This window comes from Trachurus japonicus, chromosome 12 (genome assembly GCF_045865225.1).
Source record: "Trachurus japonicus isolate A0001 chromosome 12, Traja_1.0".
NCBI classification, from domain to species: Eukaryota; Metazoa; Chordata; class Actinopteri; order Carangiformes; family Carangidae; genus Trachurus; species Trachurus japonicus.
Window position 1 is genome coordinate 22648407 of NC_140918.1, and position 144179 is coordinate 22792585.

General features: G+C 41.1%; 1 protein-coding gene across 1 annotated transcript; it reads right to left on the reverse strand.

Moving 5' to 3' along the window:
- Positions 1-4409: 4409 nt before the first annotated feature.
- Positions 4410-111152, reverse strand: LOC146977550 (leucine-rich repeat transmembrane neuronal protein 4). The gene is made up of 3 exons (XM_085793867.1): positions 110334-111152; positions 98760-100318; positions 4410-6784 (listed from the first exon to the last, which is right to left on the reverse strand). The coding sequence occupies exons 1-3, from the start codon at positions 110335-110337 to the stop codon at positions 6464-6466; spliced, it is 1884 nt and encodes a 627-aa protein (XP_085649993.1). The 5' UTR covers positions 110338-111152; the 3' UTR covers positions 4410-6463.
- Positions 111153-144179: the final 33027 nt, after the last annotated feature.

The window sequence follows — 144179 nt, forward strand, 5'->3', positions numbered from 1 at the left end:
CTCTCTGCAGGAAATGAATGAGAAGGAGACAGTGGGGATCCTGTGGTTTCCATGGAAAGCGTTAAAGAGGAAGCAAAATAATGGGGAAAGTGCTTTGAGGCTGCAAGGAAACAAAGTCTAATTCTGATATTGCTTTCTGTCAGCGTCTCTCTGCTTTCTCTCTCGCTGCACTCTCGAGCCGACTGCAGGAGCAGAATGCAGCCCATTTAAATAAAAACCTTCCTTTTCTTCGGTGCTCACATTAAATCCAATTAGGGGCGTAAACAGGCTTTGTCAGACAAATGCAGAAGTGTGTTTTTCACCGACAGAGGTTAATGATCATGCCTCTCCTTTCTGCGTACCCCCTGACACGAGCAACGACAGAAAAACAGAATCAGGACAATGCGGGTCAAAGGTTAAAGACTTCCTGCTAATGTGAAACAGCATGGAACAATAACAATCAATGGGGACCGGGCTGGCCTGAACATTAAAGGTGATGTTGGTTCAGAGGAGGTAGAGGAGTAGGTGCTGCTGTGCACACACACACACACACACACACACACACACACTCACACACACATACACACAGGCTTTCTGGGTACATGCAGGGTAGCTAAGTCACTAGCAAGGCTTCCTGTCTCGCTCTATGCCTTTTAGCCTGACAAAGTTATTAATTCTTCCCACTTTGCAGTCTGCACACGCGCTAATGACACACTAACAAAAATAGAAAGTGGAAATCTTGAAGTGGCAGATGGGGAGCATTAGCTATTTTCTTTTTCTTTTTTTTTCCTACTTGCACGCCCCCCAACCCCCCATCCGGACACCCCCTCCTATCCGTATGTATATGTGTTGACTCTCTGGACTCAAGACTGTGTGCTGCTGTATATGGGTATGCCCCAGCGCTGCCTGCGGGTAAGACACAGATGTATGGCAGAGGGAAAAAAAAGCTGCAAATCTACGTCTGGCTTGGAATTAATTTTTCAAATCTATTTATCAGGTAATGGATTAGAACCTACTGAACCGTCGCAGATGGCCTTGGGTGAACGGGAATGGATGAAAGTGTCAAAACCTGTACAGTAGTAGCTTATTTTCATTTTCAAGGTGCTGCCTGTGTTCGTTTTTATTCATTTCTTTTTTTTTGTTTGTTTGTTTTCCTTTTATGTGTGTGCATTTATGCATGATTGTTAAAGACTGACAAAGTAAAGTGGATTCTGGATAAAATAGTTCTTATAAAGGTGTTTAAATCATACAAGTGTATGGGTGTATACTGGATGTGAGCATGCATAATACAGTACGTACAGTTTGTGACGCTACAGAATACTTAAGTGTGTGACTAAGTTGTGCATGACTGATGCCAAGGGTTTTCCAGATGTGATAGTTAGTTTAGTGATTCAAATTGCCTGCTGCTTCACAAAAAAGCATTCACTTCAACTTCCCTTCGGTATCTAGCTAGCTGTTGATGTTGAGTAACACAGACACAAATTTGTTGACATTTACAGGAATGAAAACTGTATAGAACAGTTATAGCTGACGGATTTTGTTGTTATTAGGGAAGCCAAATCATATTGATTGTCCCCCGGTGGTTGGCTGACATGAGCGAAAAGTGCACATCAAATGTTAATAATTATGTTGATATAGTGTTCATTAATCTGTTTGGTTTTAATTCGTTTTTTTATTATGAAATAGGAGTGTAACATCTTGAATGACAGCTTTATACCACAACTACACTCCCCAGATCACTATTGTGGCCTGGTATTGTACAATGGAAGGTAATGGAGATCAGCATCCTTCTTCATATACAGGCAGGTTTTAGCCAGGAGGCAGAGGGGCCGTGATGTCAATTCTTCAACGAGAAGCAGCCTTGCTGTTCACATCAGCAGTGTGTTTCCCTGCTCCGGTCAACAAGTGATTCTGCTCCTCTGCTCTTCTTTTTAATCACACATACAAGTAATCTTTTTAAATCTACCTGTAATGAATCCAAAACAAAGAGCTTTGGATTGTTTTCCTGGATGTCATCACCTCTTCGGCAATGATGAAGTTAAAAGAACCATCGACTTGTGTGATAATCTCCTCTGCCTGTGTGTGTGCGTGTGTGTGTGTGTGTGTGTGTGTGTGTGTGTGTGGTTGTGTGTTTGCTCATTTCTCTTGCTCTCCTTTCCAAAACGAGGGACAAATATCTGAAATAAATACATAATTTGAAACCCAATCACAAACAGCTGTGATACCATTTGTAATAAATAAAGTGGATGTGCAAATATTGAAATTTCATCATGTGGCGAGATAAATGAAATCGAAACTCCAGAACAGCAAAGAGAGTGGGGCAAAAAAAACTAACAATAAAAAAAAAAAAACACTGAGGAGTGCGGGGGCGGGCCCTTGGAGTGAAATTACGTTCTGATTTGTTGAGCGAGTACCTCGACGGGATCAAGTTGAAAGAACGCCAGGCTGCAGCTCCTTTACATTATTTTGAGTGAAACTGCCAATCAGATTTATTTACTTATTAATTTAAGTTTCTGGAACGCCATTCTGGATTGTTCTTGTCCACTGTAACCTCATGTCATTTCTTACCGTAGATCTAAAGATGCCAGGAATATTCAGAGATATCACAAACTATTTCATGTGATGGAATAAATTGTCCTTGCACTCATATTTGTCCCTCTACCTCCCCCCTTTCGTACACCATCTCTGTCCCCCCTCCACCTCTCCACCTCTTCTCTGCTCTTCCTCTCCCCTTAGAAATTTGCATTTAGCTTTCCCTCTGAGCATAAACACTAAAATATGAAAGTTTTACTGCAATTCTTCAGACCTTTATTCACCCCACCCCGAGCAAATAAGAAAAGAGGGGAGGAAAAGGGAAGGAAGAAGGAAAAAGAAAAAAGCTCTCAGTGTGGACTTGAGCCTAAACTCAAGAGCCCAAGAGTGGAGCAGGGTGGGGAGCTCGGGTTGTAGAAAACCATAAACAAACAAAGCAGAAGAGAAAATAAAGCCTGTTGGCTTCGCGGGGCTAGCGCAGACGGTCCTGGAGTTCAGCTCAAACATGCATCATTAGCATGCAGCGCCTGTGCTTCCAACTCTCTGATGGCAAAAAGAAATGGACAAAAGACTAAATAATTACTGGCAGCACGATTCGAACATTCCACTGAACATATCCAATTTTATCAGGGAGGTAGTCATGATTAATCAATTGCTTATTAGTAGTTGATTTAATTGTGAGCATCACGGAATTTATTAGGATTTTCTAATTACACATGATGGGTGAGGCTTTGATCATTGTGTTTAGAGAGAATTGAACCAGTAGCACTGCTCGGAAAACTGAGGTAATTACTACGCGGGGGGGTACTGAGCTTTAGCAGGAGACTATTAAAGGGAAAGTCTGTCCCTGGATTGAGAGCCCGGCACGAGCCTCTTTCTCGGCTCGACAGCCATGGGAATTCTGGTTCAGGTGAGATGGGGGGGGGGGGCAGGTGTGGCTGAGCAAACACATTGCTTTGAAAATAGTGAAGTCGTCCATGACACGTGCGTCTGGTTTCAGGGGCACCACACTGTTTGTCTCTGGTTCAGAGCTCCTCCCTAACTGGGTGTAGTTTCCCAAAATATCAGCATGCGGACAGAAATAGAATATCATTAAACAGGTTCACCCGAGTCACCAAGAGGCAGACATGAAATTCAGGCCAAGGAGTTAGCAGGGGTGATATAGAGCAAGGCAAGACAATACATGGATAGAATTGAGAGAGCTCCCATTATAAAGACATTGGCACAGCTGCTATTACAAAGTAAACTCCACCAGCACTATTAAGCAACCATACTGAGCGAATCAACTGCTTTTTATGCAATGTCCTGTACATGAAGGGGACCGAACCCTTCTTAGTCTTGGAACCATTAAGACTTTTTGGGGGTTGCTTGTTATTTTGGGGGCTGGTGTTCGGTAAAACATTTAACAAAATAATGGCACATCAAAAAAGTCAACATCCTTCACAAGTTAAACTCTTGGTATAAAGAATAGCACACTTCTTCTCCCCGAGCGGACCTTAAAATGGCAGAGAGAGTTGAACTTGTTAAACAAGAGAAGTGAATCAACAACACATCATATGCCGCCCCCCCCCCCCCCCCCCCCCCGCCCGCCCCCCTGCATGACGAGCTCTTAAACATGTGGGAAGTCAGAACAAAAAAATGGATCTTTAATGAGGTTTGACGTTTTCCAAATCCATCACAATAACAGGCCTCCCGATCTTCCCTTCTTTGTGTGACTCAGTAATATGACTGGAGTTTGAGAAATAACTTCAGTTAATATAATTTCTGTTTAATGGTGGAATGGCAGAATAGTGACGGGAGCAGATAGAAAAATATTTATCATCGAAACAACTGGAGCGTCGCAGTAGGAACCTCTTCACCGAGTCAACAGATTCCCACTGGAAAGTGAATAAGGCTCCTCTTCTGGTCACAAGCAGTTTGTGTTTCAGAAGAAGTGAAGTTCATACTTTTTTTTTCATCATTAAAGATTCACTATTTACACGATAAATAAGTTCTATTCAATTTTGTCCTTTGATTAGTCTTATAGAATTTCTTGACATCATCTGTGAACACTTCAAAAACTGTCTCTTTTTGTTCCAAGCCAAAAAGACAAAATAATAGAACAAACAAAAAAAACCAAAAAAAAAACTATATTTTTCTTTTATCTTGAGGATACACCCACGTTTTGTGGGGAAATTTGGCCCCTACGCAGTTTTCATCTGTGGATCAATCAGTTGCATTGTGGGAGGACCGAGCACAGTTCTCCACAATTCCCGGGAGTTATGTCCACTGACATGTAGAAAACGACCCCAGAGCACTGCTTGGATTAAGCCGGAGATGATATTTGACAGGCTATCACGGCCCGTATCTGAAGTCTTCATCAGCTCCATAAGTCAATAAGTAGAAGTGCTCGACACTGTGGCCAAAGGGTAACCGAGTGCAATAAAGTCCAGCACCGCAGGAACCCTTTCTTGAAAAAAAAAGGGAGATGTCAGGCAATATTCCCAGTGCAGTCCACGGGTTCATACGCAGGTCAAAGAGAAGTCAACGTGCTGGTTCAACATGCTCCCACTAGGCACTGTTGTTCTCTGTGGTGGAGGGGAGACGTTGGGAGGACACGGCCGGAGCTTTGCCAACCCCTTGCAACATGGTGCTCTCCAAACTGTCCAGTGTGATGAAAGTCAAACATTGACTCAACAATGTTTCCAATGACTGTTTGGGGCAGTGAGAGTGGTTTGATCTTCAGTAAAGTGGACCTTTCTTTCTTTCTTTTTTTTCAAGAATATGTACAATAAGTTGCATTCAGATTCAAAAATCCCCATGATTACCTCATTAAAGCATAGTGAGTCATTCAGCTGGGATACTATCATATACAAAGACCTGCCATTCTGATGTGGAAAGGGCCCATGTACAGTACTGTGGGTTTAAGACTTTTATGGAACATGCCATAATATCTCCTTTAACGTGTTTCTGTGGTTCGTAGCGTCTCCAAAGTCAGGAATAATAATTCAAATGAAGTTGGGAGGACTGGGTACGATACGTCACTATGATTAAGCAAAAATGAAAAAAAAAAAATGAAAAAAAAAAACATTCAAATTTGAGTTTCACTACCTCACTGGTGTGTGATGCTTTATTAATCTGTGGAGACGAGTTCAGACTACCTGGAGATTTGTTTGTAATTGTGGACGTGATTCAGCAGAGGCAAAGTTTTAGTAGAACGACGGGCATTTTAAGAATGCCCTCGGCTAAGGTTGCGTATGTGCATTAAAGGAAAATACAAGTAAAACTCTTTGGTTTGACATGCACATTGATGGACTTGAAGCGTGAAAACCCAACATCCAAAGACACAAAAGAGAGCAACACAAAAGACACAGAAACTCTCTCGTCACTTGTCTTGAGAAAATGACTTCTCTTTAAGGAATAATGATATTGATTTGCCTTTGTTAACGACTACTGACCAGAAAATGGAATAGTGATCACAGTTGGATGCCTCCTGCTCTTCACATGAAGTCTACAACCTGTAACTTTGTCTGATTCAGAACTCCTGTTTATTGCACTTTTCCCTTTCTCTCCTGACAAAGCGCAAGTGGGCTGCAAAGAGGGCTTGGGATGTGGTAAAGACCAGATTTGGAAACAATTATATATATATATCGATTTTGTTATATGCTGGATTACCACTCATGAGTGAGTAGTGATATGTTTTAATTAAGGTTCTTTGGAAAAAAAACAAAAAAAAACATAACAAAATACAAATCAGCGATTATGTCTCAACCTCTATTGTATATTGGTGAGAATTGTGTTTCTGATGACGAAATTCCTCCAGGCAGAATCTGAAAAATGTTTTTCCTCTAGTTCTGTTTTGAAAACAAAGGCCCCACTGAATAACCAGCTCGCCTGCCCCTTCATTTCAAAGTCACGGTGAATCAAAGGCCCCCCCCGGCCCCACTTCTAACAACCAGGCGTGGCTCGATCGCTAACGTCCAAATTTGAGTGTGCCGGTGCGCTCGGCGGTGGGGTAAGGACCGCCGCCGGGGCCTTCAGGTGGTTGTCTGAGGGGGGGCGGTGGGGAGCGGGGCCCGGGCATAGGAGCGCCTATGCTGGCAGAGGGCACGGCGGGCAGCGCCACTGTCTGTATAGTGCCCCTCTCACACGGTCCCAGGTCCTCCAGGCCCTCCAGGCCCTGTGGGGGGCCCTCGTAGCCCATGTTGAGCCGCAGGGGCTGATGGGCCTGGCAGTAGTCTACGATAGGCTGCTCGTAGCGGTAGAAGGTCAGCGCACCCATCTGGTGGGGGACCTGTTTAGAAAGACAGAGAACAGAGAGGAAAGAGAAGGAATTAAGAAGGTGAGAAGGAGAAGGAGAGAAGCAGATATGAGAAAGAAGCAAGGGAGGGAAGAAGAAGAGGGAACAAAAGGGGACACAGAGAAAAAAAAAGCATTAGACAAGCAGATTCTCAGTAAACTGATTTAAAAGATGGCTCAAAATCCAAATGTTGCTTTTTCCTTCTAGAGGATCTTAGAGTGAGTAATGCTGTGAAAACTGCTCATCAGTGTCTGGCATGCACAAGTTGAACGAGTTAAGTATTAAGTCAAGAGTTTATCTACAAAAGGCTTAATGTTTGTGCTGTAGAGGGCTGTCTAAAAAAAAAAAAAAACATATTTGCCCACAGAACAAATATGTTTGAGCCAATAGCCAAAAAAAAAGAGAAAATCATATTTTCCCCTCACTTGAACTTTCTGTTATCAGGCCATGAAGATAGTTTTGGTTGTATGGCCTCCAGCTGAGCTTAGCTTCCTTTCACCCCAAACCATTGAAGGTGAGAGCAATTTCACTTGCAGTGTAGGGTGAGTTTTTTATTTTTATTTTTGTGATCTTGGTGAACAATTTTTTTTGAAGAATGAATGATTAATTACTGTACTTAAAAAAAAAAAAAAACTAAAACTAAAACTAACAAGCCCCAGATAAACTACAGCAACAGCAGCCACAGCTGTTTCCCTTTCCAATAAATATTTTAACAATGTTTAGCTTTTCCAGTGCAGCAAATTTGTTACACAACATTTCATTGTGCCTGTGTGACACAGTTAGTTTGGCAGCTCAGTACTGGCCCTCTGTAATCATCCTCACATGGAGACCACCTGAGCCTCCTACTACACCCAAACCCATTTGCTGCAAAAGATCCAGTAAAATGTGTCTGCTACGAGGCATCTATGAGATTTCTTTACAGATGTGCACAGCATTTTGTGCAGCAGGTGTCATAGTGTCCTTCCTGCCCGTGACTTTTCCCATTATAAAGCTCATTGTGATGGTCAAAAGGACATTTTTCTGATAAATGTATGGTACAAGGGTTGGAGCGAGTAGGTCTGTAGTCTGTTCAGTGCCACGTCACTTGTGTCACAGCCAGGAGCGCTCGTCACATCTGGCCATGTGTCTGGTCTTGTGCTCCCTCCCCATAACCATAACATGGTGCCAAACAAACAGATGAGACTCTAGTGACACACTGTCTATCCTCTAACTTTAAACACACACACACACTTATTGGCCCTGTAAAAAAAAAAAGAGGCCAATTAAGCGATTTCTAACAGGCCGTGAAAACAGCAGGGTAAGATGGCAGCTGACCTGGATTAAACACCGCAGCCTGGCAGAGCGACAGATCATCAAATCTGTACACACAAGGCAACAAGGAGCCACACGACAACAGCAGGAGCTACAGATATGACACCAGCACGGAAGACGCATGCATAATACAAACCACTGACTCCTGAGGAGGCGTTGGAAGCAGAGAAGTGTCACAACTGCAACTGTCTCTCTCTTGCACACCACTAACATTTTTTTCTTCAACCTTAACTCGATCTTGAGGGGAAGATTTTAATCAGTAATTTAATCTAAAAAAAGAAAATGTTGTTTAAAGGAAAGAGCCACTTCTTAAAAGATCAGTCTACGATGAGACATGCCTTTCTACTTTATTCTCGTCGGTATCTAATCATGCAGAATGTTTGGGATGTAAGTGCCAAGATTTGAAGATACTGTATGATGGTCCGATATTGTTGCTATGAAGATGAACTGGGTTTCATCCAGGCTCCTCCAAAGCATCAGAACATGAACATCCGAAGAGCTCAAATGCAACACACCCTCGCATAAACAATGGTCTTGCTTCCTTGGACAACAGACAAGTTTCCATTGAAGAAACAGTCCCAGAGCGAAGAGTTGGCGGCAGGTGCTGAGAACCTTGGCACATCAAACCGAAAATTAGCTGCATGGTTACATACCACGAGTAAGAAAATTGTTATTTGACTCTTTTAAGTGGAAGGGAAAGGAAACAGGTGCAAACAGGAAAACAAATAATATTCTATTAGTGATCCCAAATAAACTCTAAATGATGTCCCAGAGAAGCAAAGCAGCAGAAGACAAGTCAACAAAGAGGATTTTTAGAATAATTGAGCCGTCAGTCTTGAGCAATCCTTGTACATTTATTTAACTTATCGTATAGAGTAACTCTGATAAGAGAAATTATATTTGAGGGAGCGTAAGAGAATTTAGGACGGGTGTTTCTTGACTGTTCCAATGAAATGCAGATATATTCTTGGCTGGGAGGGTAGGAGATAGTGTGTGTTTATGTGTGCGTGTCTGTGTGTGACCATGCGCAGATTTCAAAGTCAAATGGAAATCGTCTGCTCTAACGCAGCTTGGCAGTTCAGGAATTAGCCTGTACCACAGGGCTAAGATAATGCCACTCTGAGAGTGTTAATACCATTTCTGTTTCAGCTTAAAAAAGTGTGTTATTTGTAACCCCTAGCTTTACAATAACACACTTTCTGCAGCACAATTCAGTAACACAAATCAAACAGCTGCTGAGAGTGTGCTCATCTCACAAAACCACCTTTACGTCCACCATCACATGTTCCACGACTGCCACCTTCCTTCCTTCCTTCCTATAGCTCCTTCTTCTTCAAATAGACTCCATTAAGTGAGACTGACTCATTACATTATAGGCACTCAGTGGATTACTCCCCTCATTTAGATACTAAACCCCTCACCAACCCTGCCACCACTGCCGCCGCCGTAGCCGCCGCCTCATCTCCCATCACACACCCTCAGTCCACCTCAGCTCTGCTCACTGCTCCCTGCTCCCTGCCCAGGTCCAGCCAATGAATTAACCGACATTAACTCCTTACCGTTTCAGTGGATTCTATCAGATTGTCAGGGCATAAATCTGGCCTTGTGCTGAGCCCACGTGTGTGTATGTGTGCACATGTTTGTGCATGGATGTGATTGTAAAGGAGGGAGAATGAGGAAAGCAAACGAAAAAAAAAGCCAGTATATAGAAAGGGAGGTTGAGCCTTTACTTTTTGCTATTCAATACAGGTCTGGAGAGAAAGCATGTGCTGTTGAAAGATGCATGTGCCACGGCCTCACTGGGCTTGTTGAATAAAATCATACACCCAAAATGCTCTCTGAACAAAAGGCGTTATTGATATTCAGCCGCCATCCGTGTAGTTGCAAGGTACAGCTCGCTCATTAGGGATGCTATCAGCCTCTCTTTGTGCCTCTCGGCATTAGAAAATTATTAATTCCTTCACACTGAATAGGCTGTCGACAGTGGAGACAGCCAAATATGTAATGGATAACATCTGATCAGAAGAACAAAAATACAAAACAGACACTTCAATTTACTTTCCAAATGTTCTAAAAGTACGTGGTTGGGATTGGAAATGAGTGATGTTAGGTTTTTGGGGCTTATCTGTCAGGTCAAACACTGTGCAAACATTGTTTCTCCTCTTTTTCACAAAATTAAAGCAGCACAGGGCAAGTTCTCTATTTCCATTACTAATCATTTAGATACTAATCCAGGCTTTTTTGATGCAATGGATTTTTCTCCATGCCTTGTAGTTTGGGGCTTGGAGTACCCTGAGTTACAGAAGCATTTTGGCTGTTGTATTAAAGAGAAGTGCATGTTCAAACTTCAGCATTTCACATGAGGAAATCTGTTTTTTTAACAGATCAATACTTGTCACTGCTTAGTTTTAAAGGGATCATGCTTAATATTTTTTTCAGAACCAAAAATCATTTCAATCTGGTTCTCTCTCAGGCAAATCTCTGAAACTCTCTTCTGATTGGCTAACTGTTTTTTGAGTGATTGCAAAAAATATATAATACAATTCAGGAAAGCAAATACTACAAGATTGGTTGGCAGTGACTGCCATATTGTGACATCACAAAGTCACAATATGGCAGCACATTTTAAGGCAGAGTTTTTGAAAATTAATAATTTTCTATAATTATATAGAAAATAAACTATGCTGTGTTTGTGTTGATACAATAAGTGGTACAGCAAAGCATCTCAGCTGACCTGAAAAATTCATATTGTACAATCCTGGTTTTGACATCTTCACACTATTTACATCTTTGCCCCTGTGAGTGCAACCTGAGATCATAAAGCAGGGAAGATGCTTCCTCCAGTCAGGCATAAGAAGACACAGCCACAGGTTCTCTCAGGCACTAATCCTGTAGGTTATATGTATTTGTTGGGCACTAAATACACCATTTACATATCCATCTGAATTGCAGTCAATTAGGCACAATTAGCAGATATAAAGTAGTATTTTACCAGTTCTTGATTAATTGGGTCATTTGCCACCAGTTGGTGTGTTTCATATGGAATAATACAGTATCCTTAGTTTGCAACTTAACCACCATCATACTGTATCTACCAGATTGCAGCTGATAAGAGGTAGGAGCTGCGCTGACCGCACGGTGGAGCACAGAGTACAGTGGAGAGGCAAAGTCTAGCATAGGGTCACGTCGCTATGCGCCAGGTAGCAGCAAAGCACCAGGACATTTGAAAGTCAAAACAAGGAGCCTGACAGTTATGAATTATGTATTTCAGTTTAAGATAGAAGAAGGCACCAGCAATTATCCTCCCTCTGAGAAGAAGACATGTAAGAACCTGGAGATCAAGAAGGGAGCAGGGTGCATGAAGCCTCTTCCATTCTCTTGGTCCATCACTGCAAACATTTTGAGTTGTTTGAGGGTGACTTAGAAGATAACAATAAAAAAAAAAAAGTTGAGACTCAGCTTTGGAAATAATCTGAGCTGTGGCACAATGGCCAAAGTGGCAGTATACCTCAACATTAGGGACAACTCCACAGGATTAAAGACCCCCTCCCATGAAAAAAGTGTTTTTTGTGCTTTTCACATGTTCCTGTGGCATTTTTCTTGTGTTATGCCCTGTACACACTGTGCGATTTTGGCCGTCGCAGACGAAAGACGGCCGATCGTAGGAGAATCGTGGCGAAATCTTTGGTCGTAGCTCTAAATCGGCCGTCTTACATCGCACAGTGTGACAGGCTCTACGACGGCCGTTGTCAGCGTCTTGCGACCAAAGACGACCTGCGATTAAATTCTGACAGTGTCAGAAAACTGCTACGACCTACGTCTACTAATCAGCTGATGGACGTCTATCAGTGGCGCAGGTGACAGGGACGAGCACTGATTTTCGAGTAAATAGTCATTAAATTAAAAAACGAATAGTTTATCTTGTCATGACTGGAGAGGTATTCCTTTTTACTGTCGCAGAAAGAGGAGGAACATGGACAGACTCATACAGCCATCAGAAAAGTTGTGTGTGAAACTCTGTCCAAAAAAAACAAAAAAACCCATGTGCGGACTATGATGAGAAGCGGTCGCCTACCGGAGAATATTGACGTGTTTACGCCGGGAGAGGTGACTTCGTCCTCGTTTAGATGTGCTCTCATTACGTGACGGTACCACTGTGATGTTCTCTGCCAATACAGGCCGTGATTTCATTTTTAAATAACGGACAACTGGCGGTAGCCTACTGCTCCACTGGTGCCGGTGACTTGTGTCTGTGTGTGAAGAAGGAGAGAGGGATGAAGGGGGGGCGATCATCGTACAGTCTGCACACGTCAAACTTGACGTCGTAGCAAAGATTGTAAATTCCACGTCGCATAGTGTGTCATGCAAAAGTCTTATAAGACTGCTAAAATCACACAGTGTGTAGAGGGCATTAGAGGACATACCATCAGAAAAGGAAGTGCAAAATTGCATTTCAAATGCACTTCAAATTGCTGTGAACCAATGGCAGACCGTTTCAGGGAGACTGGGGTTGACGTGTCACAACCGCTTGCTAATGAGCTGCTGGTGCTGTGCAGAAGGAGAGCCCAATGGCACAGGTTTTGTGATTTTGGCTAAAAACTTCATAATCACAATTTAAAGACCACAGAGAATGTTTTAAAATAACCAAAAAGGGTCACAGGAGGGGGACTTTAACAAGTTTCATAGACAAAGTGATTTTGTTGCAGTTCATGTGTATCACAAGTGTGTGTGTTAGCCTTCATTGCTGCAGCTGCACCCTGTGTTGTACGCCGTATACTGCAGCTCCTACCTGTCAGAGTACATTTGCATTAAGGGAAGAAAAACAAACACACACGCACTCACTCAACTCCACACACTGCACTTGCACTGTTGGATGGATTTGTTTGCTTCTTTGGATCTTTGCCACCACTACTGGCATGTGCTTCCACTGACAATGACTGGCACCGTGCCTCTTCCTGGATGTTTATCGCTGTATGCCTGAACACACTGTAGTTTGACCTTAGGCCACAGAGCTCTGACCCAACAGGCCCAAGGAGATAAACACAGCATCAGTTAAATCTTTTTCTTAAACTGGCTTTCATGGGACTTTGACCTCTTTTGTGTTCATGGTTATTAAGTAATTCGTCATGCTTTTTTTTCTTACAGGGTAACCAGAAAGATGAGAGAGAATGGGATAGAGACTGTAAAGTCAAACTGGGAACCTCATTATACCCATATGGTGTGTGGCCTAGTAACTACTCGGCCATTGCATTACCCCATTATGGTCATTTTTACATAATGTGATTATAATGTTAGTGTAAATTTCAAATGCATTTATTATACAGTACCTATAGTGACAAACATCTATGTGAGCAAAAAGGTCTCTCCGCCTAAACCCAATCGGAGAACTGCTGACTGCGTATCACGTTCGACATTTATTCCTTTCAACAGCTCTAATTTGTTAGAAGAGTCATGAGTAACTCTTAAAAAAAGCCCCAAATACCATAAATTATTTTTTAACAGTATTCCAGTGGCCCTTAGAAGTTGTGTTTCTTTTTGCATTCATGCTTTTATGAGCAGCTAAGGAGGCAGTAACAGTGCCACAGGCAGACAATGCTAATGCCTCCCTGGGCTTTAGGAGCATTACAGTTCACAAGTCTGCCGTTTTCTCAGCCAAACTCTTTGATCCTCTCAAGTCAATGTATTGTGGCACACAGAAGCATAACAAAGTGAAGAGGAGGTGCAATGAACAGACCCCCTCAAAAACATGTTGCTTTGGCTTTTTATGCTTTCATTAATGTTGAGGTTTGTTTTATATTTGTAAACCAATGAATTATGTTGGGAATGGTTAGTCATTGTTATCTTTTTTGTCTTCCCCCTGTGAACATCACATAATAAAACACAACCTATATACAGCATGTGTATGTAAATAGGCTGTTGTTGTTGTATCACACTGTTTCCGGTCTGTAGGAGTGTATATTTCCAATACATTATCAATATAAAACAATTTGTAGGACCACTAATCATTTTGAGGGAGTCATTGAAAGGAGCCATAACTGGGTTACTAGAAAAAACAGTTTAATTACTCTATTCTTTGTCTAGTTCTCATCCCTCTAGTGCTCTTTGTAGGAGTCTGGTGATATATTACCATAATTCATTTTACCCATCTATATTTAAAGCAGGCTGCAATGCATATTTGATGTAAAGCTTCAGTGTTAATGCTGCTGAAATTGTTCCAGTATAGCCACATCCCACAGCACAGTTGTTGTTGTACAAAGTATTAACTGCCATGTAGAATAAATCTTAACTCTGGGTTTTGTGTTTTTCATACTTTTTCCACCCACTACAACATCATTCCCCTTGCCATCATTAGCTCGGCTTCACATTTGCTTGCATGTTCTTAATGAATGATCAGTGTTTACAAAACAAATCACTCTAAGACATTTTTGTATTAATTAATCTGTGTAAATTTGCTATCTGGTCTGAAAGGAGTTAGTTTGCATATTGTTATTAAAGGCCTCATGTATTTCACAAAACAAGCTGTCAGGAATTCTGTAACTTTGTGATGTCACAACAAAGCAGCCAACACTCTCAGCCACCCCCCAAAAGTCAAGATCACCTGGATCCCCATCCAAACAAACACTGAGATGTGCATAATTCCTATGTCCTCCTCTACCACACTGTTAGTGTAATTCACAGTCACAACCCAGAAGACCAACATGAGCCCTGCATCCAGGCTCAGTCTGAGAGGTCAAATGTTCACATGCTGAGTGTGAATGCAGGGGTGCAGAAGGGTCACGTTGTGGTATGCTCATTATACTGCACCTCATCAATGCAGTACAGCTTAACCAACTTTAGTGACATTTATTTAGGTTATTATAATATATAATATACACTGTTCCCCATAAAGTTGAAATAATTCTGTTTTCAGATATATTACACTTTTTTTTATTCCTATTATAAAGGTTAATTGTGGTTTAATTTTCACAGTGATATGTTTGGAAAAGATTGTTGATCAACTAAGTTTTGAGAAGATACACACGTTATTTATCAAGAATAAATCACAAGGTCACAATCATTTCATGAGAAGAGTTAAAAAACAAATGCACATTGTGGGCAGTGCATTATAATGATTATAATTAAGAATAATAAAACTTTCAATATAATTAAAATAATTAGAGCTAGTTTCTGGAATGACAGCAAAAACATTTTACAGCAAATTGCAACTGTACTGTATACAAACTGAATAACATCCAATGTAACAAATTATGTAAAATGTCAGTCAATTAAATATTTCTGACATTAAAACACTGTGTGTTATGAAGACGTCTCACCTCTGCTGCTGTGATGCTGCTGATCTCAGCCTGTAGCTGTGAGTATATACACGCTAGCAGTAAATTAAGCTACAGTAAACAATTTTTTTTCCTTTAAGCTTTTTCGGTTCATTATCTTAACAATAGTGTGCTGCACTTGTGTAAAACAAAGAGCAGCGGAAATGAGGCTTCACGTGTTAGGAGCTTGTTGAACAGGTGGTGACATAAGAGAAGCTAATTGGCTTTTTCTCACCAGTGTTATGATCACAGCTCCAGTAAAAAAAACTAAACCACACTAGAATATAGCAGAGAAGATCAAGCATATATCCTCTTGTGGTTCAAAACCGAAGTAGTAGTGGTGATGGTGATGATGATGGTAGAGTCAGTAACAGTAGCAGCAGCACTTGTGGTGGCAGCTGTGGTAGCATAACAGGCACTTAGGCGTAATTGTTAGTAGACAAAGCGAGTCCTTATGAAAATAGGACATAAAGACGACTATAGTCAGTGGAGATAAGAGACACAAAATGAAGTGACAATAGAAGATAGAAAACAAAGGGGTTCAACATTAAGTACACATGTCCGCGGGCTAGACTCAGCAAGATCTCTCCAGTAGACTAGACTTCTAAACAGCTAACAGCTTCTAACAGTGTTGATAGCCTATAAATATGTGAAGTGTGGTATCATACATGTACATAATATCCCCGTTCATTAAAAGGTCCACAGGGGGCCAGTCATCTCTTGGTTGTCAGAGGTTTTGTTATGTTGTGTATTTATATTTGAACCATGTGAACTTGTGAAATCATAAACTGACAAATTAACACCAAAACCCTCATTAACTGAAGCAACAGCAGCACGTGTCCCCTGCAAACTGTGACTCTGCGAGCACAAACGCCCTCAAAGACCATGTGTACATGTGGGCGTTCGCATGTGTGCCTGCGCGTGTGTGTGTGCCTGTGACTGTGAGTCCCCATGTGGGTGAGTGTTGCCTTTCAGATGTGTGCAGCTCTAGAGTGCGGGGATAGTCAGCACAGATGTTGCTAGGTGGCATCAATGACACGAAGCCCACCAGTCAGGTTTTCAGCAGTGCAGCGTGCGTGGACATGTCTGAGGGGGTGTGAAGCTAAACACCATCAGTTTGTTTTCAGACAGCACATCCCGAGAGGAAGCCTTCCCAGCTGCACGGGTAAGTAAGTGTGTGTCTTGTTGTGTGGCAGCGTGATAGACTTACGTGCGCACGCGTAGCAGTGCACATCTGGCTGCGTGCTAACATCTGTGGTAATTAACATAATCGAAGGCTGCATGGAGGAAGTTTGATACTGAGAAATGATCCTTTCCCCATAACAACTTTGTCTTTTAAATATTGTTTTGAGTTTAAATGCAGTGTAAAACCAAAAAAAGAGACTTGCCTCATGCTGGATTTCATTTACATACATATCAGCTAACCCCACTCATCATATGGAGAATATATGGAGATATTCCTGCAGCAGAAGGAGGTGATGGGTCAGACATAGACAGTCTGGTAGTACTGAACAGACAGAATTACTCTGGTTCTCCAGGGGCTCTGTGTGAACACTAAATAACACCCACTTCAAGTCAAATCCCTGGACACTTTTGATCATATCTGTCCGAAAATCACACCCTTCACTCGTACTGAACATCACCCAGAAATGTGTCCCATTATGGAAGCTAAAGATTCTCTAACTGCCATTTCACTGTCTTTTTAAGCCCAGTTTCCATTGGCTGGGATTAAAGAGGCCTCCCAGGACTGTGCTAGCCATAAAGGGTCAGTTAACTTCAGAGGCAGAATGTACAACCTTGACATTCCCGCGTAGAGCTGTGTGTGAAAATGAGTCCACATGTCCACATTTTAAACTAATTGATTCTCTAAACAAGCCGTTAGCCTCCCACTAATTCCTTAATGACTGGAGGTCCCTTTATGTGCAGTGACTCTTGATTACAGGTCTCCGACACAACACACACACACACACACGCACACACACACACACACACAGATGGACACACTAACAACGACATATAGAATGGCTGTTTTTAAAGGTAGGAAAAAAGTGAGGGAGAAAAGAAAGAGGAGAGAGGAGGACGCAGGCCCCCCCCTTCACGCACCGCTGAGTACCCAGCGTTGGCTCATCACAACCTCCTCCCACTCCACGGTACGTACAGTATAGGAGCTTCTGCAGACCACAGCAAATGGGCCGTGAAATGTTACTCAATGCTCAACACGTTCCTCAGCCTGGTTTGCTTTCACACACACACACGCACACACACGAGGCACAATCACCACAACTAATGAAGGTGAGGGCAAAGTGTAGGTGGAACAATGAAAATGAGACAGAAAGCTTGCAGGATACAGTGTGGCCTCGCTCCGGTTAGAGCAAATTAAGGTTACAACTAATGATTATCATCATTATCAATTACTTTTTCTATTAATCGTTTATGCTGTGTCAGCAATCCCCAGTCATTCCCAACTCGTTGGCCAATTAAAAATGTCGAAGATGTCTGCAACCAATCCTTGTAACCACATGGAGGTCAAACATTTTTGCAATTGATATAATCTTTTAGTGCACAATCAGGCTGGGCTGTCAAACAAGTACACAATGTTGTGACAATATAAAAGTTCATATTACTGGCCATATTACACCTTTATGTGATGCATTTTGTGAAATTTTAAAGACAAATAGGTCTATTTGTTTATTTTAAATTACATATTATTTATCTCTGTAGTTGAACTGTTATTTCTCACAAACCAGAAAATGTTTAATTTTGCCATTTCTTCTCTAAAGCTCTCCAAAGAGCTTTTAAGAGCTGATGAAATTGTTGATACAATCATCTGAATTAGTACTGAATAATCACAGCTTATAATATCAGCTTAATGAGAAGCAATAAGTGACTCCCAAAAGTTTTCCCTGTGGGTTTTGCTTCTCAGGCTTTTAAGTAGAAGTTGATGTAGTCTGGAACGGAAAACCTGCAGACACTCATTAGGGATATGAAATACTTCATCTGCTTCAACTAATAGCAACAATATCTGTCCAATACCATCATGTCTCTTACCAGAAGAAGAGATTAAATAATAAGTTGCTGTTTTTGATTTTTTTCATCACAAAACCACACTTTAGGGATTCCTTATGCTGCTAAAACTGCTGCCTTTGATTTTTATGTTTCATGCAAATCCAGGAAGCCAGGGCACGCTGATGGTTTTTCGTCCTTAACAAACAAATTTCAGCTGCATCCAACTCCGTTTATACGGTAAATCTCCTGCACCCGTTGCCGAGTACCCAAGTGCATATTAAGAGGGTGGAATGACGGGTTGTGTCAAAGGAGAACAATTTGTAGTTTCATTCCTGCTGTCCAATAATGAATTCAAAGTTCCCAAATCTCTTGGCCAACGTTGTCTTGCATTATATGCTGCCTCCCATCGTGGCTGCACTGGCAGTGTGTCTGAGTAATGAGCATGACCCAACATAAACGCTGTGTGGCCAACTTGGCTCTACACTGGGAGCGTCAGTCGCACTTTAATCAGGGATATTGGGGAGGAGTGTGCCTGGGAAGGCAGGCCGAGGCTTTTAAAGACCTGACTAATAAGACATGTCAAAGGGAGCTGGGTAGCAGCCAGAACTGATATGCAGACCTTGTCCCTATCTACTTCGCATCCTGCCGCACCATGTGCCGCCTCAACAGCATTTGGACACAGATGGCCTTTTAACAAAGCTGGATATTCACTGATGCAAACAAACAACGCAAAGCATCTCAAAGCAGCATGTGGCCTTCATGGCTAATCATTTTCTCCCCTCTCTGTTGGCTCTCCTCATATTTTTCACCCTTGTATGACTGTTCTAAAAGTTGGAATAAGGTCAGGAACTTTTTTTTATTTATTTTTTGCCCTGAACTTTTTAAAAATACAGATACAGCTCTTTTATAGCAGCACGTTGTGTCTCTGAATGGGATGGGATGTGTCAAATAGCAGCTTGTTTTAATTAGTTCTTGGCAAAACTCACTCTGGACACTTCCATTTATGCAAAGGCATGTACTGTAGCAATGAGGCAGCAGCTTGCACCACTGTCCCCATGTCTGATGCTGAATAGCCTAAGGTACTATAGTATACTTGTAAAATGACTGGCTTCTGATTAGGCCATAGGTGGTAAATGCTGACTCTGCCAGTCTTTCATTTATATGGAGATGTGGACAAATCGTGAGCAGAGAGTCTGCTGGGTGCTGTCACATTCCCTGGTTGGTGCAATAACAGTCCAATTTGTAAATCTAAAGCCATAAATCACTAAAAAGCATCTTCCTCGTCTACATATTACAGGATGTAATCTGGTGAAGAGCTGGTACTCTTCTTTTAAAACACACACATTGAAAACCTAATAGTATTTTGTCCAGTATTTATATTTCATATGTTCTTACCAATCCCTTTTACTCTGTGCACAGTCATGCATGAGAAATTCTTTTAAGGTAGAATCACAGCCACTAATTTGAATTAAAGCGATAACAACAACTTATTTGGCAGTAATTATGATAGATTGTTGAGTGTTGAATTAATGAGGAGGCGTATGTTTTCATCTGAAAAGGTAATTAGCCATAGGGCTTAAGTAATCGCAGGAAAATCCAGGTTGCTACAGGCAGTCCCTTAGGGGACAGTTTTGCATACGCTTGCGGCAGAGCAAATCCCTCAAGAGAGAACCTTTTCACTGATAAACCTTGACCCGACAGTTCCTTTGAGGCAAGTTTGAATTTCAATAAGAGCCGGCGCAAATAGAACTAAATACTGAGAAATGTCGGCGTCGCACATTCAGAGAATTTGTGGCAAATAACCTCTTTGATCATCTTACCATTGTTTGAGAAGAAGTGCAGCCCTGTGCCTTTTTCACCACTCTTCATTTACTTTATTACGATAAATTCCCTGGCCAAGACCAAGAATTCACCTGGGTATAGAGATGTGTTTCTATATGTCTTTGGGATTCATCTGTTGCTTTTCAGTCTGCTTCATTATATTGTCACCAACATGATGTAAGAGTAGAATCACATGGTTTTTATTTTATAATTTATACTTGATCAACTTGATGTGCAGCTGTCAGTCAGTTCTTAGCACTTGTTGCTTTTCTACCTTGAAAAAGTTGGTCATAATGAACCCTGCAACTCTGCTGCTGCTGCTTCTACCCTCTCTCTCTACCAGCCCTCCAACCAACACAATGATGCAACCTATCAGACTGTCTTTGGAAATTGCGCCCCTGCAGCAGCCGGCTTACCCAATCATGGTTAAATCACACACCCTTTCTCTTGTGTCATATTCCTGTGTTTTGTTGACCCATCAATCCACTGCAATCATCTCATCATGAGGACATTGTCGCTCTTTATACTACAGTACCACATCTCTCTCTCTCATCCACTAGCTGTTGCCGAACACCAAAACATAACGATGGACATATCAATCTGCTGCACAAATTACTTATGGATTTATATCTGAACATATCTGTGTATCTTAGAAGATGGATATCTACGGCGATGCTAAGGTTCCGTCGGAGGTAACTTAAATTCTTAAAGGGACTTTGTGTAGGAATTACTCCCATCTAGTGGTGTGGTTGTATATTGCAAGCAACTCAATCATATTTTTCATGCTGCATTCACGTGAAATTGGGCAGACGGCAGACGGACGACAGCCGCTGCATGTAACGGCATAAACAAGTCTCTATGTAAACAAGTGGTAAACACGTGACAATATGTTGTCATGGCGATGTCGTATTGTTTACCTGACCCACGTATTACCGGCTTTCTCTGGACTTCTGTGACTAAAATGACATCTGGTTTGTTACTGACGGCCGTCTGCCCGACTGCAGGTGAATGCGGCATCAGTGTAACGCTCCATTCCTCCTCACTGCGTTACCGCGGTGACTTTTCACAGACGCCACCTCGACCTGAGCCGACAGCTCCGGTGTCTCCGCTGAGTTTCCGTGGTTTCCTACCGTCACGCTGCCACTGAAGGTAAAAACATGGAGACACCACATGGCAGCAGCACCGAGCTTACTCGCTCCATGGAGATATGAATGATATGAACGGCTCATTCAGAGCTGAAAGGAACACTTCACTTTGTTGATGGGGGGGATTACTGATGAATGAAAAACAGACTTTTGAACGAAATAATCGATTTCCGTGAATAGATAACAGAAGTTACGCAATGTCCCTTTAAACAGGCTAATAGAAGCAGATCGACAATTAATGAGTTTAAAAAAACAATAGGTTTCCTTTGTTACTTTCCTATGTTGCTCTCACTCTGAAAACATGTTGCTGTAAGCACAAACAAGCAGAACGCTGAATGACAGGACCGATGGCACCAGAGTAAACCTTGTGAGATGCCTGTTTAGCAAATGGTAATTAAAACAGCCTGAATCTTCAAATCCCTGATAAATATTTCATCAGGTGGCTCTTGGTGATTGCTATTGTAATGGAGCAACAATATTCAAATCGCCTTTTGTGAAATTATCGCATCAACCCCCCCACCCCTCCTCACACACCTACTTTTCCTCTCCCTCCCACACACACACATTTACAAAAAAAACAGATGGTATCATCCATGAACACAGACCTGCATATACAGTACGTACACATGTAATACAAACACACACATACACACACACACACACAATGGCACTTTAGTTGCCCCTATTATGAAAGCAAATTGTGCTATTTTTAGCAACTTTTGTGACTTTATCTACACTTGTGCAAATGAATAATTACATTCAACAGCAAGTTCATTATCTACACACAATGCCATGTATCCAATAGATTTATCTGTTTGAATGACTGTAGTCAAAAGTGGCAGACAGACTCACTCTGAGTCACACCAACATTTGCCTTCAAATCAATACACATCTTTCTTCCGTTCAAAAATGAAAAAAAGAAAAGAAAAAAGAAAGAAAGAAAGAAATGTCACGCCAATGTAGGAAGAGTCTCAACTTCACTTTTTAACATTACAGTTACTCCTACAAACCATAAAACTACCACCGTGGAGGGTACAAGTGCGGGTTTAAACCTGACAAAGCTCAGTCTTTGACCAACAGCGTATCCAATCCACCGGTGGTGTGTTTCCATGCACTGTCAGGCTGCATGTCCCTGTCTCCCAACAACTCCCTGAGTCATTCTCAAACTTGTTTTCTCTTTCCCTCATCTGTTCTTTTCTCTGTCATCTGGCCTCTTCTCTCATTCACAGCCACAGTAGAATTCTGTGTGCAAAGCTTTACCAATGTGATCCTCATCCCACCCTTATCTGTTTCATTTCAATGAGAAACTGATGAAAAGCAATCCAGATTAGTATTTCTTTGAAATACTTCAGGCTCTATCTACTCTGTGCTTCAATTTACTTGTCAAAAATGGAAACGTAACTTCATTCTTGACTTATTTTAGGAATCAGACAGCTTCTCATGTCATAACCTTGTGCAAATCACGCACTACCTACCGGTAGTCTATCATATTGTTTTCTGATTCACTTTCTGATTGTTGAAATAAGGATGTAAAGCATGGCATAGGACCCAGAGCTGCTTATGGCATATTCCATACAGTCTCGCTACAGTATTCTGACAAAATCAAACTTGTTACAGTGCAAATGCTCCAGTTAGGAGACGTGCTGTGAGAGGCTGGAGCCCATTTAGTGTAATGCCAACCATACATACTGTATGGCAGTCCGACCCCCATCCTAACATCAAAAGACAACGGCTCATTAAGGTTTTGAAAAGACTGGGGATCTTGCACGGTCACTTATAGCAAGACTAGATTACTCTGAGATCATTTCCATTGTACTGTTGGTGGAAATTCACAGGAACCAAACTTTTATTCCAGACTTTTTGAAACTCTGCATTATTGTTATTATTCTAAAAGTAAGTAACTCGGAAGTGTAGCTGTCAAGATCTGCTCCTACAGTGTTTTGACTTGGATTGTTTTTACAATTTCTTGTTTGTTCTGCATCCTCCCTTATTAGGGACTTGGTTTCCTTCTTCCTGTTTGGGGACTGGAAATTTTGATTTTATCAGAACACAAAATATTGATTGGAAACAGTTTTGTGTAATCAAGCTTAAATGTCATAACTTTTAGAATTCTGAGTTTGGCTAAAAAAAGTTTTAAAGATGGTGTTGATTCACATCTTTCATTTTGCAATTCATCACAATATTTGCTTTCAAGTAAAGGTGTAACTTTACTATTGTGGTTGTAGTTCACCTCAAACGTCCATCACAAATAATAAAAGCAACACATTTTCTCACACTTATAATACCCGAGCTGACAGTATTGTAGATATGGAGGTAAATCGCTGTCATGATTTAATTCTCGCAGCTCAAAGAAATGTCGGGACAAAAACCTGACAGGCTCTGTCCTCCAGCTGACTGGCTGACTAATGAGCTGGCAGGCTGCAGACACAACAAACATCGCATAGAGCAGCCATTCAAGTGAACATACTTTGGTGGCTGTGATGTCCTCAAATATCTTATTGTGCTAAGAAATGATGTTGAGCTGTTGCTTGTAGGCATCCTTTACCACTGCGGTCCCAGCCAAGTCAAGTGTCAGTCCAAACTTAACACCCAGAGTTCATCTGGCTGATAGTGGCAGTCTGCTTGCCAGAGCGCAAACTGACTGATTTTTGCTGTCTTAGCAAATTTAAGTCAAACTGAATCCACAGCACCATTTCCACTTTGAGATGACAGATATATCCTCATTTACTGTATATGCATAGCCTATATGCTGTGAATGTTTTTTTTTTCTGGCTCTCCATCTCCTCCTCTGACCTCGACTTAGAAGAGTTTCCCTTTGCTTAAAATTACACCACGCTGATTGGCAGAAGCCAGAGCTAAACACGTAGACAAACCGAGCTAAGCGCACACAGGCGAGCTGAGTTTGTATCCTGTCATGTACTTTAACAGAATGCAAAGCTGATAGATGTAAAACAACTGTGGCCTGTTCTGCTGCGACTACTAAAATCAAACATCACATCACGCCCCTCCTGTGCAGTGCAGATCTGTGTGAACAGCGTTCATAATGGACCATGGGTGGTGAGGAGGGACAGGAATTTGGAAGTATGTATTTAAGACCTTAGGATTCCTCTTGTCCTTGGTGGAGTAACTTACCCCCCTCCCTCGAAATAACATCACTGAGAAATTCTCATGTTCATGGATTCATTAATACAGCCAGAGCTGTCCCACAGACATGACTACACTGTAGAAGAATACTAATACCTGGATATCCTACTGAGACCCTGTCAAACTTTCAGTGGAGTGCATTTGGACGTCCTTGTCAGAGCACAGAGCAGCTCATTATCTCTCCCAATGAAAATTAATAAATAATAAATTCATCCTTCTTTTTTTTTAACAGTCATGTTGCAGCACTACAGGCTGACTTTTTCCTTTACATTTTCTTCCACAGGTTTACAGATTAGTCCATACGTGCATGGCCTATAGGTTCTGCAACCAGCTATCAGAGCCCTGAACTCCCCCTTTCTACAGTGGCTCTGCATGTGCCGTATAAAAATTGTTTACCTTCCCCATCACAGGACTGCTCTGTTACTGCTGCTGCTGTCATCCATTTGCACTTTGTCATATTGTGTAATGTTTTATGTTATATTTACACTGCCCATGCGTATGCGTTTGTTTATCACCTTCTTGTTTACATTTTTGCACCGCTACCTGTCTCACCCCCTTGGGCAGCATGTAACAACGTTTCGTTCTGCTATGTACCATGTAAATAGAGAATAATAAAGCTAGAGTCGAGGGAGTTGAGTTTTATTGAGCTGAGTTGTCCGCCCCTCTTCTTAATGCTACAGTATATACATGCAAATGTGACTGACAGTTTCATGTTCTGCCTACATGATGAACAACAAACAAAATTATTCAATGTTGGTTGCTCAGACGGGTGTCAGCTGGCTAAACCCAGTAGCAGGTGTTGAGTTGGCTTATAGCTAGTTAAAATTCAGTGGGTACATGATTGGCTGACTTTTCTTTCTCTCTCTCTCTGTCTCTATCTCTTTAAAATGAAAATAAAAAATAAAATATTCCAAGGTGTACTTTCACACATTTTTTGGCTCATTTCATGTGATTCATTAATGTGCCTAATGTGTGAACTATACTTTTTATTTAATTAAATGTAATCTAGTTTTTTCGCTGTTGAAAAAAATGTTATTCATTATATATGTCAATTTATGATAATTTTGATTTGAATCCCTGGTCCCATCATGCATCATTCTCAATTACACACTAGAAGCTTCTGTTTTTACCGTAATCATGACTGAACTCAGAAAACCCCCCAAATGTTTTCAAGCTAATTAAAGGGTGTTCTGTCCTGATCAGACATCAGAGACATGGGCCATGTGTAAAATCTTTGCATGCTAAGGAGAACAGGTGTTTTTGCGCGCAGCATATGTCAACTGGGCAATGAGCGTTAACATCACGCTGAATCTAGCAGAGGTAGCTTGCCAGAATGGACTACACTGATATGATTGAAATAAAAACTGAAGTAAAACACAAATAAACAGTAAGAGGTTCTTAAGGTCCAGGCCTGTAAAAACCAAACCTCCGGAGACAATTCTGCTATAAAAAAGTACCATCAACCGGAGAGGAAGTGTCATATTTATGCCTGCGGGTAGACATGTCCCTGTATGTGCATCATCTCTTTATCAAATGGCAGATGGTGGCTGTGTTTGATGTGCAGCACACCGATGCTCATGACATGACATGCAGCAAGTATTATCACATCTAAAAGCCTCAAAATGCAACGCAGTGCTATACTGAGAACAACAAAAAAAGGGGGGAAACAAAAGACCGAGGACGTTTTCTTCAGCCTCACTGATGTGTAACATGGAGCTGGTCCTTCACTTTCCTGTGTGTTAGTGTAGACATGAAAGCCGTCTGATGGCTCGAGCCTTTTTACTGCATTTCTCCCAGGGTAATTGCAGTTTCTTCCTCACTTTTAAAGCCCTGTCAGTCTCCCCACGCTAAACGACAGCCTAGTGGTAACTGAATTACAGGGAAGAGAGGGAGCCAAGAACTACCTTCCTTTGACTTGCCTGCTAAGTGGTCTGATTGTGTGGTCATGTCCTGGGCATTAAGACAACAGTTTCCATGGCAATTCCCCCGTGTGAAAACGTTTTCCTCCAAAGTGTCAAATGCAATGTCACCTCAGTTATTAATATTTGTAATTTTCTGCGAAAATCAGCGCCATGTATTTCACCTGAACATAGAATACAAACTAACCACTTATTCTTTTTTTCAAAATTATTTTTATGAATTTACTTTAATGGCAGTGAAGCTGGAAAACGCATGTTCTTGCAAAAAAATAAATGACAAAAGCGTTATGAAAAATAAATGACAAAAGCGTTATGTTCACGTTGAGTGTCTTCAAAAAAAATATACAAAACTGTTAAGAGGGTTTTCACTGCCATCTTACTGTGATGATTTGTCTCATTTGTGGCTGTGAAATGCTGTTTGAAATCACAGAATGTGACACCCCAGAGTAGCAGTCATTATTATGCTGTTTATGCATTACAAGTCATGTAAATGTTCAAATTTCTCTGTGGCGTGCCTCTACAGTTAGCATTTTCTGAATTTAATAGGAGACATCAGGTTGTCATATTAGCAGTATGATTTGGCTTTGTGTTTTTGCTAAAGGAGTCAGTTCAGGCTGTTAAATCAAAGGAACTTTAAGATAAATTACAAGACAATTTTCTTTATAATTATGTTGTCGAAAAATAAGGTCAAAGTTTGGGGACATACTATAAGCATTGTCAGAAAAATGTAAAACACATTCAGCTCTCTTGGGTTTTTGTGTAGCCACAGTGTAGCCTAAAGTGCATCACTATGCTGCAAATTCAACATTGTTGTGATAAGGTATCAAGAAGTCCAAAAAAGACAAACTATTCAATACAACACTAAAGATCACTAACCCAACTGCTCACTCCACAGTCACCAAAGCATTTTAATTGAATATAACGAATAAATCCATCAAAAGCTACTGTCAGTTATATATTATCATTATTTATTTTATTTCATAAACCTCCACTGGAATAAAAAAAAAGGAAATTGAAAGTGAATTGAACTCCATGGCTTCAAGAAAAAACAAGCCAGTCTCATACAACACTTTCTTCATGATATGAAAAAAATCAGTGGATATAAATACAATTTTCAATCTTTCTGTAGATTCTTCTATGCCCACAGTATATGATAAGAACTCGCAGTTTTTTATTCTGTGAAACCCTGTGTTACATTAAAAGGAGCATGTAGCTGTTCGAGTGCTATATACAATTACTGTATGTACCAACTCTACCAGAGAGCTGTTGTAGCGGTTGGTCAACAACATCCAGTAAGTGTTCTTTATAACAGGTATTGATGGTACACTGACTCAAGGCTGAATGAGACTGCATCCATATATAACATAGCCACATAACCACAAGGGTTTTTTTATTCTATTTAATTCTATTTCATTTTCTTCCCCTGGCATTACCAGTGAAACAAGATTTATTTCTAAAATAAAAGCCTGTTTTCAATTTAAGCTCCCCAACTGGACACTATCTCCATCACATCAGCAGTGGACCACATGACCGCCCAATATCCAGAACCTCGTATATTGTCAGTCGAAACTCAACAGATGTTTGACTCTAGATAATTCTGCCATTGGTTCCAGCAGGTTTTGGCTCCATGCCCCTCTGCTCTACATCGCATGTTGCAAGTCCCCATAATCTGCAACAACAACAAAGCTAACACCGCTGTCAGCAGCAGAATACGAGCATGTTAATGATGGGAAAACTGCAACCAACCATTTGATCAAGCACTCAAGGCCTCCGCTGCTCAATCAACTGTTATCTTTATTACAGCAGAAGGGACAGTTCCAGGCCTACGTGCTACAACAGCTACTCCTGTCTCTTTTGCATTCTCGAAGGATAAGATTAGCCAGGTTTCTCTTATTTATCTTGGTTAAAAAGTAGGTTCCTTCAGATTATTATCCACTCCTGGTATAACTGAACCAAAGTGGTGATATAATCGACTGGCAAAGCAAGACTTACTGTAATTATAATGAGCTTTATTTAAATAAAATGCCTTTAAAAAAACAAGTTACAAAGTGCTTTACAGAGAGAGATAAAGATGAAAACATTTACAGACAAAATAGCAATAACCACTTAAACAGGGATATACATCCACAAAGAGTAAACCCCCAGACTCGAAATACAAAAAAAAGACTATACTGTAGCTATAGTTGATGAAAACAGAAGCAAATTTCATGAAAAAATCACAAATGTTATCCTGCTGGTGCTGCCATAGGGAAAGTCAGGGGCTCAAGAAAGTATCTATGGCTCATTGTCTGGGGACCATGAACGTCATTTCAAACTACACCACACTACAAATCCACTCAACAGCTATTGAGAAATCTCGATCAGGACCAAAGCAGTAGCGACTGACAGAGCATGGAGACGTGCCACCAGCATGGGTAAAAAAACAAACAAAAACAATGACAGCATTGATTCACTGACGAAGAATGGAGAAGCATTGGACTAATTTGTGACAACGACAAAACAATTCCTTACAGTTACAATGATCATCACAGGTTACCATCACTGATGCATTCTTTAAAGGGATGGTTCACCCAAAATTCAAATTATCTACTCACCCTCATGTCGACTAAGAGCTGTGAGAATTTTCAGAGTCCTCCGTGCCTTCTCTGAGTTACGGGGGGGTCCGTACAGCAGTATTTGTCCATATAATGGCTGTGAGAGCAGTGAACTGAGACACTGGGAGCTTCCGCTACAAACAAGCTTAAAATATAGACTTATTAAATTTTTTTCGGAACAATTTCTCATGTCGGGGCTTCAATACAAGAGGGACATTACAGACGAGCAGCATGGAGGTATTTTGATGTTTTTTGGTGTGTCCTTTTGGACGAAGAAAGTTGGTATCCATTCACAACCATTATATGGACAAATACTGCTGCACGGACCCCCCCCCCCCGTAACTCAGAGAAGGCATGGAGGACTCACAGCTGTTCGTTGACATGAGGGTGAGTAGATAATGAGTGAAATTTGAATTTTGGGTGAACTATCCCTTTAATTTGTGAAGACGCCTACATTAAAGCCCAGACACACTGAGCTGTAAAGACATTTCTTTCAATCCTGCAATGCATCAGTGGCACATCCTTTAGATGGTAGATATTTCGAAATCATGTTAAAGGTCTTCTAATAACAGGGATCGGCACGTTTGCAACATTTACTTTTTGTGCTGCATCTCTGTCGGTGAAATAACCTCACATTAAAATTCAGGTCTGAAGTAGTGGGAGGCTTCCCACTGTTGATTGGCGCACAACAGAAGATCTCACTTCCCATCATGTTCATATCTCGGTGTGTCAAAGTTCAGCTTTTAATCACAGGGTGTTGCGCTTTAAGGGTTAAGCAGGGACCATTTCTGCTGAGGAACGTTAACCTCTTTTTTTTTAATTTGCTTGACATGCCGATGAACTAACTATGTGATGATATTTTTGAAGGCTTCAAGTTTATAAAATTAGACCACACACAAAGATATACGTCACCAAACATCTCATTGTAACTATTTCCAGATGGTTATACTGAAATGAATTTGAAACACAGACACACACAGTCACTTCTCTCTTATTATTCTGCTGTGTTTTGTTCCCACTCTTGTCAAGACATGACATATCACTGAGCTTTGATGTGCCTTTGTGAAATCCTGAACTGCATTTAAGTGTCACACTGTCATGTCACCCATTGGTGTCCAATGCTCTAACATGTCAGCAGTCACAATCATCCACCCTTTTCACTTCCCCATAATTTCCATAGCCTATATTTACACAAAGCAAACACTGAGAGAACAGGGGCCTAGTTTACTCTTATGCAGCACCTTAAAAGGATGATTCTTTTTTTTTTTTCTTTTTTTTAAAAATGTGCTTTATATGCAGCACATATTTCACAAGACTGAGGAGAATCAAGTTAAATTATATTAGGAAAGCAGGAAAATTGCAGATAAGACAAGTTTGCCAAAAGCAACTAAAATTTGAATTCAAGTATCCTTTAGTCATTTTCTGCATTTTGGTTGCGTCCCACTTAGATGATGGCGAAGGAAGCTCTTTCCAGCTGCGTATAAACATAGGTCATATCGTGGATTAATGGGAGTCACTGTGTATATGCACTGGAATAATGTTTACGCAAAAAGCAATCCTGAAAAGCCCTCCCACTATCAGGACTGTACCCATGTTCTGAGATAGAGGAAACCTGAATTTCTTTTATGCTTCAATTAGTGTGTAAAGGCAAAATGTGAATAAAAATGAGGAGAACCAGGATTTGTGTAGGAGGAAGAGATTTATGTGGGGAGTAACACGTATAAATGTGAATGGAGTTGGTGATGGAAAAGACGCGATAAAGATGAATTGGGGAAGGGAAAAAAGAAAAAAAGAAAAAGCCAGAGAGAAGAAGGAAGGAGAGAGAAGGAGAGGACATATGAGAATACGGTCATGCGCCTACTGAGCCGTAGCGCTCATGGCTGGGCTCTGGCACTCATTATTGATGTAGTAGAAAATTTGCACCGACAGGAAACGAAGCTGCCAGCTGTCCCCCCCCATTATGATATTATCTCAGAAGGATGGCCGACAGCGGCAGTGTAGCCCATCACCCCAGCTGCCCCCTGGCATGTCCTGAGGAGAGCTGGGTCCCACAGTGGACACGCGCACACTTACACACACGCACATATACACACACAGTGTCCCAACTTGGTCTACAAACAAAACACTTGGAATTAGAACAAATTGCTCTGTAATGCACAATGTGACATTGAGCCGAGTGTAATTCTGTTATTAAAATGCTGAGCTGAAGACAGCAGAACTGGACGTAAGGCACACAGCAAATTTACCACATCTAATGCGCTTTAGTCTATAGTGTTGCTCCAGTGCTGAGAGGATTCTGAGTGGGGATCGTGTGGTTGCAGCGTTGTGCAAGTACAGGAGCGTAAAGAAGAAAAAAGAGACAGAAAAAGTCTGAAGACAAACAGAACTCATTGTATAGGACTGGTTTACCTAAAAAAAAAATACACATATACTATATGGAGGATGATTTTTTTTGTTTTTGTTTTGGCCATTGATGCAACAGCACACTACTTGAATACTGTAAAGAGAAGCATATAGAGCTATGGGGAATATTCTAGTGAAACACTAGACACAAACGGATAAATGAAAGCACAGACACTGACTGACTGCAGATTAAAAAAAAAAAAAGATTATTATTCATCAATATGCGGACAAGGCTTACACAACATTGGCAAGTATAATCAATCCTTGTCCCGGCAACACAGAATCAGGCTAACCCTTTTAAAGAATGGGAGCAAGAACAAGGGAACACCGACTGGTCGAGATACATATCAGCTTATGTTTACAACTAATAGGAAACAACCACGTAATGTGAATCTACATAGTGAATCTACTTCTTAGGCTACATATATGTCCTTGTGACCCCTCAGATAACCCATTTTAACTGATTACTGGGATGAGGGGAGCAGTGGGTCATTTACTGCTAACGATGCAGATAGTGTCAGAGGAGAAACTCAAGATTGAAAGAGTGGTCAACCAATAATTTTACTTTATTTAATCTTCTATCGCTTCCCCAGAGGGCTGGTTTTTTAACCATCTCAATCACCTTGGGGGTCAGAAGAACACAGATTTCTAGGATAATTGCCTTCACATGGTGTCTAGCAATTCCTTTTTCCTTATTCCATCTCCGACAAATCTTTTCCTAAGGTATTGTTATAGCTAGACTTCACCGAATCTCAACCATAGAGATCTCAGCTCGGTCACAGGAACAAATAAACACACCACTTTGTCATTTAGGGATGAGGACCTGTTGAGCCTGACATGCAGTAGGCAGCAAATTCTCTACACTACGTCTGATGTTCCTCCAGAGTTCAATAGATCATGACAGTGAATTCCATGCTCACGAGATTGGGGAAAATGAGAAAGAGAGGGGAAAAAAGACAGACAGAGAGAGAGAATAAGCCTGTCATCCTGGTATACAGTGGAAGCCACATTAAGGCATCCAAACAACCTCTGGCTCACTGTAAATATGCTGCCACCATGTTTAAGAGATAAAGCAAAAAGCAAAAAAAAAAAAGCAGTTTCACATTGGCAAGCCCAGAAAGTGAGAGGGAGTGATAAAATGTTGCTTCACATAGATTTGAATAATATAAATCGAATATACAGGCAGGCAAAGGAATGATATGCACATAATATCACTACCTTGGATGGAGGGACAGCATACAGTACAGTAGTATTTGTACATCTCCTCACTGCCTTATGTTTTATGCACATATTAATGAGCCTCCTCATGCTGAGATAGTGCAAGTGATGTGTCTGTTTATGGGCTGGTCTCATTAAAACAGAAGGAGAGTGGACTTTTCTGGGAGCGCCTTGGCAGCTTCTGTTACATTCCCGTACACCCTTACACAGTAGGTGTAGCTGACATCCGCTTAGGAGGAGCCACCGCCCCCCCCCCAAAATAAAAAAAAATGCGCCGCAACAAACAGAAATAGATTTGAACTCTGCCCGGCAACCAGCAGGCACTGCAGATCCCTGCACCAAGTGTGTGCCATGCTAGCGGGCAGACTCCCCCTCGGGGCCAGGACACTCCACCAAGCAGGACAGACGGGACAGGGTGGATGTGAATAAGACCTCCTCCGCACCAGCTTTCCACTTCAACTCTGTGGCACAAAGATTAATGATTTTTTTTTTCTACAATATTCTTGAGCGTCTCCTGTGCAATAAGGCCGCAAAAGCTCACTTTTAGTTTAAAGGGATAGTTCACCCAAAATTCAAATTTCACTCATTATCTACTCACCCTCATGTCAGCTAAGAGCTGTGAGAATTTTCAGAGTCCTCCGTTCCTTCTCTGAGTTATGGGGGGGGGTCCGCACAGCAGTATTTGTCCATATAATGGTTGTGAATTGATACCAATTTTCTTCGTCCAAAAAGACACATCAAAAAACATCCAAATACCTCCATACTGCTCGTCTGTAATGTCCCTCTTGTATTGAAGCCCCGACATGAGAAATTGTTCCGAAAAAAATTAAATAAGTCTATATTTTAAGCTTGTTTGTAGCGGAAGCTCCCATTGTCTCAGTTCACTGCTCTTCCTGTGTCAGTGCAAATCACGCCGGCGGAACAATTTCTCATGTCGGGGCTTCAATACAAGAGGGACATTACAGATGAGCAGTATGGAGGTATTTGGATGTTTTTTGGTGTGTCTTTTTGGACGAAGAAAGTTGGTATCCATTCACAACCTTTATATGGACAAATACTGCTGCGCGGACCCCCCTGTAACTCAGAGAAGGCACGGAGGACTGAAAATTCTCACAGCCCTTAGTCCACATGAGGGTGAATAGATAATGAGTGAAATTTGAATTTTGGGTGAACTATCCCTTTAATTCTACTCATGACCCCAAAAAAAAGAATAAGAAAAGGACAAAACAACTTTTTTTCTACTTCCATCCACTACATTAGTATTGTAGCTTTGACTGCCACTGAGTCATCACCTAGGGAGACAAGGAAGCATTTTTTTTCTCATTAAAAATTCTCGCTACATCTACGTAGTCATGTAGCGACTTGTCAAAATATCTCCACTGCACTGCCCGGTGAGACCTGAGAGTTATACTCTTAAGTGCAAAATCTCGTCATCACCAAACAAGTGAAAGTAGTGGCTGACCCCTGTAGTGTGAAGCCCTCAGGTATAATACAAGGCTGTCAGCCCGGCTCATACCACAAGAAACACGCAGACACACCACAGCACCAGAGTGTGCGCACACAAGGCCCATTCATAAAAATACAAAAGATAAATAAAGTGGAAAGAGAGTGTGCAGGATGTTTGAGAAAAAAAAAGTTTAGTAAACTTTTTATTAATATTATTTTATTTTGTCATAGCATCAGTGGCCTCTAATCTTGAATTGAAGACACTCGGGAATAGGAGGTATGTGTCGTCACATTGTGATGGGAGCCGCTCCTTCTTCCGTTTTCAATTAATCACTAACAGCATAAGGTACAATCAAGATGCCAACAGCCTCGTATTGGCACTGATATGCTTGGGAGCGCACCCATCTGCGTGTTTAAACTCAAAACTCTCCATCATTGCTCATTGAATATGTAGTGTCTTTATTATTTCTTTTTTTTTTTTTTTTTTTTTTTGCTGCATCGGTGTTGGAACTCCTACTTCCTTTTCACTTTGTAGCTGCTAAACTGCTAAACAATCATCATGTTAGTATTCTCACATTAGCATTTAATTCAAAGCACTGCTGTGCATAATTACAGCCCACACTGATGTGGACTCACAAAATGAAGTTTGGGGTGAAAATAATATTACATTGGTTAACAAATAGTGCATCTGCTACAATGTGTGCAAAGGATTTTTGAGAGTTAATGGAAAGTTTTCACTGAGAGCTCTTTGTTGATGCATGTAGCACACAGCGGATCCTGAGGAGCCAAGATGTTGCACTATGAAAAGAAGCAACTGCAGATTCATTTCATTCGTACATTCTTTGCAAGTGAATAATATAATTATTAGTTTTAATATTATTATAGAAAATTAATATCTGCTGCATTACAGTGTGGTCTCCTGGTCCCTTGTTTTCATATTGTTAAGTGTGAAGTTTTAGCTGCCTCCTGTAGTAATCTGTCTGCAGGCATGTTGATCTGCTGTGTCAGAAGCCCTGGATCGGATTCAGGCGACCTCTCCAGCATGGTTGAGCCAACAGCTGCACTTAAAAAGTGTGATTTTGTCATGAGTGATGACTCTGAGCTGATTCCTTCCCAGCAGTGCTGTTTTTATATTGGCATACTGCATCTAACATCACCCTCCTGTTCAGATGTTATTTTCTGAATTGTAAAGGCGTTCTGATACACTGTTATTTGCATAAAATGTAACTGTTACTGCTCCAGCTTTAGAGGCTAAACAGTACCCGCTAGTTTAGAAAGATAATCACGTTTCTCTCCTATTCTCCGGCTATGGAGAACAACATTCTCCACTGCACAGCACTTGTGATATTGCACTGTTATGTAAATTAATACTACACTCCTGTAACCTTTTCTTCTCGTTTCATCCTGTGAATTACATGTGCAGGATGCTCGGTTCTCTCATCACTTCTTTTCAAGGGTATTAACTGCTTTGTTTGGCATAAAATGATACGTCAATATGTCGCGTGTGCACCGAATCTCAAGCAGTTTCCACTTACGTTACAGTGTATTTTTAGAGCGCAGATACAAATAAAGCAGTTTGCGTCTAACAAATGTGCATTTCACTGCTGGAATCCAATCGGCTTTATGCTAATATGTGTCAGTTTTCCAGGATCACAGTGGGCAAGATGATGGATCTATATTCCAGGGGGAAAAAAAAGCAACACAAATCCATTTCTGCTAATTTTATGTGCTGCAGTTTACCATTGGATGTTCTTGTTACTTTGCTTGCTCGAGGTAAATGCCACCTTGCATGTGCTGCAGATGCGTGTAATGGGGAAGAAAAAAAAAAATAGCTGCATGGTGGGTCACATGTTGGCTCAGCAAAACAGGTAATGCAATGTGCTCTTTCAGCCACTTGCATGAGTGTACAGCTTGCCTCTAATGGGATTTTGCCTCCAAAAACAGAAACAAGAGCAAACTGATCAGCAGGGTTTTGAGCTCACTTTAGGAAAAAAAAAAAAACATTTTCTCACTTTTTTACCATTCTGCTGTCGGGGGAGTTTCACATGGACTGTTTTTGACTCTCTTTCACCCCCACGTTGCACAAGAGTGCATTCTGGAGGTCCAATGAATAAAAATGCCATGTCAACTAGGAAAGAAGAAAGAAAATCTCCACTCAGAGCTGTCAGTGATTTCCTCCTCTCGCCTTTACCATGGAAAGCTAGTAAAAAGTTCACCTTCCTCACATAAATTGGCTGGGAGATTTATTTCTCCCCTGACATTCTCTCTGGAGATGCCACCGGGAACCTGGGCATCTGCTCTTTGGAGGGAGATGACAGGGCTATTGTTAGGGGGCGGCGGTAGTGGAAAGCTATTCTCCAGCCTCATCCCCTCTGTCCCTTTTCTATTTCTCTCTCGCCCTCGATCTCTTTCTTTCTCCTTATGAAGCCTGTCAAGGAGCGATGACAGCCACTTAAAAGGCAAAGGCCAAGGCTCACATCTGTCTATTTCACCTTATTAATTTCAGAATCATTCCGCTTTATCATATTCAAAATCCCGTGAGACAATCCCTCCAAATCGTTGGTGTCAGGTAAGAATGTATATTATGACAAATGGCAAGTGTGACACTCCCTTGAGTTTAAAAAAATACTCTGAATAGTAATTCTCTCACTCCTCATCAACTCCCCTGCCCACACCCATCTCCATTTTTCCTGATCTCTAAGAAAAGTGATATGTAGATGGAATTTAAGAGAAAAAAAAAAAACTGAATATTTAACAATCTCTCTATTATGGCTATAGTTTAGGAATGCAGAGAGATAAGCGCCAGGCTTTCTCTGCCTGTAAGCCGAATACGATGCTATTGTGTGGAGAAATCTGGCTGACTGGGTCAAATTGCGGCTGCTGCTCCTCCAGGGCAGCGGGAGCCTCTGGGAAGGCGGCGTGGGTGTCAAGGCAACTGGGACTCACATGCAAACGTCACCAGGGCCAGATTAGGGGAGTATGACAGGGCAGACCCCTAATCCATCATCTGGGAGATTACAGGAACATGACACAGTGCACCACCAAATCCCTTTAATCATCCAAATGTTCCATTCTCAGCCAATGGTGCCGCTGGAAGAACAATAAGGGCTCAGGGGAGAGGAGCTGTCGCAGAATATTTTCTCCCCGGGCCTTGCTGGCTTGCCTCATGACACTCACAAGCAGCTTAGGTTTCAGTAATATGGAAGAGCTACTCTGGATGGGGCCAAGTCAATTAAGCCAGACCAGTGTTTTTATAGGAAGGGATGTTAAAGAGACAGAGGATATAGGGATGAGCAGACGATGCTTGTCTTTGATGTCTCATGGGTTCTTACAAATCCCTCTGTGGCATAGTTGCGAGAAAGGGTAATTAGTCTGATGCAGCGAGTGTGTCATCTGAGTCAATCTTATTACACCCTGAGAAAACAGACTGTCTCAATCATTTTCCTTCAAAAAAGATAAGGTTTTTTTTTGTCCTACTTCAAAGTGGGCGATTGTGTTCTGCACAATGTACAGGGAGACAAAAGACACAAAGGCACAAACAGAAGTTTAAAACTGTTTTTCTAACATTGAGCAGGTGATTTTGTCTGTGCTGAATGTTTTGTGACCTGATGCTGCTGTTAACCTTTTGGTAAAACCTCAGCCATAATTTCCTGTGCTGAAGTCACACACTTCATCCAGTCTGATTTCAGCTTTATCACAATCAAGCAGCAATTTCACCCCAGAGGGCCCAAAACACTACTTTTTTGAATCACAGGAAGCATGGCTCCAAAAACAAGTAAATGCATGCACAGGCTCCAATGTTGAAATGTGTGACTTTACAGCAGATATATGCAAATGTACAGCCTCACACAAGCAGAATTTCTTCTGACAACTGTAAGGGGGTTGGGGGTTGGGGGGGGGTCATTTTATAAAGGCTTAAAGTTGTGCACAGTTGAGGGTGTGGCCGATGTGAGTGACAGATGGGTGAGCGTATGCTCCACATTTTTGGATTAGTGGTGACAGTGGAGCAGCCGACTCTAAGCTTCAAAAATCACTGCCCAAAACCCTTTGGGTGACGTCACAGAGTCTACGTCCTTTTTTATGTACAGTTCAAAATCACAATAGCTGTGGGGAAGGAGTGCTGTTTGTCTACACAATCAAAAGAGTTCAGGGAACCTGTGTTCAGCATTTCAACAATCAAACAAGTCTGACAATTTCCAGCTGAGAACAGACTTATTAAAGAAAAAGAAAGAAAGAAAGAAAGAAAGAAAGAAAGAAAGAAAGAAAGAAAGAAAGAAAGAAAGAAAGAAAGAAAGAAAGAAAGAAAGAAAGAAAGAAAGAAAGAAAGAAAGAAAGAAAGAAAATATTTCCAACGCTGTCATCATCTGGAATTATTCAGCAATGTATGAATGGTTATAACTAATAGAGGAAAAAGGCTTAGCTCGCTCCTTGAACCCTGTATTTTTAATGTCCAGGGAAAGAATCCACTTTGGTGGAACGTTGGGGAAAGATGGTGATTTTAGTTAAATCTTAATTAAAATTTTGCTACAGCTGTCCACTTCACTGTTGAAAGTCCTAACCTAGCAAGGTCTTAACCTAAAGTGCAATATTTGTAGAGAAAATGAATGGAATATGAAGAAGATTACAACCTGCAAAATACTTTCATTAACAAAATTTCACCATTAAGTTGATAAAAAATAAAAAAGCCCGGTGTGCTTTTACATTTCCCTCAGACCGTTGCTGTCATCATCTAAATTACCTTGGTCCCTAAAGCCTTGCTTGAGGGAAGTGTACTGAACCATGACCCTACACACACAGGCCTTATACACACCCAAGCCTGCCTGGGAACATGTTTAATTGCAAATGTATTGGGTTGGAGCTGCTTTATTGTCACTTTAACTTTTGTCTGTTTGTTTCTATATTTATTTCTTTAAGTGATTTATATTTAAAAATGAGACCTTTATGGCTGCAAGCTATGGACTGCTCACTAAATTGTGGCTCCAGAGAACCCCTCAAACAATGGCGCTGCTTCAAAGACACAATCTACACTGAATAGAAACCATGACTTATCTCCTCCAGCTACAGAGTGAAAAGAGTAATAAATAATGGATGAATTAGGATCCATATTACTTTCATGGAAACATTACAGACCATATAATGGTCATCATTGGTTCTTTCTCCATTTTTATACTGTCATATTCACGTGTTGGCACTATGAACTATTTTGTAGCAAATGCGCCTAAATTCTTGAGAAATGAACGACACATGTGTGATCTTACTCAAGCTTTGTTTTATGACTCCACATGCATTACATACGTACTCAGGCCTTTCATCATATACCATAGGAATTATATACCTCTGGGACTTACAGTGTAAAGGACATTTCCATAATGACTGCATTTCACTGTAGAGGAAACCTGGTGTTATACGTAGATATTTTTTTCTTCTTCTTTTTTTTTAGGTTGCTCGGTGAATGTAGTTGTTGCACTGCACTTTTGAATGTTATTTTCCACATATTCTCAGCAGAAGGTAACATACAGGCAGACATCTGTAGCTTTTTCAAATTTATCAAAAGTGCCTTGGTTTTATTGATCTTTTTTTGTGCTATTTCTGACAGTGTAACCTGCCAAATAATGAACCCCAAGCTCAGTCTTTCAGTTTCAAGCTTATCTCTAATTCCACACCCACTATCCTCTACGATAAGCTATGAAGGATATGAATCATTGCATTTGTGAAACTGGGAGATACCGAACATGCCATGAGGTTAGCCAAATGAACAGCTAACGTTTGAATGTCATTACTTGCACAGATGTGCTGACATAAATTCTAGCCCTTTTCAGTCTGTTTTTCCTCTGTGAAACATATTGTACTTGTACCTGAAAATGCTGCGGTTCAGAACAGGAATAAAACAATAATGGTTTCTGACATGGATTCAGAGGTAGAAGGCCATACTGCTGTTGGATCTGGCTGTTAAAGGTGAAGAATGACAAGATTTGCAGTGGTTATCTGGCTAGCATGCCAACTTCAACAGAAGAGAAGACACAAGAATTGCCATTAAAGGGATAGTTCACCCCACAATTCAAATTTCACTCATTATCTACTCACCGTCATGTCGACTAAGGGCTGGGAGAAGTTTCAGAGTCCTCCATGGCTTCTCTGAGTTACAGGGGGTCTCGGCGTAGCAGTGCATGTCAATATAACAGTTGCAAATGGATACCACTTTTCTTCGTAACAAAATTACACATCAAAAACATCCAAATACCTCCATGCTGCTCGTATGTAATGCCCATCTTGTATTGAAGCTGATATGTCGAAGAGCTTCTGCTACAAACAAGCTTGAAATATAGGCAAGGCAAGGCAAGGCAATTTTATTTGTATAGCCCGTTTTTACAAACAGTTTGTCTCAAAGGGCTTTACATGGCATCGTAGCAACTTATTTAATTTTTTTTCAGAACAATTTTGTATTTCGGGGCTTCAATACAAGACGGACATTACATACAAGCAGCATGGAGGTATTTGGATGTTTTTTGGTGTGTCTTTTTGTTACGAAGACAGTTGGTATCCATTTGCAACCGTTATATGGACATGCACTGCTACGACGAGACCCCCTGTAACTCAGAGAAGCCACAGTGGACTCTGAAGCTTCTCCCAGCCCTTAGTCCACATGAGGGGGAGTAGATAATGAGTGCAATTTGAATTTTGAGTGAACTATCCCTTTAAACATACTGCTCATCACTGAGGGAAGGGGGAAAAAAGTAAAGCAAAGAATGTGAATACACACCTGGTTTATTTTCAACTGATAGTTAGTAAACAGTTAATGGTAACTCTGGCTGTGTAGCACTAGCAAAATGTACCAAGGGCTCCTTTAAGTTCATCCAAACTTAACTTGTATTATTGCACACGCTTACATAAGCTGTGTATCAGATATGCAACATCTCAACACACAAGCTGCAGTCAGGGAAGGGGCACAAGCCTTACAACCTGAACAACCAGCAGTTCATTTATTCTCACCCTCTGATTTGACCCCTAGGAGCATCTGTTTGAATAGCAGCCCTGCAGCGGAGCTGACCTTTGCTCAGCATATGAAACAGTCACAACTCGGTTAGATTTAAGCACAAAACTACTCGGTTGGGTCAAGGGAGAAGTTGCGGAGAGATTATAACAAAATACTACCTTAAAGTCAGAGGACCTTCGCCGTCATGGTTACAGTAATAAACATGCAGTAAAGGTTGTGAAACGGTCATAGATAGAAGAACCAACATTAACTAGGGAATAAACAGTGGAGCCATCTTCTAACATGGACTTTGTCGCTCTTCATGCCTCCTCACCTGACTTCCTCCAGCTGCTGTACTGCAGGTTGTCGAACTATAACACTTCTTTTCTATAATTCCTTGGTTTAATAGACCATGTGTAACATCTCAGTGCAATTTTCAGACCTGCATATCCACTGCTTTGAACACATTTGACAACCTAGTTGCGTCCCTGCTTGTGATGGGCTAAATTTGCTGCTTAGAAAATAGTCGTGAAAACTTCAAACACATGAAAAGAAAGCTCAATTGCCCTGCACAGATGTTAAAAGAACATCAATGACAGAAATTGTTCCTGGAATAATTTGCCGCAGATGTAATTTTGCTCCTTTTATATTGGTGTCATGCAGACATTTGATACAGTATGCCACAGAATTATCTTATGGTGCATATGATTATTTTAGGGAGTTCTAAAAACATATGGGCTACATCTTGTTTTTTTAAGCAGCCCTATTAAGAAAAAAAAAAGCCTCTTCATAACCAAATTTGGAGATCATCATGTTCTGCTGAAACGAAACGAAACAACAAACAACAAAAAAGTTTGATGTAAGGGCTAAAGATTTTAGTTTAGCTGCCTTAGAGCCTATATAAAAGGATGCATTTCTTTTGTTATGAAGCCGGAAGCACGTTGGATGTCAGTGTTTTGTTTTCAAACACAGCAAGGTGCTTTGGTGTCCAGCAGCGAGTCAAACTACCTTGACATGTTTTCTTCGAACTGTCAGCTGTGACCAACATACTGCAGCTGCCTGCCAGAGTGCAAAACAAGAAAATGTAAATAACATAGAGTTCTGCATATAAATACACATATAAATGTATATGTACTATACATGTATGTGTGTTTCCCATGAGGATGACACTCAGCTGTACAATTACCCAGATGACACCTCTGCGTTGTGACGCATTACTCTTCTTGCTCATGTGTAATTTTTGAGTCATATGTTACAGTGTATAATTGGCTCATACCCCGTGGCAGCCAATCACATCACCCTCCTCCCAAAGCTTTTGTTATTCTATTTTACCTTCCACGACAGGTTAAGGACTTTTGACAAAGCAGAATAAACAATATATAGCCTACTGTTGAGCTTCCAGAGGAAGTGTATGCCTGTGCCTTGTCACTTCAACTTCACATCTCTCACCTGCAGTGAAGTCGCAGCTGTGTTAAATGAAGCACTTTAAAGGATAATTCCAGTGTATTAAAACGTAACGCTTATTAAGACAGACTTGGCCGTCTGTTTCATCAGCTGTGATAACACTGTACTCACAAAAACTGGAGAGATCTGGAAACACAGTGCTTGTCATACTGTGAGGGAAGCAATGGCCAACACCACTGAAATAAGTTGTAATAGACTAGGATAATCCTTTAAAGTGTGCACAATATAAATCTGGGTTTGATGATGCAAGCCTCTTTGATACACAGCAGCATATACTGTATTTAGTGATGTGTGTACTTGATTTTCTAAGCAGCTATTTCTTGTTACCATCTGGACCCGAGCACAAATATGTAACTAAATTTTCGTTGATTTTTTGGTTTCAGGCTGAGTAAATCAGAAAAGAGCAGAGAACTGGAAATGAGATTAAATTTAGCTTGGTCTTAAAGCACAAAGGCTGCTGCAGTCTGCGAGGAAGAACAAAGTGCAGGCGGTGAAGCACCCTGACCTGTTGACAGAGCCGTGCATGCGAGGCCCACGATAGCAGCTGGGTCTGTCTGCCACGGTTTGGGGCAGCTGTGGCGGCTTCGGATGAGATTCAAGCCAAAGCACATTCCCATCACTAGTCATCACCAACCCCCCACCCCCCCACCCTAAACCCTCTCCTCTTCTCTCCACTGTGTTTGTGCAAGACAATGTGGTTATGTCAGGCACATGTAAGAGCGTGGGTGTGTGTGAGAGAGGGAGAGAGAGAGACAGAGAGGAAGCGAGGAAGAGACAGAAGGAGGGAGAAGTGAGAGGGAAAGATAAAGGAAGCTTCAGCCTGCTCCTGATGGTTGGATTTTGAGACATTTTCCGATGCCCGGGAGAACGGAAAACAGGAGAAGCTGCTGCGGGAGAGGAACGAGGACTGAGCAAACACATCGATATACAGTAGCAGCATACATATAGCCTACAGCTCTGGAAAGAATTAAGAGACCACTCCCAAAATTATCAGTTTCTCTGGTTTTACTATTTATAGGAATGTGTTTGAGTAATATTACATAAAAAATATTTTTTCAACAACATTCCTCCCAAAATTGAGCTCAGCTTTTATTGACTGAAAATGACTAAACTAGTCTAAATAACAAAACAAATATAGGTCTTTTCAGACCTTGAATAATAATAATGCAAAGAAAACATGTTCATATTTATTCCTAAACAACACAGCAAGAATATTTTATCTCAGGAAGAGTTTATAAATCAGTTTTTGTGGGATAATGTCAATGTTTAATCCCAGCAGTGGTTTTTATAATCTTCCTATAAAACCAGATGTGGTTCAGGTGATGACCTCATCAGTGTCTCATTAAGTAGAATGAGTTGCGTTTGTGTTGGTATTTAAAAAAGAAAAGAAAAGAATGACTGTCATACATGTAGAGATGAGATGCTTTTAAGAAACATTTGTGAAAGTGGTCTCTTATTTTTTTCCAGAGCTGTATATGTACTGTATGTGTATGTGTGTGTGTTAATGTCAGTGCATATATTAACGGCCTGATGGTGGGTTAACTAATGGAGAATGGCGTGTGTGGACCCTGCAGTGCCATGTGACAGGGGACAATCTGCACACCTGTGCTCTCATCTGCTCCACCGTGGGAGGACTGATATTAAGTCATTACTGCAGGCGCTGCCAGCACACTCCGATAGCACACATGGCTGCCAGGGTGAGTGTGCCTGCATCGGATCATGCAGGCTGCCTTTTTCATCAGCGCGGCCTCATGAGCGAACGATAAGGAAAACAAAAACTGCCGTCGTGTGCACTTGTGAAACACGGAGGCTAGGCGAAAGTGGAATGTACGGAGTGTTACATTATTCCTTTATTTTTTAAGCCATTTGTCTTGATGATGGAGAAACAGTAGGTAGGCGGGAAAGGATTTGGGGGGGGGGGGGAGCAACGGTTGGAAAAATGTATACAGTACACAGCTGATTACAAAGGCATGGTTTTGAGTGAGTCACTCACATTACAACCACATGCAATCAGGATCTAATAGGATTTAAAGGGTATTCATAAAAAGTGCAGCTATTATACATGAACGACATGAGAACAGCACATGCCATCCAACATAGCAAACTCAATTCCACCCACTTGATGCCAAAAATAAATGAATAAATAAACTAATGAATGAATGCTTTTGAAAAAAAACCCTGCTCTCCAGCAACATGTCATCTGATGACTGTACTAAAGCAGTGCAGTGGAAGACACGCGCCCCCTCTACCAAAAAAGAAAAAAAGAAAAAGAAAAACACTGCAACACAGCAAGTACCATGTGCTGCCCTGAGGCGAAAGATTTCAAGGATCATGATGACACCATGATGCCATGCCTCCTCTCTTGCAGATAAAATATTATACCATGAGCCATGGAAAAAGCAAATATTTTTCACTAAAGCAGGACTGAAAGAGATAACTAAAATACTTTGGGGATTTTGTTTAAATCACTTCACACCAGGAAGAAAACGAAGATAATTCCAGAATTTCCAAATGTTTTGAAAGGGGCGAGAGAGACACTTATTGTGAGCGATGTCAGACGTCTGGCATTTACAAGCAAGGATAAACGCATGCATCCATAGCACACACCCACAGTGATGAAATGCATCTGCTAATGCCCCGATCTCACACTCAAGCACACACACACACACACACACACACACACACACACACACACACACACTCCCTATAGAGAGGTGTAGCAATCTAGATCGTACAATAATTGTGTTTCCTGTTTCCAAGAATCAACCTCCGGCCATTCTGTTGCTTTATTCATGAAATGGATGAAGGGCTGAGGGAGGGATGAAAGAGAGAACATGAGACATGAGACGTAGGGAGAATTCCTAACTAGATAAGATGAAAAAGTAAACACAATCTCCTGCAATTTGACTATCAATCAGGCCAGCATGTCTCTGGGAGAGGGGGCCTAATTACGGTCCAAATGAACATTGACTGTTTTCTAATGGAATTATTCAGACAGCCTATGTTTGTATATGCCAATCCCTCATTTGCTATTCCCATTCATTAACACTGTGCATTACACTTTGGTGGTCTTTGGCAGATGATATTCTTTTTCACTAAGTTCAGAATCCCCCCCCCCCCGTTGCCTCCTCCTGCCCAGACCCAACTCCATCACTGCCCTCATTTTCTCCCCTCACTCTCTCCCTCTCTCTCTGGGTGGTATTAGCAGCTTGATGAGTTGGGGAGAGAATTATGTCGTCGGGCCGGTAACCATGCGTAACGAAAGGCAACATTTGTAGATGAGTGGGTTTTTGTGATGCCGCATGCGTCGGGGTCCGGGAGGGGTAACCGAGGGTAATTTGAGACAGTGGGGCATGCTAGTCTAACAGAGAGGGATTTAGGTGTGGGAAATGGGGTTGAAAATAAGCAGTGAGCAAGAGTCAGGGACGTGTTGGTGGGGGGAGAGAGGGAAGCTGGAACAGGAACTACACTGTCTGTCTGAACGCTAACGAGCTGAGGGATGCGAGTAGGAGTTGCAATCTGTGGACTTGTGCCACCTTCACTGTAAATTGTTCTAAGAAGCAAAACTGGCAGAGAGAAGAGACAGAGAAAGAGGAGAGAGCATGTTGTGCATGTGTGCACAAAAACGACAGAGAGCGGAGGACGAGAGGGGGAGATTGAAATATAATATTGCAGGCCTCATTTATGCTCTTGGACTCTTCGGGCCATTGCTGCAGAGTAAGTACATCCATTGTGCTTACAGTAACTTCCCTCTGTAAAATAACCTCCATTTGAGTTATTTGAGGAGCAGTGGCATAGTTCAAGGTGGCTCAGGGCCATGCTCCACTAAGTCTTTTGGGAGCGATGCTCTTCTTGTTGCAGCTCACAGACTCAGGATGGTGTATTTGGGGCTGGAGAGACATTGCACCGCGAGCGACACAGCATTCTCATTTGGAGTCGACGAGGCTTTGTGAAGCTTGATGTAAGTCACCATTAATGTTGCATAATGCCTCTTGACTGCCAACGACAATAACTTATGACATCTGTCTCACTGTTTCATGTTGGCTGTCACAAGCAGTTAACAGCCAGTTCTTGTGGTAATCACTAAGAAGATGGATTACTGGGGATTTTGGAAGCCACTCCTACATTGTTTGCTGTCATGTGGCAGTAAGATTTAAATGTTACGAAGAGAAAGGTAACACTGTCAGCTTAGCGAGACACTAGTAATGCCCCAGCATGCTAATACATTTTTAAACAGGCCATTCTCATATGTTCTCATCTTTTGCGTATACTACACACGTTTGGCATAAACACATTTTTGGATAGTCCTAATGAAATGGATGGAAATGCATAGTTGACTAGACACAGATGAAACAGCTCCTGTACGGCAGACTTCACCAAGTAATGGCGTAGAAATATAAGTGGAACCAAACTTAATGGCGACATTGAGATGCCAGGGGGGAGGTGTTATTAACGTGACACCTGGAATCAACCTGTCCCCTCAGTTTAGTTTCAAGTTAAGAAGAAAAGAGTCAGATAGTCAGGGATGAAAGGCTGGATTGGGGAGGGGAAACATATGCAGGAGGGACTTTGCTATGGGGAAAGGTAAATCTATTTACAGCGGCAACGTCTTGGGAAATAGGAGGGGAAGAGAGTGGGGGGAAAAAAAGAGCTTCAGGATAAGATTTTCACCAATGTACAAGGCAAACAAACAAAACAAAGAACATGAAGTGGAGTGAGGAGCTGAGCTTCAAAGCCTGCAGGTTGATTTTCAAAAATAATTTTATTAGCATAATATATTGTCAACTGAAGGACAGTTCTTAAAAAAAAAAAAAGACAAACAGTAAAGCCATAGGTCCACGTGATGCAGTTAATTATGGCAATAGCATTTGTGGCCAATACAATCACCGTGTATGCTAATGATAATTCAATTAAAGAGAAGACAGGGAATCATATAGCTATCAATGACAACATGCTGAGTTTAAAAAAATATGGTTAATAGAATTCATATGCAGATAAAGCACATGAGAGGCACTTAGTTAAACCATTAACACTAGATGAAGAAAAGGCCTGTAGCTCATCGACTGAAATACAAATCATTCAACCCTCCCCTGGAAATAATTAAGGACTGTCACATCGATGAAGACAAATGGTGCACAGTGATTCTGTTGGGGTTGTGGCCTATTCCAAAATCTGCAGCTTCTCAGCTCCATTGCCTTCCATGTCTGTCTGTTTTTTTTTTACAGGCCCTTATGTCTCATTTTAGCACCTGTCAGATGTGTCGCTGCCGAGTGTTGTGGATATAGTGAACTTGTCCTCTTCCGTTGGTTACACTTCCTCTTAACCCACATGACACAAGTGGTAAATTGGCGGGAGTGAGAGCAGCGGGGGTTTGGCAGTATGCAATTTCACTATGTTGCACCGATAAGAACCGGAACAATTGCAACTTCTAGCATTTCCAATCTCGGAATCAAATAGTGTCTGCTCTCCTGTGAAGCACCTATGCGAAGAAGTGACTCTCCAAGTATTTTGGCAGATGTCTTATTCAGAATCTATCAGCGAGTAATATCCCAGAGCAACTACTGTATATCTGATAACTGACGGTGCACAACCCCTCACTTCCCCCTCCATTTCCTGAGAGGAAGCCTTCAGAGGGAGCATTGCCGCGCTGATAAAACTCACACAGCCCTTCATTTGCCGGCTAAAAGATTGCCAGAGCAAAGAAGCATTGTATAAGCTGATGGCTTTTACTGTAGCAGATGTGCTCACCTTAGAGCAGGCCAGACAGTGTTTTTACAAGCCAGGGTGGAAAATAATGGGATCGGATCCATCCCACTGCCACATTTTCACGGGCATCGCCTCACTCTTTACACACCTGAGTGTGCCCACAGCCGAGTGTAAAATGCAAGGATGCGCGCCACAAAAAAAGCCCCCCAAAAACACAGTCAACTAGCTACAGGAACATCTTTTGTGTGCCGTGCTTTTTAAGTTCACGAGGCGGCGTGAACATTATCTGATTTAATATGCATCCACTTGAATTGTCATTGCTGCCTTCTGCTGTTAACCATTCTTTGAGAGGGAAGAGAAAGGTCTCTCGCAGAATGGATGGCAGCTGTCCGAGTGCAGAGTGCACAGGAACCAATTTTAGATGAAAACCCACACAGGGCAAGGAGTTTTCTTTCTCTGTGCGCTACATTTCCCTTTGACATCTTAAAAGCCATTAGTTCAGCAATGCACACCAATGCTTTACACAATAGGACTTGGAATGCTGCCTTTTAGACATTATATGGGGACAAACGACGGAGCACTTGCATAGGGGGATGCACGGAAAAGAGAATAAAACCGAAATACAGTAATTCAGAGCAGAGTGATTCAGGCACGGGTGGTGGAAGGAAGAAAAGAGCAGAGTTTAAAAAGAGAATCTTTAGAAACACAGAAGCCTTGGAGATTTGTGCCGACCGGCCAAAGCTATTAGGTTTTAATAAAAAGACCAGCACAAGTGAACTGAATTTGTATCATACTTAGTTATTTTTTTTCTTTTTTTACAAAGTATGTCCAACTAATGTTTTGCACATTTTAATAAATGGAAGTGATATATGAAATATACATTTTTCATCTACTGCACCGATATATGTATATATAATTAAATAGTTAAGATATTCTATTGACAATGATTGGAATGGTTAGCATCTTGTATTGGTTTATGTTGTTTGTTAGCTCCCTACTGGCAGTCACTGACACAATGTTTGTCGTTATGCTAATTCAAACTCTCTCTGTACCCAACTGACATGATTGGTTCCTTAAGTTTGGTACATACAGTAAGAAACACTGATATCTGTATCTCTTGCTATGAGACTGCCATTGGTTCACTGCAGTTGATACACAGTCATGGTGCTCATAATGCTGTCTTGCATTATGCAAAAAGAAAAAAAAAAACATACGTTAAGATTAAACCCTCGATTTTCAGCAGAAGGGTCTTCAAATCAAGGCATGTGCCTGAGAAGTCAAACCATCAGCTCCATTAGTCTCACCATATCCACCATTAAGGTCAGTCAGATGTCATGAGTTCCTTCTTCTGACCTAGTTAGGAGGCACATTATCAATCTCTCTGATGTATCCGGCGCCATACTTAAAATTCACTTCCCTGTTGAGGTTCTTTTCTTTCTGCTCTCAGACTTTTAAATGAATAATTTTCCGTTATCTTTCCCGGTTCTCCCTCTCTCTCTGTCTCTTTTTGTCTTTATGTAAATGGATGACCCAGATAGGGAGGCATTTGTTGTTCCATTTACTGATATCGGGTAAGTTAACACAACACATTGGAGACAAGGCAAGAACCTTCATTTTTAAGGTTTCATTTGGTAAACAGTTATGACAATTTCCTTTTCAAGATGTCAGAATGGATCGGGGCAGGTTCAAATTGACTGATTTTACAAATCTTCAAGGCCAATGCAAATTGATGAAGAGTACAGGCCAGTTTAAATTGAAATACTGAAACTGAACTATATTTTGATTGATGATGCATTTGCGCAGATGAATCATATTTGCTCCTCAATAGATGTTAACTTGCACCTATAAATAAAAAAACAAAAACAAACCAATGGGCAGACGATTAAAAGAAAAAAGAAGAAGACCCTGAATGTTTTGATTGTCGGACGTGGTGTGTATTTGAATTCAGGCCATGCACAACTCAGCATTCAGAAACGTTTACCACCATTGACTGGGTAGCATCGTTTGATCAGCACTTAATGACACTTAACGCAATCGCTTCAAGACAGCCCTGCTTATTAAGAGTGGAACAGATGTTTTACCAAAGCGATCTTGCAGTTTTTAATTAGCCATTGATACTAAATGCATTAGCACCAGCAAACAGTGCAGTTTGAAATATTGCCACGTGCCACAGGAGCTGAACCCTGTGGGAACAAAAAAAAAAAAAAGACAGAAAAATGCGAAGAAGAGCCGCGGAATTGGGATGAGTAAAGGAAAACCATCAATGGTAGTTGTTAGGTGGAGCAAAAATTGTGGGGCACTGTCAGAAACAGTGATTTGACCATATACTCGTTCTGTCATCTGGGGGTTGAGCCGCACTTAAGAAGATTCATAGCCAAATCTACGAGGCTGAAACATCTGGCGGTTTATCTATGGAGAGGGCCCCATGCTGGGTCTGCGCAGAGCATCTCTAGGAAGGAAACAATCACCATTTCTTTCCCCATATGACGCTCCTTAACTGCACAATATTGTGCCGGTCATTATTCATTCAAACAGGTGTGCTCATGAGCCTGGTTGGAAACTCAAGAGTACAGATGGCTGCAGTTGAAGGAATAAAATACAAGTATCATTAACTGCAGGATTGGAAACCTATAGCTCAACGAAAAACAATTTCAGTAGCCTGTGACACCATGAGGTGCAATATGCTCAAAACTATCAATTTACAGTGGAGAATTATTGAACAGTCTTATGCTTGACACCGAGACTTTATTCTAACCACAATGAATTCTGAGGGGATTTTCCAATAGATGTCTGCTGAGGCTATAACACTAGTCCATCTACAGCAGCACACTCCAGCTCCCCTGAAAGCAATTCTCAATGCCATACACAATTCAATTCTCTGACTGATCCCCTTTTCACTCTTACAGGAGCATGTGCATCATATACGCACACGCACGCACACGCACACACACACACACACACACACACACACACACACACACACACACAAAAGTGGGCACAGGGCTGATTGCCTTTCGTCCACCCCCTGAAAGGCTGGCCACCTGGCCGCTGCTCACCTTCAATGGGGTTCATTATGGCGGCTGTGCACCCATCCAGCTGCTGCTTAACACTAAAAGACGTGTGTCTATGTGTGTGTATGTGTCTGTCTTTTCCACCACTGGCTCTTCCAGCACTAAACCTTTCACCCCGCGTTGGCCTGTCAAGATACAAAAGGCCTTGGTGTTGTTTCCGAGCGCTAACCGGCCGGCCTCTTGTCTCTATCTTTGCCCCCGAAGGCCACATCTTCAAGTAACATCACAACAATAGCCATTCCTCCTCCTCTAAAGATCCCAAGCTTGGTGTCTGTAAATTATAGATGGCCGATGTGAACTGTCTCTCCCCCCTTCCACCCCCGCCCCTTTAACGGTGACAGAAATGAATCCCCTGTTAGAGATTACTGTGGCATGTAACAGCCCTTGAGCAGCCCGGTTTAGAGGGTTTAACAAGGTTAAATGAGTGTGCTGGGATGGTAAGGAAACAAGGGGATGCGGGGTGGGGTCTAGATGTGAGGGGGGGATGGGGTGTGTGGGCTGAGTTTTCAACTTTGAATATATAAAAGCATGCTGATGCGTCATGAGCCTTTATAAACTCATAAACACCCCCGCTCGCACCACAGGCAGTAAAGACAGAGCGACAGGGGAACAGGGTAAACGCAGCACAAACAGACTGCGGGCCGGTGGCAGTCTCCATGTAAAAGCAGACATAATAGAAAGCTTTTAATAGAAAATGTCCCCACTTAGACTTTAATCTGCCAAAGCATCATATTAACCAGACCTGCTAATGAGTCAGAGTTGCAGCATGAACTGGACTGAGGCAGCAAAGCTCTTCCTGTGCAGAGTTCACTGATGCCTCAGTCATTGTCTCTTAGTATCTTTCCCCCCCTCCTGTTTACGAGGATTACATTACACATACTTGACTGACAGAGGAGAAATCTGCAGATTTAAATTTGCATTTTCTCATCCGGTGTAAATAGACAACACACTGAACCTCAACTCTCCTGCACTGTTTCATTCTTTCTTTTTTACTGTGCGTCTCTATTTTTATTCACACAGATGCAGATACATATGCATACACATGGCAGAGGATAGAAAGACCCTCTGTCTTTCTCATAGTCTCTAGAAACAAATCCCAGGGATACCCTAAAATATAAAGGGAGTTTTCAGTACTCCAGGAAAACCACACTTGCTTCACACATTTTCTTTCACAAGGATGGAAAAATTAGCTTCCCCTTGTAATCACATTGTCAGTTCGTTCAAAGTAAAACTGTTTAAGCTGAGGTCTCAAAGGTCCCCTAAGCAGAATAATACTGTATCTACATTGTCAATATACTGTATAAAGGATAATAGGGAGGGATTTGGTCCTTTTTTATTATTTAACTGCATTTTAGGCTTTCCCTAAAAATACCTACACGGTCAAATGGTGTTTGGTCTGCATACATGCAGCTTACACAGCCCAAACAGCTTGACTCAATGCCATGTTAAGTGCAAGTACATGCTCACATGATAGCGGGCGAAAACACTGCTGGAGTCTAGTTGTGCATGAGCATGCATGTGTGCATTCCTCCATGAGAGTAAAGCTAAAGGGAGACTGCACCATTGTGTATGTGTGTGTGTGTGTGTGTGTGTGTGTGTGTGTGTGTGTGTGTTTGTGTGTTTGTGCGTGTGTGTTTGATGGAGACTGTGATTGTATTTTCTTTTCCCCTGTCCCCTGAGGAGGTGACATGGTTGGTATTGTAATTCCACTCTCATTTCCTACGTTGCAGCGGCGACTGCAGACTTGTCACTCAGGAGGAGCAGAGAATAGGCCTGTCAATCAGTCAAGGACCCATTACCGCAGTAGCGCCTGAAAAAAAAGAAAAAAAAGGAATTGCCCTGCTCCTTGCTAACGTAACTAAATTTTAACACTTTGTCCATCTGCGCACACCATGATTAGTGGGATGGGAAATTGCAAGGAAATAATTGGGAGCAAAAAGATGGTGGAACAGAGAGCCTAATGGAAAAAAGGAGGGTAGCATTAGATTACATTGTCTTTGTTGAACGACAGTGGTGTAGAGGGAGGAATATTAAACCGCAGAGAAGTTTAGGCGTGAAGACAAAATGGAAAAAGCCTGCAACTAAACGCCAGACGGCAGGTTTTCTGGAGAAGACAGTGTTATTATGGTATTATCTTATACTAAAATGAAGACAAAATGCTAATGTGGAATGAATCACTGCAAAACACTAGACAATGATGGACTGTGTGCAGCTGACAGATACACAGCGGAAAGACAAATAGTGCCAGGCGAGAGTGAAAAGCCAACGAATGGATGGAGAGGCAGAGCGAGGTTGTGAGGGAAAAATCTCAAGTAATACGGGGTGACGTGAGCAGGGCGCGGTGCGTGACAGGTAGAGTGGGAGGTGGCTGGCTGCTTCTGCCCCGCTGTGTGCCTTAAACAGACCAGCGCTCGAACCAGAATACCATCCATCACGCAGTCAGTCACAAGTGTGACATGACAGGCGGACCCGTTCCCTGTCAAGACAGAAAAAATATGAAAAGAGAGCGCTGGCCGGGGGTAGGCTAAAAAACAAAAATAATAGAATGTGAGAAAATGCAGCGCTGCTAAGAACAGGTACAGTAAGATGGAGGCAGCCATTTCAGATAGGAAGGAAATGTGTTAATGCTCATGTAAGTCTCACACAATTGGAAATAAATCCATGGTATTATCCTATATTGTAAGAAGTAAGAACTGGTGTTTTTTTGTTGCTGTTGTTGTTGTTGTTGTTTGTTTGATTGATTGTTTTTTTTAATTATAAAGGTGAGACAGAGACACTACAGGCAAAAACACTGTTTTTTCATGCACTGATCAATTTTGAGATTTTGGGCTATTTTTTTGGGAAACGGTAGAAAATCCACATTAAGGTTATTTTACTTCATTTTTTCTTCTACCGTCAGTAGATTTCTCCTAAATTCACCAAAAGTTAGCAGCTACTGTGACAGACTGTGCTGTGCTTGTTATCTGACCCATGTCATGTCAGGTGTCATTGTAAAGCTCTCTCTCTCCTGAACAATGATCTAGGCTCCAAAAATTATAATTTCCTCCGTATCCACAACCAATCTTAAAAGTACATTACATTACATTAACAATCCATGGGATTTTACAGTACAAGTCTTTAAAGGCCGTTTTCTCAAAATGAGTTTTTCCTCAGACTCTGGGCCCAAAATCTCCACTTCAGCAGCACTTACAGACACCAAACCTTCCAGTTGTATTCCTGTCTATATTCTGAAGGTTTTTACAGAGGGGATTGTTGATATATCATTTAAAGCCTGATTTATACAACGTTTTATTCTTAAAACCAGGGCAAAATTTGATTTTTTTAGGGCTGGTGACAGTATTTTCTCATTTACAGAGTGATAAAAAGAGACATCCAAAATCCCCTTTTGAAAGGGACTTTATCCATTGTTCAGATTTCAGTTCTGGAGCAAATTAGTGCATATTTCATCAGATATTGCCTCATTTACATATTTAAACATATAATTTGACAAAACTTGTAATACACAAAATATTTGTCTTAATGTAAGTGATACACTTGGGAAGTTTCATGGTGATAAGTGTTAGTTAATCTTTTTACCCTATTCACCTGTAGCGTCTCCCCTAAAGCAGGTCTTGGTTCTATATTGAAGAGATAGATGGGGTAAGTCACATGGTGTGTTACCTGCAGTAGAGAGACACAGCTGGGAGCACCAGCACAGAGGCAGAGTGTTGTGCTGCTGTGGATTAGGTCAGCAGAAAAAAAACAAACAAATCTGTTTTAGGCGCTTTGAAAAGACGCCCACTGGATCTACTGCAGGTAATGCACTGACTGTGCATATCTAACACAACCTCATGTCAAATAACCAAAATATTCCTTCAATGCTGTGAAAGTATCAACAATAAGGATTGGCTGACTGACTTGTTATTATAGAGCTCCTCAGAGAGGAGATGTAAAACTATGTGTTATTTATTTTGACAGTTTAATGCTTGCCACAAACATATCAACTTATGAATATTAACACTTCTAATAGAAATAAAGCAACTTTATGAAATCTATTATTTGTGTATTCACACTTAAATGATCAAAACACCACTAATGTCAAATGATTATCAACAATTTACACCATGTGATTCCTATAGCTCATTGTTTTTTTGTGTGTGTCACAAACTAATGTGCAGGAAAATAGCTCTATGCTACCAGCCCTGTAGTACCACACAGCAAAAATGCAAAGTTAGCAGCTAGGGAGTGAAGACAGCTGAACATAGCAGCATATTGTTGCCATTGTTGTTTTGATGTCTTTTGTCTTGAGGATTTGGTGGGGGCTAAAGCCGAGCAAAAAGACTATGAGTGCATATTGGAAAAGCTATTAGTCATCTGAACCGTGACCCTCGATGAAAGCTTGTGTTGCCTCCTGGCTGTTGGATGTGTAGGTAATTTGTTTGCTTACCCATTAGCAATAACATTTTTTATCCTCTCTGAACACCCACTTTGGAGTGTCAGACTATTTCCTGATTCAGTATTCAACCAAAACAGCTTGTTTCGAGTGGTGTGAGCCAATGACCAGCCAGTGTTGTCATTTAGAGCAGCTCTGTTGGATGGCTGTGTACCATCTATTCTCGCACACACCAGTGGAAAACACTCATAAAACAGCCAAAATCCATTAAATAGTGGGTGTTTGGAATCCCTGATGTAAGCCAGTGTGGACCCTGGAGAGAGAGGGGGATCATTCAGCCTTGTAAAATGGTTATACTTTGCATTTCATCTTATGTAATTCTTTTCAAGGCCAACGGTTTTCTTTAATCTGTTCTTCATGCAAAGTAAAACAAAACTCGCTTTTTCTTACTGCCAGGCGCCATGCTGGAACAAAGCACACCACTGGAAAGTGTTTATTGCTCCAAAGGCCACAACAATTATGATTTCAGCACCGAGATGAGGAGCAAGACAAATGTTGTTTCTATGAGCGCTGGACTGAATGAGGCCACATGTGTTATAAAGTCCCAGTTTGTTTGTGCTGTAAAGTACAAACAAGCTGCTGTAGGGATGGGAAGAGGAAGAAGAAGAGGAAGAAGAAGAAAAAAAAAAGAAAGAAAACAGGAATCAAGTGTGTATCTCGGAGGAGCTCGTGGAAATATAGCACAAACTAGCCCTCTTGAGGAGCCATTAGGGTGAGGAACTGCAAAACACTTAACCCTTTCATCAGCCGGACCTCATTCATCGCCTCCATCCATTTTCGTATTCAGCCCCCATCCCGGCTCCTCTCCCCTCACATCATCTCTCTCTTTCTCTCGAGGGTTGCTTCGTCTATTTTCCCCCCTTTGTGTTCTCTTTTCTGCTCTCTCTTTCATTTTTCTCTCTTGTTCTCTTTGTCACTCTATCTCTGTCTTTCCATCTCCCCCTTCTCTTCTGTCTCTGGCGCTTGGAGCAGAGGGCTCCACTGGGGACCGGTTATCGATTGAACTGAGTCAGCTATGTCCACTTTAATTCATTAAACCCTTGCTGGCAATGCCCATTGGGCAATTCCAATAATGTAAAGGGACGAGCCAGAGCCTATACATGTTGGGGTTATGCATAGGTGTGTGTATAAGGACCATCTGGTAGTTATAATTGCAGGCATGTAAGAAAAATATAAAAAGATAAAGCATGGACGCACAGATGCCCCCATGACTCTTGGTGGGAAAAGGAAAATGAATAAATCAAGATGTAAAATGGAAATCCAATAATATTTTCTTCTAACTTAAGGGGAGACCAATAATTGAATTGAAGTAATACATATGGTAATTCAGAATGTTTCATGCATGTGCCGGCTTCCATGTATGCTTGATGAGTCACACACCTTCTGTAGCTGCGCACCACAGATGAAGATGAAATCATTTGTTGGTTTCAGACAAGCAAAGCGAAAATACAGACAGATCTGGAAAACAGCTTTAGTCTTAAAAAAAAAAAGAACTATAGAGCGAACAATTATGCAAGCATGTCAGCGTTTCATGACAGACTTTATATTTCAGCTGGAGTGGCAGCTAAAAGAAGCGGGGCGAAGAAAAGCAGAAGTAGAAACAACAACATAAAGAGCATGGCAAAGCTAATCAGGCCTGATTTATCTTCAATCAAGATGTTGCCCTGTTTCATCTCTTCCTTGTTTAAAAGAGGCCGAGTGGTATCACACCCACTCTGATCCCTCTCGCAGGCCACTCACATCGGAAAAAATGAAAAAAAAAAAAAAAAAGAAATCTAAAGAAAATAGAAACAGAACCGCGCGCGTGCAATCACATTACACACTTGTCAGCTTAAAAGGTCAACATATTAGTTTGGTCCCAACTGCATTTGCAAGTTGCTTCACTCAAGTTGTCATACAAACTCAGCGCTCGTGTTTTTTCACTCCCGCTTAAAAGAAACAAATTATATAGAAATATTCTGCGTTTTCTATATGAAGATGGTGACATGTGGCTGTATTTTCAGTTTTTGATCAAAGCATCTTCTGCAGTGGGGGTGGTGTTGGTGGCGTTGGCGGGGGGTGGGAGGGTGGTAACACAACCCGGGCTGGGCCTCCATGCAGAGACACATTACATAAATACTGACACAGGATGTTGCTGAGAGTAAAGAGTGTGACAGAAGCAATCCAATGAGTGCATCGCAGCACGCCAGCATCCCCGCCACTTTCCACACATTCAGATCGATAGCAGAAGCCTGCGCGGTATGTGTGAACATTATGTATGACTCTTGCTTTTATCAACATTGGTCAATATGAGCCGGCGTTCATCTATCTGCATTACTCACCGCGAGATGAGTCCCCCGTTGCCTGATGCACCACCTCTGGATTGCGACACATCTTGCTCCAGTCGGCAGCTGATAGGCAGCCAAACACTAATATAAGCCCCATGCAGTGTTTCACCAGCGCCGCAATCTCTCTGCTCACTCCCACTCCTTATTGTCAGTGGGCTCTGTGCTTGACATGAGAGAATGTGAAAGCTCTCTTGTATTCAGCTGGGCCACCCTTGCTGCTCTTGTATGGACAGTAATGGCATTACAATGTGGGCAAGGTTTTCCCCCAGTGGCTATCTCTGCCAGACACTTAATTTACCATTTATAGATTTACTTTTGAAGTAATTTAATATCTAGAACACATACACTAGTGTGCCTTTACATCTTTATTATATGTAGCCGTGGAGCAGGTGTTTTTTTTTCTTTCTTTCTTCTTTTTTTTAATATATATCCACACATGCAGTCTCATTCTGTGTACACTAGCATGCATACACACCTACGTACGCATGATCTGTGCCTCTACCTCCCTCTGTATACTTTGTGTGCACGAGGCCAAAGATGTGTGAATTTGAGTGTGTGCGTTTGGCTTCCCCGGGAGGATGAAGCAGTGGTATTCACCAGCCCTTATTAAAATGCCAGTCTGGCCTAACAGAGTTAGGGAAGGCACAGGCGGCTGTCCTTGATTTTTCTCATCAACCCTCCAACCCCTAACACACACACACACACATCCGCATGCACCCAACCTTCACACTTACACACACACACGCTGCTCACCCCCTCGTTCACTTCACAGTAGGCCAAGACCTGATGAACTATGTTGTTTTCTCTGTCCGTCCCTCTCTGTCTCCATCTTTCTCTCTGTCATTGTCTCTCCCTCAGCACAAAACAAGAAGGTGAAAAGCTTGCAGCGGGGAATTAATGACCCTGCTTAGATGTATTATAGCCTAGATGTGATATCCTACTGGGATTCCAACATACTTAATTCATATCATGAGTGTTAAATTTAATATAAGTCCACCAGGGTGTCTTTAGCTAGGAGTACTTAGGGTAAATCCTGCAGAAAGAGCGGCTTATTTTACATTTATATTAATGTATTGATATTATTTTAAGTGTTACTGGCCTTTAAATGTACTAATAATCACATTCAGAAAGCATTTATATTCATGTATGGGTACACGACCTCAGCTTTAGCAAATTGCTTGTAATGAAACAGAACTTTTTTTCTCTTTTTTTGTTGTTGTTGCCTTTCACCTTTGGAGTTTCATTAAGAGCAAATCATTTTTGCAGTAATGACTCCACTTACGTAAACGTAACCTCACTGATGGCTGCAGTTATTCAAAATACATTATTCTTCTCATACAGTCATTCAAAGTATGGCCATCTCCTTGGCAACATGTATAAGTCTGACAGAGGTAACATCTTTACATTCTAGTTGTTTCTAGCCGGTCCTGCACTTTAATTGAGTGGATAGCAGCCATAATGAGTTTACGTATTATCAGACAGACATCTTAAGACATTTCATACTGGAAACCCAAGAGGACGCACTTCAGTAGAAAACTGAATTAAAGTTACTCTGATATATTAATAAAACAACTTCCATTTTGTTTTGCAAACAATCATTCGTTTCTGGTGTGAGGCTAAATAGCAAAATGTCAAAGAATAGGTACACAGCAAGGTACACAGCAACTCAATCACAATGTATTATTGTCTTATCATACCCAGTTTATTTCTCTGATGGTGTTTTATCAAATAAGCTCAGTTCTACCATTTCTGTAACTGACACTGATCATGATGTTTTCATATAGAGCAAGGCTTTCACAGCCTGGTATTTAGTTTCCCCAGTGGATCCTGTGACTATTTGCTGGCAGGTTGTCTCTGTGAGGAAGTCAGGGTTAGTGACACCATTGTTTGCACTGCACATGAATCCCCAACAGCTGCCAGCACCACTTTTCATCATTATTTCTTGAACTGTCTGTAGTCATGTTAAATAAGTAACTAAGCATCCTCTCTCCTCCGTCTCATGATGTGTCTACACGCATGTGGCCAGTGCAGTTTAAACTGATCTGCACGACTCCGACCCCCTTTCTGTCGTCTTTCTGCAACGCATGCTCATGAGCGTACACAGCATGAACGCTACCGCTCATACAGGATGCTGTGCATTAAGTGAAGATCCGTCAGCAAATGGGATGCCTGCCACAAGCTCCTCCGCACTTGTTCTGCATTCACTTCTGACACTCTATCTCTAGCCTATTTGTCATTCACTTAGACTGAGGAAGGCAAGTACCTCTGCAGCACCACATCCTCTCACAGAGCTCACCTTCAGAGCCTAATGAACATGTTGAAATTCAATGAATTTTAATTTGCCGTTATATTAGGACAAGGGATAAAAGCGGGGGGAATTTATTAGTAAGGGAAATTGAAAAGAAAGGGTCATACTTCTTGATTTCTTGCACATTCTCCAGGAAAAGAATAAGAAAGAGAGAAAAGAAAAAAAGGAAAACAATTAGCTTTGGAGCTATAATCTCCATCTTAATAGGTGGAGAGGTACTTAAAGGGGAGTCTTAGCTTATCTTCCTTACCCAGTTCTTCTTGTGCCCTCTACAGCAAGTCTCAGTTTGCCAGAGAGTATGGTTCACACAAAACAAAGAGGAAGAAGAAAAAAAGGGAGTCAAACAACAGAAAAGTAGACTACAAGGTGTTGACGTTTTGTTTTCTCCCCTGAAGGTTCTTCTCTTGAAAGGATGTTTTCAGAGGAAAAAAAATAAGGTCATGGCACGAGTCTACAAAAGGCAAGATTGAACAGGAAGCTTTCTCTTATAGTATTTCCCATATGCAATATGTCTTTAATGTTAGTGTATTTTAATTTCTGAGACCCTCTCTGTCTTTGTTCCCTGCATTATTGCATCCTGGTGTTAATGCTGATGCTAGCGCCTGGGAAACTTGATGAAAAGACATTTTTAATGTGTACCTGACATGACCCGCGCATTATACACACACACAAACACACTCACCTTTACAATAACGCAAACACTCCCAGCCCCAGGGTGCCCAGATGCACTTGTGCAGTGCAGCATAGTTATAATTAACAACTGGCCTAGTAATGCTCCCCTGCAAGTCTGCCCACCAGGCACACTACTCCTCCAACTTAGATGGAATCAAACCATGAGACAGCACCGGCTGGATATGGGACATTTTTAGAAATCACTCCACTTTACCTCTACATGGTACTTGTCAATAGCATCGCTGCACGGAATCACTGGCATGCCGCCACAAGTGATTTTTACACAGCAGAGGATACCAAGCCTCATCCAGGCTGCAGGTAGTAAGTCTGTCGGCCACTATAAAGCACGGCTTTGTCATTGGAGGTGTCAGCATGAACCGTCACCTGTGAGCCGCATCCATCATGTGGAACTACTGTATCTGCTAGAGTCAATGTCTCATCTCCTTCTCTAGTCAGCTTCCCGAGCTGCTCAACTGCTTCTCTGAGGATGACGAGGAGAAAAAAAACAAGTGCAGGTAAAGTCATTTTTGGCTCATAATTAATTATTCATATTAAAATTGTGAAAAAGTGAAATGGTTTGCTCGTCACCAAACTTTTTAGCTCGTTGTTTTGGTTTCTATGCACATCCACCCCGAGGTTCATTGCCATATTCAGTAAAAAAGCTGAATATAGCAGAAGAAACTTAGAAAAGTATGTAAGAGGAAAATGCAGCCCATAATAAGACTGTGCCAGTGGCAGGGGTGTAATGATAACAATAATAAACATGCAGTGAGGGTTGTGGAAGGGTCACAGTTTTGTTCGGTTTCGAGACCAAAAAAATATGTTTGATTTGGTAAAAGTTAAGTCTGAAAGCACTTCCTCAAGGTTAGAGGAACTTCCGTCGCCATGGTTATATTGATAAACATCTAAACATTTTTGCGAGCCTCCCACTAACGCCAGTGCAATTAAAATGGTACTTTATTTGTGTAGCACCATAAATCATAGTGTTGCTATGTTGCTTCTCTATGAATTACATCACCTTACATCCTTCTTCCTGCTCCAGATGGTTACTATGGCAGCTAGAGCCAATACCACAATATAATATAACTAGTCAGTTAAAACTAAAGTGATGAGTACCTGCATTTACCTGCATTAACAACACCAACCTGGGCCTAAAATAGCTTTGTGGGTGTGTGAGCTGTTATATAATATCCTTGGTGGTGTAATTATTTGCAACAATAGACTGTCACTTAGCACTTTGATATGCACACAGAGGAATGCAGTTGTAAGAGAAAAAACAGAAGACACAAAAAAACCTCCATAATTTCTCAACATACAGTACCAACTCCAACAATGCATCAAATTAAACTTTTAAAAGCTTCAGCCACAAGAAGATTAAAGTCAGACAAAAATACATAATGTTCCAGGAGCTCTTGTACAAGCTCATCCAACAAGTTTGTTTACATATTTTTCTGAAAGTCAGGGGGGGGAAAATAATACATCAGTACAGAAATCTTGATAATCGAGTTATAAATGGGAAATGCTGTTAGAAGAAATATTACTGGAAGAGGCATGTCTCATATCATCACCGGCTAATTAAAAGAAATAAATTACATCTTACGAAGTTGAAAGCGGAGGAGTATAAATCACATGGAATTATTTTATCACATGTGTATTCAAGGCTGACGTGTTACACCCCAATGAAGAAATTAATTGCAAATAACTGATAACTACTTAGGGGCAACTGAGAATTTAATTATAATAGTAGGGACAATTAATAGCCCCTTGTGCCTTTAAAAACAATTATTTCTCGAAGCTGTCTTTTTTTTCTTTCAGCTGTAAAAAAAAAGAAAAAAAGAAACTAAAAAAAAAAAAAAGAAAAAAAAATCCAGCTCTGTTTCTCTGGCAACTTGATTTCAAAGCATCAGCAGTGAATGCCAGACATCACTGGGTAAACGAAGGTTATGTAAGTCTGATGTTCAGAAATTATTGCAAATTGAAGACTGGTGGGCAGCAAACAGAAACGTTTAAGCTTGGGGAGGGGGGAGGGGGGTGCAAAATGCTCCAATGACACAAAGGGGGCGACTGTGGAAACTTTGATGTGGTACACACACACACACACATACTCTGCTCTAACTAACTTTGCAGTCATTATTTATTGCTGTGGGGGTTGTGCCTCGATGACATCAAACTCCTCCTATATCTCATCCTCTTCCTCCTCCATTCCCATCCTTCCTGTAGTAGAAGTGAGCCGGTCCTCCCACACATCAACACCCCCCCCCCTCCATCTCACCCCACCTCACCTCACCTCCCTCTCTCTATCCCTCCCTCCTTCCTCTCTTGCCCTGTTTGCTCCGCACCCACTGGTAAACATTTCATCACTCCTCAAGGAGAGCCATAAAACACAGTCACAGCTCAGTGGATGATGCACCAGGAATCCACCGGCACATAGTTGGGAATGGATGAGTCCATATTTCAACAGAAAGAAGAATAAAACATAAAAAAATATGCAAACCTTTAATTTCAAAGGTAAGATGAGGTGATCCCTACAGTGAAAGAGGAAAAAGAGTCAGACGCAGAAGTAAAGAGAGGAAGGGAAATGTAACATGGTGTCCTTGTTGCCTAGATACAGGGAAAAAAGGGTGGTCATCTCATCTTATTGTTAGGTATTTGTATTTAAATTGAAATCCACATAATATTTTCGAAGCACGCAATCCCCATACATGTTTTCAGGCTGAGAGAAGTTTGTAAAAAAACATATGACATTGCATTTCCTCATAAATGAGACAGTTGGGTAAATAAAATGTGCAACATCTCAACTGCTCGGCTGTATAAATCTATATTTACCACAACCATTTTCTCAAGATGTTCATTGTGCATCAAAACGAAGTGTGGGATGCTGATACGGATTAACACAACTTCCCCCAAACAAACAATCCAATCTTCCCGCAAGTCTCTCAATGCTACATATTTAGAATGGGAGTTTGCTTGCACGCCGCCTCTCACTCATGTGTGAAGTGCTGATTTCTTGCTGCTGAGCCCAGAGGAGAAAGGAGCTCATTACGACCTCTGAAAGATTTACGAGCTATTACAGAATGACTCCAACTGTTCATTTACTTAGATGTGCTTTTATTTGTTTACTTCTGTATTAAAGCACGGATTAAGTGATTAAAACTAAACATAATGAAGGTTGCTGTTCCTCTTGGTGGGGGAAGAGGACTGCTGTGTACCTCTGCACCTCATGCTCGCGAGGAAGTGGGATGTGAAGCCAGTGCGACAGCTTTATGGCGGGAGTAAAGCTTTACTGAGAAAGGGAAATCATGTGCTAAGCCGTTAAATTAGCATCTAAAGTGGACGGTCTTAATTTCTCACAGTCAGATGGAAATGTCAACAGCGAAGAGGTACGGGGAACCTCGGTGGAATTCCTTGCCTACTTTGAATACTATAGCATTTCTTTGAATTGTTGTTAAGCTGATCACAGACATCTGTTTTGTAAGCGGGGACAAATTTACATTCTAATTTGCTGGTACAAAATTAGAGTTTTGATAAACTGGCTTTTGAGAGTCCAGAGGGATGTCCATTTTCATTTAGTGTAATTGTTTCTCAGTCGTGTGTAAAGAAAATAACTTCTCACCAGTCTTGGGGGACACTTGATCAAGGACTACAGGCTGTTTGATTACATATCCTTTTAAAAGGAAGGTTTACATCACTGAGGATAGATTCAGTTGAAAAAAAAATGGGGTAAAAAGCTCTTGCAGCTACTAACCTCTGCAGTGCTGCAACAAGGAATGGGTCATTCCAATATAAGCTACAGTACCATTCTGTGGGGTGCATCGTCAAGAAGATGCAAAGACCAGTAGAGGAAATCCAATCAGTTTTTCATTAAATCAACATATAAAACTTCCACTGGAATCCATTGATGTTGTTATAGGGTTAGGTTTGGGTTAGGGTTACAGGGTCAGGGTTTGGTAACCAGAGTGGCACTAAATGGCTGATAATGGGTTTCATATCACAACCAGTGATGGTAACAGCAGGTCATGGTGTCTTTTGTAAACAGTCCAAATTAGTTGGCGGGGACTAAGTTGTGTAATCAAATGGTAAGACGCTACCCATACAGAGGAGGGAAGGAGGTAATGATGGATAATTCCGTCTTATTACAACTTGGCTCTTATTTAATTGAGTGCTGGGAACACAGCGGTACTGCCACAGATAGACGCTCAAATGCGGTCTATCTGCGGTAATAATCTAGATAAACTGTGTATGCCCACAACTGCTACAGTAAGTCAAGGTGGATTCAGGAAGTCTGCAAACTCTATCACCATCTACATCAGCATATATTTTCAACATATATGATCTCCCTGTGCGGATCGAGGGTTGATTTGCAATCTGCTGAGTGTGGTGATGTTGCTATCAGCAGGGGAGGGGGGCTATGACTATGAAACTAAGATCAAAGTTGTATACCGGTGGGGACAAAAAAAAAAAAATCAGATTGGAAAAAAAGGAAATAAGAAGGATGGAGTCGGTAGGAGGATGGGTGGAGGGAAGAGGAAGGAGCAAGAGAGGAGGAAGAGTGGGTAGAGAGAAATGTTATAACTCAGACCTACTCTCTGGGGTAAGGTCTCTAAATTACAGTGAGATGTGGACAGCTTGTCAATGCCAAGGCCTGAGCCAGAGCTGTGGAGCAACACCACACACACCACCCTCTTTTTATAAGCCCAAAGCCCTCATGCTATAAGTCAGACCCTCTATCTATCTATCTATCTATCTATCTATCTATCTATCTATCTATCTATCTATCTATCTATCTATCTATCTATCTATCTATCTATCTATCTATCTATCTATCTATCTATCTATCTATCTATCTATCTATCCATCTATCTATCTATCTGTTACAGTAAATCATTGTTTTCTTTGCTGACTCCAGTCCCATACCTGTTATTGCCAAAGCATGGCCCTCCATACGTACAGCTAACACCCACAGACATCTACTGAAGCAGAAAATTGGATGGCCCATCCAAATTCCACGCTGGACACTTTCCCATTTTTTTTGTAGCAAAAGAAGCACTCTCTGTGCATTAGCAGAGGTCCACCTGCCTCTCCATTTGATAGTTACAGTGACAAGTGGCTTGCATAAGAGTTGACTAGGATGCTTTTACGGTTCATGAAGCCTTCACCTTAACGATTAGTCCTTCGCGGCTGTTGTTAAATCAAATATATTCATTCATCTTGAAGATTCTGTAGTGGGATTCTGCAGAAACACAACAATGACTGAGCCTCTTACAAGATCCATTTCAAAATGCAACCCTCTGTGCATGGGTTCAATAAATGCCATTTTTCCCATTGAGGGGGGCTTACATTAAATCAATGGGATGACCTCTGTGTAGACATTGTGTAGCTACTGCAAATTAAAATGGATATTAGCTTTGGATCCGATGTTGTTTATCTGCGTTACTCAAGAGGATATCTAGAACATATTGAAAGTGTGTTGTTGCTCTTATCCACTGGCTCAGAAAGTTTGTTTTAGAGCTCTGCATAAAGAATAGACAGGAGGGTGTACCAATGAATGATCAGAACATATTTCACTTTGTCAAACATTAACCCATTTAATCCCCAAAATATGGAAATATCCAAATCATGTGTATTCTGTGTCATTTGTGGTAGTGTAGTGATGAAGGCCGACTGAATTTGCATGTTTCTCCTGGTTATCATTATGCAGATATCACAAATGTGCAGTAAAGAGTGTGCATGTCGTGTATAATGCATTGTGCATGACACAAAATTTGCATCCAAATAAGTGTGTGTGTGTGTGTGTATGTGTGTGGGTGGCACGGTGGTACTCCGGTGAGCACTGTCGCTGCTCAGCAAGAAGGTTAAGGGTTCAGTTCTCTCAGTGGAGTTTGCATGTTATCCCTGCGCCTATGTTGATTCACTCCGGTTCCCCCGCACAGCCTGAAAACATGCACAATAGGATAATTGGAGACTGTAAATTGGCTATAGTGTATTGATTGTCTGTGATAGTTGTCTGTGCCCTATGTCAGCTGGGAGTGGCTTTGGGGACCCTGTACATAACAGTATAGACGATGAAAGTGTGTGTGTCAGCATCACTCTTCTGATTTGGACGTATCGTATAAGAGCAATATGGGCAATCAGGATTAGATCTGCTGTTATTATTATGGATCCAAACTATCTGACTCAAAGTGAAACTTAAAGGAGCAAAGTAGAAACTATGAAACAAAGCCGATGGATATGTATGTTTATTCCTATGCAGTGTTAACCCGCTGGTCAATTGCCTTCAAAATGTTTATTCATTCTTTGAGCACACCAAAAAAATATATATTTGCAAATTAATTACTAGATGCCTTGAAAATTATGTGTTTAGAAAATATATGTCAACACACTTCACCAACTTTTTGGAGGGGAGTTAGTATCTATTTTCCACTAGTAAATGTATGTAACAATTTTGACTAAACAGGTGACCCCTGTACATGTTTTTATTGGTGACTTATTTTTTCAAATTTTAGAACAACCATTAAATCTTATAGACCCTTCTAAGTGAAAAAAAAAAAAATATATATATATATATATTTTTTTTTTTATGGACCCTGTTGTATAGTAATACAGTAAAAGTATTTTCTATTCACTGGCGTTAGGTAACTGGGGAAGGAATGATTCAGTTTTCAAAGTTGTCACTTTCTTAATCATTTTAGATCATATGGGCAGAACCATATTTTATTTTTGGCGGACAAATTATAAATTTATATCATGAGAAATAAATCATACATGACAATGCATATTTTTTCCCCTGTTTGGCTTGGAGCAGTGTGGTCAACTACAGCAGACTTCACAAGAACTGTGTCTTCTGTCCTGTTGAGTTCTCCAAGATCTCTGTCTTCATTTCCAGAGCATGCATGTGTTCCGTGTGGAGTATCCATTATTTACTAATCATGTGACTTTTAGGGAAAAAAAAAAAAAATCAGCATGTCCGACGTAGTAGACTGAAGCAAATAATTGGAACACATAATTTAATACATGACTGATTCTGCTGCTGTGTTCAAAAAGACCATCAGGCCCTGCTGTTTTGCTGCAGGTATACATCTCTATTTGTTCAATAATTCAACCACCGAAATACTTTATTTAGTAGAGCCCCTCAGCCCCATCTAATTCTAATTTCTGCCTTTGGAGCGTGGAGAGACAGCATTTATAACGGCAAAAGAAAACTCCCCACATCCAGAGTGGTGGTGGTGGCGGCGATGGTGACTCACAAACATCCACACACCCACATGTTTATGGAAAAAAGACAAAGTGAGAATCGACGAGTCGGGTCCACGCATCTCTGCCAAAATATTCCAGCAGGATTCATGGTTTCCAGGATATTGAGGGAGGAAAAATGGCGGCGGGCTGCGGGCACTGCCGTTTCTTCCCGAGCCAGCCATCAACCAGCTGGAGGACAGTCAATTAGCTTGGCGCCCCCCTCCTCTCAGCACGCTGCTAGTTCCCTAAGTGTCAATCAATGTAGATAGCTGTCAATCACAGAGAGAGTCAATGCGGGGAAAAAGGAATCCTAAGGAATCCCATAATACCCCTGCTGTGGATAAAGGGCGGTGTGAATGATTAGAGATGTTGAATTGGCGCGTCTGGTCTGAGTCCTGTTGTCCCCCCCGCGCCCAACCACCTTCCTTCCTTCCCTCCCTCTTCCTCCAACTCCCCGCTGTCTGTTCTCATGCTCATTTACAGTCAGCCTGTGTTGTTTTTTTTTATGTGATCCATTTTCTCCAGCCCTGCCACAGGCATGTGTGCTTCTGCCTGTTTTGGTGTCCAGCTCCCTCCGAGTGGAAGGAGTTGGAGACGAATACCTGCTGAGTCAAGCAAAGCTGCTCCATCACCGGCCTGATGCACCATAAAGGACCAACAAAGGACGCCCAGAACCTATAGCAGTCTCCCAGGGATCGCACTTTGTTGTTTTGACTAACAAGAAAGGACAGCGTAGAAAAAAATTCAAAGTGGAAAGAGTTGAAAACAGTCTTGCTTTGCAATGCTTTTGTTTGAAGAAGTTTTGAGCTTTAGGAAAAAGGATGCTGCAGATGAAAAGTGTTTGATCCTTCACAAGGTGCACACCGGGTTTAGTCATGCTAGACGCTAATGGACTTAGTTGTTAAACTGACTTGTAGCTGTGCTGGAAAATTAGAAATATTGCCTATGTCAGCAAACATGACTTAGGCAGAAGAATATGAATGGACACCCTCGTTCTTTGACTACACAGCTACTTCACTTTTTTAAAGTGCATCGTTGAACCCTCCTACCTCAGTGCTGCCCAGTTTAACCATCAACTTCTATTTCTGGTGACTGAGTACTCAAAAAGCAGCAATGCTCTTGAGTGAGTGACTTGTTCAGGATAAATAGAACAGTGTCCTGGGAGGTAAAGCTGCTATCCATTTATTCCTGCCACCTACATTTTCCAAGATACAAAAAAAGTGCATTGAATTGTATTGTCTTGTGTAAAATAAATCTTAACTTGTAGCGTCTGAATCATGGTATGTTCAGGATTGTTCATTCCTGTATAGCCTACCTCCTGCTGGGCATATATATACCTCTCTATATATTTAGACATCTGCATTGTAATGATATAATGTATCCAGTGTTATGCTGCCTACATAGACATTTATTTTTTCACTTATGTTTACCTAATATCTGTGAATGCATATCATTTTTTTCACATATATAATCTAAATTATGTGGTATGCAATAAGGTAAGCTGATGCGAGAAAGTACCAAACTCCTGGTAACTATACTGGGCAGCGTAACTGGGTCCCAGTTTAAATCGCAAGTAAAACTGAAAAAAAAAAAAAAAAAAATGTGTCAAACTAAAAACCTAACAAAGCTGAAAAAGAGGGAAGTGCTCCAGCAGCAGCAGCAGCAGCAGCAGCAGCATGTGGGACAGCAGTGTCCACGCTCCTGCTTGAACGTGTAACATTTCTCATTCTGGCTGTCCCTGGCTTAGTGCAATGTACCCTATTAATAATACATGGCTTCACCCAGTACGTGGCAGAGCAGGGGACTGGCATTCACAAAAAAGGGTTGTTTCTTAATACGAGTGGGTTATTCTCTCACTGAGGCCATATGGGTGCACGCAAGGTGTCACCTGTTTGCATATAGAAAACAGGTGGACAGGCAAGTGCAATAGAATCTAAAACCTTTATGGTAGATTGTATACATTGTTGGGCAGTAGCGTCGTTACAAGTAGCGGCGTTAGTAACTTAACTACATTTCTCAGTAGCGTGGTCATAGCGTCGCTATTTTCTACATCAAATAGCTTTTCAGTAGTTAAGCTATTTTATTGATCAGTAGCGCAGTAGCGTCCACAGAAGCTACATTTTCCCAGGCATTTCTAGACCTTAAACGCACCGCTTCCATGTGACGTCATGTACGTATCTGCTGATGCCCGTCTGCTGCAGCGGGGAGGAGAGAGTGAATCAGGGCCGTAGCTGGACAACTTTATGTTTCTAATCGAGTCCTAACGTTACACGTTTGCACGCTTCCTCTGCAACCCAAAAATGAAGCTGCGCTCAACGTCCAACACGTCAAACAGGGGTTTGAGGATACACATTCACATTAAGGTATTTTCCCAAAGCTAACACAACAATCGCCAGCTAAGCACACAATTCAGTCAGAAAACATCAAACGTGTGTGCGTGTGTGTGTGTAGAAGGGCATTTAGGCAGGAAGAGGTAGGACAAATGACAAGAGGAGAAGCTGTTACTCAAATATTATTATTATTATTATTATTATTTTTTTTTTTTTAATAGCCTAAACTATTAAAATGAACATTTTTTGCCAATCTGTTTGTCTTAAAGTTTTTTTGATCACTAGAGAGCAATGACTTGGAATGAAGTTGGTTTGATGTAAAAAAAAAAAAAAAAAAATAGCTTTGATGTAGCTAAGCTACTTTTGTCATTTTATTGTAGCGTAGCTTGCTACATTTCTCTGGTGGGTAGCTTCAGTGTAGTGAAGCTTCATTTCATGTAGAGTAACTTGTAGCTTAGCTCACTACATTTTCCAAATAGCTTGCCCAACACTGATTGTATATAAAAAATAAATAAATAAAAAAACATATCAGTATGTCAATGCTCCTTTAAATCAAACGATAAATCTGTTCCCCTCTCCTCCTTCAACAACTCCTTTCAAAAGAAATAAAGCCCAAATTTCCCAGCCCTACTTCCATCAGGCAATTTTGGGGAAAATATGCAGGGATTTATTCAGCTTAGCCACGACAGAACGTGGCAGGGAATCTAAACAAGCTTAGAGAGGAAGATAGGAGACAGAGGGAGACGGGGAGAGGGGAGGAGCTGCAAGACGGCAAACTCGGCCCAAACTCCTTGAAGCATTTGAGCACCCACTCCCCCTGGAGAGGGGCTTAGCACCTGCCGCACTGTAACACAGGATACACCTGGGGAATAAGAGCGCCTCTGAGACCGGGCGCGGGCTGAGTGGCATATTGAGACTCTCCTTATGCAGTGGAGGGTATGAGGGAGAGGGGAACGATGCAAGGAGAGTGAGAAAGAGCGAGAAGAGGGGTCATTCTAATATATGCTAAGTCGCTTGTTGTTAGAAAAGTTCCCCAGAACTAGATTTTGTGTATTTCCCTGCAGAATCTACCATTTATTTAACCAACCGTGTTATTGTTGAGTTTCTATCCTTCACCATCCATGAAAACAACTCTTAGAATACAAGGAGAAGAAAGTTATTGTGCATTACAAAAACCTTTAAATTTCCTTTTGTTAAAATGGAAATTGATATTTTTAACCAGTTTAAAGTTTCAAATTGATTAAAATATGCCAAAAGAATGTGAGTTTGATAGGAATTTGAGAGTGAAGGATTATTGTGTGCCCTGGAGAGAAGTGCTTATCCCACTCAAAACCCAGACTTTGACTTAGAGGCTAGAATACAGTGACAAATTTAATTTATAATTGGTTAGAAGCCAGAGGATCAGTTTAAAAAATGTAGTCTAGACGTTTCAGGTTGGTAAATGATACCGGGCGATGTGGAATCTGCCTGCAGTCACCGTGTTGTTAGAATATTTTTCTTTCGGCAGGTGAGGAGGGGGAGGCATGATTTACCAGGGGGCTCGTTAGATGCACATCAAGTCTAAGCCTGTCATAGCCGAGCAGTGTATACACCTCTGTGGTGCAAGGGGCCCGGGGCCTATGCTGTTCACCTCACACCTCGCTAATGGCCATCTGTGGTCATTATATCCCCGCAATGAGTCATAGCCACGCTTCTGAATGCAGCCTGTGCTCCTCGAGGGGCCGCCGCTGTGCAACTCTGCTGCCGCAGCCGCTGCAGCCGCCACCGCCGCCACCGCTTGCTGTTGATCCTTACCGCAGCTACTGTTATTGATGTTTATTCTGTCATTCTTCCCCCCTCAAACACACCGCACTGACCCACCAGTGTGCCTGCAGTCATGCAAGGCGTTGTTTATCTGCCAGAAAGATGGGTGAGATACACACACACACACGTGCGCGCGCGTCCACATGCCAAATATGGACTCTCTAATGGAGGATCCTCTCACGCTGTTTCTCCTCACAGAGTATATCCTTTTCATTCTGGTTCAATCCCCTGCTCTTACTCCACATCTCTTCTACTCAGCTCCTTCAATCTCTCTCTGTCTCTCTGCCCTCTCCCTGCTATATCAGCCAGTATCTGGGCCCTGCTGTGGATTAGATCACTGTGGGTAAACCCATAGTGGTGTTCCATCAGGCCTGAGAATGGTGGGCCGTTTCATCAAAAAACTCATTCCTCATGTGAGAACTAATGCACTGTAGGCGAAGTCCCGACTGTGCCAGGGCCAGGATATGTGGATTCAGCTACTGCTGCCCCCAGATAAAACCCCGGCAGCAAAATAAAAAAATAAAAAAATACAACCCATAAAGGGATGCGGGAGGGAAAAATTCATCGGCCAGCAACCCGGGGCAATGGTGACTTTATCTGTTTGTGTGCAGGGGCGGACAGCTACATTCCCACAATGTCTACACGGCCCTGCAGTGTGAGCATGCATTTATATGAGTGTTTTTCAGTGGGTGTTTTGTGTGCGCATTGACGATAGCGTCTCACTCACGTCCCAATATCGGTGCGTGTACATGCATTTTCTTTTTTCATCAAAGTTTTGGTTTAATCAGTTTTAGCACACCGGTTGATGAGGTTACGGGAGGACTCGGTGTATTTCTCCTCATCCCCGCTAGTGGGCCGCTCCCAGCAGGATTTCCGCAAACTATAAAATCCAGCCGCCTTCCTGCGGTTTCAGTAATTACACCACCCATCAGGTTGACGAGTGAAGACGAATACCAATGAGTGAGACGAGTGAGGACAACAAAGCTGCCACAACAGCATGGGCCCCGATTTATATGTACGTGGACAAAGCCTCGTCATGAGCAAGGAGCCAATTCCGAACGATGAAACCACTCATGGTCAATGGAATACAACAGCTATTCCATACAAATGCAATTACACACTGTTCAGCTGTGGGAGGTGGGCAAGGCAAAAGAACCCCGTGAGGAGAAAACTGGATGTCAAATTAAATTTGACAGACAGGAATATTCTTTTATCTCATTTACTCTGCACAGATTTCTCATTCCGGCTCCCCAAACTGACAATTGTGGCATGCGGCCAATTTTTGGCAGTTGAGGATAAGGACAGACGTTGCGTGCGGGGGGGGACTGGCTATATTCTGTCATTCATTCGGTTCAGAGGGGATCTATCTTCTGTTCCGCGGGGCGGCGGGGAGGAGCAGAAGAAGCCATAGGAGAACGATGAGGCAGCAATCATAGAGAACGTCTACCTGGCTCGGCCGGCGTTAAGCGCCGGGGCCTTTTGGGAGAGTGAAAGACTCAGCGGACGTCCTCTTAGACAGGCCATTATCTGGACCTGTTTCTCTAACCTTCAGGGCAGAGCAGTGATATCTCCACCCCAAGGGGAGATAAGAAGATAGAAAAATAAACGGAGACAGACAAAAACTAGTAGGAAATCTGCATCCCTCGCTGGCAGGAGCCGTACGCGGAGCAAGTCCTGTGTTTTCATTGAGAAATGGCTGCGGAGAGAGTGAGTGGGCATTGTGCCTCACTCTATCATCCAAACAACAGTATCTCTCTCAGGGAGTCCATCCGCTTCCAAACCACTCCTACTGGCTACGGCTGTGGACAGATCTGCCAAGCCTTCTTGCCCGTAGCCGCCAAACACAGAATTATCCATTTCTTGCTTGCTCTCTCCTTCATTTCCTTCGATAACTTCCCCCTTTCCTATCTCTGTCCCTCTCTCTCCTTCGGTGGAACCAAGCCACTGACAGGCAGATGGGCAGATGGGGATCGACAGCGTTCCCCAGGCCGAAAGCTAATTGGGAGGGACTGGAGAAGGATTTGGCGTCGCTGAATGGTCCTGACATGATGGGAAAATCAATGCGCACTTCCAGTGTATTTGCATCGTGCTGAATTGAGGGACCACAGCCTAATGTTGTCTCTGCTGGGAGTCATGAAGAGTTTTGTCTGAACTCCGACCCGTCCATCTGACAACCTAGCTCAAGATTGGAATGAGTCTGGCTGAGCTATGCGTGACTCAGAGAGGTGGCAGAACCAGCGTGTTTGTGTGTTTCTCTCAACAGCCAAGTATCTCAAACATGAATAAAGAATCATAACTCATCATTTTGACCATACATTAACAAGACTTTAGGCACATGGGTAGTTAGGGGACCTTGAGTCAATGCACAAATGTATGCATAATTTACACAAGTTTAAATATTATGCATACCACTGTTTTAAGGTGTTTTACTTATTAACCTTATATTTATGAAGGTTGACTCAACAGTGTCATCTGACCTGTGTTCCTTTCAAGTGACTCTAACCTCTTGATTGGCATTAAGCATCCAATGCAGTCAATAGAAATTTGCATTACCGGTATTTCAGGTAAAAACCCAGTGCTTGTAATAATGATTGTATCAGAAACACATTATACAATCAATAAGGTGACGTCCTTTCAGTTAGAAATCTATGCACATATTGATTAAAAGAGAAACTGATCAAGAAAGTGGCAACAGAAAAAAAAAGTCAAATAGAAAAAAAAAGACAAAATTAACTGATTGATTTTGAGAATGACTAATGTTCTGGCCTAGTTTGAGCCTGGACTTGATTGCTAGAACAAGGATCTAAAGTCTCTTGGTGGAGAATATCTGAGATCTGTGCCTTTGATTGAAAACGCAGTCTGACTGCACCACTAAAAGTTCTGCAGTGTTTTTTTTTAAAGAGCAGCATGTTAATGTCTTGATTTGAACAAATCAGATTTGTGGCAATAAAATTTAGAGACACTTCAACGATGAAGAAGAGATTAACATAACTATTTAAGCTGCCTTTGCCAGACTGCTAATCAAACTCTGTGGTAAAGATTTGGATCACAGATGATTAATAATATGTGGCTCAAATGGGAATCAATATGTAGCATACTGTAAGTGCTTAGCCTCACTTCTCCATTCGTCCCCACCATCCTTGTTTTCTGCAACGGCTGCAAACTCCAAACGTCTCCGTGGAGGCCTGAGACGTCATTCATCACTGGTTTCATACCATTAAATTCACCATGATTTGATTGCCTCACTGACATTTAGAAATGTTATTTACTATCGAAAATATATATATATATGTGATATCCAAGAAATGATTGAAACACAATATATTGATACGGCATAATAATCTGCTTCACTGAAGGTGAAATGGACCTCGATTATAACCGTCACCCAAAGTAAATACACCTCGAGAAGCAGCGCGGTGCAAACGCCGGTCTGCCTCTACCTTGAGAAAGTGACTCAATGCCAGAGGGTGGGGGGAGGGGAGGGAGGGTGAAGAGGGGGGGGGGGGCAGTAGAATCTTTGCTCCAGAAAAAAGCCCACCTGCCGCTTCTAAAATGAGAGATGGTGGAACATAACGTAAACGCACTGCCTTAAAATCAGCGAGTCTACAGGGGACTGTCTCTCCCCGCATGGAACAGATTGGCCTCATCATTTTCCAACTGCGTGACAATGGAAAAGTGGCCTCTGATTCTGCTCAAACTCATTTCTTCTTTCCACATCAGGTCTGATTGTGCTCAAAGCCAACAATGCCTCAGCAATACAAACCGCCAAAAAGAGAAAAAAAGAAAAAGAAAAAAAAAATCCCTTTTGTATGGTGCTTTATGTTACATCTCATCAGAATCAATGCCAACAGCTCCTTCTTATTAGGAAAGTGTTGATTCGCCCAAATTACAAAAGAAAACAGATTTTATCTTTGCTCTGCCACTTGTAACTATAGTGCTGTCCCTACCTGCTGAGAGTTTCTTGTTTTTAACTGCTGAGGTTTTGAGATATACAGATCTCTCTCAGTGGAGTTGTATTTCTTTTTCACAGCACTCAAAAATATACACAATTAACACAAACTCTACATTATTGCATCTTTTGCTGAGAAACATCCAGGTTGCAGTGATGATGTTTTACTGGGACCAGAAACCTGAGTCACCTTCATTATACTGTAGCTTGGTGGTGGCATAAATCTCAGAGACATCTTAGACACAGGTAACACTTCCAGATAGCACAAAAAAGGTAAGTGGCAACATATTTTGTGTGTTTGTGTGTGTGTGATCTTGGTGAAGCCTCCCATCACGCACATTCTCGCTATAATAATAACCGTGAGCCGGAGGTTTAGGACGTTCCCTTTTCTTTTTTTTCCAGCAACACTTATTAAACCACTTGGATGAGCTGAATCACTGCTGTGTGTCAGTATGCAGCAGCGCCTTATCCTTGATCACAGCGCTGATACATTTCATCCTGGGGATTTCATGGATAGCGCAGGAAACGTCCTGAACCCGATGGGTTGTTGTTATCTTTATAGACTGCCTTGGGATCTTAACCTTGTGCACTCTTTGTTCTGTTGGACAAAGTGGAATCTCTAGCACCTTTTTTTTTCACAAAAACACAATTGCCCCTGCCCCCAAAAAAGAAAAAAAAAAAGAAAAAGAAAACTCAGAGCGTCTGATAATGTAAAAAATGACAACTTGGTTGTTTTGTCTTTGGCCAAGATGTTAAACACAGATGTAAGACATTAGCGGCAGCACAGACTATAAATTAACTCTCACTGCCGGTATTTGATGCAGAACAAGCAGAGTAACGATCAAAAGGCGCAGCTTGATTTGAGCAGAATTAAACAGCAGCACGCAGGAAAAAAGATCTGAGGAGCAGAGGGACAATGAAGAGGGAGAGATGCAACATCCCTCACAGCACGCACAGGGGAGGAAAAATGCTCCACTCATTTATGTTTTCTAGAGAAGTAGCACATCCCTGCTTAAAGTCCTTAACCCATGCAACAGCTCAACACAAATCAGAAAGACGAAAGGGGGGAAGGAAAAAAAAAGAAAAATCGGGTTGTCATGGAAACATTGTCTGTCCTGGTGACATTGCCCTCATTGTGACAGGCGCTTCTTTTACGACGACAGGTGAAATGAAAAACAGCCAATTCTCATTCTCTACCAGTCAGCCATTATATACGAACCGACCCCCCCCCCCCCACCCACCACCACCACCACCACCACCCATCTCCAAACCACCCGCCCCTACAACACCGCCCCTCCCTCTCTTCTCATCCCTCTCCCATCTTTTATTCACAGCTCCCATCTTACAAAGACAAACCTCCACGTCTCTCAAAGAAAGTCTAACGCAAACTCTGAGAAAAAGTTGTTTATAGTGCGCACGCGCCCCCCCCCCCCTCCTCCTGGGGTTCTGGTGTCCCAGAAAGCCGTGCAAATGCAGTGGGAGATTAGCTTTCTGAAATCCCCACCCCACCCTCCCCCCGGAATACAGAAGAAATGCATGCTAATGTGAGAACGCCGCTCATCATTTGATACTTTTGTTTTTCTTATTGATCTATTTTCATTTGAAGGGGAAATGCCCCCAGAGGTAAATGAAGAGCAGCACCCATGCTGACAGGTGAAGGCTGTAACAGATGTGTGGGTTTTACATGCTCATACTTTATCATGCGTCTATGCTGTAGTGATACGGTACATGTGTGTCTGAGTGTAAGTGCGCAAATGCAGGCTTACGTAAGAGTCGAAAATGCAGGAATACTTAAAGCGCACACACACACACAAAAGGTAGATTGAAGTAAGAAAGTCTATGTAACAGGATGAATTGCCAAATTGCCTCTCAGTCAAATCTTTTCAATATGTTTTGAGGAATCTTAACTTCATAATAAGCGCGGAGGAAAACAAATAATGGATTCACGAGCTGGGACGCCGACTCCTCCTCATGTGAGAGAGAGGCACAGCTGTCTGTTCTCGGCTGTATTGAGCTGTAGCACATCTGAAACCGAATTTGAAAGGAACTGTGACAGGTGGAAATAATCGCATCACACCTTACGCTAGCGACTGTTGCGAGACGTTCGGGGAACATGGACAAACTCGGCACGTCGCGCGCGCGGGCTCTCTCTTGCTTAAAAAGTGTCAGGTGGGATCAATAACTTTAATTAGCAGCAGATGCCTTGGAGGGATTTTCTTTTCCCTTTTTCCCCACGGAGTATGTTGATAAAGCTTTGCTGTGTCAGTCATGAGGTGCTTACACGGTTCACTCCCTGACTCTCTGAAACAATTCGGCAGGTTTTCATTATTCTCCGAGAGGGTAACTCAAATTTCACAAAGGCCTCTGTACTTTGACTTGTCACTCACAGCACGGGTGAAGCTTTAAAATTAGCAGTGGCATGATATAAAGGGTAGGAGTGCGGTAATTACAGCGTACAGATTATATATCACCACTTGAGAAGAACCGAGTTGATATAATTATTGCATTAAGTGTCTCTCTTTAAGAAAGGAGTGAGTTCCTTTGACCCTGTAAAGGTGTGCGATTGCTTGGTCAAGATCTCCAAAGAGAGTCTGGTCCTGAATGGTGGAACAGGCATTATACAGATCAGGCCTTAAGTGGATCAGTTCATTCAGGAAAGCCCACTGCTAGTCACGGCGAGGGAAGTGTTTACTGCTCAAGTGTCTGCTTGTGGGTATTAACCAAACCACATACAGAAAGTAGGCCATGCAAATGATGCCATGGAGGCCCTGGGAAAGGGAGAGCTATAGAAATAAAGACACAGATAGAACCAAGAAACCCACACTGAGGAAATGGGCCATACTGAAGAGGCCGAATGTCTTTTTTTTTTTGCACCAAAAAAATTCTGATATTCTCAAAGAGGATATTCAAAGTGAGTGATTCATAGCGTCAAAGAAACAAGAAATGTAGGAGAAAGAAACTGTAAACTGGAGCAGACTAAACAGAAATGCTGTGTGCTGAGGGACAGTGATGGGTAAGTGTGCAGACTGCAGTGTAGTGGTGAGTCACTTTCTACACCAGTTAGAGTGCAGGACCTTGAAAGCCTCCCAGATCTTAGACCCACACAGCCTTAGAGTAACCTGGGATTACAGGAGGGGGTAAGGAGTTAGAGACACACTTGCCAAGGTGTTACAAAGAAAGTTAACAATGCTCACTTGTGGTTTGGCTGCGTTCTTTTCTTTAGAGGAAGAGCTAGATCTTTGGGTTTCCTGAAGCTGAGCTGCATGATATGACCAAACTTTAAAAAAATAAAAATAAAAGTACAGTATAACTCATCAATCGTAAACCTTTAAGTTTCCTCTTGAAAACCTAAAGAAATACCATGCCATCTGAAATAACCCAAAGGATTTTTTTTCTAATCTCATCTGGAACCAAGTCAGCGAAATGCCACCAAAGCCTCATATAATATGGTGAAGGCAATCACGACTAAGGTTTGACATTTGAGGCATTATTACAGAGTGGGAGCATGGAGACAAGGGGATTTTTTACCTTGTGGAGTGTAAAAGACAACTTCACCTCAACCCCTCCACTAGTCTCTATTTCAGTGTGTTTCCTCCCCTGATGGAAATAAGAGGTCAGAAATGAAAAAAAAAGGGTGACGATGAAAGAGAGAGAGAGAGGGTGTGTGTATGACAGAGAGAGAGAGAGAAAGAAAAAAACTGGCAAGTGTTCTGTAGAAATGCAGCGGGGATACAAGATGACCTTGATACACAAATAGCCCATCTTTACAGGCAAAAAAAAGATGGAGAAAGATGAAAATCACGCCTTAAGATATTTATCACATTACGGTCCAGTGGCAGTAAGGCAGATCTTTTTTCTTTTTTTTTTTACATAATTACTACCTATTTTTATTCTGTCATTTTTATCAACTACTTCATGAAGCTGATGGATTACAGGTAGAGTAAGACCTGACTCTTAAGATACACGTACACCATTAAAGCCATTCATTAATTTGTCTCAAATATTGAATTATATATTAGCTAACCCCCTAACCCATTTCAAGTTTGTTTCCATTTAGAAACTTTGGTGAAAATAAGTAAAATTGTTAGCAAAATGAGCATTTAGCCAATGGTGGTGCATGAATATGCACTGCTTTTAAAGGAGCAGTTTGACATTTTGTTATGACTTACCACTCCCACGCCTTTGTGTAGCTGCTGCTACCTACTCCATCTTCACTTAGCTGATGCAATTTTGTGTGAATTTAAATGAATAACTGAATAAATCTGCTGCGAAACCAAAACAATCACCTCAAAAAGGCTGAAAGGCTCAATATAAAGGTGCAGAATGTGTGATGATAGGCTGCAATACTTGTATGATTGAATAAAGGGCAGCAAACAGCAAGGTTGCTGTAGTGCAGCTTTACGAATGCAGGACCATAAAATATCCCACATTTTCACTTTGAATAAATATATATTGAAAAACTGAATAAATGGTTAAAGGAAAATCCTGTTCATATTTTTTTTCATAGTTTAACCCTCATTCATTAATAAACGGGGCAAATTTTTGATTCTACAATAATAAATCTCAACATCTGAAGCGGAGTATATTACCTTTCCCACAAGAAAGACAAGCAAACCCTGATGAGTTAATCATGCGGCTCATTATAAAGCCAGCATGGTGCATGAGAATGTCAACAGTTAGTCTTGATCAGTATTCACAGTGCAGTCGTTTTGAATGGCCGTGGCCACTGGTGGAATAACTGCCTCATTATTCTGGGCACAGAGTGAGTGGGCTGGGCCTCAGTGTTGCACAGCGTCATTAAAGTCAGCATCTTTGAGCATAACAGGCTTGGCCCCGCTTACAGCTACTGCCATGGCCTGTTATCCTGCCATGCTGGAGGGAGGGATGCATCCAGTGTTTTCCCTGTGCCAGTGTTTGCAGATTTCTGCCATGATCTGCACGCAGGAGGTGAAGCGTTGGGGAGGGGGAGAGGGGAGCGCCGCGCCATCCAGTCGCGCAGTGACCACCTGCATTGTGAGACACACCGTATATCTCTAAAGACAATGCGGTGCAGACCTACAGCTGGGCTTTTGTTTGGTCCTCTAGTGGCAGCACAGGCAAGCACACACAGACAGGCATAGCTTTGCCTAAGCTGCCCTCTGAAGCTGCATGCGCTTGTTTATCACCTCAGAACATATTGTCACCACTCGGTCAAGCCCGGAAAGATGGCAAACTAGACAGCGGGAGAGAAAGGGAGAAAGTCACAGAGAAATATGGATGGAGGGAAAGAGGGGGGGAGCGTGTGGGAGACACAGGGAGAGCAGGGGAGAAGCATCAGAAGATTGGCGAGTGCGTCATGGACGGAAGAGAGACTAATTAAGGAAGGCTGGATTAATTAGGCTTCCAGTCTGCCTGCCTCTCATACTCCCACTGAGCTTCATGCCAGTACAGGCCCCAAACCAAGTCCCAGAAGCCAGCCCATCTATTGTTCCCCAGATTTTCCATTCATTCATTGGAATGTGTGTTTTCACTATCAATGCAGGCCACCATAGGGTTTAAAGCTGCGCTGTAAATGCCCTAAATTACTGTATAGTAAAGACCTAGAGAGGACAGACATAACCTTGCACAGATAAGCCCACACTTGCCCGTGTGCAGGAAATTTACCATGAGCCACATTTGGTTAATGATGCTTAAATTTGCAATGAAGTGAAATATTCTCTAGTTGAGAGACCTGGCCTTTACTTTGTAAGGCTACCTACTCAGGTTGTGTTGTGTTCAGCATTTGTTTTCAAAAGGACAACTTTCGCAGTTTTGAAAAAAAAAAACTTTAATATTTGAATAATTCAGTAAAAAAAAAAAAGTAATGAGTGTCTGCATTTTGAGACAAGAATAAATGAGACCTCCTTAGAAAATAAATATGGAATAGAAACAGGCTGAAATATTCTCATTCCATAGACAAATTTGTGAGTCTTTTTTTTTTGTTAGCGTTTTTAAAGAAATAAAACTTACATGAGTCAATTAGAGGGAAAAAAATGTCTTGAGGGTTTTTGCAGAGAGCATGAATAAACTCCAAATGAGCTGATATTGAGTGTATACTTCAAATGTGGACACAATGCAAAAGAGAAGGGAAAAAAAGCTAGTGATCTTCACCCGGCCTCCACTTTTACCCTTGTTTCTCCTCCCAGTTGCTCATTTGTTGGCCTGGGTAAATTAAATCAGCACCAGTCCGTCATGTTGCAGGGGATGAAGTAGGTTAAGAGTGCTCTCAGTCTTGGACAGATACAATGGAGCTTCACCACCACATTGAAAACGATCCTTTCGATGGCTCTTTCCTTCTGTGAGATCAAAACGGAGTGAAAAGGGCTCAGCAGATAGATGAGAGATCAGCGTCTCCATTCCAGTCTCAACAAAAACAGGCAAAGAACCGAGTGTCCCTTTTACCCGGTGTTCACATTAAGCAGGGAGCTCAGCTGCCACCAAAGAGACCCACAGAAATCAATAGGAGAGAATATGGGCCTCGATTGGGGGGGTGGGTGAAAAATATATATATATAAATAAACGTGGTGATAATTAATGCAATGCTACATATTTTGTGACATAAGTCGTCATTCTCTAGTATATATTTTGTAAAGTTTGGATAGAGGATTTGTTGGTTAGGCTATGATGGTAAGTCCAAAGCAAATAATTCCCTTATAAAGTCCACACCCCGGCTACTCGTGACAGGCACCCCTTCCACAGCCAGAATGTAATTCAAATCTGCCTTTAGCTCTCCTTCATCTAATATCCTTGGCTCTGGCCAGGGTGGAATATGATGGGATGAATATTTATTGTGGGTCCTGGCTTTGATGGGCCACACTGAAAGATTGGAGAAAAACAAAGTGGGAAAAAGCTGGTATCGCCATTTCTGGCCTGACTGACGCCCCAGCTCGCAGCGAGTAATTCATTCTGAGAGGAGGCACAAGTGCCCCTGCTCCGTCTCTCAGCACAAGTTTATGATAATCCTAATAAATTATGATGCGCTGCACAGACATTAAAAACTCTGATTGGCACTAAATCAAACAGGCTGTGCCTCTCAGGTCAGGAGAGCTGAGAGAGTGACTGCGTGTGCTCTTCCCCGCGCTCCCTTCCAACTATCAATTTCTCTCTGTCCTCAAATCCTACATTACTGCAGGTCCACCTACCCATTTCTGCCTCTCTCCTCTCCTTTTGTCTCCTCCTGTCTTTTGGCTCAACTTGTAATTTTCCATTCCTTTGCCGTGCCCTTTCCATACCACACCGTCCTTTGAAGCTGACTTGATAAATTTAGGTGACAGCGTAAAATGTTCCCCTCAAAAAAATAAATATATAAATAAAATAAAAAGTCTGAGATATAAAGTTAGGTCCTCTGTACTCTGGGAGAACACGTCATTGTTCCTTTTGTGTCTTTCTCCTTATCCTCTGAATTGTTCTGCATGCATGCAGATCTATTTGCAGGTGATTTTAATTCAAATGTATGGATAACCATATACACACCCAGGGTTTTAATCTAACCAAATGTGTTAACCCAACTCTGGTTAGCCTGATGTTGATTACTGCCCTGAACTGGATCTTATTATGAGTAAATTTATAGAAAAAAGGAAAAAAAAAACACTCAACCTGCCTTGATTAAAAAGGTGAGAAGAAATTGCCTAACTGTTTAACTTGCGGGCAGTTGATCTCTTTAGAAAAATATGTGAATGCAGAATTTCATTATCATGGGTCAATACACATCTACTTCATTATGGTTCTCTGCTCTGAAAATAGAACAGGCTGTTATTAAAGGTTGGAATCTTTCTTAGTCGTATCTGAGCTCAGTCATGTCACATGAGAGAAGCTGCATTGTCAAATCAGACGTGCATTTGCTGCAGAAGTGAACAGTTTAACTGATCAGAATAGACAGACAAGAGGTGAAGCAGAATGGCTGAGCTGATTAAAATTTTCTATTTGCATTGATTGTGATGCACTTTGGAATACATCCCATTTTAAATGCCCAATGTTACAAAAGGAGCATATCCCCCCCACCCGCTGGAGTGAGAGCACCCCAGTAAATCAAATTCCCTGATGAATGTTTTAATGTTGGGGGTAGTGACCCCATCCATTTGCAGACAGACTGCTTGTTAATGGTTATAATCAGTGGCAAAATAGCACTGGGGATCATATCTCAAAGGCTGCACATCAGGTAAGATGGATGAATGAAAGATCAGACAGACTGCAGATAAAAGAGGCAGTCTGATGATGGTGGCACCTACTGGATCCACCAACAGCTGGGACGAGCAGGTGCAATAAGCGATATACCAAAAGGATTAGTTTATATTATTGATTAACACTCTAAAACACAATTAGTAGTAGTACTAGACAGTGGGAGAAGGTGTGTACAACTACCCTTTAAGAAGCCTGACACAACAGCCACTCTTTCACTGTGAAGTGATTACATGGGTACATGTTGTTCAGTATCTATCTTGGAATTCAAATATTCCATTATTATTTCATTGTATTTGCACAAAACTGAATAAAACTCTCAAACGGTGCAACATTCACTGGTAATGACTGCACAAATTACATGACACACTACTTCTTTTTTTTTTTACTGTGACACCAAGAAGGTAGCGTGTGAAGGGGCTACCTGGAAGTCTTTTCTGCTGCAGAACATGGCTTCTTGCCGGGAGCAGGTGGTGGTCATTGACGCTTGACAAAAGCATCAGCCATGGTTACATTTAAAAGACAAGTCAGGATAGAACGCAGCCTCTGAGCAGCACTACCTCCTCAGAGCAGATTGGAGGCTACATATCGGAAATGACAGCAGTTTTACAGATCTTGGTGAGAAAAATAATTAATTTTGACTGTGAGTAAACAGCTGTTCATGCTAGCACTGGCTATGTAGCAGTATTAGGTCTACTAACTAACCTTAACTAACTGACTAGCACCTTGAAGGAAGTTGGCCGACTTACAGTATGTCTGCTGCAACATTGCCAACTATAAGAAAGATCAGGGCAGAAAGGTAAACATAGATAAATAAAATGAACTGATGTGGCCAAACCAGACATCTTTTTGACATGATTTACAAAATCTTGCTACATTACCCATAATGCAGAACAAGCGCTGACAATTCAGTCATAAATTTGTCAACTTATGTAGCCTCCAGTCCTTAGCTACTACGATTCACTACTACTGTATGTCACTGTCCTTATTCCAAGAAGACCATTGGTCTTCAACACCAACTGACAATATCTCAAGTTATGTTACTTGAATCAATTCATAAGTCAAGCCATATGCAGCAGTAATCAAGAGCGATAAACTGATTAAATGAGATGAGGTGAATAGTGCTTCTTAAGCACATTATAGTCAATCAGTGAGTTTCTCTCCTATCTGTGCATCTCTATCTAGTACCAAGGCCCTGCGCCAAAGTCTAAATGTAATACCTGGTCCCACGCTCAGCTGGTAAACATTTTTAAATAAACATGTGTTCAAGCAAATTACTTCAAACTAATTAACACACAGTAAACCTGGGACAGCTTTTCCAGCCAAGTAGCAGGTTGGTTCTAATCTGTTCTGTGCAATGTTCTTCATGCACAAATTAAAGGCACATGTAGTAGATGTCTTTGTTTGTTTGTTTGTTTAGTTGCACCCTTAACACATTTCTGCACTAATAGGCTTATGTGAGTCTATCACTGACCTCTTTGAAATTAATCTACAGTAATTGTAGGTAGATGCTTTGTAACCAGGGTACAAATTCAACCACTGCTGCAAAGCTGGAAGAATTTTGAGAGATCTAAAAGGGAGACAACACTGGAAGAGTGGCTTCTGCATCTGTCTATGGCACTTTCTGTATCCTTGTACATAACCATCCCCCCTGACACCTAAAATATGAATTTGATTAATTTAGATTGGTACAAGCTGAAAGGCAGGGACTAATTATTATTATTATTATTTATTTTATTTTTTTTTTTAAGTATATTTTTTGGGCATTTATGCCTTTATAGATAGTACAGTTGAGACAGACAGGAAACGGGGAGGCAGAGAGAGGGGGAATGACATGCAGTAAATGGCGCCCGACGCGGGACTCGAACCAGGGCCGACTGCAGCGAGGACTGTGCCTCTATACATGGGGCGCCCGCTCTGACCACTACGCCACGCGACGCCCCTAATTATTTTTTTTTTTAAAAAGGCAACTTGATACACAACGTAGAGTCAGCTGTTTACTTGATTAGCTTGTAGTAACAGCTTTATATGGATATATATTTAACTGTTGAAGGATTTTGAAATAATTTATGACAGACATGAGGCTCAGGTGGGTTTGCATTCTCCCTCATTCTATCACTTTATGATCATCATTAGCTGTGATGTTTTCCTTCTTTCGCGACACAGGTGATGAATACAGAGAGGGCTTCTGGTCCCTAAGTAGCGTCACTGGCTTCATGGCACAATCAATCCCCAACGTACCTATTGTCAGTTTTATCAATACAGAGCTTTTATTACCCTGCTAATCCAATCAATAAGAGGGACCATTATATTTTACTGTGAAAGATGGCCCACAAATACATGACATTTCCTACAAGGAGTGTGTTGCATCATGGGACAGATATTGCTTGAGTATGTGTACTGGAGAGCAATGACAATGTAGCCACTTGTTCTCTCCTTCTCTTTCACAAATGTCTTGGGATGTCGTTCCTGTTTGTGTTGGAGATCCATTCATGAAAGGAGAAAAAAAAATGGACCAAGTGGACCACAGGCTGGGGCTTGCTCTAAGAACATGTGTTTATATTAAGTGATTTTGCAGCTTGGATATGTGAGGCTGGAGCACTAAAGTGAAGCAGTGGGACAACAGAAGTCATCAATCATGTGGGGTAGTACATTTTTCCTGCAGTGGAAGACAACCTGCATCGGGCTGATGCAGTCAGGCCACAGAGTGGGATGCTGCAGGTTGGCAGAGACAGGTAATTAACTAAAAATAATATGTGCTTGACACAGCAGAGAAAAAGGGCTTGAAAAAGGAACAGGAGACACAATGGAATGAAACCTCTGAGAATAACCCAGCTGGGGAGATGAAGGTTGCTTTGTATGCCAGCATGAGTGGATGCAGAACATGCAGCCGGCCTGCTCCGACACCTACGCGCTGTAGAAGGGATCAAACTTGAGGACTATGGGAAATTTCATTGGATTTTCGGCATCAGTGTATTTCCTTCACCGACACCCCTTCATGTGAATTCACACACACACACACACACACACAACATAAAAGACTGGCAGTACATCACAGAAGCATTGGAAATTGATGTGTGATTGGTTTTGTTGCAGCGCTTTGATTCTTGCCAGACTGATGTGAAATGTACAAGTGCTGGGGATGAGCTTTACATGCACTTTGATTTAAACAATGTAAAATTTTTATTTGAATGGAATCTAAGTTAAATTGTGTGTGCATAATTTGAATACCTGGATAAAAGTCTCCCAAAACGCTGCAGGAACTAAGCAAAAACCAGAGGGACCCGCAACAAACTAACAAACCTTGTAGACTATTTCACCCATGGCGCTGGAAGAAATGTCAAACTTGATTGCTTTCATTCGACTGACAGTGTTCCCCTGTACTTTTCAATATGGTTGCGATTATGCAGCACAAACCCCATATTGTAAAAAGTGAGATTTTGTATTATAGGTCTAGGTTCTACATTAATACAGTTGAAGTATAAAAGTGTCTAATCAACAGAGAAATGCACACAGCTTGTACGCCTTAAAATAAGCCGTCAGGACTTCTGTAACTTTGTGATGTCACAACAAATCCATCAGAGCCCTAAGTCATGCCTCAGGCCTGGTCCATCCAGACCCACTGTCCAGTCTTGCAGTATTTTTGCAGTCTCTGAATGTTTACCAGAAATCTGCAGTGTTTTCACCCAAAAACATGCCGGCCAATCAAAAGAGTGGCTCAGAGCCTCTCTTCTGATTGGCTCATTAACTTGCTGTTTTGTGTATGCTCTGACAAAAAGTCTAAAACCCCCAAAATATGTGTTGCTGATCCATTTTCCATTGACTGCACTCAATCAACTAATTGTTTCAAACCACAACGACCTGAACTTGGCCCCAAATTTCTAATGCGCCCATTACTGAAAATGAACTATGTGCTTATTTGGCCCTGCAGTGAAGGTTCTGTCATATTAATTAACTAGAGCAGCCTATATATGATTTACATAGACTATCAGCTTGTGTAGCAGTAAATGCAGCTACACCATTGCGTTGTCATCACTGCTGTATTTTTTCAGACCAAGTCTCTTCATTAATCAGACAAGTTAGATGCAGCATTGATCAAATGTGCCCCTTAATTCCGCGGACACACACACCATCCTCAGTGTATGATGGTTTTGATCTGACCACAGAGGAAAACATGCCAATCTGCCTCAGACTTATTATCTTACTTCAAAAAAAAGAGGAAAAAAAAAAAGCTTTGAGACATCACCGATCAGAGGATGGACAGCTGTCCGTGGACAAAGGCCTGTGTGTCTTTGTGGACGGATGCCTGCCAATCTAGCTGTCGAGTCTGGATGACTGCCTGATTTCTCTGGCTTTCTAACTGCCTCTCCTGTCTGCCTGTCGACTCTTCCGTCCTGTTGAACGCACTGCTCTGCCAGGTTCACTTGCCTACCTGTCTCAGTCCACTTCAACTCAGAGTGCCAGTCTATCTTTTCTGCCTGTTGAATCCACTGAGCAGGATGACTTAAACGCTGTCACTAGCAATACAATCACTAAATTCAGCTCAGTTCTCTGGGATGGGGGTGGAAGGAATATTTAATCATTCGATTACATAATAGATTTAGAATTTATACAATACAGGGTATTTTTTTTAAAAGGTTGACTGGGACAATTGTATCAGGTATGCTGAATTCTATTTACACCTCTGCATTGACAGAGTTTATAGTCATAGAAAATACAGATCATTGCAGTTGTTGTGTCTTCTGCAACCGCTGAAAAGTGTTTTCTGGGGTCATCATGACCTTGACCATTAAACTATAAACCACCAAAATATAATCACATTATGTAAGCCTAAAAGTTTGTGCCTAATATGAAGTACAGTGATATTTGGTCCACAAGAGTGAAACAGACATGAAAGTACAGACAGATTGATAGAAGGACAACTAGTAAAGCACATGCTTCCAGAAGAAGAGCATGAAACTAAATATATAGATTTGTTTCAAGAATGTTGTTCTGATAAACTTTTTTTTTCCGTGCAACATGACACAAATAATATATATATATATATATATATATATATATATATATATATATATATATATATAGGGTATACCTATTATAGATACTGTAAAGTATGTGAAGGTTTTAATTTAGGCATTTCATAAATTTAAATCTTGATATATCCAGATATAATATTTGTTTGTTTGTTTTTTTCCTTATGGTTATTTCATTTCACTTTCTGTCTTACTCTATGAAAAGCACTATTTTAAGACATAAACATCAGTGAGAAGATCATGTACTTCACTCTTTAGCATTTTTTTCTTAACTTTTTTTTTTTTTTTGGTAGAATATTCCTCTAAATTACAGTAGTTAGTTAATTAAGACAAGCTATATAATCAGATAACAAGTCTCCTTAGAGGTAATGAACTGTTTAGTTCCTTGAAAGCAGTCTTTAACTCTGAGTAAGTTTCTTGACACTAGGCCCCATGAAACCTATTAAATAGAAATATAAAATTGACTTTGGAAAGCTAAAATATTTGACAGCGGCGTTATGCAAGGATGACAGGCTAATTATACTTGACTCATTGTCAATTCATTAAATAGCACATCATTTTCTGGTAAATGTGAACTAGCCGGCACAACTTCAGCAGAAGTGCTTTATTCAACAGTAAGTGTGGATGAAAAAAAAAGTGATTAAAAATGCCCATCATTGGGATGGCTGGGTCGCCTTTTACTTTCTTCCTTTTATAGCACTTTAGGCTTGAACAGATGTACTGTTGCAGGTACTTAGCGCTGTACTTAGATGCAGGTCCATGGATGACTCATCTCCATCTTCCCCCATACTTACTGATTTACAAGTATTTGAATTTAGTGACTAATGGGCAGGGTGATGGTGAGGCTGTCCAACCTTACTGAAAATGATCTTATAGTTAATGAGAAAAGAATGAGTGCTTCATTGGGGTGCTAATGTCCTCGAACCTTCCTGCAAGTCCACACAACTGTCAAGCATTTAAGACAGCTGTGAATATGTAAATTGGGTAAATTGTTCAGGAATCAGTCTCTCAAGTATACGTGAAATCAAGATTGTATTCTTAATCGTATAGTGCAACATCATTACAAGGGATAATTCTGCCTGCAAGGACAAAACTCAGACTTCACCTGTACAAAGAAGCTCATTACAACGTATACTTATTCAGGTTGCAGTCGTCACAATTATGACACATGATGTTGAGTAAAGATCAACAATATTTGTTCAATGATAAATTCATGAACCCAACCAAACTTTGGCCTTTCCTAAATCTTCACTGTGCCATTCCTGCTACCATGACAACAAACATCCAGTACACCCCGCTGGCACACTCACACAGCGTATATCGTTGTTGCAAAGAATATATAGGAGTCCCTCTCTCTCTCTTTTTATGTTAGCTTAATAGGATGGTGATGTTTGTGATGTGCTTGTTGCACCATGGCTACACAGTTTCTCTGACAGGATTGTATATTTCATGCTGCAATAGCTGTAGCTGTAGGACACGTGCTAGTTTGGCAGTTTAGGCAGATACAGCTATAATGTGATATTGGCCTCCCAGCATTTGTACTGTCAGTTGTTGTTGTTTTTTTCACAAGCTGTTTTTTGTTGTTGTTGTTGTTGGTTTGTCCAGTTACATGCAGTTACAATATGTCTGTTTTTTTTTTCCTTCATCGTTGTGTGGATCTGAACAGGCGTAGACTGCATGGAGTAGCAATACTTGTACCAGTAGGTAACGCAAATAAGGGGTAATAAAAACAGATGGAGGGCCTCTGTAAAACAAATGATGCACAGCTTTGAACAATGGCTTTGAAAGTGTACAGACCAGGGAGGGGAAAAAAAAAAAGATTGCAGAGAAAGTCAGTACAAAGCAAGTGCATGAGATGCCAATTGTAAAAGATTTTAGGATGAGTATCGCAGACGAGGAGAAAAGATAACAGAGGCAGTGCATCAGGAAGCTTAGCATTAATGATGTACTTGGGTTTGCACTGTGAAAACCGGGAGAAACAGAAAAGACTCTTCCCTCTTTTCCAGGTAATGTAATTGCTATATTGGTGATCTAACACCCTCATTAAGCATGGATCAAATGGGAGTGCAGAAAGCAGCGGCATGGAACTGGAGTGTGAAACAGACAGGATTAGAGGATGACAGACCTGGTCTCTCACGCGCAGTGCATGTTTGAAGTCTCCAACATGGCTAATTGTCGACAGTAGACACTAGCATTGAGAAGTTCAGCCTCCCCACTGAATTACAGATAGCTTACTTGCCCTTGGCTAGCCTCCCGGTGTTTGTGTTGATTTTTTCTGAGCAATTAACAATCTGACACCATGACCTTGGACTGTAGAGAGAGGGAGAGAGAAACAGGGAGAGAGGAGAGAAACTGCCTCATACTTAAAAAAAAAAAGAAGCTACTGCTGAACAATGGTGCAGCACAAAAGAGCAACAATATATTTCTACCTCAAATTTGGACATCTTACAAAAAAAAACTGTGCACCTTTTCATCTCCTGGGTTCCTGAGTGATGCCAAAGCAACAAAACCCATTGGCACGTCCAACAAAATACAATATACTGATACAACAAATGCCAACCCAACAAAATACCTTTTCCAAATGGCCAGACTGTGGAAAATCTGTAAAAACAGAGACATACTGTAGGATCCACACTGTGGATGTAAATCCAGCGAGCAAATACATAATGTACACAGTGATGCATGCATCAATTTGAGAAAGAAAGAGAAAAAAAAACACCACTGGGTCTGTGTTCAGCTGCTTAAAATATTAAAATATGTTTCCATGTTGCAACATGCTGTGATCGTGCAAATAATGACATCCTTCTCTGTGTGTGTGAAATATGGAGTGTATACAGAGCTTGGTGTTGTACAGCTGCCGAGAGAAATTGCCGTGGTGACTACTGCAACACTAAACATCATCCTACCATATATTTGATGTTGTTTTGTTATACCCGGGGCATTAAACATAGCTCAATTCAACGTTGTCCTTCATCATAAAGTTTATGCATAATTTCTCTGCAACAATTTGGAATTTTTTTTGTCAAATTGTGAGTCATCAGTCTAAGGAAAACAGACGGTGTAATTATAGAAACTATGGTATTTAGCGCTGAAATAAACATTAAGTTTAATCATCCAGTGCAGATGATTAAGGCTACAGCTAGCAATTATTTCAATTATTAATTAGTAAGTTTTGTTTGTTCACTTTTCTCCTACTCGTTGATTAACTATTCTCTCTATGTATGTCTGAATGTTGTGAAAAATGCAGTTTGTGACTTCTCAGAGCCTGTGGTGATGTCTTCAAATTGTTTGTTTTTTGTCTGATCCACTGTTCAAATCAGAGAGAATTTAAATCTACTGCACAGTCACATGAAAGTGAAAAGCAGAAAAATCCCCATATTTTAAGAAGCTTTTCATTTTGTGTAAATTGGCATTCATGCTTGAAACGACATAAATTGTTAACATTGTTGTTGCTTAATTATCTGTCACAACTATTTTAACTGGAATCTTGTGAAAGTGGAACAGAAAATGTGTGGTGACATCTTAGTAACTTCATGGTTTGCTGTATCAGGGCCAGAGTGGTAAAAGAAAAGAGTGAGTAAGAGAGAGAAAGAGAGAAAGAGAGATAGATTTATTTGTACACTACAGTGAGTGACAAGGATGAAAACAACCTCAGGATGCTGCTCTGTAATTCTTTTGCTTGGCTAAAGGGCACTGCATTCAAAGAGAAGTAGGTATAATAGTCTAGTTTTAGCATTAGACGAGTCTGGGGTTCTTAAACACAGGAACAGGATAATTAATTCAAACGCAGCCATATGCGGTGTGACATTATAGTAAGTGGATGATTGTAGTTTGGAAAAGGTCAGACGCAGTATCAGAAGACGCGAGGACTTGACGTCAAGAGGCCATGTAGCAGTCCTGCAGGCAGGAATGATCTCCAGGTCTATCTAACAAAAGGAAGACACGCGTTGAATTATGTGCAGTGCTAGTGGCAGAGCAGGCCTGGCATATCACCGGCATCATTATCAAAAAGAGAGGAAAAAAAAAGAGATTTGAGCCACTTTATGTCAGCAGCAAAGAATGATGTCTGCCCAGTTACCTCGGCTTCAGACTGAGAAGCAGCAACATGCAACAGATGAGCAGATCCGTGTGGAAGGTGGTGGAGGTCGAAAGGATGAAGACTGAATTCTAGACACGAGTGAACTGTAGGAAGTCAAAGCAGATGAGAAGAGACAAGACAAGGAAAGAAAATGTGGCAATATGGTGTGGACATGCAACAAACTGGGTTAGACAAAAATGGCCAAGGATGTTCTGTTACATAAAACGGTGACAGAGGCCATAAGTGGCACAGACTCAAGATCAGATCAGGTCCACTGTCTGCATCAGGTGTAAGGCTAAAGAAAAAAAAAAAAGATCAAAGGAAGATCAAAATAATCCTCACTGTTGGACGGTTGAAGTGATATAGGAAAATGAGGATTGCACCATCTTCAGGTAATTCACTAAAAAGGCTGCCAAACCTCACATTCATATCAAGTGGACAGGCGGGCTGATAGAGGACAATCATGTGGAGAGGTCCAGGGTGAGTTATAGTGATGGCACAGAATCCAAATGAAAGAAAGGCTAAGAGTGACACTGGAGGAATAAGCAATTCCCACTCAGGAGAGATGAGCAGACCTGAGCAGCTCTACGGCCTGGTGTCTGAGGAGAGACAGCGAGGAGGAGAGGGACGGGGAGAGTGCAGCAGGTGCTGCCACGTACCGCCGAGTGATTTATGTCGGTGCGAGAGCAACAAAATGTAGAAACAAGATCGGAGCACGTTCCGAGATGAACTCAGGACTTTGGCGACTGCTGACTGATAGTTCCCGTCTCTCCTCTACAATGCTTTAAGATGAGACAGAGGGACGGATAAGGCCAGAGATAATGCATTTCCAAGGATATCTTAAGGAACAAAATGGAGGAGAGTGTTGAGAAAGAGGCTCATGGACATGGACCTGTTAATGTGAGAGGAACCAGCAGAGCGCTGGACCTTCATTCACTTTTCCTTTGGCTGTAGTAGTTCCCATGCATAATTCTACATAACATGAATATAGCTTTACAGATGGTCCTATAAGATACCTGAGGCCAGAATGTAATACTGCAGCAATAACAATCCCCTACAGGTATATTGAGTTAATTAGCAATTTCCAGAAAGCTGTGGAGGGAGGGGCAGAGTTAGCCTGCGGCCTTTAATGAAAACAAATCAGCCCATGGACATTAACCACAAGCTGCACAACTAGAAGTCCATACTGCTCCTGTACCTCAGATATATGACATCATCTTCCTCGCAGAAATAAATCCAAGACATTCCAGTTTAACATACTTTAAATGAAGCATTTCCAACATATGATTTCACAGCTATAGCCTCAAAGGGGCTATTTGGAAGTTTTCACTGACAGTTTCTTGCCAGGAGCGGGTGGTGGTGATTGTCACTTGACAAGCCGTTGGTGCATTTATAAGACAAGAGGTTACAACACACCCTCCGAGCCTGGTTACATCTTCAGGGCAGATTGGAAGCTACAGCGAGTTTCGGAAAGAGACGTAACGAGGCAGGGCAGGTTACAAATGCTAACATGAGTCAAAGACAAGACGGGGAAAAGTTAACATTACCGGTGCTTTCCGAATTTCAGACAGCTCTTAGCGAGAAAAGAAATTAAAGTTGAGGCTGAACTCATGGGATTTCTTTGAGACTGGTTAGTCAACAGCTACATGCTAACAGCTATAGCAATACCATGACTTGCAAATAAATAATTCAACCTATCGTACATATGACATAGTTTTGTTCACATTCTCCTTTATTGTTCACTATGGGGCAACATAACCTGCACGGATCAGATTGGATCAGATCACAGTTTTCGAGTCACGGATCGGATCAAGCACAGACAAATTGTTGTTGTTGTTGTGGTGGTGGTGGTACAGCTGCCGATTCGAGCAGATCTTTTTTTTTAATTGCCCGTTTATTCGGTGTTCCCACACTACACGTACAACTTTTTTCCTTCAAATGATCAGTGGACCACTTGCATGCCGATCTGCACGGATCACGGATCAACAATGATCCCTTGCAGTAGGCTACTATAGTTTACACATAAAGTGTATGCATGAGCACACTTCACCTTTAACCTGACATACATCATCTGTGTACCGGTCAGGTACCAGATTGGTCTAGCAACCAGACAGTTTATAGGAAGAAACCAGTTCATGATAAATTGATGAAATGCTGCAGTTTCAAACACTTTATTGGGAACCCTGTAGTTGTGAAGATATATTGTTTAAGGAAGGGCTGTCTTCACTCTCTCCTTTAACAACCTTCCTTTATATTGCTCTGGATCCATTCAGCTTCTGCCCTCACTTCCGAAAGAACAAAAAGTCTTCACTTTCCTCCAGCTTGTATATCTTTGCCGACAGTTCATTCTATGTTTGTTGATGATTCTCAAATGCCTCCAAGTTATTACACTTGACTGGCTCTGTATTGTTGATTTAGCCCATGCTCCTTTTAGAATGGGTTAACTCACACTTCATTCGGTTCACTAGATAAAAGAGTCCGCTAAATTGTTAAGTTCAGTCAAGTCAGGATAAAAAAAGGCTTAATGATAGATGCAAGGATTTCAAGTCCACCTCTAGTTCACACTGATGGAGAGTAATTTGGGTGTGGTCCCTTTAAGTGGAGGTGTAGGGTACTTTTAATAGATAAGGCCTCATATAGGGCCAGCTCAGCTACGTCATTATGTATCTGAGAATAATCAAATACCACTGGCATGGGGTGACAGGAATTAAAAAGAGAGAGAGAGCTGAGAATCCCTAGTATCTATTGTAATGTGAAATACTGGAATGTAACCAGGGCGTTCTTTGTTTGACTTCACCTAGTGTGACAGCCTCTCCTCCTCCATAGCTCTGTTAATTCCTCATGATCCTCACTGCAATAGTCTTCCATTGTTTACCTACTATTATTTTAGTGTTGAAATTAAAAATCCCAGAACAAACAACTACCATACAGTACTAAACCATACAGTGTATAGGTCCAACACGCAGGTGAGCTTACCATCAACACCATGAGACCTCTTAAAGAAATAATTAATGAAAAAATGTTACATGAACTTGAAATGAACTGACCAATCCACAGGGCATGACTGCAGATCTGAGAGTTCATCCGTAGTGCATCTACAAGCATGCCTTTTTCATATTAATACGATTCTTAAGGGAAGCTGCTGTATACTTTGAAAATTACTTGTTAATCATTTACATTATAGGGGATGGATAAGAACATGAAACATATTTACATGAATAGATATTATGTTCTTGCCCTTGTAATCGTGTATATTACATTTCCCGTTTTCCTTTTTCTGTATCAGTAAATGGTAAGGCGTAAAAAGGCTGAATTTATATAAGAAGACCCTTCATGATCTGAAAATAAAATGTCACTGCATGCATTGCATTGACTAGACAACAGCAGGGCATGATGTGCTGAAGCAACAAAAGACCAAAAATGTGAAAAATGCCATAAGTCAATGGAAGGTTCTTTGGCAAGAATGAAACAGTGAATAATGAAATAACTGCTGACAGCACCTACAGAATCCTCTATTTGCACTACCCTACAGAACATAATAAATAAATAACAAAGCACAGTACACATCAGTCTAGCCCTCTGAAGGTCAGGGCAAGGCAAACAAAGTGGCAACTGTGATTAGTGTTCCCACTTGAACCTCAAAACTTTGTGAGCAACCTGCCAGTGTTATTACCAGGCGACCTGCCTCTCGATGAGGCAGTCAGTAACAGAAATGGGGAAAAAAGGGTGGAGGATCAAGCCATCCTCCACCTCCTCCTCCTTGCTGTTTAAACTGCTGGATTTGTACACATACCTCCAGAGAGAACCTGCTAGAAATGCATGCCATGGAAATGCAGAGAAGGTCTAGGGAAGTAGACTATGAGTGGGCTGCTATGGGCTGAGAATATACAATGTGCAATATGTGTTTGGAGAATGGGTTATCTGATGACCTAGGTGGCCTCAGACCTATCCCTGGTCCCCTTGTTACAACCGTGCCTGTTTAATCAATGATGAGTAATGGATTTTCTTCTACAGTAGAGTAAGAGGTTTAAGTAAGCAATGTACAGTATGTAAGATACACAAGAGTGCAGCAACTGGGAGCATGAAAGGAGAAAAAAATATTCCCACTATGCTGCAGTCATACTGTTTTGAAAAAATGAACTTGCCTGTATACAAAATATTTCAAAGGATTCCCAATCCTTACGGGACTATCAAACACTACTTATTGTGTGTGTGTGTGTGTGTGTGTGTGTGTGTGTGTGTGTGTGTGTGTGTGTGTGTGTGTCACAAACTGTGTACCTTTTTCACTCCCTGAGTGAGTTCAAGTGTGGATAGCCAGTGAATGTGTGACTAATCAATAGAGCTAGTGAGTAAACAAGTGAATAGGTTCAGCAAGTCAGTTTGCAAAGAGAGAGAGAAAAAATCAGAAAGTGAGTGCTATGGGAGACTATGGACATTAGCTATTTTCCAACAAGTATATTGAATCAAAGCTATGTCAGGAAGATGTCAAGTCATCAGTTCAGTGGAAGCTCAGCTCAGTGACAATAGTCTCTATTAGCATTCACATCCAGTGTCCATAAGTGAATCCTCTTATCTTCTATGCAGCTACTCTCCCCCTCATCAAAAACCTGAATAGCAGTAGAGCAAACACAAAGCGCAAAGCCCGTGATGTGCAAGCAAAAAAAAGCACAAAAAAAAAGCAAACGAGTACCTAAACAAGCACAAATGTCTTGTCACAAACAACATAGCTTAAGCTCAAGATTATGCAGAGCAGGAAATGTAATCAGTCTCATTTATCTGTATTTCTGTACAATTCTGCAGCAAAACAAACATTTGCATCTCAACAGAGATTAGGATTTAAGCGAATATGCAAACACCCAACCGAAAACAAGAGATATCTTGTTATAAACAAAGTGGTCCTAAAACTATCTCTGCTCCCTTTAATAGGTACGCCATGTATTTGACTAACCTGCTGTGCAAGGGTGAGTAATCAAGTGGCAGACTTATCATCTATCAAAGCAGTGTAAATAATTACCTCTGGTCGCTTCGCTGCGGACAGAGTTTTGTTTAGGAGGAGTGGAGGTGGTGTGGGTCATACCTCGCATTCTCGGGAGCCTGAGATGGTATAGGTGCAGGGTCCGGTCCCATTCACAAGCACATCCATGGCCTCAGAGTTGGTAGGCTTGTAGTCCACATAGTACTCCTGCAGCGGAGAGCTCAGGGTGCGCTCCGTCTCTCTAGATTTCTTGCGACGCTTGCGGGCTGCTGCCGAATGCTCCTGCAGCTGCTTGACACTGCTTGGATAGCGCTTCCAAGACACGTAGATTACCAACAGAATCATGGCAACAGAAAGAAAAAGGGCAACACTTCCAGCCACAATCTTATGGAAGGACACAGGCTCCAAGTCTTGCTCTGGGGGTGCCACAGGGGGGGTGACAGCAGATGACGTGGACCCTCGAACAGATCCCTCTCCCCTTTTTCCAGAACCAGTAGGTGAAGCCAGAATGGCCGGGCGAAGCTCAGTCTGCACAGGGACGTTGGATGGGGTTGGAGGAATATTCACAGTCAGCGTTGTCACTGGGTTTGATTGGCAAACACCAAAAGCTTCAACGGCATCCATCACTTTTTCCCCCTGAGCTTTCTTGGGGGAGGCACAGATCATGGAGGTCTCCTTTGCTCCTCTGAAGTTTCTCAGCCAGATCACCAAAGGGCAGATGGCAGGGCCACAGTCCCATACATTCCCAGCTAAGCTTATTGTAGTAAGCGAGATCCAGGCATCAACCACCTCCTGGGAAACATTGGTCAGCTTGTTGGAGTCCAGGTTGAGGGTCTGCAGGTTGGGCAGGCATTGATAAACTACCGCATCAACTTCCGCCAGATCATTTCCAGACAGGTCCAGTTTCTGGATGGAGGTCCAGGTCCAGGTGAGGCCCTGGCTCATTGACCGAATCCGATTCCACTGCAGATAAAGTGCCCGCAGATTGTAGAGGCGAGGAAAGTGAGAGAAATTGATCTTTGAGAATTGATTATGCTCCAGATGCAGCTCAGTGAGCTTGACCAGACCAGAAAATGCATTTCGAGTAATACTGCGCAAGCGGTTGTAACCGAGATCCAGGAACTCAAGATTTCTGCAATCTTGGAAAAGACGCACTGGGATGATTTTGAGAGAGTTTGACCGTATGTGAAGGCTGAGAAGCTTCCGTAGGCCCTGGAACTGCCCAGGCTGCAAGGCTTGCAGTTTGTTGTATGACAGGTCCAGATTACGCAAATTAGGGACAGGGTGGAATGTGGTGTTGTGGAGTGATGTGATCTTGTTGGAGCTCAGGATCAACTCTTTGAGCCTGCGGACCCCCTGGAAGGCAATTCCATCCACAGAGGCAATGTAATTGTGGTCCAAGTACAGCCAGATGAGGTGGTTGAGACCAGCGAACTGGCCAGCGCGAAGGCCGGCGAGGCTGTTGTAGCGTAAAGACAGGCCTTCACAGCCTCCTGAGAGATTCTTGGGAACATCGCGAAAGGCGCTTGACTCACAGTAGACAATTTTTCCATCACAGCGACAGCTTTTGGGGCATGGGCGCTCACTCAGAGATGGATTTGCCGCCAGCCACACCTGCATCAGTAGTTGGACCACTAGCCAGCGACGCCGCAGAGCAGAGCCTAAGAAAAAAGGGGGAAGAAAAGAGAAGAATGTTAAGATTTTAACATTTAATTCATAATTTACAATTTTACTTTAGTAAACAAATTTCTGCTGAACATTGGCTTGTTTTTATGTGTTTCAATAACCTACCTACCATATTAATTTTTGCTAACACTAACCCTCTTTGCCAAAAAAATCATTATAAAATGCTCTATGTGTTATGCTTATGGTTACAAATCCTTATGGTAATTTATGAGTGTTCATAATGATAGTTGTACACATTTTTAAGCCAATTATAACACATAACTATATTTATAATGCATTATCGATGTGGGCATAGTCAGTAAGTTACTAAGAATTATAACATATTATAATACCTGACCTTTTAAATCATGATAAAATGCTTTATAGTGTGTTATGATTATCATAAAGCATTATGATCATTTATGAGTGTTTATAACTATAGTTATACGGCGCTATAACTGCATTATAACTCATTATAAGTATGGCTATAATGCGTTACAGGTGTCAAGTAAAGTGTTACCAAACTGTCCTTCATCTTGCTTTTTAGAGATTAATTCTTACTATTGCAACAGTTAAGTAATTACTCCTCCAACCAGCATTGAAGATCAGACTCATATTCTTAAGTGGATTTTCCATAGACAATATTTACAGCTATGGATAGACATATAAATCCTGAGGTCCATAGAAGTAAAAAAAAAAAAAAATGTAATCGGTATTTGTCAAAGCCCAACTCAGGAGGTTTGTACAATTTTAGTCTAAAAACCATCTAAGAAGTGTTTTTAGTAGGGATGCACGATAACATTTTTTTGAAACCGATACCGATAACCGATAACTTTCTGCTTCCGAAGGCCGATACCGATACCGATAACCGATAACATAGCCTACTTGGAGATTAAAAAAAGACTAGTGAGGACCTAACATATATCATGACATCAATACTATAAACAAACCAAAAACAGTTTTGACTCTTTAAATGAAGATATTCTATTAACAAGCCTTTCAAACATTTGCTAAAAGATATCAGACAAAACTATTTGATATCTCAAATGAACATCTATTTAAATAAGCTGCATTAGCTACTTATTGATATAACAATAAAATACTCTAGAACTGATGCAAATACTTTGCATTATTTTATTTAATTATTTTACTCATTTAAAATAAATACAAAGTGGGAAAAGTGCATCCCACAAGTTAAAAAAGCTTGGCTGGTTCCATACAAATGAATAACTTTTCAGAGAGGGGGAGAGAGAGACACACACAGACAGACAGACAGACAGACAGGGTGTCTGTGTGAGAGGGGGTGGGGGGGTGCAGGGGTGTGTGTGTGTGTGGTTGAGGGGGAGAGAGAGGGAGAGTGTGGCCGAATTCCGATTCTCCCCTTAGCCCTAGCCCTTGGCCCTAACCCTTCGTTTTGCGCGTTCACGTGAAGTGGTAGGGGTGTCCCAATTCTGGTTCAGACGAGGGTTAGGGGGAAGTGGTAGGGCTATCTCGCCCTCGAAACGGAGATTTTTCAGGGGCACACTACGGACCGAGGGCTATGGCAAGTTTCTAGAGATGGGATTTATGGCTCTTTGAGGGGAGCCGGATCTTGGTGAGCCGTTCCTTTCAAAGAGCCGTTCAAAAAACTGGCTCATTTGACTGATTTTTTAAAATATTTATTAAGTTTTAAGAAGCCAGCCTGGTGGTAACTCATTTTATCTTGGAAAAAATGGGGTGAGATTTGGAACAAAATAATACAAAATTAGATATCCCACTAATATCTGAGTTTGCACGCCACTTACGTAGACAATGGAGCAGCTTCAATTGACTGTTATGAACACACAGAGATGTTCAAAAAAAAAAGAACAGTTCCCAGCTGTGACTCGGTTCCCATCGTTCATGTTAACGAGCCGTTCAATAGAATCGGTTCGTTCGTTAACGTCACAACACTACAAGTTTCCCAGAATGCATCTTGCGGCAACCAGCAGCTGTTTTATTTCTCACTGTAGCGCTGTTATTACGTCATTTTGTTAAGTTTTAATATTCTTTCATGCGAGAAAGTAGCTGTTTAGATCCCCAATGTGCGGTCGGTTTATCCAAATGACGGCTGTTTAGACGTTTGCTCCCATGTTTTTCGGAGAAGTGAAGCTCCACCTGTGGAGCAGATCAACGGCTCGTCACGGAGACACCACCCCGTCCGGAGAGCTTGTCAGCCGGCCAACCTCCCGACCTCGTCACGGTAGAAAAGACGACCGCTAATTAACTTACCCGCAGGGTTTTAAAGGTTTGCCGCCGCGTAGTTACATTCTTTTTAGGAGATAAATGCTGGTCTCATTGATGAAATGTAACAATTGTCGCATTAATTTGTTTGAATTAAAAGTGAAGCTTATGTGTTTTGGACACAGGAGCAGCACTGCCTGGGGGATCTGTAGCCTACATACAGAAATCACCACATTTACATCAATAAATAAATGTTTTACGATGAACCGATCATTCTTCATTAAATTTAATTTAATTTTATTAAGTTAACGTGGTTCTGAATAGAGGATTTGTGGCAAAAGCTCGTCACGTCTGCTTATGTGAAAGCCAGCAGAGACGACTGATGACGTATGTGATTGTTGAAGTGGTGTCCCGTTGACTTTCAACCCTACTCCTTGTAGCTCCGTTTCAAGGGCAAGGGTTAAGGGCTAGGGGTAGGGCTAGGGATGAAAAATAGAATCAGAATTGGGCCTGTGTCTCTAAGTTTGTGTCCCGGTGGCTTCTTACAGTTAGCTTTATGTTGCTAGCGTTGTTAGCATCGTCCTCGTAGCTTTAAAAACTCCGTCGGAGTGACGGTCATGTTTCAGGTGACTGACCAGGTTTGCTCGCGCTATTTTTCCCTCCTCGTGGAGCTTCCTTGGAACATTTATTACAGATATCCACCGAGCTGTCTTCTTTATTACCGTCCCACATTAGCGCCGTCATGTTGTGTTTACAAATCCAGTACGCACGTTGTGCTGCGTTCACGTGTTGACAGAAGTTCCCTGTTCCCGTTTTGCAAGCCGTTCTTCAGACCTTTTTATGTTCATATTTCTATGGTTTATGTGTAATAAGGGTAATTGGGATAAATCAAGTCAAGTCGGCAACTACCAAAATTATGACCGAGTTGACGAGTTGTTTTCCGAAATGAGGGACTATTCTGATTTCAGTCAGAAAATTGTTTTTCGGATTATAGGGAGGCCACCTGAACGCAGCATTCACTGCAGGCCGCAGGTCTCATGTAGGAGTAGAGCAGAGCGCTCTGAGTGAGAGCGCTTGGTAAAAAAAAAAAAAAACGACCCATACCACAGTGCTGACAAAAATATATAATAAATCTTATCGGGCCGATAAGTTTATGATATCGGATTTATCGAAATTACGTCATAATTTCCTGATATCGGGCCGATAATTATCGGACCGATAACTATCGTGCATCCCTAGTTTTTAGAGATTGTGGATATTGTTTCTCATCAATCCTCACAGTGAAGTATTTTTTAGTACAAAAGAAGGAAGCTTCTGCTACAGTTCATTTTTCACATAACTTAATATTTCTAGTTTAAAAATTGAATCCAGAGGACAATTGACAGTCTGTGGTGGTACATTTTAGGAATTGCAGGAATGCAATTAATTATATAACATAACTTCGCTTGAAGGTCAAATACATGTCTTGGGGTTTACCATGATCAAATCACTGCAATTTACAAAATGACTGCTACTTTGAATTAAGCACTTGCTTGTAAACCGTATAAGTCCCACCAATGTTGCACTCTTGTTCACCTCCACCATGCAAGAACCTTGTCATTAGTTTCCCAATTTTAGAATCTAGTAGGACTTGTACAGAATATTTCTATTTATATAACCATTCCAGGCAAACTTCCCTTCTGTCAGAAAAAAAAACATCTTCCAACTGTAATCTTAGATCAAATGAGGAAATCTTTAATGTTTTGGGACTGGGAAATTAAACTAAAGAATTTGATAATCCCTGACTGAAATCAGGTAACTGTATGGTGAGTGATTCCTTTGGCATTTGTATTTGTTTTAGCTTATTTTTGTTCTCTCAATTGTGGCTTTTTTTTTTTTTTGGCTCAAAGGCTTATTTGAGCCTCACTTAGTTTTCAGCAGGTTACAGTTTGTGTTTCCAATATTATTTTGTCCAATCTGAAACTTTGCTCATTTGTCTGGTTGAATAAAAGTTAAATGAAAATGTTAAAAAAAAAAAAAAAAAAACTTGTTTTGATCAAATTAGGACTTGATGTGGTCCTTAGGTTATACAAACAGCGTTATGTAAATCACAAAACCATTCTGGAGCCACAGTGTAAAGCAAAGTTCACATTTTGTGGACTCATTACCTCAAATAGGTCGTAGCTATTTGGAGTGATGTTATTTGATCTGCATGTTTACAGTGAATACACACTGACAATGACTGTTGCAGCAAAGCAACTTGCAATTCAGTCAATCATATTTTTTATCTATGTTTGTGTTTAGTCATCCTATAAGCCATCATTCCACCAACAGCAGAAGCTGATAAGTAAAAGGCAGCCTATACAGAGCAAGTTAACATTCAAGAGCTGATGGTGGAGTGTGCAATCCCGGAGGCGTTTCAATTTAGACTCCAGCCATTTTATGTTTAACCAAACCAAAGCAGGACTGGTTCAGCATGAATCATCTCCTCTGCTTTCCATGGTCTAAATAAAATAAAATAAAACATGAAAAATACAAAACACCATAACCCCTATAGAATTACACAACTCATCTCTGCTACAGAAAATCAGCTACCTGAATGCCAAATGTGTCTTTGGAGGACGACCAACTGACATATTCATGATGCACATTTCATTAATTTTCTGGGACGAGATGCTGCTGTGTTTCAAATGCTGTTTTGAATGTGAAGAAACGCTGGTCACTAGCTTCCTTATATCACTCCTTGTTCTGAGGTAAGACAGAGTTGTTTCCATTAAAATCGTTCCCCCTTACAGAGCCACTAATGATCTGTCATTAAGATACATTGATTTCCCCTTGAGGAGGTGGGATGGAGAGTGGGGGTTCACTACTCATATGAGTGTTTCTCAAGGCGGTATCATCAAGTTTGGGACTTTATTACCATTATCACTGTGTGATAAGATTCTTATGTCAGGACAGAAGCAGTCTGAACTTTAATTAGCTTACAAAATAATGTTTTGGCAGGTGCCATGCTATTTGGATTTATTAAATTTTAATGTGTTACATGTTGGCATGTTACTAAACCTATGAAGAACTTGAGCTAAAGAACAAATCCTCCAGACTTTAGGGAGACTTGTGGACTACTTCGAGGCAACAAACACAATTTCAATTGTCTAACATTTTCTGTAATCTTTGCAGGATTTGTCAGAAATAATTCCCTGACATTGAGTGCCTGAGAGGCATCATACAGCATATGCTATCTAACATAGCCATTTCACTCCTTGCCAAGCATCTGCTGATCCCATATGGGTATTGTATGTGTGTATTACCGTTTGTGTGTAGCCTATGTGTGTGTGATGGCGAGCGAGACCCACTGTTTGTTTACCGAGGAATCTTTCATCATTCCTTACAGATGGTGGGAACCATGGAACTGCACAGATAATTTTTGCTGACTATTGATTATACCAACAGATACATCAATCATGTTTCTTCATACCACATCCCACCATTGTGATACTTTCACTTTAATACTGCGGAAAGAAAGATGGGGATCACAAGATGCGGTATTTCCAAAGGCAGCCAATTTCTTATGGTCTCAGGTTTGTGGATGCGACTTTAACTAATTTGCCAACAAGTGTGTGCCTCAAAGCCTTACAAAATAAATAAAGGTAGTGATAGCATGAGAACACTGATGCAGGGAAATGCACGTGTGTAATGTTCCATGTGCATTTGGGGGAATTTTAATAGACAACTTTGAATGCAGCACACAATGTGTGGGCTGTTAAACATGAATGCATGTTTTCTAAATTCCCTGTTTGACTCGTATCCCAGGAGGACGCAGCAACAACCCCCTATTGCTTTTATTTCCCATGTGCATAATATGCATGCTTTATTAGAAGTGACTCTACCATCTCTTTCAGATAGAGCCTGCCTCACAAGACACCTCTCTCCCCCTTACTGACACTGTATGTGGTTTAATGAGCGCTCTGTGCGCTAATGCCTCTGTAAGCCATCTCCTTCCGCACTTCTCCTCTAATCTTATTCACAAAGGAGCACAAGTCACTCTCTGAGGTGTCACTCATGGGGTTTGCGTCTCTATTACCTCTTACATGACGTACCTCTCTCCATTACTGTTCTCCTGCTGTATCTGCTTAGATGAATGATTTCTCCACCATTTCCTTCTCCATCCCACTGAAAATATGCAATTTCTGCATGTCCTTGAACCCTGCAGCCATCAAGAGGCCCCCTTTTTTATAATGTGAAGTCTATTTTTATGTGGTAAAACCTCAGCCCCTTCACTTCTCTTTTGATTTTCATTTTAACTCCTCAACTGTCTTGCTTTCTTCCAGTTTTTGAGTGTTGTTTTTTCCTTGTTGCTTGTTCAGTGTTCAGTCTTGATAATACATAGACCTTTGCTCCTCATTTTTCATTGTCACCCTCTGCAGTTATCTGTCTGCATCTAATATGGATGGATAAGTCAGAGCTAAAGTTTGTCTAAAGACATGTGCCTAATGCTTAGTTATGTAGCAGACAGCCCTGCTGTCCTCAGCACGAGAAGATAGCTATTTCTGCCTCTCAACCCTAACACATAGAGAGAGTAAGTGCACTTTACTGCTGACCTAAAATAAAACCAAATGTAGCTTAATAACTTGGCAAATGGACTCGCTAACTGGTGCACTTTGAGTGCACACAAGTGGCTTATTGCTATTTGGTGCCTGTCATTGACAAAACTGCTACCAGCCTTCGTCTTGACTGCACATAGAGGCTGGACAGCAGCCTAACACACAGGGAAGGACGTCCCCAGACCAGCCTCAGCCATTATATTAGTCTCCAATTATCTTTGAGATGATAGCAAGGCCTGCCAAGTAAGACTCATTCCAGGAGTGGTCAGAAAACACAAGTGTCTGTCTGGTATCTGTAGCACTTTACAGGTAGAATAGAGAAGATTAATGTTGGGAGTGTTGATGAAGACAATGATGTGTGGTACAGTAAATGGATGAATACACAATCACATGTGTGGTGGGCCATTCTGTTTAAAGGGAAAGGGGTCTCAGGCGTTTGCAGTCCATTGTAAATGTCACATTACAACTGTAGAGCGATTTTACTTTGGTTACTCTGAAAAGACAACACATTATCACACTAAAACTGTTGTGGATGCAGAACCACAAGGTTAATAATGTTACTTTAATTATTACCTAATGAAACATTTTGAAGGGGAAACTATGTCCGTAAATTGTTTCTTCTACCACCTATCTTCTACCTAACACTAATAGCTTAGACATGCAGAAATTAAGACATACATGGAGCCCAATCAAGTCGACCCAATGAATCCAACAGTGCAGGAACAGCAAAAAGAGACTTTAGTTTTCCAAGGAGAAAGAAATCAATCTTAGTCAGAATTAGAGAAATGGTCAGGCTAAGAAATGCATCATGTCAGTAAGAGTATAGATGCACATCCAGCATTAGGAAAGTCCAGAATGGCACTTGGAGCATCACTTCAACCTCGGCTACACTGAGCTCACTTGTGCTCTGTAAATTATTTTTCCACATTGTCTTTCTTTGACTGGGGCCATTGTAAAACATTGCTGAAATATTTTACCAAGCCATACCAAGAGTTACTCATTCCAGTGTGCACACTGATCTCATAGCTCAGTGCAACCAGGCCGCTGCAATCCTGAGGAGGATAAGCAGGCATACTGTAGATAATGGATGTTGGATCCCGGTGCTTCACAATCCATTGATTTTTTACTTTGAAAATAAGCAGATGTAAATAACAAATGCCCGGACATTGCCCTCAAAGGGCCAGTTGATCCTCCCCTCTCCACTTGCTTCACCTGACATTTCAAGGATGCTGCCTGTTGGATGCTGTAGGGCCAGCAGAAGGTCATCTGCTGCCTGTATTGTGCTACTCTGAAATATACTGAGGCGTGCCAGTATGACTGATATGGCTTTGATTTCAGTTTCACCACTGAATTATTGACTTAAGCATCATGCAGACAGGTGGTGCATATGCTTTAACTGTGATTATATGTTTTATATAAGGAACCTGTGAGAAGTCATATGGGCCTCTCAGTTTATCTTACAAATCTGCATCTACACCTCAGGCTGTGGCTTTTTTTTTTTTTTTTTTAAACTGTCCCTACCCTACTGTTCGCTTTCTGCAGAGCAGATCTCTAATGATATGGTCCATGAAACATAAGTGCATTCCATGCTGTTAATGAAGAGCATCACAGTCAGCCACATTGGTGGATAACTGAGCCTACAGCCCCATGTAATCATCAAATAATTGTGGGCAGCAGCGTGAATATGTGTGGTTGACAAAAAGTTGAGATTTTTTTGGGGGGGCAGTTTTGTGCACCTGGACAAAAATATGTCTGTAGAGCATCTGCACCTGCACATGAGTCCCAGTCAAAAATCACCACGATATTTCTGACATGCTCTGACATTAAACTATAAGACGTAGTCCATAAACCAGACTTTTAGATTTAACCATATAAGGCGGCTTTGCAGTATACATAAATTGCCATCTGAGCTCCTACAGCCTGTACTGTAAGGCTTTGTATGCTGTTGTAGCTTATATTGATGTGGTGCAGTAACCCACTGTGGGTCGATATATCATGCAGCCTTACAATTAATGGCACAGCACCACCAGTGAACTTGGCCATCTGTATACTAGTTAAGAATGGCTGAGGAGATTAGGCTACTTCAGACAAGAATATCAGACCAGGAGAGTGCAAAAGGTGAGAGAAGCCCAGAGTGTTAAAAAAAAAAAAAGGTTGGGAGAAAGGGGGCGAAATGAGGGATGGAGTGAAAGATGGGCCAAGAAGGTGGTGGTGGGGGTGAGAGCTGGGTTACGAGTATGTAACAGCGCGGGCATAGGGGAAACAGAGCGGGACTAAATAGCAAATTATTATCAACGATATAGAATTGAGAATAAGATGAGTTTAAAAAAAAAAAAGGAAGGAAAAGAGAAACGTGAACGCGCGCAGGCACCAAATGATCGTGCGTTACAAGGAGAGACGCACAGTGAGAGGGAGAGAGAGCAGTGGCAGGGTTACATGGATGCACAGTTATATGCTGGATTTGGATAGTCCCTCTTGATGGCAGGTGCAGAACACGACGCCTTACTTGAATGAGAATCAGTCTGCTAAGCAAAACCTGCACGAGCGGTGCCCTCAGCACACAGGAGTTTTTTTGGGGAGGCGTTAGCAGCGGGCTGGAACTGGACAATAGGCATCATGCGTACAGATTAAGGACAATCAATGATTATGCAGGACCACGCTTTATAAAGTTGACTGGCTTCCAACATTTCCTGTGATTAGCATTCCAGTCCATGTCAATGAGCCAGCCACTCTAACTAGTCAGGAGGAAGGGGGGATAAAATAAAATGGACAGTCCTCACTTAGACAAACAGGCTTCTTTCATTTGCTCGTGGTTTTGGATAAAACCTTTAAGCGCACAGTCTTCCAAAGACACACCACAAGTATCATCAGTGTCTCCTAATCCATAGCACCAGGAAATGGAGGAAACATTATATTGCAGCTCTGCGACTAACAAGCTACAGCACAGGATTCTGTCACATTCCTCAAGCTCCCCGAACCACTTCACAAAAGATACCCAAACCCCCTTTTTAGCTGTTTCAACAGTGCGTTTGAGATAGACGACCATTTAAAAAAAATGCAAACATCAGATTCAGAGCAGATTCTGCACGGAGGAGTCAAGGCATTTTGGGGGTGTATTATGAGAAAGGAGGACAACTAGAGTGTGTTTTTCAACAACCCACGCCATCAGAAAAAAAAGAAAGGAAAAAAGATGGAGAAGAAGAAGAGGGGAACACGAAACACAACTTACCCATATCCGCGTATCTGTCAGCTCCAGCCTACAGGTTTTAATGGCTTCTGGTGCGCGACATCCGAGTCCGCATGACGCGCTCTCCTCAGACAGGTACCGTCCTAATCCACTAGCCCGGTTTCTCCGCGCAGCCGCCGACTCCAAAGCGCACCTGCCCTTTACTCTCCCGGACCAGGGTGTGCTATCCGGTTTAGTTCTGCATCTATAACCGTAAAACTGAAGCGGGGCGAATGTCATTTACTTCCAATTCCAGATTTAAAAAAGGGGGAGGCAAATAAAAAGCAATCCGCTTTCAGTACTCCCTCTCCATGTCTTCGCAGCAGAGAAGAATCGCTCTCTTTTTTCAAGTTACAGGCAAAAAGAGTACTGCAGTAGGCGCAGACAATACCGAAGCCACATCCAAGTAATTCATGTCAGTCTTGCATGCGCAACGAGATTCCGCGAAAATCCTGCCGCAAAACTTCACAGATACAGTGACACGATGCAGAAAAAAAACAAGTGATAATTTTCCAAAGCAGCCGAGCAGCCCTTAGATTCCTCTTCCAAGGAAAACCCCGGCGTCTCTATTCTACAGGATGCTCAGTGTGATCCGCGCATGGCGCACAGTGGAGGAAAAGTAACGATGGCTTATCCACAAGTCTCTGTGAAACGCTGTCAGCGAGTCTCGCGGAAACGCCACATATCCAATTATCCACCTTTCTGTCCAAATGTTCCTTTCATTGTGGCCGTAGCTCGGTTTGAAATACAGCATGACGCTGTTGTTAATCACGTCTGCATGTCAAAGCAACTTTGTCAGGCAGAAGCGGAATGCCCTCTTCTGGCGAGACTGCGACCCCGTGAGCTCGTCCGAGGCTGCGTCGTGAGTTAAACATTACCGGTGACACGATTTTTAAAGGTTGCCAAGTATTATCATTGGAGACTCCTGCGTTATTATATGTTTGAACAGAAAACCAAACCTGTTTACTGAAGAAATGCCATCACTATTCATTATTACGTCGCCTATTTATAAATGCAACAGTGTATACGCAGTGGTGGATATTAGGGAATTAAGTAGCTAACATTAAAATAGTGTTTTCTGTAGTGTGTTTGCGTGTGTGTTAGCTTCTCTATCTTTGTGAGGACCACCTTGACTGTTGGATGTTTAATTCTCTGGAGAGAGGTTACATTCTGATTGATATTTAGCTTCAGGTTGGAGGTAGGAATGTGGCTTGAGGTTACATTTAGGGGTCAGATTTGGATTGCAGTGTGTAGTTGGAAGCTATATGGAATGCATATTTCCATGGAGGTCCTCACAAGTTGCCTGCACAAGCATGCACAAAGCCATTGTGTAAGAATGAGGTCCATTGTGGAGGCAGCTGTAACCACACGCTGAGAGCCAATGCGAGAGGCTGCAGGACGCTGTCCGTGGTGCTGAAATCATGCATTGGAATCAGTGGATGCAGGCGGAGCGGTTCTCAGAATGCTTCCAGGGGTGCGTTTGCTTTCTGAGTAAACGGGTTATGAAAAACGACTGAACCAGGACTCATAAAAACAACTCTAGTTAATATCCACACTAACCCGTATTGGAAATGCAATGGTACTTAATCGACAGCGGCCTCCCTCTGCGACACCCCAGCTGCCTGTATTTAAGGAAGAAATGGGCACCTGAATTTTTAATGTGCATTGCGTCGGCACTGGTTCAGTAATCTATGCTGCCTACTTTTCTTTCAACTGCTGGCCTTAAACTGACACCCACGTTCTCGATGAGTAGCCATATTCTTTTCACTGAGTCTTTTTTTTTGTTTGTTTTGCTTTTGAAAAATGATGTTTAACAATTTATGAAGTTAATTTAATATTTGTTTATGAAACAGCTTATTAGTAAGGGTACAGGGCATTTCCATTTTGTATACTTAAACTCCATTAAATTCAGCATCAAGCATTATTATTGCATATATAGTATATGATTACTGTATTTGAATGTTTTTCCCATCCTGCTCACCAAACACACACTAACACATAGTTTAAACTCTCAGGCAATTAAAATGGGCCAGGTACAAATTTAAATTGCCACAAAATGTGGTGCTGTCTTACACATTTGTCTCTTTTTTACCGTGAAAATTTAGACTATTTAAATGAGATTCATCCCCAGGAGCATAAGGGTTCCCTGCAGCGCATCATGCACTAAGCCAATCATTGGTGTATGACTGCCACCAAATGCTCCTCTTCATTTGATCTTATGGTATTGTCTTCAAAAATGCAAAGCAGTATTGTAGATCAGTGTGTTAAGGATATAAATACTGTCATCTCCTTGTTCTTCTAATTGCCACGAACTGACGTGTCATCTACCCATTCATCTACGCAGTGTTGGTTACCTGTCTCCACATCACCCTCTTTTTTTCCCAAAATGAAGCCAGACATCCTCCAACACCATTTTAAAATTCAGTGTCTTGCACTGTAACTCAGCCTCAGTATCTGCTCCCATGCAATTTGGCTGATGACTTTACTTCTGGATTTGGTTCAACAAGCAGAGGCCATTCTGCTGACGGCGCTGAAACAATTAATACCCTGTGAAGTTATGGAGACACAGACAGTGCCAGCCCACAGGCTACAACAGTGATTTATCTTCTCAAGAAATATAACTGTATAGTTTACCTTCAACTTTTTTTTTGTACACCACCAATGAATTGCATCTGCTTGTTGGTTTAAGTGTGTGTTGAGTAAGTTTTTTTTCATTATGCAGGATTAAAAAAAGAGAGAGAAAAAGTTAGGAGCCTTGAACAAGGATAAAGTATCTTACAGAAAAGAAAAAAAAACACGTCCCCCTGCTCCGGGCTGTCTGTTGCCTGGCAATGCTCAACAACCTTTCAGGTTGCACATGTTGAGGCCTTGAGTGATTTCAATAGCACTGCTTTTTGAGATTAATAGATCAAATGGAAGAAACATCCTCCAAATTCTTATTGTTGTATCATTTTAAAGATTGACAAAAGTCTACACATGGTATAACATTCAGGCTGTGAACATAACACAATGCATAATGAAATAGAAATGATTCTGAAATGGAAGTAGCACACACTAATGTGTGTATACACTCTTTATTCTTGTGAGAATTGAAACAGATAATAGTTTACAAGTCCAATACAGTAAGTGTCTGAATGTACGACTCAGTGATGGAAAATCAAAGTAACCTCTTTTGCCTATTGAAAGTAATTCATGAAGCTGCTTAGCCTGGCTCTCGCCAGACCCTTGTAGTTCCGCAAAGCTACGCTGAGCTCCACACAAGGGTCTGGGACTGCTCCATAGGCGATTCATTTCAGAAGGCGGGGCCTTGTAAAAAAATCTTGTATGTGATTGGATAAACCACTTGTCCGTTATCTTGAATGACGTGCTACTTCAGCCACTCACTGCGAGCCGCCATTGTTGTTTGACTCAAACAGTCGCTTCAGCGCTACGTCACACCTCAGAAAGTCCCGCCCGGCGATCCTGATTGGTTCATTATTTTTTGCTCCGGGGAAGAAGTTTGCATTGGCCTCGAGTCCAGACCCTTGTGTGAAGCTGAGCGTAGCGCCTCTGGTGGAGCTTTGCGGAACTACAAGGGTCTGGCGAGAGCCAGGCTAGAAGCTGCTGGGAACCAACAAAAAAAAAAAAAAAACATCACTGCAAATCACCACCACAGGTCAAAAAAAAACCTATGTGGAAAACTACTGTAATTTCTAAAGATTTTCAAAAAGAAAAGAATATGTGGATATAAAGGTGGACGAGCCAGCTGTGATCCATTTACAGGTCACACAATTGCCCATGTGGTTCGGTCAATAGTCACACTGTACAGGTGAATGTATGGCCTTGTGTACCTGCTCTGTCTAAGTGATTCTGACACCAGAAGATATTTCCAGGCTATCTCCAGGGTGAGAGACAGCTCTGTTCTGTCCTTCCCATGTTCACATTAGACTGGGACTTGTTCTCTCTAGTGTTCTTTTCTTTTTCCATTTCCTCTGATCTTAAGCCTGGCAGAATAATCTTAACCTGCCTCAAGGCAATTTTCAACCTGACACTGAGTTTTTCGAGTTCACCTGTGAATGTGAATCACTGAGCAAATATCCAGGGACAGCTTATACGGTAAACACAGAATCAGTTGAAAAAAAAAACAAACAAACTTTTTCTCGTTTTTTTTTTTTTTACTGTGTTATCTTTAAAAAAAAAAATGAAGATGTTTTTGGAACAAAGATTGTTATGATGCCAAGGTTGCCTCAGCAGATGTGTTTGTTGTAAATCTCTGTTTTGCAGGTCGCTTCCATTAACCTTTACCCCAAGCTGAGCTCCAATCTGGAGAGCTGAGTTCCACACACTGCGGCTCAGGTTGGGGATGAGTTGTTTGGGTTTGGATGTACATGAGCAGACACATGTAAAGTGCCTGAATCATGTTAAACATGCATGATAATGCACACTATTTGTATGCCCCACATGGGGTAGGAGTAGGATTACAGAATGATATTATTTCATGAGGACTGCACCAATGGCTTCAAATATTTTAGGTAACACTTTATTTTAAGGGGTCCTTGTTCCTGTGTAGTTACCTAATTAATTACAGTGTAATTACCTATGTAACTGCATGTAATAGCATGTACTTACATTGTAATTACATAGTGTATTTTGGTGTACTTACAGGTCCTTGTTACACTTGTAATAAGAAATGCTTGTTACAATACTTTGTCAAAGTGGCCTCTCTCTTTGGGGAAGGGGTACATCTGCAAGAAAAATGGGTGAAACCACAACCCATGTTGGCTGGGCAACCTTTTCCATCAATCTTCCTCCTGTCTCTTGAGTCTTGGAACATTTATGCTGTTTCACAACTTAGTATATGTAACAGTTGTGTTAATACACCGTTGTTACTCTTTGATACAGTGTAATAAGAACATTAAAGTGTACCTGCTGGGATACCTCAGTTCTTAACCATTAACTGCAATAACCAGTGTCTTCGATAGTGTACCACATGTGCTGTTACACAACTTAGTATATGTAACAGTTGTGTTAGTACACCGTTGTTACTCTTTGATACAGTGGAATGAGCACATTAAAATAAAGTGTACCTGCTGGGATACCTCAGTCCTTAACCCTCAAAGACAGTACAAAGACACTGGTTATTGCAGTTAATTTATAAGAGTTTAGGTATCCCGACCCAGGTACACTTCATTTTAATGTGCTTATTTCACTGTATCAAAGAGTAACTAGTGTGTACTAACACAACTATTACATATACTAAGTTGTGTAACAGCACATGTGGTACACTATCGAAGACACTGGTTATTGCAGTTAATGTTTAAAAAAGTGTGTGCTTTTGTTCAAAGAAACCATGTCTGAGTGAGTGGTCTTCTCTTTGGTTCAGAGAAACCGCATCGAAGTGAGCGCTCGGCTCGTCAAGTCCAGCTATGTTGTGTTTTTTCTGTTGCATGCTCACTTCTCATGCTCGGGTGTAAAAGTGAGCACAGACGGCTAAACAGACTGCTAAATAATATTGTTGGATGCTTTTGCCTTGGGGAATGTCTATCTGTGAGTAGAATATGTCAATAGTGTTACATGATTGTGTATTTTTGTAATTAAGACATGATTAGTTATGTTTTCGGTAAATATACCTTGCTAGCTTTCAGTCTATGCTAACTCTTTTCATTTTGTTAATCTGGATGCTAATTGAAGTGTACCTATTCATGCAATGCTACTGTAAGTACTGTAAGTAAATTGTGTTTCTGTGATCATTTCAGTTTTACGGAGGAGTAATAGAGGACTCCATTAAAGGACAGGAAAAGATCAAGCCTTGTGGTTTTTTGGGGATAATAAAAATAAAGGACGATTTTGAGTGTGTGGTTTATGCATACAGATTGCTGATGATGTTTTCAGTTCCATATGAATTGAGTTATCCAGCATTGTAAAAATACTTGAGTACCAAGTTTCTGCATGATGTTACATGTAAGTATGTAGCAGGTACACTTTATTTTAATGTGCTTATTCCACTGTATCAAAGAGTAACAAGTGTGTATTAACACAATCATTACATATACTAAGTTGTGTAACAGCACAAGTGATACAAGATCGAAGACACTGATTATTGCAGTTAATGTTTAAGGACTGAGGTATCCCAGCAGGTACACTTTAATGTTCTTATTACACTGTATCAAAGAGTAACAACGGTGTAGTAACACAACTGTTACATAGACTAAGTTGTGAAACAGCACACGTGGTACAAGACTGAAGACATTGGTTATTGCAGTTAATGTTTAAGGACTGAGGTATCCCAGGTACACTTTATTTTAATGTGCTTATTACACTGGATCAAAGAGTAACAACGGTGTACTAACACAACTGTTACATATACTAAGTTGTGTAACAGCACACGTGGTACACTATCGAAGACACTGGTTATTGCAGTTAATGGTTAAGAACTGAGGTATCCCAGCAGGTACACTTTAATGTTCTTATTACACTGTATCAAAGTGTAACAACGGTGTATTAACACAACTGTTACATATACTAAGTTGTGAAACAGCATACATGTTCCAAGACTCAAGAGGCAGGAGGAAGATTGATGGAAAAGGTTGCCCAGGCAACATGGGTTGTGGTTTCACCCATTTTTCTTGCAGATGTACCCCTTCCCCAAAGAGAGAGGCCACTTTGACCAGGTATTGTAACAAGCATTTCTTATTACAAGTGTAACAAGGACCTGTAAGTACACCAAAATACACAATGTATTTACAATGTAAGTACATGCTATTACATGCAGTTACATAGGTAATTACACTGTAATTAATTAGGTAACTACACAGGAACAAGGACCCCTTAAAATAAAGTGTTACCATATTTTATCCCAGGCTCTACAGTAATATCCTCATTCTGCAGACCACAATACTGTCTTTTAGAAATGTGAACGCAACCCCAGCCCCACATTTCTGATATTCATTCTTTTCCATTAAATTCTGTACAAAAGGAAAATCTATTAGCAGACTGGATACGTGCTTGAGTTGTTTAATCCATCGCAGCGAACATCAAGTTCAAATTCATTTTTATGTCACATTGTTACAATTGTTAGGTAGAAATATATTAATTAGCAATGTGTCACCATTTTTTTTAATTTTTTTTTAACCCTTACATACTGTTTGGGTCAAATTTGACCCGTTTTGACATTTGACAGCAGAAAAAATACCCTAAACATCATTCTTTTAGGCTGAAATTTTATGACTTTTCCTAAAGTGACCCAAAATACACAAAAATGAAAATATTTTTAAATTGTATACTTTTGAACAGGTGCTACAAATTTCTAAACACTGAGGCTGTTTCGGGTCAAATTTGACCCGTATCTGTTTAGATGGATTTTAGATCCACCAGTGTGGGTCAAATCAAGGAAAATTGTGGTTTTAGGGAATCTTGAAACTGTGGAACTGTACAGGCCATGTTTGTGTGTATAATTTATGGGACAGTGGTGACAGAAACAGAGTTCAAGGGGGACTTCGACACTGTCACGAGAACTGCCTGTGTTCCCACCACATTTGCCCAGGTTCCCACAGAGACAGACACCTGCTGGTCTTTGAGGGGGCATGGGGAAACCTCAAAACAGTGAAATAGTAAAACAGCATAGTGGTGATCATACAGTATGGTGCACAAATGGAACAGAGGTCATCTGAGGTCAAGGGGTGCCTTGACACAGACACGAGATCTGCACCTGCACCCGCAACGTAATAAAATAATCTATAAAGTAACAAATTTGAATCAATTTGCGTTGGGATGGTGGTGGGGGGTCATGACATAGAGGTTCCTGAGCTGCCATTTCAGTGACTGACACCATGGCAGCGAGACTTGGTACAACAGGCCCTTTATCTGATCTTCCAAAAGGAGGAGGTTGATAGTGATTTGGTGGAGGATGTGTCAGAGCAGGAAGACAATGCCAAAGAAAACCATATTATATATAAAGCAGGGAGAGTGCTTTTTTTTATAATAAGCATTTTATTATTTAATGTTTTTGTGTTCTAAGTGGTAAATGTTGAATTAATATTGATAATTATGATTTCTTATGATATAGCATTTAGCTTATAACATATAGCACGTAATGGTTGCAATGGTTAAACATGGTCATATTATGAATTCCAACAGTTCCACAATGTTCATGCCATTTTAAAATTCAATGAAATATATTTAAATCATTGTGGCTTTTTGTGTTTATGTCTTATGTAGAACAGGATGTAATACTGTGTAATAGTAGACGTTTTTCTCCAAAAACGAGTGTTGTAAAATTTTAAAAATGCACTCTCCCTGCTCTCTGAATTTTTTTTTAACACTTAATCATACATTAATTTATGTGTCATAGGCTATTTAAACATTCTAAATAGATCTGTAGTTTAAAATTCAATATAGACACTTACTATGAGGGAATTCTTGGTCCGGGTCAAAATTGACCCGAACCATACTGTGAAGGTATCAAATTTGAACAGTATGTAAGGGTTAAGATTGTAAAAGCAGAGTAATTCCTTGTTACTTTAAAACTATGGAGATGGGTTTGTTTGTTGACTTACCAGTTTGACTAGTTTGACTGGGGGTTGTGTCACAGCCTGACTCAAGGCTTCAGGAGGGAACTCATATGTAAAAAAAAAAAAAAAACTAAACATGGTGGAAGCCAGAAGGGAGAGAGGGGGAGGGGGAGACTGTATACTATATACTGTACAGGTACACTGAACTGAATCACTCTCACGACCAGCCTCCACCCATCAGGCTCCTGCAGAAAAGCTCATCACAGCTGATATCAGTTGTGTCTCAGTGTGTTTAGCGACTAGTACTGTGAAAGGGCACCCTGTCTTTACCACAGGGTGACATGCAACACTGAGGGATCACCTGCTCGTCTTCAGAGTGAAGTTGTTAACATGTTGCACTGACACTCACATAGACACTGTTTAGCAAAAGTCATTTACCTTTCCAAGCACCTAATTAGTAAGATGATGCAATTAGCACATAATCTTTAATGAGTAACTGATTACATTTTGTCCAACTTCCACTGCAGACTTTTCAAATCAGTCAGCACTACATAATCATGTTCCACTAATTCATTTCAACTAATTGTTATTTTTTTTTACAACACAAATTGGTTGTGTGAGACTTGAGTTTTCATTCAGTCATTTTCATTCATAATTAGCAAAGTGTTACTGGCTATTGATCTATTGAACTGGCAGTAGTGAGACATTAAACTTGTTTTTACTGCTGGAACTGTCACAAATACCTGATAAGTTTGGTGTTGATACTAGTGCTCTGTGTCCTTCATTAGATACAGTAGCGCTGATACATATTTCCAGATTGCTGTTGCAGTGTGTTGCCTACAGTACATATTCCCATTATGTGATGACCCATTTTGAGAAGTGTTCGATTCACTACTATAGGCAGGTAATGGTGCTTTTCTCTTTTCAGTTCCTGGCCTTGTATTCACAGCTCCAACCTCCTGTACCAGAACTGCTGGTACACCTCATAATATATGACAGTTTTTACAATACACTGTATGTATTTCAGAAACCAAGACATCTGCTGATATTCAGCATACATGACAGTAAATATACTTCAAAATCTGATAGAGGCATTGTGGCAGTTTTCTCAAGGTACATCTGTAGGCAGCACTCATCTTTGACTGTAAACTCAGCATACAATATACTTCATGTGCAGGCTACTTGCAAGTGAAAGAAATCTTCATGGTGCTCTATGTTGTTATGGATCTAATCTCACTGGTTAGTTCTTAATTTTGGAAATATTCTTTTTTTCCCCCTCAACCCTTATCAAGCATTGGATCTATATTTCAGGAAGAGACTCTCTTTTCTATCACTCAATGATTTGGGAAATCCAATTTTCTTATCTCATCTGTTATCTTTGAATAATAAAATTACTGATTTACTGTCAGAGGCAATCGCACCCTCTGTAAAGCTTGTGATATTGCTAATAATTCAGTTCAGTTTTTTCTTTCTTTCTTTTTTGCACTACCCCCCTTGTAGGTGTCAGTTCAGATTTCTCTTTCACTTTCTGTAGCTGATTTACATTTATGGATGATATCATGAATAACTGAGCCAATAATGGAACTCTGGGTACATTGTGGGAGTTTGACAAGCTTCTACTTCCTGCCCTGTCTTCCTGTATCCATGCAAAACTTCTCAAACTTTATGATCTGAAATGAAAAATGCCCAACACTATAGTAAAAAAAAAAATCAGTTTACACTTTGCAACACATTCCTGAACGCAATCTATAACTTTTTGCTGATTTGACATACTGTATATATTTTTAGTAAAAGTGTGTCCCTTATGTCCCTCAGCGTTTTCCCCAGATTTTGATCCCAACTGCTTGATTCCATGCCTGCTCCATGTTTTGTCTTGGCAGGGACGTAAGAGATAAGAGGTGGGCATCTGTGTATGGTAGTGCCTTGCCATCTGTCAACTGCCCATGGGGTCTCTGTGGACATAAGCTCACATGGGTAGAACATGGGTAGGCAGTGTGGCTTCATTTTAGTTGAGGGAATACTTGACACAAATTATTTTGATTTTATTCAAGAAGAAAAGAAAAGAAAGACAAAAAAGAGAGCAAGAGAGTCCTTAAAACAGCCAGTGTTATTTTTGTTTTCTTGCAGAGATTCAAAGGGAAATGTCCACCACTATGATAAGCTCATGTGGTCAATACTACCTGATATTATGCATTTCATTGCGACTATGTCTTTTATAGGAAATCTTTTAACAACCATATGGGTCAAAATTAAAGTCAGAGGGGATGTCTGCTAATGCTCTCGTGAGATGGAAGAATTTACATAATGTGAGATGATAAGGATCTATAAACCCAGCAGATCAATGAGGTCCAATTACAGGCCACTGGAGTTTCTTATCTGCTTCAGTTTAACTTTGTGCTTTCCGTGGTCCTCCACTTTCAATTAAATCCCCCAATGTGATTAGGCTGGCTGATTGGCACAAGTTGAAGATTATCACCAAATGCAATCGCTGTTTTCCTGCTTACTGTTGTGTTCAGAGACACAAGAAAAGCATCCTCAAGGACACATTTTATGTAGCCACTGACAAAAAGTATGCTTTTTTTTTTTTTTTTTGTCTGTGGAGGTGATATCATTTAGCCATTATCATACTGTATCTCATTATTTTCTATAACTTGAGCAATGTTAACAAGGCTTTTACTCATAACCTTTGCTAAATGAACACATGCAACAACCATAAAACACAGGGTCACTGTTATGTTTTTGGTTTTATCCCCATCTTGCAGTTTTTGGGGGCCCTTTGGGAGGTGCTGTGAGCGGTGGGTCTGCACCTTTGTTAAAGAGCATTCACCTGTGAGAGAGTCTGAGCTAGCCAAGGTTATAGTCAATGGGTGCATGGGGAGAAAATATATACTGTATACACACACACACACACACAAAAAAAACCACAACTCTACTTATTCCCCAGAAAAGTCCAAAACACATTTTCTGTACCTTTCTTTCATGGACATTTGTTATTCTGAGGCTTATGTACTATGGATTCATCTGTGTGTTTGATGTTTCCCATTTCTGACTGTCATGTGAGACGAATGAATAGTATTTGACAGCTGAAGAGAAATAAGGCTTTACATCCTTTCTACCGATTTCATTGTTGACTCGTGGATCACTCTCCTTCTAGTGCTGGAGAAGAAGGGGACGAAGATCCCTCCACATAGTGTTTATAGTGTCATGGTGACACACTGGAGGCACACAGATTAGCAAGAGCACTTCCATGTGACTCAGCATGTTTGCCCAATTACCCAGCATGCTACACCCGCTCCCTTTCCCTCGACACACCCACTTTGCGCCACATTCCAACAGTAGTGCTAGCTTGTCTGACTCTGTCCCCGCATCACACTCGCTCCCCTCATCCCTCTATTTTTGGCATCAGAAATTCTGGGCACGTAGGCCTCAGCACAATGTAAATTATTCAGCCTGGCTTGCCAGAGGCTGGGAGCGAATCATAAATCGCAGATGGTCTCAGGCTATTTCATACGGGTGACCGTGGTTAAACACCAATGCACAGAATCATTTTCAAACCCACACAAATATAAGGTTTTATTACTTGTAGCAGGGCAAGAGAGTATTTGATTTTCAAGTTTGCGCAATATAGCCTTTTGTTGTATTCAAATGTGCACTGTGCTTGTAGCATGTGACATGCACAGTACCTCTGCTTTTCTGGCTCAGCTTCAAAGACAATTCCTGTGGAGGTTAATTAACCATCAATGAATGCAGAATATCTCTTTTTTTTCCTAAAAAGACTTTGATATTGTCTTCCTTTCATGTGAGAAAGAACCTCAATGAGGGATCTATATCTATCTATCTATCTATCTATCTATCTATCTATCTATCTATCTATCTATCTATCTATCTATCTATCTATCTATCTATTTATGTCTGTCTGTCTGTCTGCCCAGGCAGTTACAATACGCTCAAACAAAGCAGTTACTCGATCAAAGTTTATTTTACGAGGAGTAATATGCATCTGTGACTTTTTTTTCTTTTTTACAACAAAAATAAAATACGACTGAAACTGAACACACACACACACCCACACAATATCTATGATGAAATATATCACAGTTTTTAGTAAAGATTAAAAACGTAACAATAATGCAGACAGACAAGTCATGAATCACACAATGTAGCAGTACTACCTACTAAAGAAAGAACCTGTACCTATCAGTTATATCTGTTCTTGAAAATAAAAATAAAAAATAAAAAACTATAGTGAGTCCACAATAGCCTCGTAAACCAGCCTCTCGCGGAAGTGCATTTCATTTCATTCTGAGGGAGAGTCTGGCCTCATTGCCGCTGTAAGCGTTTGGACTGAAACCCTCAGAAGGCCGAGCCAATCAGCGTCGCCCGCTGTGATTGACACAGCACGTTGGCCAATCAGGGACCGACTGGTGCAAAGCCCCCGTCACTACACCAACTTGCTGATTGGCTGAATGGGGTTGTCTGTCAACGCTACTACCAAAGATATTAAACCGTCTTTGCTACTACTCCCGCCCAGCTCCCGCCCACCCCAAATGCTTGCAGGGGGGATGAGGCCAGACTCTCCCGAGAAATGAAATGAAATGCATTTCCGCGAGAGGCTGGTTTACGAGGCTAAGTCCACAATCCACTGAGATGTAAAAAAATAAGCTGCGACATAACCATGAAAACATTCAAGCAGTGCAACAATATGTTTAAGCTAATGGACCTATCAGTTACTGAGGGTGTGGAGGTAACGTTGACATTTCTGACAGTCGTTTCCTGTAACACAACTCTCTCCTTCAGTTCAGGTGAGTGACTCCACAGGTAGCTGCAGTGATGCTAGTTTCACAGGAACAACTTTGTCCCAGATTGGATTTAGTGAGAGCAATCAAACAGATTTACTGAGGTAAGCCAGTCTGGATGAATGAAGACCAAGGAGACACCTGTAACCATAGTAACGGTACGCAAGAATGGCGACAGCTTTAGCCTCACAGTGGGCTGAGGGCATAAAATTTAAAACTATGGACTGACAATCAAATCTTAACTGTCTTTAGTTTCCTGTCGACTAAAAACAACAAAAAATGAAATGGCTAAAATCTACAAACTGTCTCACAACCAGTTGCCACATTAACAAAGCTTTACACTTGGATTTGTGATGTAAACAAAGATGAAATGTTAGGATTTCTCTCGGATGTCTAGATAATATATCAAACATATGTTGGCATTTAGCAGAGATACTCTGAGGTAAAGGAGGTAGGAGAACTGAGAGAATATCATTTTCACATGCTGTTGTCTTTGACATTTTGTGACATTTTTTCCTAAAGAATACATAAAACTCATCTTCAAAGTGTGGTCCTGTGCTACTATCTAATGCCTGACACCTCTGCGCTCCGGCAGCTACAGTATAATGAGGCACTTTGAGATTTGTTACTTCAGGTTAAACAAACTTCCCTTTGTGTCTTTGCAGAGTTCCTGACTTATAACCTGTCATGCTGACGGCGTGGCAAAGCTCTTTTTCCCTCGTTTGCTTGTTGACTTCTTTGACAGCGCGAGGAGTGCCATGAAAAATGGGTGAAGGAAGCCAGTCTGGTGTCGGGGCACAGATGCCAGAGCGAGGAGGCGCTCAGTGGGGCAGCGTCCATGTTTAGTGAGGCAGTTTGCTGTTTAATTACACACTGTGGGAGTCACCTTCCTCAGACCTCTGAGTTCACATTGCTTAGGCCAAGGGCACACCGTACTGGCACCTGCGACCTAGATTTGGATGGTATGGGAATACACAGCATTGATGTACACAACCACAGATATCTCAGCTTACTTTAGAGGGCAATTCTTTGACTTACATTCATCCCCTGGAGTTTATTCTAACCTTTACCCATTCCTAAACATTACCTTTTCTTAAAACCAAATGCTTTCAGGCAAGCTCTAAACAGAACTCCCAAATGTGATCACCTTTTAAACTGATACGATGAACTTGTATGAAAAAGGTTGCTTATGTAAACACTCAGCAGAGAGTGTTGGAGGTGTGTTCTTGGCTACCTGCTGAACGTGAGTTCAGTACTCACTCTGCTGCTAGTTCTGTCTCTGCCAACTCCTACGGGAAATATCTGGCTCTTCAGCTGCTGAATGTTCTACTACTATGTGGACCAGGCAATGAAGGACTCATTTTTGGTTGTTCATTAGAGTTCATCTTATTTATTTATTTTTTTCTGATTGAAGACAACTTCCAGAAGCATCTGTAAATGATGCAACAGTGAAGTTCCTGGCTGTAAAATAAAAACACAAAAATGGTCTAGAGCTGAGAGACACTGCAGAGTCAGGTGATAATTATTGGTTTGTCACTTCAGCTGACCCTTTGATCCTTTGTTTATGTTGATGCTTTAAAAAGGAGCCATTTGTGAGTTTTACTTTTAGGCAACGTTGGCATTAAAAGCTGTTTACTAGTAGTCTAGAAGAAATGTTACGAGTTAAGCATTAAACTTTATTTCTTTACTCACTCAACTGTCTTAAATGACGGAAAGCATTGTCGCCACCTTGTCTTTCACATCTTTTCCACAACAAGCCAGGGTGCTAACAAGCTAAATCCAGTCTGTGACTTGCCGATAGCAACAGACTTCAGTCTGCCCCAGAGACATACCACTGATCAGAGGTCAAAATATAACCACTTGTAAATGCAGCTATGGCTGAAGCTCTTGTCAAGTGACAGTCACCACCATCCTCGAATAAACAAAACAATGAAATACCCCTTCAAGCAAATATTCTTTTATCTTACTGTACTGAATAAATTGAAAGTTTCATTTATAAACTATGAGCTTAACTTATTATATTTGGAGGTTTTGTTACAGTCTGATACTCTGGTGAAATTCTGGTAGATATATTTGTGTCAGATAATTCAAGAGATAGTAAAATTAGCATTACAGTACACCTGACTGTGAGATATGTCTGTTGTCCTCTGCTTAAGCTCTCACATTTTAAAAATAACAGAGCCAACAGATTCCCACATAAATACTTAAACACTAGAACTGTGGCCTACCAAGTTATGGCGAGTGAGGGGCGGAGGTATCACGGAAGGGGGCACAGCGTGGGTCACACACGCGCAGTGGTGGAAGCCAGTAAAAGAGGTGAAGGGGCGGGCACTGCACACAAGGAGACACCATCAAAGGAGCCAAGTCTCCACCAATGAGGCCCTCAGCACCTGGAAGCAGCAGAGAGAACAGTTAGTGGGGGTTAAAAACTATTTTCAATATAACCAAAAGAACCTAAAAAAAGAAGAAGAAAAAAATAGAAAGTAAAACAGAGCAAAAAAAATAAAAAAACACAATACCAAAACTAATTGAAATGAAATAATTCCCCAATCATTACCCCACTTCATACAGATGTATTAAAAAGGCAATTCAATACAAGTCTCTACAAACTACACTTGCACCAGCATGGAAACCGGCATGCTACTTGAGACTATCAGTGCCACCGTTTATCAGAGTATGCAAAGCAAAGCAATGTGAAGTAAAGTAACGCAGAGCAAGATAAAGAAACCTGAATCAGTAAGTAAGTAAATCACGCGTTACACAAAACCAAGAAAATACCAAAAAAAAACAATGAAATCAACACAGGGTAAAGCAAAATTAGAAAAAAAAAACCCACATAATTCAAAACTACAACAAAGGAAAATTAAAGAGGAACTATACATTTTCACCCTAATTAAACTGTTTCCAAGTTATTGTGATGATTAAATGACTTGCTAAGAGGAGAATGGAGGCTCTCTGCCTTCCACCTAATGTCTCTTGGCATAAAACCAACCTTGCAACATCAGCGCCTCCAACCCGATGTCCCAGATCTCATCTTGCGAGAAACATGGACTGCTTTACGGCACTACGACACAAACACAGCCAGTAATCCGTTATCTCTTGTCAACATTACCCACCTCGGTAGACATCGCTTCACCGATTGCCTTCTCGGCAGCTTCCTTGAAAACAAATGCACATGCCGGGCTGGAGGGGGAGGTTACGACACTCAAAAAATATGCACTCCAAAAAGTCTACCAAAACAAAATGATGTAAAACAAAGAGAAACCAAGCCCAACTAAGCAATGCACTGTAACAAAGCACTATCAAATATGACAAAGCAAACTCAAAATAACTATCAGAGTACGACAACAAAGCAGCAGCGCTCCTGACGCCTACATGAAGCATTAGCTAGCTGTGGGGGCTATGTCCTGTGGCCTGTGTCCTAAGGTTCACAGCAAGTAAGGTTTACACAAATAAGAATAAATAAATTAAATATGAGATAAAACAGATGCTAATACAGCTTCTACATACAGTACCAGGGTGGTGGCATCTATTGGGCACCAGGAGGAGAGGGAACCAACGTGTGTCTATCTGCGTCAACAGGGAGCAAAACACTCGTTTACTGCCTGCACGCCGACTAACGTACGCCTGAGCGACCAAAAAAATATTAACACAAGGTTGTATTTCTGCAAGGGGAGCAATCCGTTAACAGGAGGAGAGAGAAGTATAGAGTCCACAGCAGTGGCGGCCGGTCAATAGGGGGCGCTAGGGCGCCGCCCCCATCAAAATTTCAGGAAAAAAGTGTAGACACAGTAAACATAAATATAATAAAAAGTAATTACCATATCTGTTCAGTGTTCACTCATACAATGGGTTTTACTTTGAAATTCGTAAGCCTTTCCATTCCATATTGGGTTTTTTCTGGGTTGTTTCATACATTTCAATAGCGAGGGGCGCCGGCCTAATGAGTGTGTATGTGGGCTCTTAAACTTTTGGCTTCCATGTGACTTCATGCTGGTCTCTAATTGGTCACTTCAAGATTCTCCTCCGGGCGCAGCTCTCTGCGCCCATGGCCAATCAGCGCGTTTGGGTCATTTTTTCATCCAATCGGATTGATTCATGATACCTGACCTGTCAATCAAAGTCACTCCCCTGGCAGCGGAGACGTGCCTGTCACTCAAACAGCTACAGACTCACCCGCGTGCACCGTTAATATAATACATCCATGGCGTGCACACGGAGCAGACAGAAAACAACAACAAGACAGGAGACAATGGCGGCCGCAGCAAAAGAAAAATCTGTTGTTTCAGGTTATGTTCAGAGTTTCATCCTAAAATCGGCTATAAAGGCGCCGCTGTTTCACTATTTAGCCTAACTAATTTTCAGCTGGCGTCACCTTTACTTTGAAAGTCCAGTGGAGCTGGATCAGAACGGAGCGTTTGTACGGAGGGAGAGATCAGCTGATCCGCTGCTGACTGCTGTTTACTGCTGGATGTGAAGTTAGCAATGCTCTTTATTTATCTTATTTATCTGACGCCCCCCCAATTTATTTTAGCACCAGCCGCCACTGGTCCACAGGAATAAGAACAATGATTATAATGATCATTTTAACTGCCTAAACAATGAGTAATGGAGAAACACCTTGCATAGCCCAACTGTGGTGTCTGGAGTCAGGTAAACCGCTTTCTATGTTGCAGCTTAAATGATTGGCTGATTCCCAGAGAAAAACAGAGACTTGCAAACAGTTGCAAGTCATTGCAACAGGGGTACACAAAGGGAAAACATGCTCATTCCGCTACATGTGCAACAAATTCGGCCTCAGTTGAAAGCCCCAATGTTCTGAGAGGAGTTTTCCCCTCACACGATTTAGAACAAATGCAGCGCAGTTAAATGACTGAAAAAGCCATGTATATCAGTGAGTGGTTTATTTTCTTCTCATTCACATATGCCCACTCAGCCATATCAGCCAGAAATTACTCAATTTCAAATCTCATATGGTGTCAAAATACAGACACCTGAAAAAAAAAGAAAGAAACTTGGCTGAGCAAACCGTGACACATTAATTTTGACCAGTCCTGTCCAAACTAATCTTATCAGTGGAATTTTCACAGACATCATAATTTAACCATCAACAAATTCAATCTTGCTGTTCAATTAGACAATTAAAGCAGGAGTGTTGTGAAGCTTTTCTATGCTCATGCTCAGACTATCATGGCACATGGTTGAGGTAAGGTTAAGATTCTGTTGTGGTAATACGGACAAAAGTTTAGACTTCAAACAAGAAACATGTTATCCCACTGGTGTCTGTGTTACCTAAACCTTAAAGGACAATTCCAGGCAAATTCAACTCGTGGGTGTATTTTCCTAACATTTTAGGTAAACAGCCTAAACAGCGGAACTTACATCCACTCCCATTCATTGCTGCATGGCGATGCGGGGAGAGACGCGACTACCGCAAAACAGGTGCAATTAAACTGAAAATCTTCAGATTCCTTCTTTTAGACCTAAAATGATAGGAAAATACAGCCCTGAGTTGAATTTGCCCGGAATTGTCCTTTAACCTAAACCTGACAGCAGATGGGATACCCCGGTCTCTCTGGTGTGACAGTTGTGCACTTTGTACCCTGCCATCCACCCCAACCACCTCCTGGTGACTCCACGGCTGTTAATAAAAGAAGCTCTTCATTCATTTGAGCCTGAGAAGATGCTTCAGGTTTGCTCCATTAAGCTGACAACATGACAATGACTTATACTGCAAAGACGGTTTACATTCAGAACCTGGTGGCTGAAATACACGCACCGATAACACACAGATAACAATCACAGGAAGATGCAGAGGAGAATCAGATGATGGAAATCATTTTCACACTGTAGCTAATGAGTTATCTATTCATTATTAGTGAAACATTTCCCTCAGACCGCCTCGTCCTTGGCATCTCATGGCCGTGTGTGGCTCATTTGTTCCGACCACACACTTTGCTACTGCAACTCTCACTACACTTTTTAACTATTTTTTTCCCTCACCCCTCACACCCCATACACGCTAATTTCCACTAATGATAAGTCAAGGATAAAGAAACGATGGGGCTTTTCACACATTGCTAAGAAGTCGAAGGCTCTCACCCCACAAAGATTAAAGGCAGGCTCTTTTATTCACTGTGGAGTGAAGACCAATAAATCCTCATTGATGCTTGAGCAGTGTAATTATCACAGGACCCAGAGGCAGAGATCAAATCACTGTGTGCTATTGACAGTGTAGCCTGATACAAACAGGTATGTTAGATCAGGCCACTAGAGGAACCACAGTGGGGTTTATCAGTTTGACTTATCAGTCCTTGATAGCTTTAAAATCACACAGCCCTCTTCATCTGTCTCCAAAGGCTTTTTGGCATATCCACCGGGCCATTTGAAACGCATGATTTATAAATGTTGAGAGCAGATTTGATGTGTGCACTAAGCCACAGGGACAAGGTTAGCTGACAAAAGGGAACTGGGACAAAATAAAAAGTGTTGCTAATATCAGAATATGAGAGCAAAGTAAAAACATTAATGTGCCCATTAAACTGAAACATGTCGGCCATAATAAAGACACTGGTGTTCACAAATATTGATTGTTCCAAGTGCAAGAAATGTGCAGCTCTGAATAAATTGCCTCACATGCTGTCACTGTTGGATATTTTATAATATTAAAATAGATTATTTTTTTCATTGAATTATATATTTTTTAATACATGCTTCACTAGTGCCATGCAGCATGCCTATAATAATCTCAGCCATTTTCCTTTGTAAATACAAGGCTGAGGGGTTTTGAATGACAGCTTTCCACACAAATCCCTGGCTTGATGGGGTTTGCTGCTGTGGAAGAAGAGGAAAACAAGATAATCTCTGAATGGCATGAAGTATGGAGGGGTGGAAAGAGAAGGGAAGAGGGAGGAGGGATCCCCCCCCCCCTCTCGTTCTCGGGGTGTGTGGTGTGTGTCTGCTCTGTTATGCCTCCAGAAGGACCGGGGTGTTTGTGTGCACACGCTGATGATTTTGACAGCCAGGCTGTATCAGCAGAAACAAGGCCTATAAATTGCAATGGTTTCAGATTGCTTGCACAAGTATTGACTGTTAATATCTTGGCTGGAATAGCATGAGAACAAACTAGACACACAGAAACATATCTGTTATTTCAGAAAGACACTGTAATTCCACATGCAGACACATGTGTGAAGACAATATACATACAGCACATTTTAATTTACACAGTTATATATCTATATACACTCACCTTCACATATCACATAAAATTCTCCCAATGCAACCGTGTGTGTCCATGCATGTGCTGCACACTGTGTGTTCCTGCATGCTTGCATGTGCTGTTTATGAATGAAAGGCTTTGTCTTGCTGAAAGTGACATATTGTTTTTCTGCATTTTTACTACATTTTCACCGATTCTGCACATTCACCTCTGACTCTGCAGGTACAGGAAAACTTTGGGGAATGCTTAATGATATGCATGTTTGGTAGATTTGTTCAATCACTTGTGCGGTGTTTTAAAATGCATAACACAAAAAAAAAAATCAATCATAATTAAAAGAGCCATACAACAGCTGCTTAAGTAAAAGTTTGTGTGAGCAATGATGGATTGCAGATCATGTGCAGTGAAGACTGTACTCATAAAGGGGGAAACAAGTAATGATGTTTGCTACCAGGCCAGTCTGTTGAAAACATGTCTGCAGCAGAGTACTGTTTTGTACCTGCTGGTTTAGGGAGCTTGCACTGAACATCATGGAACTATTTTGGAAAAGAGGAAGAAACAAAATGGAACCTGTCATACAAATGAGTATTTCACCTCTAATCCAAGGGTGTCCAAGCAAAATGTCTCAGTTAGATATCTTCCTAGGGAGCTGTTACTCAGACATATCAGCAATTCTGTTCCACAGTTGAATGGTGTTGCATTTATGTCTGACATTTAGAGGTTATGAAATCCCAAAAACTACCAATGTGCCCTGTAAGTATACCAGTCTCTACATCTAATACAGAACACGTACAAGATTTATACAGTTGTACATGAGTAACAAAAAAACAAAATCCTACATCTTTAGGCCTACATAGTTTGGCTTTTTGCAGCACTGATCCCAGAACTCTACCTGCTGGATCAACTAAAACATTCATACCCTCCAAAACAGTGAGATGCACAACCCAAACAAAACCTGAATACTGTGGACGGCAATCTCAACAGCAGGTAGACGATCATTGTGACTCTGCACAACTCGAATTGTCACGCACCCGTATGAAAAACAAACCAGACATTCCATTACTCGCTTAACCCGAGACTCCTGCAGCAAAAAGGCAAAGACAGTGAATAACAAGGCACATTTGGATTCTGCAGAGAGTCAGAGCAAGGTGAACTCTGCAAAATATACCAGATTCATCCAGGTTTCAGTGAAATGTTTCAATTTTCCTCTGTTTGTGTGATGTCAACAGTCCCTGATTGTAATCATGAAAATCACACCTGGTTGGAATAATGGTAATGTCACGGATCAGAAGCAGTAAGAGCTGCACTGTTGGGACAACTTTCTTCTGGCCAAGACAGTAAATGACTTTGTCCAACTTGGTTATCAGCCGTGTGCATGGAAACGGTAAGGAGATAAAACCTCAAAGACAGTGAGTGAAACGTATCCACCTGTAAGTCCAGTAAGACCTAATCTTTGAGACTTGAGTCAGGTTAAGAGGCTGCAGATCCAATCCATGTTGCAGGGATCACAGCATTCCAAGACATCCATTAATACTCATTAATGGGATTCTCACAGGCTTAAGACTGAGGCTGATCTCTTCTTGTGGGTGTTGCTTCCTCTCTCCTCGGCCAGCTGGGCCGACCAATGAGTGGATGATGAAGCAAGAATACTGCCAAGGTAGTTCATCAGTGGCTTGGCCAAGATCTGAAATGTGTAACTATTAGACAGAAATACATCCCGGAGTTCATTTCATCAAGTAAATTTGGGGGTATTACCGCAGAGCAGCGTGATTTATTTTTGAACATTTATTCTGTGATGGGACACATTGGCTACAACATTTTGTAAACACCCCCCCACCCCCCCCACCCCTCCTCTAATCTATCTAGATCTATCTCTGTATCCATGCATCCCTATAAATCCATTGCATGGTTGCTTTCTGAATATGGGACCTTAAAGCAGGGAAAATATAGTTGCTGCCCTGTTTGTGTGCACAGCGTCCTAAAGCCGATCATTAATTTTCATTAAGCGCCGTCAGTAAGGACCATTAACCAGGCTGGAGAATAATCACCTCCCCAGAGTGGTGACCCGTTTATGGCACAGGTAAGGGTTAACAGAAACAGCCCACCTTAGATGTAGCAACACAACACCCGCAGCACATAGCACAGTAAGCATTTTGTAATTGTATCAGTGACAATGGTAAAACATTCCCTGAAAAGCATAAACAGGAGGAAAGATTAAGTCGGTATTTCTGTGTCCCTCGACATATGGAAAGGTTTAAAAGTTCAAAGGAGAAATTCACTTGTCAAACAAATAGCAGGATCAAATACTTAAGTCCCACTTATCAGTTACGATATTTAGTAACATTTTTTGTGTTAGATGATTGTGTAACTTCAGCACATTGGCACATTTTAACGCCTATAGTGTGACCTTAATCTACTGGGTAAGAGCATTATGGCCTGTATGTCATACAGCTGTGATCACTGGGATTACAGTAAGCATTTTTATCGAATACATCTTTTAAGATTAAATGTGTGCATTCATTGGTGGTTTACAGGGGGGAGGGGGTGATGGTGTTCATTGTTTCTCCTTCTTTTCATTTTTTTAATCGGCATCATATTGTAAAATTTAGACTAAATCCTCTAAAATACTACAACAGTGGTGAATGTGGTTTCTGCATTGTTTTGTTTGTTAGGTTGTTTTTTTTTTTCGAAAAAATATAAATGTGTGAGAATCCTGAGCAGGCACTGGGGGGAAGTGAGAAACAGAAGCTACTGACATTCTCTATTATGACAAAGACTAAAGTTTTAGCTTTTATTTTTTTCCTGACATGCCAATTGTTCATACTGTATCTATTCCAAAATTGTTATTGTTTTGGCTGATCAGACGTGTTTGGTCAGGACGAGAACTGAGGGATTCACTTATTGCTTGGCAGGAGGCGGTGGTGGGGAAGCGTGGGTCACAGATATGCCCATTTGTGTCTGATAACATCTTTCTGGACCCAGAGCCAACAGTGAATGGCCAAGAACCTGTGTGTAGCCACTTTCACTCTCTCTGACATCAAATCAAAGCATAATTTCCACATAGTTGCACAAAACAACAGATTAAAGTCAAACAAACAGAGCAGATCGCACACTTTTAAATAATGGGACACTGGCATTTTATCTGACTTTGATTAGCTCTTAAAGGGTATAATTGACTGCAATGGTACAAGTGCAGTGACCTATAGAAATTGAATTATGGCAGAAATGCAACTCTGTTGCTGTTTTCTTTGGATTTCAGGAGCTACTTGAGAGGTGCTCACACCCCCCCGCCCCCTCCTGACTTATACCTGGCTGGCTGCTGTGTAATTCAAGCGCTGGCCAAGGCTGAGAAAGTACAAACAAAGCTGTGCAGGTGAAGAAGTGCTGCTGCAGATGATGAAATGAGGCTGAGGCTCCTGAAGTACAGATGAAGCTGAATAAAATTAGACGCAAAGGTGAAAAATGAAGGTGGAGGCTGATGAAGTGCAGCCGAAGCTGACAAAGTACAGCCGACGGTGCACAGCTGCAGGTGGGAGGAGGTAGAACTGAGAATGGCTGTGGGCACCTCGGTAAGACAGAGCTGATATAAACTGAAGCTTTGACCAATGAGAGTGACAACATGATGCTAAATTTGAATGTGTGAGTCTGAGATATTCTGAAGTGGCCCTGGGACTTGTACAATGTCCAGAATTAAACGCTGTGTCTGGGAAATGTATGGAATGGATATAATCTACATCGGAATTCACTTCTTGTCATTAACTTTGTAGGGTAGCATATTCTTCTCCTCTCTGTCTTTGTTTCTCTCTTTCTCACTATGTTTTCCGTCTGTTCTGGAGCAGCAGGATCTACATCTGGATGAATGGATGTGTTGCCCTCTCACACAGACATGACTCCGTCTCACAGTTTGGCAACTTCATTCTTCCTGGCTCTACTTTTGTTTTAACACAAAGCATACACAGACTGACAGGGGCGGGGGGGAACACAGGTAAATTATCACTCGACATCGACTCCAGTCATTCATTTGCGCCAACCGATGACATCACGCATTGACCTCCCGGCAATAACATGAATCAGAATAATGTGAAATACATGGAAAATGACCATATAACTGAAATAGCACAATTACATTACTTTTTAACTGTTCAAATCAGTTCAGGTTCACTGCCATCTCAATTATCAAAACTTAACATTGCTAATCTAAATCACCAGTAGAGCTAATTGCAATATTGAATTCATTTTTTTGAATGTCCAAAGAGTAAAGTGTTGCAGGAATGAGCTCTAAAACCTAGATATTATATTATAGTAGCTCTGACCTTCTTTTTTGAATGGGTTTTTGGTTATATGCTGAAGTAAGATGAGTGTGTTACACAAGGTCGAGAGACATTTTCATATTTTATTTTACAACATAATTAACTAACAATGCAAGTTGATTTCTTCAAGCTTTTACAAATCTGGCAAGGATGTTGAATGTCTGGTCTCAACGGTCCATCTTTACAATTCTTTGTGGAGGAGGTTAGAACTCAAACTACAATCAAACTATGTTTTTTGGTGAGGCTGAAGTCATGTGACCTTGGTGTACTTTGTGTGTAGTCTCACATTAGCTGTTTACTTCTCGTATTGTATTTTGCCTTCAATTTGGAGTTAAGATTATCATAATATGCGAGAATCAGAAATAACCTTGGTTTTCATGGCGTCCATTCTCGGCAGTATGTAAAAATGTAAAAATCCCATTGGTTTTCATTGAGGAAAACAATGTGACACTTACACTTGGTTTGGCCAATACATCATCTCTGCATCACTCAATATCACATTTAATGTAAATCAAATCCAGATTAGCTGTAATTGTTTATATTATTATTGTCATACAACACAACATACTGGAGCCTGGCTCTGTAGTAAGACACCCATTCACCTTTCTCTGTATGGAGTGGCTGTGCAAAGAGTGGAAATGTTTGTCTTCTGGGTTTGAAACCCTGGTAATCTCCAACTGAGGTAATAGAAAAGTGTGAGTAGAGAGCAGAAAAGGTCAGGCCTCAGTGAGAAAGGAGGGTGACATTTCCTGGTCACAGTCTTGGAAAAAAACACTAAAAGTGAATTGAAAAGTTCCACCTGCCAACACCTTGAATTTTCCTTGACCAACATCTTTGAATTTAAATGCATTTCTTCATTATCTTGGATTTCAGTATAAAAGATAGTTTGGAAGGGTTGGCTGCTTTCTGTAGCTAACATTATAACTACTACTGGTTTAGATTTGGAAGGCAGGAGATAGATGAGCTTCCAACCTGCTGAGAAGCTCTTGTCCTTAAGGATATCACACTGTATAGATTGCATTTACACCAGACTGTGAGCTGACAGTAGTGCAATCCCAAGTCCCACCACAAGGTCTGGACAGTTGAGTCACATTCTGATTCTGACCAAGGTTATAATAGTTTTGGATTTTTAATTATAGTTTAGTTTTATTTAGTTTTGACTTCTTTTTCTCTAATTCAGTTAGTTGTAATTAGTTTTTAGAGTGGGTTTACTAGTTTTAGTTAGTTTTAATTTTTTTCTAAATGCTTAGTTTCTAAACGCCTATGCCTGAATCGATTTCATATCAATCTGAAATTGACAAAGACGAAAACTAAGGGAATTTTATCTATAATTTCAGTACTTTTTAGTTAGTTTTGTAAACACACAATATAGTTTCAGTTAGTTATCATTTTTTCATTTGATTATAGTTTTTATTTATTTCAGTTAAGGAAAATGTTTTTTCAATTCTAGTTTTCGTCATTTCGTTCGTTTTCGTTAACGATAATAACCTTGATTCTGACCCATGTGTTCTGCATGCACTTAGAGCAGGCATGAAGCTGGAGATCTTCTGTATCTGTGATCTAGATATGAGTTGTGAATGGGTAAATGAATATAACCTCACATATCATAATTTAAACTCCATGGACCTTTGAAGAGAGACTGAGAGGTTAGGCCTTACAATCCTAGTTTGATATTGTGGATAGATGTTACATGGCTATAGGCTCCAAAAATAGCTGTTCTTTACTGGAAGAAAAGAACTGTGGAGAGATATAAATCACAGGATTTCATGTTATGTTCCTTAGTGCCACACAGCATGTGTCAACAAATTCTTGAGCTGTGACACAAACAACACCAAGTCCTCCTATGTCAGCATAGATTACTGGACGTTAAAACCAGCTACCATAGATGCAAAAATCTCCTGCTAAGGCTTCAGTCTGGTATAAACAGTTGATTTTCAGTTGTTGGCGTTGCATTGCATTGAAACCCTGGGGTGTGTCGGTAATTATAGGCTTTTTAAAATCATTCCAAATCCGACAGCCCCTGGAACAGCAAATTTAACAAGAGGAGGAATGAGAGAGACAGTGAGAGAGAGGAAGAGTAAGAACATTTTACAGCAGTTATTAAATGTTCATAAATACAACTTATATAAATTTTTCATTTAAAAAAAAGACTTTTGCAGAGAGTGGGTATTTTTATTCACTGTAAAGGAAGGTTTGGATTCCGGAGATAAGTTTTCAGCAGTAACTTGAAGGCTCATTATAGACACACTGAGGAAGTACTGAATGCAAAGAACAGATTGGAGCACAAATTATACTGCACTATAGGGTGACTTAACAGTAGACTGTAGCAGCCTTCCTCATTGATGAATACAGGAAATGAATGCACCAAACCCACTCATTCTTAATGCACATTATGAGCAATTGACCATTTCCACAGCGGGCCTTGGCTGAGACAAGCTTCTTTATAAAACCATTTGAAAAATGCCAGCGAATGAGAGAGAGAGAGAGAGAGAGATAGTGTGTGTGTGTGGAAGGAAAGCTCAAGAAACCAGTGGGAGCTAGCAGCAGATGTTTCACACCCAAGAGGGTAAACAGCATTTGTAGGGCATGAAATTGATTCAAAGCTTTTTGATGGGGAAAGAGAGGAAAGGAAGAGGAAAAAACACATTTAGGTAAAACAGAATCAACTGTAAGTTCATTTCAGGCTGACTGAAGAGGAAATTGGAGAGAGATGTAGAAAACATAAACGTCTTTAATTACATCAGGGAGGATTTTCCCCATGAAGATGAGGTTAGCGAGTGTACTGATGGCAGGTGATCCCAGCAGGCATTTCACCTGTCAGTGTCAAGACCTCAGGCAGGCTGCATGACACACATATTGTGCAGTTTTCCTTCCTTCATATAGCACCTTTGGTTTGAGGGGAGGTGACATCTTAAAGTACAGTGAGCTGTCAAGCCCAAGGCTATGTGGCAATGGGTGCTACTGCTACATCTGTTTCAGACCCTTCCCCCCATCCAACACCCCATGCCCAGATCTGAAACATATAGTCATATATTAGAGAGATAATTTTGCTTTTTACATTTTTCTTCGCAAGTAATACTGATTTAAACGTCATAACTGTCAGTCACTTGGAGATGAGAATAAAAATTATGGTAAAAAAAAATCTAAGACTGAGAATAGTATTTGATCTATACTGTAATTGCCTGCTCTATAGTTATTTGTATTGCCTTTACAATAATAACAAGGAATAATAAATGACTCTGCTTTATTATTATATCCACTTAATTATTCCTTCATTGCATGTTTAAATGTACAGTATCACACATTAAAGCAGGAGTAAGTGATATATTTGTGTTAATATAAGTCTTAAATAGTTATATCTTCCGACAGCAGTCACTTACATAGAGTGTTTGGACTGAAACACGGGTCTGTCAGTCCCTCTGCTCTGCTCTGAGTCGAGGAGAAAACATTTATCGTATCCTACAGTTTTTATCCAATGAGGAGAGAGAACGGCATGCAGGGCTGTGTGTGCAGCCAAGGAACGCCGTGAATGTGGCGACGTAGGGACGAGGACTGTTATGGTGCGTTCAAGGAAACTCGTTTTTTTCCGACCTGGTACATAGAGACGTACTGGTATGATTTCACGGGTCGGAAGTTACGAGTGGCCATTATAGTGACTTTCATCGGTAAAACAGGTCGGAAAAACACGAGTGGGTTGCCTGGAACGCTACAAAGTCGTAAGTTGTGACTTGAAGCTGTAATTTATGATTTCAAAAGCCTACCTGGAACGCAGCATTAGCGAAAACGACCGGACCACTCACTTCTGCTTTAAGTCTAAATATTTAATTTCAGTCACACTGGCAGTGAAGAGGCAGTTCTCCAGATCTTTTCTGCACTCAACAGCATTGACTTCAGAGGCCTGGACCACCTGAGGCTGCACCACAAGCTCTCCCAGGCCAAACACTTAGTCCTCTCCTCAGCAGTCCCTGTGTAATCCCAGATCAAAGGTCTCAGAAAATCAGGACAGATTCTCTTGGGGAACAGCACATGAGTGATATGAAACTGAGTTTGTATCTCTTACATGGTAGCTTCTGGTGCGCCTGACAGCTGCAACTGTTTTTTTGTTTTTTTTCTGTCTCTTTGTCTCTCTTATAGGGCACAGACAACTCAAAAACTAGATTGTGTTCTTCTTATTCTATTCCTCTGAATATGTTTCAAATTAATGGTTTTCTTTCTGTATTAATGAAACAGAAATAGATGCATCTCTGTAAGGCTTTTATTTGCTTTGAGCGAAACACTGACAATGGCAACAATGGCAACAAGCTGATATCAGACAGAGTCTTTACCGTAATCACCTTCTAAGCTTGGTTCAGTTTCATTAGCATGTAAGCATGTTCTATTTGTCCTAAACACTAAGTAGCTACAACATGAGGCTGCTTGAATTGTCATGATTTCATCATTAAATAAAAGGGATCACCTGAGGTATTAGAATTTCTCCTGTGGACGTTGGCACAACATTTCATTGTAAACCATGTGACAGCTCTCAAGACGAATAACTTGTCTGGATGTAGGTTTGTAGAAGGACCCAAAATGGAGACTAAGACTCTGAATCAGGTACGGTGGGATTTATTGAAAATGAAACAAACAAACTCGTCGGTGAATACAGAACTCAGAGAAGACACATGGGAACACAGAGCACAAGCACAGTGAACAAACGCAGACGATCAAACAGAGGACAATAGGAAAACACACAAGGTCGAAACCAGACACACGTGGTGCAATCAACACATGAAGTAATCACGGGAGGGTGGACACAGGAAGACAGGACAATAACAGAGAACAGGAAACAGTCCATGGCTTAACTCAAAATAAAATGCGAACCTCATGGTGGTGTTAGAGGTTCCAACTGGGCCCTCCACAGAGTTCTGTGCCAATCTATCATCTACTTACTGAGACAGTTTGTTTTGTGTGTGAAAACTTTGGTGGTGTCAGAACAACACTGATGTCACAAAGCCTCGTCTCCATGGGGAGCATCAATCTCCTGTGCACATTTCTGGAAACTCCATCCAGTAGCTGTTGAGAATAGGTCAAACTGGTGGAGTGAGGTAGCGCCAGTTGTCCATAAATCAAATGTTCCCTAATCGGGAGGTCAGTGATTTGATTTCCCAGCTCAAGTGCCCATAGGAAAAATGCTGAGCCCCCAATTGCCCCTGATGCATCATGGTGTGTTGTGTGTGGTAGAAAAGCACATCATGCATATGCACTGAGTTAATGGGTAATGTGGCTCATAGTGTAAAACATTTTGAGTGGTCATTAAGACGAGGAAAGCATTCCATACAGTCCATTTAACAGAGCCACAGAGCCAGACTGTTAGACATGCTAAAAATGACATTCATCATGTTTCATTTTTATTGTTAATTATGTATTTATTATTATTATTATTATTATTATTATTGACTGATATCATTCCAGTATTTAATATTTGAGAGACAGTTAAAGTGTCTATAAGTGTCCCTTATACAGCCATATCTCTCTCAGGATGGACAGATTCATTGTATATTTGTCTATATCAGAGCACTTTCCTTTTGCTTTTGAAGCAATGTATTATCTATCAACCAGTTTGAGTGCTTCATGTCAAAGTGACTGTGATACAATTTCAGAAAAACACAAATGATAATGTGGCAGAAATATTTCTTTTATTCTTCTCTCTAATCATGTTGATCATTTCCTGACCCCACAGATGTATCTTGCAAACCCTCAGGGCAGCTTCCAGCGCTCATGCTGGTAATAATGGCATCAGATAACAGATGAGAGACGTTTGACCAACACCGCTGTTTGCAGTCTTTGGCAAAATGGGTTAAATCCCCATCTGTGCGTGTGTTTGGAGCCTTTGCAGATCAAGTGCAGCCTAGAGGCGATCCATCCAACTGTAGCGTCACTTTCACTTGCATTTGCTGTCAGGTTTCAGGTGTAGATTAGAGGCTAAAAACAGTGAGTTGCTTGTAGACAGTTGAAAGTTGGAAATGTGTGAGTGGGTGGAGAGCAGTGGCTGTGGAGACAGCTTCATTTGGTTTCTCACCAGGTCCTTCTGTGGCTCTGAGCAGATGTGCCGTGCAGAAGCTGTATTTCTTAACTCAGGAAAAGTAATGTGATGTGCCGCAAACAAAAATCCTGAGCTTGCCAAACACACAAACGCATACCAACTCAGCCCCCAACACACACACACACACACACACACACACACACACACTTACGTATAGCACAAACCTACCACCATAGCATAGCTTGTTGTGTTGTAAATCATTGCCCTCTCACTGGTCTATTAAGATATGGAAAGCTCCACATGGGATTTATACAGTCAATCTATTTTACTGGTCTTTGGTCTCAGTGCTGCCATCAGGTTTGTTCCTTAAGTGCCTTATCAGTTAAATGCAGCTGTGATGGACCATGTGTTCTGCTGCAAATGCGAATGTGACTTTAGTATGAATGGAAGGCTAAAGTATATTTATAGCATGTTTTGTATTTGTGCACACGTATATTAATTTGTGCAGAAATGCATTGTTTATACAGCTACCATAAGATATAATCAATCTAATCCCTTTGAGATCTTGCTCTAATGTCACACCACCTGTGGCATCATAAAGAAGCATCTTCATTATCTTATCTACACAAGCTTAGTCTGTACTGTAGAGATGTAAGATTTTCTCTGTGCATCAGGCTGCAAAACAGAAAAATTATATTTGTGTTGGCTTAAACTTCTGAAGTTCAGTCTCTTTTGAGAGCAGATTGCCTGTCAGGGGAGGATAGATCTTGATCGCTGAGGTGACAAAGAACAAAAGCCCCTGTCACAGACAGTGGCATTTTCATGCAGCTAATGTGAAATGCAATCATTGCCCCCTCATTCTCTCACACACTGTTGATTTCTGTCTCTGGACAGATCTGATCGGAGTCAACGGTTAATGTTAAATGGATGGAAAATGTAAAGCATCACAAGAAACACAGTCAGAAGCAAATTATTTCACCTTTTGTCTTCTGATATTCTCCACGCCGCATCACACTGTAGCTGCAGTAATAAAGATTATGCCACGGCCCGGGCCGAAAGCCTATTACACTCTGCTGAGCATTAGTGAAATATACAATAAAAGTGTAGAGGGAAAAAAAGGGGAAAGCCAAATCTAATTTTGTGAAAGGGTGTTGCACCGATGGATTGTGTGTTTGTAGCTCCTGCAGGTTCCCCAAATTAACTGAGTAAATCCAATAGAGCTGCGAGCTCCCAGATCAGTTAGAGCTCCAGATTACGCTAAATAAATTTAAACACCTGAGCATAAATATAGAGTCAGAGCAGTTCACTTCACAGAATTATGAGTCTTCATGGTTTGATTTGAGTGAAGAGATAGATGTCAGTACCCGTTTTAGTCATTGAATGAATCGATGAATGTTGCAACTGTGTGGTTCACAGAGGGTGACTATGAATCTCCCTCTACATTGTTCTTTTATTCCACAATAGAAACTTAGGTAACACTTTATTTGACGCCTATCTCTATAACGCATTGTAACCATACTTATAATGGGTTATAATGCAGTTATAGCACTGTATAACTATAGTTATAAACATTCATAAATGATCATAATGCTTTATAACAATAATCATAACACACTATAAAGCATTTTATCATGACTTATAAGGTCAGGTATTATAATATGGTTATAATTGTTAGTAACTCACTAACAATGCCCACATCGATAATGCATTATAAATATAGTTATAATGTGTTATAATTGGCTTATAGACATGTATAACTATCATTATAAGCACTCCTAAATTATCATAAGTATTTATAACAATAAGCATAACACATTATAGAGCATTGTAACTCTATTATCATACTTGACCTTATAAGCCATTATAAAATGCTTTAAAGTGTGTTATACTTATTGTTATAAATACTTATGATAATTTAGGAGTGTTTATAATGATAGTTATACACATTTATAAGCCAATTATAACACATTATTACTATATTTATAATGCATTATCGATGGGCATTGTCAGCGAGTTACTAACAATTATAACGTATTTTAGTACCTGAACTTATAAGTAATGATAAAATGCTTTATAGTGTGTCATGATTATTGTTATAAAGCATTATGATCATTTATGAGTGTATAGTTATACAGTGCTATAACTGCATTATAACTATATGGTTATAATGCGTTATAGAGATAGGCGTCAAATAAAGTGTTACCGAAACTTACATCATTTTATTATTTCAGGTAAAAGTTAAACTGTGAACCACCTTGGGTGGATTCTGAGAGGGGAGAGTTTCACAAAATCTTGCAGACATCAATGATTCAACAAATAATGTCACCAGTGCTGCTTTTCTTTTCTTGTCCTCTGCTGACTGCTCTGACCACAGCAGCTTTACTGAAGCATGACATTACAGTCTGTTGGCTAACCGCTCTCCCCACACCCATACCAGCTCTGCTTTTGTTCACTGCTTTTTGGACATATTTCTCATTTTTAACACTTTTTTTTAGCACAAATTCAAGAAGGTAGCTACGACGCAATATTAGGGCCACACTGACAAGAATCAGATTTTGACAATAAAGTCATTAATTTACGAGAATAAAGTGGTAATTTTACGAGAATAAAGTCATAATATTATGAGAATAAAGTCATAAATTTACTAGAATAAAGTTGTAAATTTACGAGAATAAAGTGATAATATTACGAGAATTAGGCTAAGTGGCAGTTTCATGAGAAAAGAGCAGCGACTTCCTCCAAGTCCGCCTGGTTCTTTCTGCGGAATAGATGCATTTTCTTGAACATTCTTTTCAAAGTCCTGATGTGGTCCCAATGTGGTGCTGATGTGCCAAGCCCCAGTGTAGGATCCATACTGGTACTGTAGTACCATGGTTGAGATGAGCAACTGTCGGCAACCAATTCATGTGAATTGCTGTCAGTGCTGTGGCCGTTGCCAGTAGCGGTGCCAAGCAAAGCTGGAGCTCTGGAGGGGATCTGGTTGGCGGTGCGGCCCAACACAGGGCGCAGG

Excerpts from the sequence above, each read along its gene's own strand:
- LOC146977550 (XM_085793867.1), bottom strand. Across the intron at positions 6,785-98,759 it reads CAGGCTCCCGAGAATGCGAG|GTCCCCCACCAGATGGGTGC; the intron begins GTATGACCCACA and ends CTTTCTAAACAG.